The sequence below is a fragment of the Hippichthys cyanospilos genome, chromosome 12 (genome assembly GCF_059441005.1).
Source record: "Hippichthys cyanospilos isolate Australia breed blue-spotted pipefish chromosome 12, RoL_Hcya_1.0, whole genome shotgun sequence".
Taxonomy (NCBI): Eukaryota; Metazoa; Chordata; class Actinopteri; order Syngnathiformes; family Syngnathidae; genus Hippichthys; species Hippichthys cyanospilos.
In genome coordinates, this window is record NC_142380.1 from 11,367,296 (window position 1) to 11,492,500 (window position 125,205).

Sequence of the window (125,205 nt, forward strand, 5' to 3'; positions counted from 1 at the left end):
CCAATGTGCTAATTATAAAGTATTGAAAATCATACAAAACGCTCCAATAAGTTACTTGTCAGGACATCAAAGTATACACATATATTGTCATAAGGACCTGTTGTCCATTAATTGGGCCCTCATGTTGAGCTCCGGTAAGCAAGTGCCCTGCTAATATTTTAATAAGTTGTTTTTAGTTCTTCTTCTTCCATTGTGATAAATGAGTAAAAGATGAGGCTACTTGGCGATAAGCATGAGGCTTATCCCGTTAATCACGGGTAGGTTGTCACTACGACAGCACATACATTACACGTACTATTTAATGTGCACACATTGCTGGGTGGTCATAACACTCATAACAGTCATTATGATAATAAAAACAATAATGACAAATACAATTGTAGGAATTATATCAGTAATGGTAATATTTGTAACTAGTTGATAACAACAATCAGAAACAACATGATAATATAAAATTTAACGGTATTAACCGTAATATTAATAGTTGTAAAAATGCTGAATTTGATGAGAACTAGACTTTGAAATTAAGTGTTTGATTAATTGAAGTGTTAATGTTTATTGAGAGTGTGTCGGTAATCCAATAAACTCCAGTCCGCGTTTCCCTGGAAGCCCATCTGCCTCCCTGGCAGCGTTTGTTTACTGCCTGGAAGAAGAAGAAGAATACAAAGAAAAAATAGCCAGCCAACACACACAGCCTGGGAGACAGACAATCTACCTCTGTTTGCATGTGCAATAAACAACGATCGTCGGGATTTGAAGAGCTCCAGAACGGAAGAGCACACGTGTGATTTTGCTCCAGTTGTGGCATGTCTGCCATTTTAACACGAGCAAGGCGACTGGATGGTGTGACGTTCACGTGAAAAGCAAACAAATGCAGACCTGACTTGCTGTCGCGTGGAGCTGCAGAAAATTTCGGTAATCTCAGCGCCCAAGATCGGCTCGGAGTCGGAAGTAAAAACGACGCGCCCCGAAGACAACATTTTGCCATGCTTTGGCCCACGCTTGACGTGTATTCCGGAGACGTGTTGATTTCCCCTCCCCAAACTCACAAGAACGCAACGCCACGCGTACCACCAGCGACTTGGACCTACCACGAGCTACGCTGCACGAAATGACAGAAAAATGCCAATTTTACCAGTAAATTGCTAACATTTATGTGGGTGCAACAGTCCGTTTTAGTAGACAACGTGTGACTGTAAGTGTGTGCTATACAAACTTTTTTTTTTTTTGTATGTATAGCCAGGCTGGCTGTGCTTGGCTACTTTTGACAGCTAGCTTATTAGCTCCAGGTGGCTAACGTTTGCTGCCAGGTAAAGCCGTTTTGGGCTCACTTGCTCGGGAAGTTGGCGCGAGAAACCCGTGGAGGAGCCAGTTCTGACATTAGCTTCATCCACTTTAGCTTGAGTGTACAGTGAACACGTTGGACTCGTTCCTCCGCCCATTTTCCGGGATGTCGTTGATTCATATTTGTTTACTTGCTGGCTTACGCCACAAAAGCAAAACAATTTCCTGAAGAAGAATTACTGCCCCCAACAACAATCGCCTCCTCCCCCCGCACCCCCTCCCTCGCCGCAAGCAGGATTACTCAGGGAGTTTTTGGACGGCTCGCAGCAGATTGGCGGATGGTGCTCGCGCCCGAGTCAGTTATGTGGCTCCGGACTTTGGCTCTTGTTTTGGCCGCGGCTTGCTTCGTGACCACCACAGCAGAGAGTAAGTAACCTCTTAATTGAAAGGGCACATTTTTTTTTCATCCCCCAATAAAATTTGGTTCGAACTAAATTTTAGGTACTTGGGGTGGGCAACATATGGCCCGAGGGCTCAGATTCTCCCATTTAGAATAGTGAATTGAACATTTACATTACAGTATTTACAACAGTCCAGGAATCATTGTTGTATTCATTTACGAGCCAAAAATTGTATTTTTTAAAACACGGCGTCTTTTTTAAAAATATTTTATTTTATATAACAATTAGTTAATTCGATTGTTTCCAAACTTTTTATGCCAAGTAAAAAACACAGTACAAAGCTTTCCAAGTAACACCATAATAACCATTAAAGCATAGTATAATAAGTCTAACTATTCATAAAAGAGCACGATTCTTTTTTTCCTAAATAGCATGTTTATTGTTATTTTATCATTATAACTAACAGCTTAACTAACACCGCACTTAGGCATACAAAAATAAATACAATACAAAATAATTATTCCAATAGAAAGTATTGCATGGAGGTGTGAAAAAAACAATCGGAAAGTATGTTTTTTTTTTAACATTTCATTTCAAAGCACTGAATCAAATTAAACGGAATCATTGCAACTTGAAATATGGCAAGATACATATCAAATTGTCTTGCACCAGTGCGATACATCATATCTTAGAAGTCAATGGCACACACGTATACATACAGTACTGATGAGTTTATTCAAATGTATGTAAAATGAAAAAAAAAAGTTTTTGCATCATACCATTTCAAACAACTGGATTGAATTGAATAGGAATCTCACATAGTCAAATCGAATGAAGCCACTTTCAAATGGAACTTCCTTCAGAAAAAGGAACCGCACCCCATGCAGTGAAAAAAAGTATAAAATCATCTTTTGTAGAGAATCACACTCTTGCTTTTTTTTTATCTTTAACTTTTTTTTAACTGTACTTAAATAAAAGTTTTAAAAAGAATCAAATGATCCTTGCTTTTGCCGATCCCGATATTTAACTTTATAAACCCTGAAAATGTTTTCAATACTGTTTTATCGTAAAAGATTGAACAATAACCGTGAAACAATACAACTGTTTGTTTGATCTGCACATAAAGTAATTTTTCTCCAATGATGAAAAACCTATTAGTCATTTCACAGCCGAAAAAGGCATTGGCTGACATTTTCCAGACCCCTGCGAATGGAGATGAAATTGATGGACAAGATCGATTTTATTTTAAAGGATCAGCCAGCCTTGGACTGATCCTTTATATATGTTGAAAATTAGCACAGATCTCTATTCCGGCAAATCAATTCAATCCATGCACCTCTACCGTGTGCGTTATGATTATTTTGCGTACCACCAGGGAAAGACTGTGGACCACTACTTGAACTTGTACCACACTTTTGAAACAACGGTGTTGATTGACTTAAAATCGCAAAGGTCTCCTCAGGTGCACCTTACCTGGCCACAATTCTCCGGCCTGCTGAATTTCAACAGAACCAAAAGCTGTTTTCCATGTCAAGTTATGGAGAATATCAACTCAATAAAAGCAAAGCTATTAAAATGGAACCTTTATATAGCACTTTCTGCACAATATATCATAGAAAGTGCAATATAAGTGAACTGTTAACCATAATAAAAAGCATTATTATTAATTATTAAAGTGATGAATTTAATGTATCCCTTCTACCATTTTTAGAATGTATTTATTTCAATAATTGGTTCATTAATGAACTCATATATAAGATTAAAAATCAAAACTGCTATATTATTAGAGTATTTCAGCATTCAAATGAACTTTTTGAAGTTTTTACCATACACATACATAAACATTTAGATTTTTCCTTTATCTATGACCCATTCCATCTGTCTGTTTAAAAATGAAGTGGCTGTGGGGGTGAATGTTGGAGTGGGAATTGTAACTCATATGGGACTTGTACAGACCAAAACTGCATTTCATTTTGTCTGAACTCATACCATTCATTAACCAAAACCCAAAAAGGTTCAGATGTTCTAGTTGGCTTTTCTGGATATGGACGTGTAGACACTTCAGATGCATTGAATTTAGACATGTATAGATTGAAATAATTAATTGGGAAAGAAATAACGCCAGCATAAAGCTGAAGCAAGCCAGTGCTACTGTGAGAGACTGCAGTGCTATAACACTATTGCCAGTAGACATTTGGATTGTAAGCCGTGTTGTTTTGGCCGCGGCGACATATTGACGATGTTGTAAGTCACAGGCGCCTCGTGCACGTAAAAAGGCACAAAGGTCGGCCACTTATCGTCTGTTTGTGTCTGTAAACAAAATGTTGTCGCTGTCGCCTTAAGAAGTCTGAGAATGCCAGAGGATAATCGGCTCTTACTTGCTGGCCATGTTAAACTTTTTGTTTTGTGTTGCTAGCTTTCTTTGGGAAGGAATGTGACATTATAAGCTCTTGAGCTGGCGAAATGAATATTTTTGTGTGTGTTTGTGTGTACACACTTATTACCACAGGCTTTTTTTTTTTAAGTGACCACAAACCTTTGCAAATGTCACTTTGTCTTTAGTTAAACACTTAGTACACCTTACGTTGGGTAGCTAGCTATTAAAAGCCACCTCTGCTAATTGTGTTCCAAACCTTTTTCTGCATCATCTTGAAATGTTTACCACCCTTCGTTAAATGTCAACAAAGAGTTTCTGACATCTACTGGAGTCTTCTGACTTGCCACTGTTTGCTGTCATGCCGGATGCAAGTTCATAGGGTATTAGTAAAAAAGTACATGGATCGGAGCAGACAGTAAAGTTATCTTGAAAAAATAGCTTTCTTCTAAATGGTAAATCAGCAGGGGTCTGCATTTCTGCATCACTGTAAAGATTGGATTGAATTTCACATGACAGTCTTTGCTCAAACATGCAAAATAAGTATTGACATTTTTATGTGTTAAGATGATTCACTTTTCTCTTTGACCTCTTTTATAGACATGAATTGTATAGGAAAAAATGGTCCTATTTCAAACATGTTTGTATTATAAAATGTCTGCATCGAGAAAAGTTTTTATTGCTCTTTGGGAGTTGCTTCATTTTTTATCATTTGGCCTTATGGGAATTTTTACAAACATTTTTAAAATGTGCCAATATGTGTGGCAAAAATATATATCTTGGCCGGGCTGCAACCTTATTCGTAGTAAACAAACAAACATTTTCTGAGTCATTAAGTGAAATTGGGTAATTACCAGTCTTAAAGGTGCCAGAGCACTGTGTTCACATGGGTAGCGCTAAATTGTGAAAGTTGCGAAATTTTGTCAGTGGGTGTAGGTAGGGCTTCCAGCTTTCACAATTTGACTCTGGATACCTCTAATTATCAGGCACTTTTTTGTTTGTTTCAAATAAAAAAAATATCCCACCCCTTATCCACTATATACAGGAAATTGAATGGGGGAGGGGATCTGAGTGCAATGTGGCTGGGCCTGTTGGGCACCACAGTAAATGCCATCTGCAGTAACAAGCACGTTGTTAAATTAACACCTTGTTGACAGCATCATTAAAACCCAACATTATTTTCCTCGTGCAGTACTTAAAGCCAGACAGTGTTAATTTGCAGTCACGCAACGTAACGTTTAGGCCTGTCACAACTTATTTTTAGAATGCGTTATTGACATTTCCACCGATTATTTTAATTTTTGCGCATTTGGAGGCAGCACTCCATCATCAAAGCATGAAAATACACTTGTCTACTGGTCTTCATATCCTCATATGTGACACATGCAGTAGCTCGTCAACATGCGCGCCAGAGGCTAATGCCATCAGTGAATGATTGTCTATACATCCAAGAAAACCACTCTGCTTACCTTTTGGTTTTGACATATTGTTTCCTACGCTGTCTGGGAGTGCCCATACTTTGCAAGCATACAACCAATTTCTTTGTGGAATATAAATTAAGCAGAAAGTGACTTTCTTTTGTCATTGAAGGTCACCATTTTCAACACAAGGATAATAAGAAAGGGGCATACCCTTTCTAGAGCTATGCTTTATCACCTTCAAACAGTTTTTCAGTAGGAATTACTTTTTTGTTCATCACTAAATATTATTGATTGCCACTTTAAAAGCTCGCTTAGAGACTGGTTTTCATGGTTTAATGGGACAATGTGTAATACTTAGAGGGGTGCACGCGCATGCTGCACGCGCATGCTGCTCGCGTATGCTGCACCCGCACTATAGTTAGTTACCCCAGGCTTCCGCGTACATAAGGAAGCCATATCTAGGTGTGAGCAATTTATCGGCACTGGATGTGGGCAGGGAACCGACAAATGACGGCTGATACAAACTGTGCAGTATTGCATAGCGAAAATCAAGCGCTAACAGCACTTTTCCTTAATGCAACACAAATACACTCTTTCCAGTCAAGTAGAATGAAGGACAGTGATCCAGCCACACGAGGGTTAAGTCCCAAACCAATCTTCTGCTCCATTGTTGGGAGACTTTTATTTTTTATTTATTTATTTTTTTAATTTACTATCAGGATACAGACCCTTTTCCTTTTTCCATTTTCATTTGTCATTGGCACACAACAAGCAAATTGACGTCCAAAACACAATTTGAATTATGTTTGTGAAAGTTTTCCTCCCTTGCTTTCCGTAGCTGAAAAAACATAACTGGGTTTATCAACATTTGCTTAATCAAGTATGTTTTTTCAAGTTTATTGCTAAGAATGTCCTTCATAACCAGGAAGTGGAAAACTAATGAACTAGCGAAGCAAATCATTGGCTGCAGTGAAGACAATCATATCACGTTGTTGTAAAAATCTAGCTGAGTTGTACGGAAAGCAGAGAGAACAGCGAAACCTTGAAAAGGGAAGTGTCGCAATCATCTGACAGTCTGTGTGTGTTCCCGCGTTATTGGGGCCTCTCAGAGGGCCCCCCATGCACTAAACCGGCCTAACGTGCTACCCCACCAGCCATCCACCTCCCCTGGCGGGCACACTTGCCGCCGTAAATAAAGGAATGGCAAGTTGTGCGTGGAAATGTGTGACACCGACGTGCGCCTGCTTGAATGCGTTTAAATTTAGCATAGTCTTGTGACCTGCTTTGCTTTGTACTTTTAGCCCATGCTCAAACGTGGCCTGCTAATGGTTCATTGATGATTTTCAGACCCATCGCCAACAGCTTTGTTTTCCAGTCTGCCCTTGTATGGAGATCTCACCCCATCCCCATGGCAACCTATTATGAGCGCGCCTCTGTCGCGCAGGGGAATGTCCTAAACTTGAAACAATTTCGAGTGCCACCTGACGGATTTCCGGGAACAAATTAATGCTGTGACTGCCGAATAAATTTAGGATTATTTATCCTGTGCATCAGATAGTTTTCTCACACATTACCCAAATTGCATCACTTTACACTCACTCGCAATGATTGCTTGGCAATTTGTTGATAGGAGAGGCAGGTAGTAAGCCATACTCAGCAAAGTTAGTTGGAGAGGCTTCAACTTGCGTGACAAGCTAAGCGGGAAAATGATTTGCTCCACATACTATAATGAGGCTTTAACTTGTTTAGTGCTACTTTGCTTGTCATTTTCCCTTGACAGTAAGTGGTAAAATGGACGCTTCCTAATATGGGTGGATTTTTTTCAGCTTAATTTGTATTCCACAAATGTAATACTAATCATAATGTTGTGTTGGGATGACTGGATGTGCATTGAACATACTATTGTTAAGAACATTTTTGACATGACGTCCCCTTTAATAAATTGTGTTGAGAGCCCTCATTTTTGAAAAGAAAAAAAAATGCTTCTTCAAGCATCTTCAAGGATTAAATTCACAGATTTCTCAGCTTATACTATTTTTTGTGATGGCAACACCAGTAATGGGGAAAAAGAACATGTTTCATGATCATATTTCAGGGAAACATGATGACTTGGGAATCATGTCTCTGCTTCCAACAATATGATCAATTCAATCTTTAACTATGACAGGATTCCATTGTGTCATCATCAGCTGGGTGTTTTTCTACTATATTTTAGTTTTATTGTACAGTGGTTAATCTTTCACACTTGTATGACAGTTAAAATGGATCTGTTAGCCACTCGTATAAGAGTTCCCTGTGTGTTTTGCTCGAGGCGGCTCACGTTGCCACAACTTGCAATGCAGCCATTTTGTGCCTTTGGCGCACGTCCTTTTAGATTTACGATCCCTGGCAAAAGTTGCTTCTAATTGTTCGCACATGGACGAGCTCAATTTTTTTTCCAAATTCCCTGCTCGCGCATTCGAGCCGCCATGTTCTTGTTTCCAGTGAGCTTAGCTATCAATGGCTTAGATTGGCCATTGCTAAAAATACTATCCCAGCTGAAAGTGAACACTGATAGGAGCGATGGCTATGACTTAGTCGCCTTGTGCACAGGGTCACTCGGTGCATGCTTTACGAGCAGTCGCGTCTCCTCTTATTGTACATTTGTCCATTCACTCCTTTGGTGTGGACTAGATATCTGACTTCTTTGGGGCTCGCAACAATTTTTGCACCCAGTTTTCTGGCTTTTTTTTTTTTAATTCACCCATCTTGTTCCCTTCACATTCAAAGTCCCATATTTATTGTTCTTGAGCCAATTATTTGTGGATGCATTTGGAGTAAAAATATTTGTATGTTCTCCTTTTGAGGCAGCTGTACACTCTTATTACTAGGGATGGTACGAGACACAGATTTTGGCATTTTTTTGTGTCTATTACCTTCACGTTTGGTGGTGTGTTTTATTGTTATGCAGAGCAGTAACACGTAGCATAGTCTCCCTTGGTACAACAGCCCAAAACAACAAGAAAAATCTTGTGCTATGCAATGATGACAAATTTTGTGACGTTCTATTCTTGTGAGAGCAGCTCGTACAATAAATTGTCCCAACTCTCCTTATTGTTCTTTTTTTTCCAAAAGTATTTGATTTTCATAAAGCATTTCCTTTCATGTCAGTAGCTGAGGCTAAAATTTGAGAGTATGTTTTTTGTAGGAAAAGAAAAAGAAAATAGTATCAGTACTTTTGTAGATGAGTACTGACACTCAAAGTGTTATTGCATCTTTTTTTTTTTTACATAAAAAAATGTAACATTTTCCACAACAATAATTCGGCTTCTATTCCAGCAACTTGTCAAGTCAAATTTATTTGCATAGCCCTTAATTACAAAAACATCAAAAGACCTTCACAAGTTCATAGTAACTTGACGTCGTCTTTGTGGTAATTATACAAACGATTTAGCCTTCCTTTCCCCTTGGAATGTACTTTTAAAAGTAAAGCGTTAAATGAATCACACAGTGTAAATGCTCTTGTAAAGCTTGTTGTTTATGTACCAAGTTGTTCTGTTATGCAAGAGACAGTGTCAAAGGAGGTCTCTGCCATAAAGCGGTGCATGCCTTTCGCCACCTTACGCCTGACCGGTTGACCCCGTGCACCGGCTCACCGGTGGCTGCCTCGGTAAACAAATACGCAGCCGCATGCCTCCAGATGTACATTCGTGAACTGTAAGGTGACCCTGGAATGCCCCAAGTTGCACCTGCATAGCCAATTACAGACAGCAGATTAGAAGAACAAGAAGTGGGATGGATCAACATTTATCCACTACTGGAAAAAGTGACTGTGTCGTTCAATTGATCAGACGTGCGCAACGCGTTTAATCTCACCAGGCGATTGGCCTATCCTTGTTTTTGAGCCTTACATAAGCTCTTTATCGGTGCGTTGACGCTATCATCTCCAGTTCTGCTACCACAGGACTTCATGTTTTCCTCAGCTAGGCCCCCATGTTGTGTGGTCTCAGCTTATAGCACAGTGTAAAAAAAGCAATTCTTATTAATTTGATCTGGAAAAAAAAAGAAACAGTTTCAGTTCCCTTCAATGTGCACAGTTATCAGTGATGAATGGACTTTACAAAGGCAACTGTCCTCCGCTGTATGTCAGTTTACACCTCCACATCGTACATTAGTGTCTGATAATTGGGCATTTCTTTCAGAATCCATCCCGCCATGTGAAATTATTTGGAGACATAACGGGCATAAATAGAATCAGAATGTTACCCATCTATTGACTGTAATTTCACAAATATGGCTATTTGGAATTCTTCCTCTATTTTTCGCCTTTTCTTGTGTCTTTAATTTTTTACCTTTTCCAGGAACCCACTCTTGTGATTAATAACATATTCCTTGAAGTGAGTGACTGTAGCGCCACCTATTAATAGCATATCCTTGCAAACTTCCTTTTTTCTATCATTTGTAGCTTACATATGGAAATATCCTTATAAACTCAGGAGTCGCAACTACATCTGACCACTTGCTTTCTTTGGTGTGGCTTCCCAGTACCGCTATCTGGAATCCCCACCACAACAGCATGCCATTTTCACCAAATGTGACTGACAATGTGACTTTTTTTCAGACAAATATGTATTAGCTAACGAGTGCCCTAAGGCTTCTTACAAAGTCAGAGAGGCGACCACAATTAATCTCTGGCCCGACGAAGAACCTCACTCGCATGGCAGAGTTCCACGGTTGCCAGTGACTTAGCACCAGAAAGGCAGTTGCTAAACAAAAATGTCAACAAAGACCGTCTGCTTTTCATCATGGCCAGAGAAATGGCTGCATATTTTGCGATGAAATATTCCCTCGAATTACCAAGAGATCTATTATTCTCCCACATGTCTGACTCCTTTCACTCTGCTTTTCCAGAGCAGACCTCTTGCCCAAGGCCTCTGTCACTTTCAGTAAGCCACTGGTCAACAATCATGCATTATACTACCATGTAATCTCCATTTTCCCTATTATTTAGGAAGCAAACGTGAGTGGTAAGCAACCCTGTCTGATAGCCTATGTTTTCGCATGGTTCATCTATCAACACAAAGAATTCCTACAAAAACATGTTGAAAATAATCAAATTCACATTAAAAATGTAACGTGCAATGTTTTTACATTCCATATGATGATTTTTTTTTACATTTTTTTTTTTTACATTTCATACGATTAAAATGTTATTTTTTAATCAAAAGAAAAAAATTAAATTAAGTTATAAAAAAATCTGAAATTTGGGGGAAATTTTGAATATTTACCTGGTTTTTGGAAAAAATGCACAATTTTAAGTCTTCATTTTGTGAAATTTGTTATTTTTTACTTTTTACTCAATTTTACAATATTTAAATATTTTTCTCAATGAAAAGTCAAAACCTTATGAAAAAAGTTATTTTGTTTTTTTTCCCTTTCGAAATCATGATTTTCACAATGTCTTCCAAGATTCAAGTTGTATTATTGTTATAAAGTTAATTGCAAAGTTGCGTTTTTCTTCTAAATAAAAATGTCAATTTTTTTTAAAAAGTTTTTTAAAAAGTTTATTTTTGTGTAAGTGTCAGATGTATTATGTTGTGTCTTTCATTGTTGACAAGTTTTATTTTTGAGGAAATGTATTTAATCTATTTGATGTAATTGTAATAGTTCTGTAAACAATCATAATTTTATAATATTAGTCATTTTTAAATGAATAAATAATATAATATAATTAACATAATAATATAATTAATATTTTTTGTAATTTTACAATAACTTTGTAAATAGAGGTAAAATTCCCTGGAAAAAAATTCTAAAATTCATAGGAATAAAGTTTAGGATTTTTTGTTTTGTTTTTTCTTTTCAACTTTTACATTTATCACTTGTAGTGAGTGGCCTTTACTTTAGAGAAATGAAAGGTGTGAATGTTGTGGTTTCACAAAATTATTTTTTATTCAAAGCGTCATGTTGTAGTTTATTTATATTTTTAAATCACCCCCTCAAAAGCATACCGATCACCTTGTTTGCTCGCCATACTTTGCTGCATTGTTTTCTGTAGCAAAGTGCAAGGCAGACTGGTGTGACTATTACCTTTGTGTTCTTACCTTAATTGTTCTCTATTTGCATTTTCTCCAGTCTGTCCGAGTAAGGACATCCGTAACAATGTGACTAACCTCAACTCGCTGGCCAACTGCACGGTGATCGAAGGCCACCTGAAGATCATCCTCATGTTCGGGACCAAGGCCGAAGACTTCCGGGGACTGACGTTTCCCAAGCTGATGGTGGTTACCGACTACCTGTTGCTGTTCCGCGTGTACGGCATGGAGAGCCTCAGCGACCTGTTCCCCAACCTGACGGTGATCCGCGGCAACAACCTGTTCTTCAACTATGCCCTGGTGGTCTTCGAGATGCTTCAGCTGCGTGAGCTGGGCCTGCACAGTCTCATGAACATCACGCGGGGAGCCGTCCGGATCGAGAAGAACCCGGACCTCTGCTACCTGTCCACGCTGGACTGGTCCAAGATCCTGGACTCAGTGGAGGACAACTACATCGTGGCTAACAAGAACGACAGGGAGTGTGGAGACGTGTGCCCGGGGGCGTCCGTGGGGAAGACCACCTGCCAAACCACCACCATCAACGGCCACTTCAGTGAGCGCTGCTGGACGCAGAAGCACTGCCAGAGAAGTAAGTTTTCGTCTGACTACTCAAACCCTTTATACAGTAAAGTAAAACTACCTGCACTTTGAAGAGGTTTGACCTATCAGTCAAGAGATGAAAGAAAGATCTTACAATATGTGCCCATAGTCTTGTTACTTCAGCTACATCCTTTTGGTCCAGAAAAAAAAACAAAACATTCAGGACAAATAAAACTTGTATGAAATAACGTAAGTGAAAATACGTGAGGCATAGTGGGAGCCCAGTTAGTATATCCACCCCACAGCGCAGAGGTTGTGAGTTTGCTTCCGACTCTGGCCTTCTTGTGAAGTTTTTTTGTTCTACCCATGCCTATGTGGATTTTCTCTGGATACCCCAGTCTCCTCCCACATTCCAAAAATATGTGTAATAGATATATTGGACACTCTAAATTGTCTTTAACTGTGTTTGCAAGTATGACTGGTTGTTTGTCTTTGTGTGCCCTGCGATTGGTGGGCAAGCAATTGGGGGTGTACCTCACATACAATATTTATGCTCTTAATATTTAACCATCGACGACTTAGCAGGGCACTTTTATTTCCATATTTTTTCAACCAGAGGTTGTGTTTTGATGATCTCTCTATAGCACGCACCCTTTTGTGTCTGCGTAAGTGGACAAACATCTAACATACATACAGTAAGTTAAAGACATTCCTTTTATTTTACACTGGCGGCACACATCAGACAGCTGTGGTGGCTCACACACACGCGACAGGTCTATGAGCCACGAACACTCCTAATTTTCAGCCACAGACTCATTTTCAGCCGCACACTCCAACACACCTGCGCTGCCAAAACAACAAAATACAAAACACATACAATGGCTTTTCTTAGCCTCACAATCAAATGTGTTATATTTATGTCAAGGTCTCATTAGACCACAAAACTCATCAATAATTATGCTCACCTACGGTAACAGGTTTTAATTACAGCTCTGGCGTCTGTGCCAGACAGAAAAACCTCTTGCCAGGTGGCAGTTTTACATTGCTGCAGTGTCAACTAAAAAGCTATGGGCATTCTTCCTATGCAGTATAAATCATTATAAAAATGTAGTATGGTAATTTAGTTGTATGTCAAAAACTGCTGTAATGTTCAAGCCACATTTTGTCTTGAAATTTTGGCTCGAGTCAGAATTTTACTCTTACTTATAATATTTACCACCATAAGAATGAATCACCATAACAATCCTCTTCAGAGAGGGGATCACAAACACAGGTGGAAAAACATGGCCAAAAGTTTTTAAAATTGAGGCCACTGTGTTACGCAAGCGAAGGTGCCGGGACAGCACCCTCGTGCAAGATTCTTCCGAGAAATTGAACTGTTTGGCACTGCGCACTGTTGCAGTGCAAGCCAAACCTTTGTACTGTATTTCGTCTGAGCACCTTCTAAAGTCACATTGCGGGAAGCCACGGTAATGGTGAGAGGAGCCATCGATGGGCTAACTAGCCAAGCGTGGCGTCACATTAAGATCCAAATACGTACAGTGGAAGCTCCACTGAAATAGAAAGTACTAAAGCAAACACCAGCACATGACACAACGCCAGCATTGCAACACAGCTAACTTTAGCCAATGCTGTGATTCATCATCATCAACGACAGACGGTCATTAATTATTTTTGTTCTGCACAGTTAACCCAATGTGGCTTTTATTTGGTCTAACCCTATGTGACTTTTATTTGGTCTAACCTTGATGAAGCAACTTGATACACACTACTGGCTTCATTTGAGATGTAGTAAAGCACAGCTCAATCAAAGTGTGGAAATAAGTTGATCAAATGGAGACAACTTAATTTGGAAAGGCGATCTGGCAAGACAGCCGCACATAATTAAGTTAATTCATCTTATCTATAACCAACGGTCTTGTAGTATGCTTACAAATGAAAACTTCCGATAGAGTGAAGTTACAATAACCAAGTGAACTAGACGTAACAGGTTTGAAATTTGAAAGCTGCATTCTCGTGCAACCCATATTGTCGCTGGCTGGCGTTCTGTTGACTGTGTTATTTGTATGAGGACAAAAGCCGGTATTTGGTTTATAGCAGTAGGTGGCATGAGGGGCGTGACTGCTTCTTATTGTCCATCATTATTGCTGGCTTTGCAGCGCATAAATTGTTCTTTTTGGAGACAAATCCCCTTCTGGAGTAATTTGTGATAATTGTGGTGGTTGTCTGCGACGTTAATCCTTTTGCATATCCGTCACATCCATGTGCACTTTTCCCTCGGCGAAAGGACGAACACTATTTTGACTCGACATTGTCGTCGCCTCTGCGATCTACAGGGACCAGCAGTACACTTGTGACCCACATCTGCAAAGTTGCTGATCCAATTATTCCCAACCCGCTTTGTCACTCAGCAGTTGTTCGGCGAAGCCGACGCCAGCTGCTGCCCTCTCATGTTTAGAAAACGGAGGCAGTGTAAATTGCTGGATGTGAGCCAAATGTGCAGCCCCCCCCCCCCCCCCCCCCCTTCCCCCCGTGGGCGATTGACTGGTTGACGAATGAATCAAATATGATTCAAGTAGGATTTTCTTTGGTTCAGTAAACAATCCCTCGAAGAGATTTGCTGCCAATAGGCGTCAAGGTTTCATTTCAGCAACAATTGGTTCAGACCAGATGTTGACCCACATGCACATATCTCCAGTCGTGTGCTTGCCACAGTCCCAGATGAGCCTTAACCGCAGTGTTACTCTTTCTTTGGGGAATTGGTGGAAGACTGAGAAGATGAGCGAAAGCCTAACAAAATATGATACGTGAAAGTAAAGTGCAATGAGCAGAGGCTTATGTTGAAGGCTAGCTCAATATGCCCAAGCTTATTTAGATATGCTGCCTCATTTATTGCAGAGGTTACGTTCTCAAAACTGAACACAGTAACCAAAATCCACAAAACAGAAATGGACCTTTTTTTAAAAATGTTATTAATTTGTTTAATTTTAGTTTAATTCTTTTGTCTTGAAAAAGAAAAACCATAAAATCAATACTTTTTTTGACTGGTCCAATTTCGGAGGAAAAACATAAAGGAAAAATAGCAAAGTAAACCTACGATACCTTCAATAGATATGGTCATAAATGAAAATCCTTGGAGTAGAGGTTATATTTAAATTGCTATTTTTTGACTGGTCTGACTTAAAAACATGAAAAATTGCCCCAAAAAATAGCCACGTAAACATACAATTGAAAAAAGAGGTCATACAGTATATGAAAATCCGCAAGCGTGAATCTGCAAAAACAGAATCAACAGATAAAGCAAGGGAACACTGCACCTGGAAGTTTAACTGCTTGATGGATGCAAGATAGACAGAAGTCTCCTGAAACACGCGCGGGTCTATCGAGATTTTTCGCAAGATATGTGAAACCTAGCTAGAGATGTTATGCAAGAGGTAAATGAGATATGCTGAAGCCCCTAGAGATGCAGTACGTGGAAATCTAAAGATATGTCGACGTAAGGCGAGGAATTTGTGTTTACATAAATGAATGATCAAATTGAATTGCATCTTATCTGGACAAAAGTTTCTCATAGTACAACAAGGAAAAAAAATCATTTGATTAAGTTTAATTAGATGCTCCTGTGAAAAAGCACTGTATCTACATCAGGGATCACTGTTGTGGTACCTGTGTTATGGTTTCTCCTTAAACATCCAAAAGTTTTAGTTTTTAAATTGTAAAATGGTTTGCTTTAAACAGGTTCTAGCTACGCATTGCGGCCAAAGGTAACGGGATTCAGGTCAGTGATTGCGGCAGTTAGCACAAATCTGACAAAAGCATTGTAAGGTTTGTGGAAAATTAATGAAATTACAGTTTGACATACGTAGACGTAGCCAGATCCAGATAAGTAGAAACCAAACTGGATGTCTTGTGAAGTATCTAGGATCAACATTCCGCAAAACATCTACTTCTACAGGCTTATTTCCAAATTGTACGACTTGAGAGCCATAAAAATGTGGAATTTTAAAAAGAATTTCTATAAAATCTTTTTGCTCGTTCACAATGTAACAATACATGGCTGTTTAATAACAAGGAGCTTAGGCACCTGTTGAAAGAGTCATTGGGTCACACTCTCAAAACAAAAGAACTTGACTCCAGATCTCCAGGACTTGACCTGGCTTAGCACCCATGTTAGGAGTCACAACCCTTGTGTCCCCTCCTTTCTCTGTCCCTCCTGCTTCTTCCGCAACTGGGTAATTTTAGCTACAACCGGAGTGACCGCAACAGATTTCTCCCCTTCCCTTTTGTGGCTGAATAGCATGTATCCTTTGGGCAAAGTGACAAAGCAAGGTTCCAGGTGACCCTGGTTTGCTGTGCTGATTAGGTTTGGCCTCACGCCCATGAATGTTTCTATGTGAACGCGTGCCATGTCAACAGCGGCCACTCCGGCTAATGTTGAGATATGGTCTTGCTGATTGTACTTGTGGTCCCCGCTAGTCACAACTCTGATTGAGTCGTCTTACATCCTATTAGTAATGTTGAAGGCAACCTGCTGTTAGCAAAAGCAAACTTGGGCAATGTTCATCTGAATAGCCTGACTGTGTCAATTAGTAATGTCTCAGCTTGGACAGGCTAATGAATTTCCTCCATTAAATATATGAATGCCTTTTCTGAGGGTTGAAGTCCTTCTGTAAGTCATACATACATAATAAGTTATACAATTAATCAGTTCTGTTGAATGATTTATTCAAAACACATACATGTCAGTATGATAACTGATTTGGTTTTGTGTCTAGCATCAAAATATGATGCCATCATAAAATCTTTTAACTGCGATTCTTTGAGTACCTTTAACATTCTTAACTGTCAAACATACACAACGTGATACAATTCCTTTGACAAGTGGTGTTACTTATATTGCCAGTCCTTTTAAGTTTTTATTTTTTATTTTTATTAAATAGCAAGAGTAACATGTCAGAAAAAAGGCCAAAAAGTTTGATTTTTTTTTTTTTTTTTTTCCCCCAAAAGTAAAAAAGAGGAAGTTTTATTTTGATTCAAAACAAAGATAATAATTCTGCTTCCTTTGAAAACTACAGAAACGGACACATATTTACTTGAGAGATGCTAGTTCAGAGGACTTGATTAATTTAACCAAATCTGCAAATAATCGATTTGTAGTTGATAAATCGTTGCAGCTCAACTTCACACTGTCAAGAGATTTGAACACTTCACCTCAAAACTGTGAGGCAGACATGCTAACCACTTCTACTTTGGCGGTTCCAATGTAGCAACGAGCAAAGTGCTCCGTACTCTAGTTATTGGTAGTTTCTCGTTATTTGGTTACTCCACTCAATACCTCCAGGGTATCCTAGCAATGGGTCCTATCTTCTTGTTTACACTACTAATCTTTGTTTGCTATCTCTTGCTTGCAAGGAAAATTAAAAGAGCACCTACTGTACATCTTCCTCCATGTTTTTGTTTTATTAAAACCTATCTTAATTACGCTCCTTGGGCTTGAGTTGATATACCCCAGGAAGACATTTGCCAGCACATGTTGAACAATTTACGATTTTCTGCTGATAAATACCCTATGGACAGAGGATGAGATGAAGATGTTCATCATGTATGGACCGAGATGGAGCTTTCCAGGGTCACGGTGTATTCATAAGGCATATCGATCACACATAACTTGTGTGCGGGGTTTAAGTATTGTTTGGCGTTGCTGCTAGGAGACCAACGAAGAGTAACAGTGTGGTGTAACTGCCCATGAAGCCATCCGTCACTCTCTGGAGGAAGGAACAGCGGGGTCAGCGGTCACTGTAGTGGACGAGGACACTTCACAAGGCTGCCAAAAACTCTGGTTCCTTTCTCCCACACGAGGCTACTACCATCATCCTCAGTGGCGCCACTGCGTTTTCCCCACTCCAGACGTAGTTGTTGAGATTGACGGAGTGTTCATCCTGATCATTCCCCATTTTAGTAGCACCATTTCCGCAGCAGGGTTATGAATGGACGTGAGAGCCAACAAGCGGAACTAAACACTTTTATGATAGCTGTGGATGTCAGGAAAGTCAGTCACTTATAAAGAATGCTTGGGAAGATTTGAGGTTTACAATGCTTGATCAGTATGGGATGCTAGGAAACTCGTGACCTAAAGAAACAAAGAACGCATTTGTCTTGTCCGCACTGGTAGCCCTAAATTATATTTTGTCATACTCCGAATGCGGAGGGGGGGGGGATTTCAACAGATTTTCAGTCTCAATGCCTTGGTCGCTTAAATTTAACAACGTTGAACATTTTAAAACTTTGATTGTGATGCCCATCCCTCATTGTTTTAATAGCAACAAATGTGGCTAGAGTGAGACCATTCCATCGCAATATGCGGTGGCAAGCCATCCAATAGTCAGAATGACACTAGCTTCAGCATATTTGTGTGGCCTGGCAGTAGCGATGTAAGCGCATGTGCGAGTGAATAACGTCATTACACTTGTGAGTGTGCTCTGCTGCATTGAAGTGTGCAATGTAAAATCGCCAACTCTTGCACTTTCGCACACTCGCAATGTACACTTCAATACTCATCCCAAATCAAAACTCTATTAATGTCACAAGAGGTGCTATTACAATTCTGACTAAACTACACCTAAAGATGCATTTTTGATTTTTCCATTCATTGTGGCGCGGTGCTGATATCAAACTAAAAAATCACATATTTGACATCTTTGCAATACTTTCCCTTTAAAGACCCAAATGCCGAAAATCTTGAATGATATGACAGTTTTCATCATTGAGGTATTTACAGTTGCTATCCATTGTCATTTTTCTTGATGGGCTATATACTGTAGTATGGTTATTTTTGTAGACTTTGACTTACTTCATGACTAATTGGGACTACAGCGCTCTACTGTGAGGAATTACATTACATATTAATGTTATTTGAGGATGAATGATGTGGTCCCTACTGCTAAACTGATTGGTTGTTGAGATGACAATTGCCCAGAATGTAAGCACACTGTAGGTGTACATGCAAGTGCTGAGTAAGGCGAAAACAAACACGCCCAACTGAATCAGTACATTTGAGTGTCTTGAAGTTCATGTGGAAAGTGCTTGGTCTCACTCTCTTAAGTGTGCTGCAAACTATTCTGTTAGCCCCAATCCCCCCCGTACACATGCACACACAGCGTGAGTGCTTCCCTCTGAGCTGACTTCACCGCTCTGGCACTTGCCAAGAGCTGCACCCTGCGAACTCTTCGCTGTACACCTACTGGAGCCAGTCCCGTGGAATCCCAGACATTTCAGGCATCCAGCTCAAGCCGGGCAGACAGGCGTTTTTCGTCACCAGGCGTGCACTGGCCACAGCCTTTCTTCCCATCTGAACCGTGATTTTACTGTTGAGTTATTCTTCGATGCAGACTGATGTATTTTGTAATGTTTAGGTTCTATCAATCTTATGCAGGTGTCCAAACTCACCAAGCCTTTGAATTTAACCTTCAAATCGGGCCTTCTTTTGCATGGAGTCAAGTCACTGCGGTCAAGATGACAAAGTCAGCCTTGAGTTGGGTTTTTATTAACCAAGCACCGACACACCTGGATAATTTCTGTGAATTTTGAACAGAATGACGCAGCCAGATAGTTTTTATGTTTTCATGGTCAAGTCAAGTGACAGTCAAGTCACATTTTTCGTCGTTTCAATAAACCAATTCCAGCCTAGCATTGATTGTGGTGGCTTTTGGGTACTTTTTAATCTTCAAGCACTGCCCAGAAAAGACCAAATTGGCCTTTAAATGCCTCTGTAAAGTAAATGTAAATGTGTTCTAAATTTTAATTATCTATTTCTATGCCAGTTTTCAATGATTAAAAAAAAAATAAAAATCTTCTAAATTCAAAGAGTGTTATTAATATATATGACAAGTTTGCCAGATTATATAAAGCTTCTGAAACGAGGCTAAGAAATGATTGAATAATCCAGCAAGTTCTGGCCATCAAGTCTTCTCTGCATAACGTGTATGCACAACAGCCATGCCATGCCGGTGGACTGTCTGAAGATGCATTTGTGAGCTTAGCTATCTAACTACATCTTGCAATTGTACTGGATAGCCAGCCGCTGAATCCAGCAAAAGCACCCACCAAGAGTGTGAGAGGGGCCACTCATGCTGGGCAGCAAGTTTCTCACGTTTTCTTTTTTCGGGAAAACAGATAGTGGAAAAACAGTTCTTTGTTATCTGAATTCACGTTAAAGGGTCTTTGAAGTTTTATATATGGTCTCTAACTCTTTTGGACCTTAAAAACGACATAAAATATGGTATTATGCTTGTTGTTTCTAATAACGCATTCAAAAACCTTTTGGTGTCCTGTAGCTTCTTTCAATATTTGCGTATAAACTCACATTTGCTTGCTCTTCCGATGTTTCGATTGACAGCAAGGCCCGGAAGGCAGTTAAGACTCACAGGCCGCCTTGTGCGTCATTTTCCTGTTCAGCAGGGGCCGTAATTACCCATCACCACTGCATTTATCATTTCTATTCCAGTCACGTACAAACTGGATATCCTGCTTTCAAGTGGCGATGACAACTGCGGTGCATTCAAAACAAAAAGTGCCCTTCCTCAGCCTCCTCCCGGTGTTGTTTTTCTGTTCTCTATCAGTGGAGAGCGGATCTCGCTAATGAAATTGTTTACCTGTTGTTGCCCTCATAGGCTCGGCCAAAGCCCGCCGCCCCCACTACTGAATCAGAACACATCACGAGTGAGGTGCACTGGGGAGAGCAAAACAAATAAACTTCTCATTAGCATTAGTCACGTTTTGTCTCTTTGTTTGCTGTGTTTTTCCTGAATGCGCTGAAGTGAATTAGCCAAACACATTCTTGGCACGTTTGGCACATCAAGGAGTTGTTTATCCTTAAAGTGTGTCACAAGTAATGATTCTAACTGGATCTTTGTTGCAAACCTTTGCTCACCTTTCAAGGATAAGTTCATATTCAAAAATGTCTTTTATTTAAAAAAAAAAAAGCAACTTTCCACACATATCAAGTCTATATTGTGTGTAAATGTCATTTGCGGTTATTTTAACTTCCTCCGATAGTTTGACAATGAAACAACTGTCAATTTACATTTACTTCCAAAATTGTTACAGGATTCATGCCTGAAAGCAGTTAGCAAAAAATTCTTTAACAGTGCTATTTTTTTTTGATTGAATGCATTGTATAATCGAGAAAAACCATACCACATATCATACAAACATAATATAAGTACATATGCAAGAGAAAACGCATATACAATAATGCACATTCATTAGACAGTTCTAATGGTGATAAAGAAGATGAAAAATTATTGCAATCCAGGATACTAAAAATCACCACTGAACATTTGAAGAAAGGACAACAGTCTGATCGTTGTAATGTTACTTACAGCATAGGTTATTTGCAGAACAGTAATGTTTAATATGCGAAATGTTTGTGGTCCACAGTTCAGTCAGCTGTTGTGTTCAAAATGCTGATAGTTCAGTTTCAACAAAATTATCTGCTACTCATGTTACCTTTCTGCTTAGAAAGTGAGCAAGACAGTCTGCGCTTTATTTATCCATACTTGGATTTGTCTCTTCTGGGCTTTCGGTGAAAGAGAAAAGAAGAAGAAACTAAATACTGCCCCTGTCATTGCAGTGGAATTTTAATTACCATCCAGCAGTACCGCCGTTCACGCCGTTTTGCATTTTCTGCCCTTTCAATATGAACTTAACGCACAAGTTTTGAATAAGTGGTTGTTTCATGCCAGATTGAAAAGGATATCATATAATAATTTAAGGGCTGATGGCAGTGTTTCTGGTTGGGTTAAAAGCTCTTAGGTCTGTCTACAGTCTTCTAAGCAAGAGTTAGTCCCATTTGAATGCCCAAAGTGGCTTACTTGCCTTGTTAACTTGACCGTATAATGATCTGGCCCACATGTTAATGGCATTCATTATGGCAAACAACGAATTAAGATTATTTTTGTAACATACAAACAAAACCTTAATGAAAAAATATAGGAAACAAAACCCTGCAAATCTTTTTATGATGAGGTTAGAACATATGTCCTACTTTATCTATATTTTGTACAAATGAGGTAGTTAAACAGTAAATATTTACATACATAACACTTTCCGCCACTGCTCAAACTTGTTCATTGCGAGCCATTTGTTGAAACGCTGCATGTCAGTAGCCATAAAATGGGGACCGCCTGTTGTTCGAAAAAAGTGTCTTTAATTTGCGTTGTGTAATTTCAACCCTTAATGACTGTTTCTTTGTATTCTGTGATGAGTGCAAAATTTGTGAAAACAACAGACGTTAACAATACACTAATGTGTTAATAATAAACACCCACCATACTCAAATATCATTATGATGGTGTAACCACATGAACAGATTAGACCTTGACTCAACAGACACATGTTTGGTTAAGCATGTTAGGAGTTGGCATTTGTGTAGATATTTGAGTGGCACAGCATTGAATGAGGATAACATGCAGAAGTCAGACTTTTAAAGGGCTCTCTTCACGAAGCTGTTGTGTTGTCTTTGACACTCTGCAGTGGGCCATTTGGTATCAGACCCTACAGATAAATATATTTTAAAAGATTTGTAGAATACATATGTCTTAAATTTATGCTAAGATCTCGGCTGACCGAACTAAGAAAAGATGCATTACTTCTTGCAAGGCCTGGCACATGCTAAAGAATTGTGATTATTGAGAAATTAACATGTTGTATAGCATGAGTGACAGTCTTCACAGAGCTTGGCCGAATAGTGCTCGCTTAAGAAAGGCTCCATCTTAATGGCCTCTAACGGGATTTGACACTGAAATGTTGTCTGTCAGTGAACACTCGTTTGGATGAGTCATTGTCGTTGTTTTGGATCACTAGTCATCTGTTTTTCCTGTATTTCCTTTAGTCTTCAGCTGTAGAACTACACGAGTATTGACCACACATTTCAAACAAAATGCAAGCAGACCACTGCTGTTTATTTATTTTCATGTTCATTCAAACCCGCAGTTGACTGGTTCATCAAACATTAAACCACAGTTATTGATCCTCTCTCTCTCACACTCATGTCAATCAAGCTGTTTTCTAGTACTCTCTCGGTACCACGTCCTCTAAAAACTGCAGCTAACTACTGAAAACAAAATTTGTTACATTCCTTGTCTCTTATTTTGAATACACGCATCGCAAAGGAGATGAGAGCTGATTGCTATTTCTTTGTCTTTGTCTTTGAGATTTCCGTTATCCTCACAGAGTTAAAATAATATGAAGGCCAACTAACCCAAATGTATTGTGTATACTGTACATGCATACATATACATATATACATACATATACACATGCATTCATGTACTGTATATACATCTTAACTCGTGAATGTTTTTCCATGAACATTAGCCCAGATCATTATCTTGCGGAATTAACACCACTCATCAAAAAGCTGTTTAAAAAAAAAACAGGTTCTAAGCAGAAGCTAGTCTCAGCCAACAAAGTATATTGTGTTTTAATATGATACTTTATATTTTCACGTAAAACAAATCCAGGTTTTAGGCAGAAGCAAGACTCAGCCAACACACTTTGTTGTATTTTAATACGATACTTTAAAATTTCATATTCATCTGTGGCTAGAAATCATGTATGGTGTCTGTCGCCAAATCCCATGGTTGAGGTCAGTGAATGCACCAATCAATCTTTTATTTATTTATTTATTTATTTATTTATTTATTTATTTATTTATTTATTTATTTATTCTAATCATGGATGATGTGTAATTTTAGGACACACAAAGCAATTTTACTTATTTCCAAATCAAATTCCAACATGTCATTCAGAAAACTGATAAACATTAGCATCAGAGTAGGTGTCAGATCCCTAATTAACTTTGCAAATCAGCTAACGGGTGGCAGACTTGATTGGCATAACTCAACACCTGAGACGTTGCTGACGATTTCAAATTCCGACTGTTTAAAATTTCTAGAATGACACTCATAACTATGGTGTGTGTGTTTAGTGTGTGTAAAAAGCATTTCATGCCACTGGAGTATGTTTCAGTTTGTCCGATAATATCATTTGTTGGATCTTCCCTTTGCTTGCTCTCTTGCTGAACTGTTTTTATAGAAGAGGGCCCTAAAGGGTTAAAACTGGGGGCCTGTCTTCCTCAGAATTGGGGAGAGGCCTTTGAATGGCTAGCCTCTTCAGCTAGCCAACACATTGGCTCAGAATGAGGGTGGATCTTCTGCAGCTGCGACGGCCCGGCATGGAGCTCTCCTGCAGGATCAGGAGTCAGCCGCGTTCCTTGACGTTCATCGTGTGTGTTTGCATTGAAAGCAGAGTTGAAAGACAGGTTTAGAAACCAACCTTTTGGCCTCACCATCAAAGGCATGTTATTTTTTTGATGCCAAGAGTCATCCCTTCTTGTGTCGTCATTAAAGCTACTTTAACAATTTAGGTAAGAAGTAGTTATACTATGTATACATTGTCCCTTCATGGTGCCCCCCAACCTCTCCTCACACTCCTCCTCCTGCTGCCATTCTCAAGTTGCTGAAGGCCACACACACACACACACATGTTCACATGCTTCCTTTAGAGGTGCTGAAAGGACATGGGGGGGATGGCAAACAGGGTGTCAGAGCAGTGGTCTGACACATTCTGTTCACCAAAGCCAAATCATTACCTTTTTTCAAAATGCCAGAGTTGCTGGGCGGGGAAAAAACACCCATGCATGGATAGAACACAAAACTCCATGCAGAAAGGTCACAGCTGAGAATCAAAGCCCAGGCGTCAGAACTGTGAGGCAGGTGTGCTAACAACTACTGCAGGCTCACAGAGTGGCGGCTGCAAAATAACAAAAACCTGCTAAATTATGGGGAAGAGGGTTCAAGCCTTACTCTGACTAGCAAATGTGAGGATACTTTAAAGCAGTTTACAATATTGAATTTGTCATAGAACATTAGCTTTAAATATTGCCTTACCAATAATCCAGTTAGAAAGAAATTCACCAGAAGTGCATATGTATAATCATGTGATGAAAACTTCCTGTAACATCCACGACAAACCCATGCCCAACTTAGCCACTTTATAGCCGCAAATACAATTCTCCTTTGCTGGTTTTCATGTCACGCAACAGACCATGCATGCCATTAAAAGGCACACACATATTCAACATCACCTATACTAAAGGGTAAAACATGAGGACTATGATCCCAAGTGCACAAAATTAATTCCTACACCTCACATACTTTATTGTTGTTATTTATACATGACGTTTTAAAATGTATGTGAATAATAATAAATGTTTGGTCGCTGCTTTGAAGATTTCGTCTTATTGCAGGGGTGGTCTGGAACGTAACATCCCATTACAAAAAAAAGCATTACTGAAGGGTTTTGTGACCAGTTGGTCCAAGACCCTCGCACTTGAAAATCCTCTTGATCCTCCTGATAATCAGTATAGAAAGGTTAGTACAAAGAATAACTGCTTACCAGTTATCAGTTGTGCAAAGACCTATAAAAGATGCCCACACTTGCATCTTTGCAGTTATTATGACACTTGATCCAACGCCCTCTGCTACTTAATCCAGAACATATGTGGGGTTGGTATATTTTATTTTGGGCAGGTTTACCTCGAAGGACCTTTCGTCCTTGTCCTCACATTTTCCACTTGGATGACTGCTCGCGCTCGTACATACGGTACACATAGGTGCGCATGAACAAACACACAAGGAGGTGCCTTCATACCTGCTCTAATGTTACATCATAGGCTTATTATTACAAACACACATATGCAGACGCATGCATAAACAGCCACCTTGCACCTTGCTATCTGTCCTTCAAAGCCCAGTACCATCATCAGCCTCATGTGTCGACCTGGAACATCTATTCCCCTCTGCGTCTGTGGTTAATCCACCCACCGATCACTTTGTGTTAATGAAGGTGCACGTTTTTGTTGTTGCGTGTTCTTGAGTCACGCGCCACATGTAGTTTCATGTTACAAAAGTGTCTCGCTTGCAAAAGACATCAACCGTCGTTCATGTTTACTTCCTGGCGACCGAAGAGAGCCCTTCCTCATTAGCATTTGCCTGGTGCCGAGGTAATGTGGGTAACCCCCCTGGCCCCCTGCTGTTTGTATACAATAACGCTTGTTGTTGGCTAACTGCGAGATGATCCTCTTGGCTGCTGACAGGCTCAGTGAGGGATTTCACTCTAGCTGATGAGCACTTTTCTGGAGCAATAAAGCTATATAAACCTCTTAATTCATCCTGCGTGTATGCTACCTATAGTGCGGGGAAGCTTTTAGGTAGGCCTTTTCTTGGATCGTGTGGAGGCAACATGGTCACCAAAGAGGTTGGCTCAACTGACTCACAGTATGAATGTTCTGGTTAAACGCGTGTGTGGAATCATAGTTTCGGTTGGCTCACCCAAGACGAAGTAAACAAAACGGCCTTATAACTGTTTGTATCTTGAAAATTCTCCCTAGTCAGCTCACTCATACTGTATTAGTCAAAAGTTTGGAAACACTTAACGTTTTCATATTACGTGATCAAGAAATTCACGTTATTAACTCCTGAAAATGCACAGCTAGGGCATAAAGTATCGTCCAAAAGATAAAGCTGACTGAGAACGTAACAAAATATGACTACTTTGAAGAATCTAAATGAAAAACCATTCGGTTTTGTTTCACATTTGTTTTGTGTTCTATATTGCTTCATAATTTTGATGACTGAAGTATAAATGTACAAATCAGGAAATTTTCAAATAATGAGAAATAAATGGTGTTTACAAACTTGTATCTATTCTATCTTAAGGCACCACTGTATCTGAATGTGGAATACCTTCATTTTTGCAGGATTTGTGTCTCTCGTCTCGGTACCAAAATTATAAATCTGTATAGTATGGAACAGATGATCTTTTAAATCAGTGGTGTCAAATAGAAGTTGTAATTTATCCAATGGATTTTCTTTTCCATGTAAAAAAGGAAAACCAATGTTGAAGAACCATCATTGAAATAATGCAAGTGAATGTGTTTGCCCTTTAGGTGAACCCATGAATAAACAGAGATAACAAAGCCTTCCATGAGACTTCAGGGGTATTTACATTATAAATGATGCATGTTATTTGGCAGCCCAGATTAAATCCTCCTTTGATCTACCTCTAAACCTCCTAGCTAATGGCCGCTTTACAGTCATGGTGGACCCCTTTTTACCAACCTGCCTTCCTTCTGTCTTCCCTGCAGTGTGTCCCGTGCATTGCAAACACCGCGCCTGCACCCGGGGCCAGCAGTGCTGCCACGAGCAGTGCCTCGGCGGCTGCCTGGAGCCCCAGTCGGCAGCGCACTGCGTGGCCTGCCGAGGCCTCCAGCACCGGGACGGCTGCGTGGAGCGCTGCCCCGATGGCCACTACACCTTCAAGGGCTGGCGCTGTGTTTCTTTCGCCTTCTGCCAGGAACTCCACGACAGGTGCAAGGGGGAGAAGGAGCGCAGTAAGAACCCTGAGTGTCACGAGTACGTCATCCACAATGGCGCCTGCATCCCCGAGTGTCCCTCCGGCTTCACCACCATCAACTCGTCCACGTAAGTGCGCCGCCGCCCTTTCATTTCCCTAAAAAGGTCTTCATTTGATAATGACTTTCTCGCCCACTCCCTACCGAGACAGGCTGTAGTCCATTATGGAGTAATTATCTGATTGACACGCGTAAACCTCAGCTAAATTGTTTAAGCATTCATGCCATATGGTAGATTGTTTTTTTTTAAGTAATTATGTTTCGTTTTTGTTTTTTTTAACAGTTAACCCTCACATATTTGTTCTTTGGCATTTGCACATTTATAGTTTTTTTTTTTTTTTTCGTTTTCCGTTCTCGTGGTTGAAGCAATCACTGTATTGCTTTGGTGCTGTCTGGTGGATCCTTTTTTTTTTTTTATTGTTAGGTTGATTTTTTTTTTTTTAATAGCTTTGCTCTTTTGTCGATAGTCATTGAACTATACTTGACTGCACCTCGTGCAGTCAAATATTACGATAAAAATAATGCTACTGCCTCTCTCCTGCTAATAACCTATGAAGTCCACTTTGGGATTAGAGTTTGCCTTCTGCTATTATTTTTGTGAATGCCAAACGGTCTCCTAAATAATGTCCCAATACAATTTGTATTAAATATTAGAGCCCATAATAGCCAGTGTGTGCTGTTGTATCTATATGCACTTGCATCTTTTTTAGGCAAATCTGGCTAAGAGTATTCATGCGCGTCATTTCAAGATGGTTTCTTTGTGCTGGATAATTACACAACAGTAAACAGTAGTTTTATGGTTGAGGAATGGTGCTGATAACTGTCACTATAAGGTAATGAGACAGTGGGTACACAGCAGCAATGTTGAATTTTTCTTCTGTGGTTTGAATCACCCAGAGTTGCTGCTTTAGGTTTTGTGACTTCATAGAATTCTTGTGAATAGGTGTTTTATGACTGTTTTACAGTGCTAGCGCCTTCTGTTGGTGAAGGATTGAAATCTCCTCGGGGAATTCAAATATGTTGCTCTCCAATGAGTATGTCACATAGCTCACGGGGAATTGTGAAGTATCTCAGTGGTGTTAGCCACTGTAACTTTCTAGCTATTATAAGTCATTTTCTGTATTCGGTATTCCTTGTGGTGGAGAGAGTAACTCTACCTACGATGCCACTACCTCCATCAGGTATGTTCGGACACACTTGGAATACATGATTAAACTAGTTTATAATCAGTCTAGTTGATTTTTATGTTAGTTTAATTATATGCTTAGAATATGATTAAAATTGTTGAAAAGTTTAAATTCTTGATTGCGTGTGGTATGGGTGAACCCTGTTTTTTTTTTCCTTCTTTTTCACCACCTATACAGTGGATATAGAAAGTATGCCCTAAGATGAAGGGTGGTTCCTTGTCATTATTTGATTGTCATGTTGTATGATACATTGTAAAAGTGGACCCCCCCTGAAACACACACACGGAAATTGTGTGGCTCTTCTGTATAAATTGCAATGGCGGGAAGAAATCATCCAAGGAGTTTTCCACCTTCAAAGGCAATATCGGCAGAAACAGACAGGATGGTGGCATGGTGGCTGTGTGGAAGGGAATTCCGGAAAATTGCTGGGTTGACTTTGCCAACTTAGTCTGTGTTGGTGCTGCTTATTCCAAACATCATAGTGGGAAAGACAAGACAAGGCCAATAACCCCTCCCCATTTAGACTGGGTTTAATGGACTGCACTAGGAGGCCCTGGGGACGGCATGATGGAGAGACGATGTCTCTCGTCTGGCCTGAGAACACCTGGGGATCCCCCCAGAAGGAGCTGGACAAAGTGGCAGGGGAGAAGGAAGTCTGGGCTTCCCAGCTAACGCTTTCACCCTCACGACCCGACCCCAGATAAGCAATGAATAATGGATGGAATTAAATATTACTGATATTCTAGACTTCATAGCTGAATCCACACTGCATGTTGTTTTGCTACACTAGAGTTTTTTTTTTTTAGCTCGCCAGCAGTTTCTGCTATGCCACAAAGTGACTCAGACATCAAGTGTTTTCCCCTTTGCTCAACTTGACTCGATTTACAGTTAAAGTCATATTTATCTACGCCGACTTCCCGCTCTGGATTAAGGATTTATACATGCGCAGACCTTCCGACAACCTTCCTCACATCTCCCCCCATCAACCTCATGGACCTCAGCAATGAACTTGCTTATTTTTGGGCGTGCCTGCTAGCCAACGTAAGATCCCAACATTCCTGATCATTTGTTAAGCCGAAGAAGCATTATGTTTGCACGGCTGTCTTTGTCCTTGTAAAACGACAGGTTGACAGATGTTGGCAACAAAGTTCTATACAGTACATTTGTTTTGGGGTTTTTTTTTTTTTTTTGGGTGGACAGCACAAATAATTAGAGTGCTGTTGTGCACTCAACTCACTTCACAATCATCAGCAGCTTGGCAAATATTTAACAATTAGGCAAAAAAAAACAAAACTGTTTATGCCACTTGTAGTTCACGTTTCCTGTCAAATTAAAACATAAAACAAAGACTTAGACTTTGTTTTTAAATAAATGACTGTATCTTTTACAAAACATGACTAGCATAGGGTACATATATTACTGTGTCACATAATAGTGGTAGAAAATATTCTTCTTCTTTTGTGTCTGCATGACTAAAATACCATATATTGCCTAAAAACAACACCAACAAAACAATAACTTCACTGAACTGAATAAATGACTTGCGAAATACATATAAGATATGCATTTTAGAAAGTTCTGCTGTTTTGGTTAGTAACAGAGTTCAAATGAGCAGTTGTAGTTGATAAATAATACTATCTTAATCAGTTTATTCTGATCCCAATTTAGTGTTTGATCACATTTTGTGAATCACAGTCACATCCTAACAATGACGTTCCATCATTTTGATTTTAAGTTGGTCACCTCGTTTACCTGCTCGTGAAACTTTCTCTGACTGTCACATATCAGCAGCACATATGAGCTGTTGTTGTCACAGCTCAACTCTCACCGTCGCTCAGAATAAATGCTACACTGTGCACATGTGGCACCACACAAAGGGAAAGAGGTCAACGTCGATTGTGAGCTAAAGAAATTTTTCCTTTTCCAACGACGGAACCCACATACTTGGCCGCGTTGTTCCCGTGGGGTTGGAGGTTTTTTTTTAAAGACCTCTTTTACTTAGATTGTTTGTTTAGCCGATTTAATCTTTCGGTAATCTTTCAAGTGACCACAATACCCGCATTTGTTCTCTGCTTATTATATGCTTAGACCTCGTAGAGGAGTCCTTGCCATGAATAATATGGTCAATTAGAAACCACCGTGTCGTGATAATCGCTAGTCCCTTACAAGTCCTCCATAATACCATAAATGTCCAAAATTAGTCCCCAAAGTAGAGTATCATTTGGCAAAATACATTTTGATAGGCATGCCTATCATTAGTTGACCCTCAAAAAGCTTTCAAGACCAATGCCCAAAATGATGAATTAAGTTGGCCGTTTGGGTTTGTCATTTCTGCATGTGGACGGTGCAAGGCTGCCAAGTTTTAGTTCATCGCTGCAGCTTTTACTTCATTTTGCCCTTGCTTCTGTGCTTGGCCAAACAAAAACGTTTTGTCCTTATAAAACCGCTAAAGAAAAGGACTTAAGCACAATCATACCAGTGACTCAGAGCATATTGTCCATCAATTAGGTGTGTAATCCTTGCTTTAATTACAATTTTAATCACCACAGGAGGGAAAGAAGCAAACAAACATTGCGTGTTTGTTGAATGTATCTGTTGTGTTGTAGTTTGGAGTATTTTTTTGTGCTCATCATGGCCGCTTTATGAATGATGAGATTGCACAGATGGCTTTTCACAGAAATAATTTAATACGGCAGACACACACAGCTGTGACCATCTATCTGTTTTGAGAAGAGATGTGCAATGAAAACATTACGTAAGCCAGGTTGTTTAACCAGGGTCAGTTCAGTCAAAAGGTAAAATACGAGCTATCTTGTTATTATTCGCTTATATTCAGTGTTTTTCAATTCCGGGAACTCATGCTTGAAAGTCATTCTCAGACAGGAGGAAGACAAAAAAGCCGAAAGTGCAGAAATGTCAGACAAACACATTTATTGTAGAACATAGATTCACCAATGGCCGTGGCATTTCTCTCAGGATGTGGAACAGATACAAGGGCAGGATAATGATAAAGGGCACAATCGTTGTTGCCGCTACGATCCCAATTACCTATTTAGCCCTCTGTTAGCGTTGACGCCAATGTTCTCATTCTTCGCTGTTTATGTAAACTTTGCCACACATGCTTAACAATCAGACAGTGTTTATTGCAAGGTAAACATACACAAGGCACCTAGTTGTAACCCTTAATAGGACAAAGAACCATATTTAGTCAATTTTGAGCCTAGTAGAATGTAGAGGTAATTTCTTTAAGCCAGACAATAAAGATAGGGACCATTTCCACAACTGCTCGGCGCTGCAGGGAAAGTTAGCTGTGCTCACCATGCTCTAATGCATTTGTGTGCTGTAAAAGAAAATAAAGTTTGTGTTATACCTGTTCAGCCTCCGTACTATGGTTAGTAGTTCACTGGCCATATAAAAGAAAGGTAGGCAAGGTATTATTGAACGCATTTTATACACTTCAATTACATACATACAATGTCTGTTTGGGGGGGTGGGGGGGGGGGGGGGGGGGGTGTAATTACAAGGTGGAACTTAAACCAAAATTAAAAGGATTATTATTATTAAAATGAAACAACAAAAAAGAAAGAACTGTAGACTGGACTAAAACCCCAAAACAGCAAACCAAAATATGGCTGCATTTTACATTGTGGAAGGACCACATCTCCTGGAACGTTAATTGAATAGATCGCCACCTCTAAATATGAGCTCATCATTCGTTAAACTCCACACTTGAATGCATTTAGAGATGATATGTGTGTTGGGGATGTGTTAGTTATGATTAGTAACAGAGTTCTAGTGAATATACGTATTTATTTTTTTGTCTGTAAAAATTTCAATGTGAAAACAGCTTACGTTTTTGTTTCTTGGCTCCGCAGACTTAACTGCACTCCATGTGCCGGGCTCTGCCCCAAGGTGTGCATGGGTCTAAAAACTGTGGATTCAGTGACTGCAGCGCAGGCGCTTAGAGGCTGCACCATCCTCAACGGCAGCCTGGTCATCAATCTGCGTGGAGGAAGTAAGCGCCCATAAATCACTACGTTTTAATCAATCAATCAAATTTTATTTGTGTAGCCCTGAATCACCTAAGTCTCAAAAGGCTTCACAGGTTTAAGCCACCTTTAGGTAACGTGACAAACTACTCTGCTGTTGTTGTTTTTTTTTGTTACAGACAACATTGCAGCAGAGCTGGAGGCTAGCCTGGGCCAACTGGAGGAGATCACCGGCTACCTGACGGTGCGGCGTTCCTACGCCCTGGTTTCACTGTCTTTCTTCCGAAAGCTTCGCGTCATCCGTGGGGAGCAGACAGAAATTGGGTAAAGCCATGTTCTCTACCTGCTACATGGGTTCTCAAATCTTTTTAAACTTTCATTCTTCAAGGGTCACCTCATGATTCTAACCCAATTAAACACACACTATAGTCATTCCTCGCTTTTTTGTGGTTCCATGTTTGCGGCTTCACTGCATTGCAAATATTTTTTTTATCATAGGCCATCTTATTGGGGTTTGCCATTGAAGGCACATCATGATGTATTTCAATTATGGTTCAATTTGATAATGATTATCACAATTTTCTATGCATCTTTTTTTCATCTGTTCTTTCTTGATTAGGGTCTTGAACCAGTTACCATTCTTTCATGTTATCTGTCCCCCCTAAGGAATTACTCCTTCTACGCCTTGGACAACCAGAACTTGCGGCAGCTGTGGGACTGGTCTAAGCACAAGTTGAGTATCCTACATGGACGCATGTTCTTCCACTACAACTCCAAGTTGTGCATGTCCGAGATCCGCAAAATGGAGGAGGTTGCCGGCACCCGGGACCGCAAGAACGACATTGCGTCCAAGACCAACGGCGACCAGGCCTCCTGTAAGTGGCACATTAATAATTGTCATTTCATCACATGTTTTTCTTAGCATCATCCCACTAACAAGCATGATTTTTGTTCATTTTAAAACTAACATTCCTCAACATTGTCTGGATAAAGTCAGTTTCAACAGATGGATGACATTGTGTTTAGAGTAAATCTATTTCAGCAGATGGAGGACCACTCCACCTAATTGTGTTGATAAAATCTAACTACAGTGGATCTTTCAGAATACTAAAATAATTTGTGTGAAGATGAACAGCCGCTCAAAGGTATTTGTGTAAAAACATTGTGTTAGGATTATATCAGTTGTAACAGATTCATGGCTGATCTGCAATATTGTTTATTGATTAAATTAACCTCAGTTAATGTTTCATCATTTTAAAATTGAGTGTGAGAAGAGCATCTTAGGTAGACATTGAACAAGATCTGTATCACTTATGAACATCTTCTGCACTTTTCTTCACCTCATGATAAATATTTGTTTTGTCAGGCGAGAATCATGTGCTGAAGTTCACTCAAATCCGCACTATGAGCGATAAGATAATGGTAAAATGGGAAGCCTTCTGGCCTCCAGACTTCAGAGACCTGCTTGGATTCATGGTGCTCTATAAAGAAGCGTAAGTACTTCTCCAACTACATTGCTGGCAAAGTGTTCACCAATCGTATTGTCTTCAGCTGCAACAAATTGAGATTTTCATTCTTGAAATATTCTTATAACATTCCAAATGTGTTTACTGTATTCTTAGAAGATTACAGCTGCACAAATATATCCACAACATTTTTTATATGATGGAGCCATCATTCTTTTGAGATTGTGACCAAAACATACATTTTTTTTCTAGAAGTCTTATGACTATTGTTGTAACATTACACCCTTATTCCAAGGTTCTTGTAAAATTACAGTACTTTACATCTAAGGTTATGACTTTTTGTTTTCAATTGCACCTGGCTTAATGACTATTATCTAGTCTTAACATTACTGCTACCCATTTCATGTTAGCAAAATGATATTAGAAATTTTTACTTGTAGTCTAATGATTTAAGGTTTTTACATTTTACAATTCTAATTTAACTTTCATTATTTTTGGGGGGAACGATAGTTTATGTGCCTCATGGGCGCTCGTGTTTTAATTAGTAAGAGTGTTTTTTGTTGTTGTTGCGTAACACATTTTTTGTACCGTTTTTATTCTTGTAACACACGTAACATAACTTTATTTCCATATATTTCATCATTTTTATTAACGTTACCAGTGTCTGCTCGTCTTCTGACTTGTTTGCTTGTAACATTAAGACTACTTTGCTGTGTGAGCTTTAGAAATTCATTGATGAGGATGACTTTTTTTTTTCATATTAAACTTTTTTTCTTCTTAAATTTACTGTCACAAAGATTGCAGTGGAACACTGGAACACAGATTTTATTGAGAAACATAACCCGCATTATTCACAGGAACCCCGCTTATTAGCATCTTTGATGTTCTTTTTCTCCTGCTATTCTTAATGTATTGTTGCCTCGACCATATCGCACTGAACGATGTCACGCTCCTCTTTACAGGCCATTCCAGAACGTAACCGAGTTTGACGGGCAAGACGCGTGCGGCTCCAATAGCTGGGTGATCGCAGATGTGGACCCGCCGCCACGTTCCACCGAGGGCGACAGGGACCGCTTCGAGCCTGGCCACCTCATCCTACCCCTCAAACCCTGGACGCAGTACGCCATCATGGTCAAGACGCAGCTCTCCGCCTCCGATGAGCACCAGGTCAACGGGGCCAAGAGCGACATCATCTACGTTCGCACCAATGCCACCAGTAAGACGCTTGTCGAGGATCAAACTAGACATATATATAAAAGAGAATAATTTATTTGAGGGGGGTGTTTATTTGGTCAAGTGGGCAAGTGAGAAACAGTGTCTGAAAGAGTAAAACCAGTATTTTCCAAAAGTTACATTGCATGAAAATACTCTTAAAACTTTAACTGTCATTTGTTGCAAATTACAACCTTATTCTTGTAAGATTCTTTTTTCTAAGAAAAACGACTTTATTCTCCTAAGATTCAGGCTGTATTCTCTTGAAATCATTGTGGTAATGTAATGACTTTGCATTGTTCTTCTCATAAGAATCCAGTTTACTCCTGGAACAGCACATAAGGCTTGTCTTTTCCTCAAAACATTACAATTTTGTAATCATGGAAGTGCACTTCTTTATTTGATTTTTTTGTTTGTTTTTTTTCTGAAATATTGCAAAGAAAAACTATGATCATAACAAAAATGTTATTTTTGCATGATTATATCTTTGTAGGCATTATGATTTTATTCTTGTAATTTTACGGAATTTTATTTAAATGTTAGATACATAAGATAACCCTTTCACTTATCCTAGCTTTATAGCAGATCTTCACATTTATACCTATTTATTAGGACTTCTCTTAAAAAAAAGGAAATAATGAAGAAAACAACATAAATCCAGCAAGAAAATCTATAATTGGACCACTTGCTTTTATTTCCGTGGCTCCCACAGTAACTGCCGCCAAGCACAGTCTTTGTAACGTATGGCTTGAATGTAACTTTGTTAGCCTGGGATCATCAGTTTTCACCAAGTGCTCTCCTGGGGCCTGTAATATTCTTATAGTATGTGACGCCCGCCATTTTTACCACCTCCTGAAATAAATCCTTTCATCACAGAATGATGGAAATAAAGAAGAGAAACTTGTGCGCCAATTTTTCAGTCTGAAACATACCATATTATTAATACCATGTGGAAACACTAACATAAAGATTTTTAGATGTGCCTGTTTGGTAGCCGAGTCAAGGGCAGGATGACGCACTTACCCTGTCTGGCGCCCCTGACACCAAGGTTCACTTTGTCCATGATTGTTGGTCTTGGCCCCACGGGCATAACTGTCGTTCCGAATGAGCAGCAGGCGGTGACAAGTTGGTCAATTTCACAAGTAGTCTCTGCTCGCCTTCACCCTGACATCCAGACTTCTCGCAACCACGGGTTCTGATTTTGATCCCTAATGTTTATTCAAGTCAACGTTGGCCATGACCCGTCAATAAGCTTGAGTGTCTCATCTGTTTACCAGATACTCCGGTTTACAAGTTGAATATCGCTTTCATTAATAAATTTCAAAAATGCTCTCAGTGCTTAGCTTTTAGTATACGATAAAATCTGTCATAAAAACGGCACACATACTCTGCCTGTTCACAAGGGTCGAGTGTACTGTACGTCAGCTCGTTAGCGTTATGCTAACTCAGCAGTCTACATCATCACTTGTTGCGCCTCCTTGAAAGAAAAAGCTCAACATACACAGGATGCTGGACAGAGTGCTAGTCTAAATATTTATTAATGGGAGAAACAAGACGGAGTAGAAACATTGCAAAATAAAAACAGAAACAGAACAAAATAGATGGATCTCAATCCACACCAGTCATACAAAATCCAAATGAAGGTCTTTGGTAGACAAAAGTTGATGAACGCCCAACTACATGACTGTAATACAAGTACATAAGTACCTGTTAGATATACTAGAGTAGTAGATTAATGGTAAATATATTGTAATGTCTTTTTGTCCATAGAACCGTCTGTTCCTCTGGACCCCATCTCGTCATCCAACTCATCCTCTCAGATCATACTGAAGTGGAAGCCACCCAATGACCCCAATGGAAACATCACACACTATCTGGTCTTCTGTCAGCGGCAAGCTGAGGCCAGCGAGCTCTACAAATTCGACTACTGCCAAAAGGGTGAGACGCTTATGATCCCATGTGTATACCAATATGATTGACATGTCAGATTGCCCAATGATTCCAGTGCCTAAAAGAGCTGACTATTCACAGCACAATCAGACGTGATCTTGGTCACTATTGACAAAGATGCAGCGCTAGAGGCACAAGTTGTTGTGATCGAGCTCTGTGATGGTCAAACTCTTCACAACAAATCAACCTCAAACTGCACTTTGCACATTTCAAGGGAATACAAGTAGATCTGCCAGAATGTCCTGTCTCCTGTAATTTATCACCACCAGTATGATTGGGTGTTGCATGTGTCCCCTCACGCCCTTGGGGTCTCTATGTGTGGCACTTGTAGTGCCCTCCTCTTGTGACAGCTTGAGCCCGTCTTCCCAGGAATGAAGCTGCCCTCGAGAGTACCCACTCAGGTTGACGGTGACGAGGAGCAAAAGTGGAACCAAACAGAGGAGCAGGGACCCGGCACACGATGTTGCTCCTGCCCCAAGACGGACAAGGAGCTCAAGAAGGAGAAGGAGGAGCTGGAGTACCGCAAGACCTTTGAGAACTACCTCCACAATGAAGTTTTTGAGATGAAGTAAGACTTCCCCTTCCCCACACAAACCTTTAAAAGCCCTGTTTTCTCCTGTCACTTTAGTTTGTGGATGAAGTTGATTGCAAAACACGATGTAAAACAAAGAGTATCTACAGTTTGTGTATTTAACAGAATCATGTGATTTGGTTTCACGCTAGCCCAATTCAAAACAGCATAGACGGATTAACAAGACTGTAAGTCTTCTACAAAACATATTTTGAGGAGGGTGAAAGGTGTTCTTCAAAAAAAACAGTCGTGTTTTCTAGATGTTCTTTTGGAGGGGTATAGAAATGTACATTTTTCAAACAAAATTGCAATAAAATAAAAAAAATACAACTTTTAGAACAAAAGTATATCTGAGAGAATAACATTTGTAGAAAAAAGTAGTGTAAATTGTCATGATTTCTTCATTTTTATGAAGTGTCTGTGAAAATGTGTTTTTATTTACAGTTTTTGTTAAAAAAAAAAAAAAAAAAGCTATAACTTTCCAGAAAAGGTTTTCCTTTTTTGCATTTTGGTGAGAAGCGGGGGTGTCTTATAGCTTCAATTTAAATTTTCAATCAAATAAAATGGCATTTTCAAAGCAAAAAGGTATATTTCAGGGAAGTTCTTTCATGTTTTAATGGAAAAAAGTGATTTCTTCAGTAAGAGCACATTTTTTTGAGGAAATAAGTGTGTTTCAGAGGAAGATAACACATTTTTCTTGGAAAATGTATAGTTGTGCACTTTTTGATAAACAAGTCATAAACTTCAGAATTTTGCAACAGAATTAAAAAAAAAAACAACTTTCACTTGGCAGACGCTCAAGACAACGGCGCTCTGCGATGGGCGTGGCCAACCAAACACGCCTGTTCCCCACCACGACCTCGGGCAGGCTGTCTAGTACCGCCATTCCTGAGGACGAGGAGACATTTGAAAGCACCAAAACAGTGGTCACCGTGCTGGCCAAAGAGTCCACCGTCATCTCCAACCTACGCCACTTCACCAGCTACCAGATTGAAATCCACGCCTGCAACCACCCCACAGACGCGACCCGGTGCAGCATGGCGGCCTACGTCAGCGCTCGCACCATGCCTGAAGGTTAGACAAAAATGCTCTCACAATGTATTCTACAACGAACACATCTCATGATGGCGACTATGGTATCTCTCTCCAACGAGATGATTTGATACATACCTTGATTTATTTCAAAGTTTAAGGAATTGGTTCAATTAGATGCACGAGCGTCTTTTAGCTAAAAAAAATACTTCCAGTTCAGTACGGCTTTTGTGACACTTCTACACTTAGTCTTAAACCATCAAAACAGTGTGATCCCATAGCTTTGCTAACTTTGTGAACCGGCTAACAAAATATAAGCGATGACAAATTTAAGAAATACACCTAACCTACATTACCGGTATGTCTTTTAACTTTACCGTGACCATTTTTGAGCACCAAGATTTTTTCTCTCTTTAGGCAATCACTGAGACACAGCGCACAAATCTTTCTTGGAGTTGAGTAAAAGTAAAAAGTCATCACAAAAATGAAGAAGCAAATAATGTAGCAATGCCTTGAAAATATCAAAGAATGAGATATCTGCCCATTCTCTATAATTAGACCTAACATCCAGACTTTCGCCGATCACAACCACATAGTACGCCTCCATGTGACTATGTTTGTTTTCCCCGCAGACAAAGCAGATGATATCTCAGGCCCGATCACATACGAGGTGTCCGACATGACCGTGCACATCACCTGGCTGGAGCCCACTGCCCCCAACGGCATGATTATCCTGTACGAGGTCAACTACAAGCGCATCGGCGACAGTGAGGTGAGCCTGCTCTGCTGCTAACCAAAAACGGTAGCACCTGCAAGATATACAGTACACATGTAAATGTAAACTTTGAATGATCTTTTTGATTTGGCACAGGAGCTGCACCACTGTGTGTCCAGAAACATGTACAAAACCACACGTGGCTGCAAGCTGCGGGTGATGCACTCCGGGAACTACACGGTGAGGATCAGAGCCACCTCCCTGGCCGGGAACGGTTCTTGGACCGAGCCCACGTACTTCTACGTGCAAGACGCCAGTAAGTCTATGCTTTCGCCAGTGTGTTGAGGTCACCTGACTGTGTCACGTGTCGCATGTCAATGTTTTTCTTTTTTTTTTTTAACGATCACCTTTTTCTACCAGGAGATCCTCTCAACATCGCAAAGATTGTGATTGGACCGGTCATCTGCGTGCTGGTGCTGTTTGCAGCCTTGGCAGGATTCGCCCTGTTCAAAAAGAAGTAAGCTGCCTCTGCCTCTCATTTTGAAGCGCAGACTTGGTTCTATGAAGTGACTTGATTATTTTCTTTTCAGCCAAACTCAGGGGCCCAGCGGTCCCATCTATGCCTCGTCCAACCCTGAGTATCTCAGCGCAAATGACAGTAAGCCATCAGTTCACCCTATGATCATGTTTTTCTCCAACCCCCCCCAATTATCGACCGACTCAATTGCTCAGTTTTACGGTGGAGCCCTTATATATTCGTAATATTTTAATATTTCCTGGTACATGGGCAAGGCAAATTTCTTTTAATACATATTTCAAACATAGGCACCCCACAATGTTTTGTGTGTCCATGTTTATGTTAAAAAAAATCCTCATTAAAATGTTTTTTAAATTGTCAAATATTATGATATTTAATATTTTGCTGGCTTTGTTACTCTTAGAAGTCATATAAATGTCTCCCTCTTGTGGACACCTTGGTAGATGGTAGTACACCTTGGTAGATGGTAGAATATCTTCTGAAATTGCCAAATACATATTTTGATCATTTATATTTTGCTGGTTTTGTCATTCTCGGAAGTCATATAAACGTCTCCCTCTTGTGGACACCTTGGTAGATGGTAGAACATTTTGTGTGGATATGTGTGTGTGTGGGGGGGGTTACATAATGACTTAAAAATAACAAATTAACTATTTTATGTGCACATGGTCTATGGGGGACAAATAAACAGCTTCCTAAAATATTACTTCACTATGAGGAATACTGTCATACCTATTATGAATCCGTCAAGTTGCCCAGGAAGTCATCCAGTTAGGGAATATAATCAACATTGACAAAACGATGCCTTCTTCCGCAGTGTACGAGGAGGACGAGTGGGAGGTTGCCCGCGAGAAGATCAAAATTCTGCGGGAGCTAGGCCAGGGTTCCTTCGGCATGGTGTACGAGGGCATTGCCAAGGACATCATCAAGGGTGAGAGCGAGACCCGCGTGGCGGTCAAGACGGTCAACGAGTCAGCCAGTCTGCGCGAGAGGATTGAGTTCCTCAACGAGGCTTCCGTCATGAAAGCCTTCAGTTGTCACCATGTGGTAAGCACAACGACCGCTTGAATGTACCCTCCCTACGCATAACCCGTATTACCTGACGAATTGTTCTGACGTTCACAAAAATACTTATGCACGTGCAATTCCATCCTATCTTTTTGTAGGTGCGTTTGCTGGGCGTGGTGTCCAAAGGTCAGCCCACTCTGGTGGTCATGGAGCTGATGACCCACGGGGACCTGAAGAGCTACCTGCGCTCCCTACGCCCTGACGCTGAGGTAACGCGCTTTCGCAAATTCGCTTGACGTGGCGTACTAGATAGATAGATAGATAGATAGATAGATAGATAGATACTTTATTCATCCCCGTAGGGAAATTCACATTTCCAGCAGTACTCGCTGTTTAAATGGCGAGTTTAAAAATGGGTGTCATTGTCAGAACAACCCGGGCCGTCCGCCCCCCACGCTAAAAGAGATGACCCAGATGGCGGCCGAAATCGCAGACGGCATGGCGTACCTCAACGCCAAGAAGTTCGTGCATCGTGACCTTGCCGCCAGGAACTGCATGGTAGCTCAAGACTTTACCGTCAAAATAGGAGGTGAGTTTTATACCTTGAGAAAGATGACACAATGTCCATATCGTTTTTTTAAAGCATTTTATTTTATTTTTATCATTTTATTTTGTTTTTGTAATGTCATATTTCTATTTTTGCAATTCTTTTGTCTTTTTTTTAATCAATTTTCATCCAATGTATTTTATGTCTTATTTCTTTGTACCTTGTTGTCTAATATGTTTTTTTTTTAATGTTTTATATGTCTGTTAAATATTTTTTCTTTAGCTCTATTTTTTATTTTCATAATCAGTAGTGTCTTTTTTATACTTTTCCCTCTGTTCCCTCTGTTTAATATTATTTTCAAATTTTGTTTCTGTCACATTTTTGTCTAGTATTTTCCTCCCAATATTTCTAGTTTTTTGCACCATATGATAAATACAATTTTATTGTTTTTCATTTTCATCTAATATCTTTATTATTTTTTTTACCGCTGTACGCATTCTTTTTTAATATTATTGTATTGTAATATCTGTATATTGTAATATCTAAGTTTTGTGTATTTTTCGCTAACTACTTATGTGTATATTTTCCTACTGTTATTTTACATGTTAAGTTATTTCCCCCCTTCTTTTTAGATTTCGGTATGACCCGAGACATCTATGAGACGGACTACTATCGTAAAGGAGGGAAAGGCCTGCTGCCAGTCAGGTGGATGGCGCCTGAGTCTCTGAAAGACGGAGTGTTCACCGCGCACTCGGACTGCTGGTTGGTAATTTGTTGATTTTTTTTTTTTTTTTTTTTTTAAATAAGAACGAAAGTTTCTAAAACCCTCCATTTTTTGCTTTTTGCGAAGGTCGTTCGGTGTGGTGCTGTGGGAAATCAGCACGTTGGCTGAGCAGCCTTACCAAGGCCTCTCCAATGAGCAGGTGCTCAAGTTTGTAATGGATGGCGGATACCTGGACCGACCAGACAACTGCGCAGACAGACTGTGAGTACACCGTCATGTCAAACTGCAAACTGTTTGCCTGCAAACAGGCAACTGTGCATATTTTCGGGGGCGTTTGGTAATTGTGGCAGGGCTGAGCCCTATGTCATTGTGTATATGATTGACACGCCCTTTTCAAAAGTGGTTTGCAAATGATGTAGATTTAGAATGTGCTTGAAAAATAAAAAGTGAACATTTTCAAATCCCAACCCATAAATATTCCAGGGTTCAATATTTCTATTTTATTTTCCTTTCACCTTCCAGACACAGCCTGATGCAGATGTGCTGGCAGTACAACCCCAAGATGCGTCCATCCTTCCAGGAGATCATTGAGATGCTGCGGGATGACCTGCATCCGTCCTTCCACCAGCGCTCCTTTTTCTTCAGCGAAGACAACAAGCCGCCCGAGAGCGTAGACGACCTGGACCTGGATGTCGACAACATGGAAAGCATCCCCCTCGACCCCTCGTCCTACTCGCAGCGGGAACTTCGCAGCTGCCCCGATCGGGACGGAGGCGGGGGAAGTTATGAGGAGCACCACATACCCTTTGCACACATGAACGGAGGCAAGAGCAATGGACGTATATTGGCTCTATCGCGACATAGCCCCTCCTAACTGGACTCCCTCTGCCAACAGAATCTTTTTTTTTTTTTTTTTTAAATACATGAACGCATAAATCACACTCTCTCCAGAGAACCCTCGATGCATATCTCAGGATTTTTATTTTTGCCACACACACACTACAGCGCTCTATGTACACAGAACCTCCTGCATCTTACCTCTGTACATACTATATATAAATATATATAGAGAGAGAAATATGAATTTTGCCAAGTTTGTGGATAAATGATTCAACTGTGAAACAAGGCTGCTAACAAACAAACAAAAACTTTTGGATGAAAGCAAGGGGTGGAAAATGACACATACAGACCCCTTCCCTGTCATGGCACCTGAAGAACTGAAACCCGCTCCGACCCCCCCCAAAAGAAAAGTAAAGGTTGAAAAGGGGTTCCCCACTCATGTACTGAAAGGCTTCATTCTCCAATTGTGGTGGGGGAAAAAGCAGAAGGAAACCACATATACTGTATGGACCCCGCCAAGGCATCGGAGAAACGGGAGCACCGCCCTAACAACAGCCATGAAGACGTTCCTCACTGCCATTTTCAAAGGTCTCATTCTCCAGGTGTTTTGTCTAAGCGACAAAGAAACTACAGTGGCACCTTTAGATACGAGCGAGCCGGCATGGATTTTTCTAGATGCGAGATGTCGTTCTGCAAATGTTTTGCTTTGATTTGGGCAACATTTTGAGCACTGACTGTATCAGTAGCTCAATTAAACACATTTCTCAATAAGCAGGTTTGCAAAGTGAACTATTATTTAAAAATTGAGATTTCAAGGTGTTTTTCCCAATACCACTTGAAGCTAAATGTCAAACTAACAACATGCATATTAAATTTAACCTCATAAATTTGTCTTCGGAAAGTCTACTTGGCCTATTGCTAACAAACAAAAGAGAACGCCATAGTTGGACTATGGAATAGCTAACCGTGTAAGCAACATATATTTGAACTTAAACAACAGAATAACGTGTAGACAGGCAAGTTACTCATTTAATTGAGTTAGTTACAAATTATTTATTCTCTGCAAAGAACGTCTAATATTACTCCTGCTTACTGTGAAATTGATCCAGATATTCATGTTTGTATTGTACTGGTGACCCAGGCACACAAACCAGAAGAATCAGCATATTGTTAATTAAGCTATCTTGATGCACAAATTCTTCATATTCTATTTAGTTGTCTTTTTTTTTTTAAATATAGAACTGTTATGAGATTTATTGAAGGACATCGTAGGATGGTATTTTTCTCAAAAAACAACCATTGCAATGTTTTACATGTGTTTTTTTTGGGAGAATCAAACACCTTATTTTTTTTTCATTTCACTGGGGAATTACGATTTGAAATACAAATGTGGTCTCAAAATGAAATAAGCTCTTGTCTCAAGGTACCACTGTGCATATCTGGGCTCTCACTATGGTTTTTGAGTAGCTGGAATCCGCCCTTAAAAAAAAATGTTTAAAAAAAAGATTAATTTTCAGCTTTTGTGAAAAGAAAAAAGTGACCTTCTAGAAACTCTTGAACAAACTCTGGAGAAAGGAATTGGTTGATGTTTTGTTTTGTTTTATAAGTATCTCCTCGCACACTGCAGTATTCCAAACCGAAACGGCACACAGGATACAACACACAGGATCACTCTTCATCGTTGAGTTTTATTTATTTGTTTCTGTTCCACATTTACAGTCGAAGGATATTTTTTTTTAAAAAATGACCTCACAGGTCGACCAAGAGCTGCTTTTTCTTTTAAAGCGCGTGTCCGAAAACAGACACTATATATACTGTTTTTTGTTGTTGTTGTTGTTTTTAAATATACCGTGTATATATAACGGCATATTCTTGTACATATGTAGCTCATGTTGTCACTTGCAGAAAAAAAAAAAAAAAACTGTTTTTACATGTTGCGCTATTATATCCAATTGTTGTTTAGTTTTTTTTTGTTTTTTTTTAATCCAAACTTGTGAACTCATGATCAACCAACAGCACTTGGTCTTTTTCTTGGCAGGAGAAAGTGTTTTGTTTTTGTTGTTTTGTTTTCTGGATCATCGTCATCCCTAACAAGATCAAATAAAATGTAAATAATGCAGCAAACTGTATCCTGACTGTAGCAGAGCCTTGACCTTAGCTTACTATTTCTCTGTTTTCTACACGACCCAAACAAATTGTCTTTATCCAAAAACAAAACATTATGTACACTTGCGGCACAACCACATAAAGCCATATTTAAAAAAAAATGCTCTTGATATTTGAATGATTTTTGTAAAAATGCAACAATACTAGATGGAAAATACACAAATATTAGACAAAATATAGACAAAATTACAACCGCTATTACTATTAGTAAATACAAAGTAAAAAACACGAAGTGCCTGATGAAAAATATGTACACGTGTACACTAAATTGGATTAACAGCAGAACAACAAAATATGCTCATCTATTAGACAAGAGATATGAAAATAATTACAGACGAAAAAAATGCAAAATAATGGTAACAAAAAAAAAACGATTTAAAATGACAGTATATGGTGTCAAACGTGTGTGCGCGTGCGCTGTGAAACGAAGGAAGTTGGGCTCGGCTCTTCCACAGGAGCCTGCCCCCCCTCCCCCGAGGAGAGCACTTTTTCCTCAAGAGTCATCACCAGCATACGCCGCCGCTGTTCAAGGTGAGGGAACGCAACTCAACCTGTCCTCTTCCTGTAGAATAACATAATAAAACTTCGTCCATCCTCAAAGGTATGTCATTAACCCTCTGCGAAGATTATAGCGGTGACGACATTTTGTGCTTGTGTGGTTTTTTTTTGGGCGAACGATTGTTGAAAAGACAAAGCTACACTGACTAACTTGACCTGCTTGCAAACGTCTAATGTGTTACAAATGGCATTGACAAGCTTTTTCTGCTTTGTCTGGGAGCGAATGTACTTTCAAGTGCGAGTTGAGGGAGTTTAAATCGGCGTTAATGGCTAACAAGTCAACACAGTAGCAAGCAGGTAGCCGAGTCACCTGTCGACCTCGCTCAGACTCGACACCTGTTGTCGCCTCACCCAAAATTGTTGATTTCAAGTGACAATATACTGACTTGCCGTATTTTGCTAGAAATTGTCGTATTTGTTCATTCGGCTGCTTTTATAGTCGAAACAGTGGTGATTGAAAACACGTTTTCTTTGATTAATATACTCATCTCGTGCAAGTTTCATCTGGCATGGTGCGCGCGGATTGATACACAAGGGAGCGAGATAAAGTAGTGCGTCATTCTTGTGCGGTTGACATGACGTCACAGCGGATTGAAAAAGGCGTCACGTTTTTTATTTACCTTAAAGCATTCGTTCGGCATTGTAGTTCAAGTGGCCAAAATGCATCAATCTGGATACACAAAAATTGGGAAAGAGACATATTTTTAAATTGATCAACAATCGAGTTACAGAAATACTTTGTAAAAAAAAAAAAAAAAAAGTTATATATATATATATATATATATATATATATATATATATATATATATATATATATATATACATACATACATACATACATTTGAACAGTAGTGTGTAAACTTTATATATCCACTGAATCTTTGGCAGCAAGTAGATGGAATATTGAGCATTTGACTCCCGTTTCCTATTTACTGCCACTTTCTAGCTGTTAATGCGAAATCTGTTTGCTGGTGGATGGACACGTTGTATGGGACAAACAGAACCCGCAGCTGTTTGTGTTGGGTTGTGCGCAGGTGTGTATGTTGATTTATGTTGTGTGTGAGTGTGTGTGTGTGCGTGTGTGTATGTTGAAGATGGTGCAGTGTTTGCTGTGCGCTCTGCGGAGCAGGCTACCTGGCAGACTCGCTGGTCTAGTTCATTTTGCTGTAATGTTGGGGAATGACTTGAATTTCATGCTGCCTTCCACTGACTCTTTTGAGGTGTGGCCCTCCCCTCACAGCACGTCAGTGTTGGGGGTTGGTTTTCAAGTGATTTCCATGCTGCTGCAAAATTCATACATACAGTACATATGCTTACTCGCTGTTATAACATTTTAGGAATGCATGTCCTAATCAATGGCTTTCTTCATTTGAGAAGCAATATACTAATTTTGGGGAGCAAATTTTTGGCAGTTCACACGGACCTCAAACAAGTGTTTTCTTGCGAGATCTTGGGGCTGCAACAAATGCTTGAACATAATCAGTTGATTAATCAAAGAGTCAGATGTCTAAAACCCTGCTTACATTTCCGTCCCTTTATTTAAAAACAGCATAGTTTAAAAGGTTGATATTGCCGGAATTAAATGTTTTTTTATGATGTGGTTGCTGGTTTGGTTTGGGGTGTAAAAATAGCCAAAATGTTGATCATTCTTTTCCAAAGTAACTCAAGTACTGTTTTTGCAAATGTTTTGTTTTTTCAATTCAACAAAATGATATTCAGTTTGCTTTCACTGGGGATGCACGATAATTTGTGGGCGGTTAACTGAAATCAAGTGAATGCCTTTCACACAAGCCTAAAGAAATCTGAGAATACTTACAGTCAACAGGTTGGAATTCAGAACATTTGGACAATTTTAATTCTCAAAGCTGTTTAACCCTAACCCGAAGATCAAAAATGATCATCGATTAAGTTGGTAATCAATGAGTTATCGATTGATCTGTGATCTCTACTCACTATATGTTTATGTGTATATGTTTATATTTATCTATGTAAATTAATGCCAGCTGGGATTGGCTCATGCACACCTTTGACTGACTGTGAGGATAACTTAAAGAGAAGTTAATGGGATGGGTGTGATTTTTGCCTGCGAATGTCTTTTCTAACATTAACAAATTCTTAAAACTTGCTGAACTGATGTCTCGGTGCAATTTTGGCCAGTTTTAGCAGCTTTCGAGCCCCTGCACCCCCAACCTGTAGGAGTTAGTCACAGTAAGCGAAAATCTACAGTAAATGTGTAAAGTGGGAAATAAACGGCAGTGGCGTGTCAGATTTCGAATGACTGTTGATTTCTTAGCGCTCCGACCAGCCCGGAAATCTTCCTACATGCTCTAAAATCGTCAACCCTGCCAAAAGTGAGACATCTACCAGTTGGTTTCCATGTCACCTGGATTGTCGGCAGAGGCTTGTTTTTCCAGTGTGCGCTTCAAATGTCTGCCATGTGCTCGTTATGAAGACATTAAGATGTGCGTGCCGCACCCTCGCCAGCTATGAGCAGATGAAAGCCGACCGGAGATCCGCCGTCACATCTGGGTCGTGACGGCGTTTCCCACAGTGCGCTTCTAATGTTTGCCGGGGAGCTGGTCAGACCTGAGCTCCTGGCAGGTTCCGTCGCCGCCGTGTTGTTTGCTTCAAACGCTGTGTTCTTGTCTCCTTTTTGCAGGGAGCAACTGTGTCAACACACAAACTCTACTCAAAATCATTCCCGCTTTTGTTTTCCCTCTGAGTTTGAGCGACCGCTCCAGGCAGATGGCCCACTCGCTCTGAGATAACCTTTGTTAACCTCTGAGCCCATTTTATACCACATTGCTAAGCAACACCGAGGAAACGAAACTGCACAATGCCAAGCTGTCAGTTTACAGCCTGTATACTATAACTGTAAATTTACTCTACATTCAAAATATTTCATCACACAGCTAGTGATGTCTAAATCGCTGCCAGTGAAAGTGAGTGCACTCGTAAACGAAATACAAGGACACGTATATAATCTCTCATATAAATTCAAAGTTTAACACCTGCTTTAGAATCCTACAAGATCTGTTTATGGTCTATGGTGTAGGCAACTACCAGTAGTTTTATCTTGTGTTCATGTCTCTTCTTGGGGTCTTGCTGCTCTCTTTTTCCCATTTAATCCACCCATCCATACATTATCTATAGCTGCTTATCCTCACTAGGGTTGCTGGCTTGCTGGTGCCTTGCCCAGCTGTCTTCAGGCAATAAGCAGGGAACACCCCGAACTGGTTGCCAGCCGATTTCAGGGCACACAGGGGCAAACACCCAATCACGCACCTAAACTCATCTAAGGACAATTTGGAGAGTCGAACAAACCTGTCATGCATGTTTTTGGAGTGTGGGAGGAAGCCAGAGTGCCCGGATGGAACCCACGCAGGCTCGGTGAGAATTTGCTAACTCCACACAAGGAGACTGAAGCCAGCTGGAATTGAACTCAGGACTCTGGACTGTGAGGCGGATGTGCTACTGTGCTATTGGCCTGGACTGTTTGCTTACGCAAACCATATTATCAGCCTCTGTGATGTTTTAAGTGATGGTGCCGCCCCTTCTCCATATGTGTTAATTTCAAACCTGACTTTCACTTGACAAATAGCAACCTACTCAGGAATCAAAAGTATCCCTCTAAAGAATTGGCTTGATATGTGGTTTACTAGAAAATAACCTAGAAATTAAGCCTTTTTTGAGAGGGTAGGGATATATTGGATTTTTGTGCTATTGTTTTGCTATTGTTTTTTCTTCTTTGTGCTCAGCGCTCCTGATGGCATCGCTGGTTTTCTCCCGGCTCCAGGCATGACCGTCACTTCCACTCAAGACAAAACTCAGCCCGGTTCATCCACGTACAAGGACGCTACAACAAGCTTCAGGTGCGCTGATGGCAGCAACGCCGATCATCTGCTTTCTCCTTACACTTGACGTGCTTTTCACATCCCGCACAAGTAGCTGAAGAAACTAACATTAGTTTGTCCCGGCAAGTCCTGAATTCTTGAGGGACAAAATTAGAAAGATCTTCCTTTTGAACAGAGAATTCTTTCCACCCTAACCATTTTCACCCCCTACAACTAGATCCGGCCCGGCACGGATGGATGAGCTGGATGGCCAGCGGGGGAGGCTCGTTGCGGAGGATGCCACTTCCTTGGCTGAGTCCATTAATCTGGAAGGTCAGATCCTCTTTGCCACTGAGAACACCAAGTGTTGTTTTTCGCAATAGGAAAAATTGTGTGGAAAACAGGACTCATTTTTATTATCTGGTGCATGACTAAGCAATTTAAATTTTATTTCATTTTTTAAAATAAATTTACATTATTTCATTTATTTACTAATGTGTTTTTTTATTCCATTTACTTTTTCAAATAATTATATTTAATTCATTTTGGGGGTTTATCTCATTTGAATACAATTTATTTGATGATAGATATTTTTAAAATACATTTTATTTATATTAATTCATTAATTAATTTACATTTGTTTAGTAAATCTAATTGGAAACTTGCTTCACTATTTTGTATCATTTCAACATTTTCGACAAAGATTATTTGCTATTTTCTCAATGGTTTTCGCTTTGTTGCTCTACTTTAATTCTTAATTTTGTCATTTCCCTTATGATGGTTTCACAATTTTATAATCATTTTAACGTTTATATTAATTCATTTTTTTCATTTGTAACAATATATTGTCTTTATGGATGACTGTTATATTTATTCAACTTTTTTAACTTGTCTTTAAAATGGGTTTGAGTGTATATATATGAGTATATATAATATATGCTTCCTCCTGAGATACTTTTTCGAATGATTTTTTTTTTTTTTTTATTTATTTTTTTTATTTACCCCATATGTATATCCTCCAGATGGCCATTACTCTGTCCTGCGAGGCGGACTGGAGTGCGACAGCCAGAGTTTGGAGGCCGAATCTTGGAGTGCGGCAGCCAACCCAGACTATCTGAAAACTCTGGATCGCGAGACCATCAAACGACAGGATGTCATTTACGGTTCGCCTAACACTATACCACCTTGCGTCTCAACAGGGAATACACATATAATGGATGTGCTGTTCCAGATGCAGTGACCACAGTGTCATTTATCTTTTCGTCACTTATGATGATTGCAAATTTAATGAGAGTGACAGTGAATGTAATGACAGTCATTATGTCAAATGTTTTGTTCAACCCTCACAGCCTTGTATTACATAAATTGTAATATCGCAGTTGCGTGTTATGTTAAATGCCCCAAGGTTAAGTGCCAGGGTATTTCGGTCCATGTGACACAAGACGTTTTCATTCATGTATTCGTGTGTCTTTAAATGGATGTCTGACCATCTGGTAATTTTTTCAAAATGTTTGGGGAGGAAATACAATTTGATTCATTCCCTTTTTTTTTTTTTTTTTTTATGTAGTCAGAATCTTATAAGCATGGTCTTTTTTTTTCAAGATGATGCTTTCAAAGAAATAGGAAAAAAGTACTTTTACAAAATGTATGGAAAAGAATATTTTTTGAAAAAGTTCTTGACAACAAATTTTTTTCAAGAGAAGAATTGTTCTGACAGACAAATTCAGAGCTCCTGACCGCCCCTAAACTGTGGCAATTTCATACTAAAATGTCGCACCTGTGCAACCAATCTAAACACAGTCCTCAAGGGCCAGTATCCTGCACGTTTTCTAGGTTTCTCTGCTCGACATACCGGATTCAAATGATCAGCTCATCAGCAAGCTCAGCAGAAGCCTGATAATGATCCTGATCATTTGAGTCAGGTGTCTTGGGGAAAGAAACCTGGAAAACATGCAGGACAGCAGCCCTCGAGGAGAGAGTGAGGACACCCCCTGACGTAGTGGGTATTTACTTTGTGGCTTTAGTGTTTGAGGCGTATATTTTCTACTTGCATCCCTTAAATCCCTAGTTAGACCATCAAAATCTGAAACAAAGGTTTATTTTCACATTCCTTGTGGCACTAATATGCTCCTAAGCGAAGCAAATTCAATACCAGTTTTTGCATCTGAACATAAATCAAAATGCCATATTAGTCCTCATATTTCAGTGAATTTGATTTTTGTTGTTGTTGTTTTTGTTGTTTTTTTCCAGAGCTGATGCAGACAGAGATGCACCATGTGCGCACATTGAAGATCCTCCGGCACGTCTATATGCACGAGCTGCGGCAGTTGCTGGACGACGACAAAATGGGCACGCTATTCCCCGGTGTGGACGCCCTGCTCACGCTGCACCAACACTTCCTTGACTGCCTCAAGGTGCGTCAAAGCCAGAGTCAAGAAGGAGGCAGTCCCAACGGCTACCAGATCACAGAGCTGGGAGACATACTCATCTCTCAGGTACAACAGACACTGAAGTAGAGGAATGGATTGATATTGTTTATGTATATACTGGTAAATATAAATTTCAACATTTTTTAATTGTCATTTATGTGTGAAATGTATGTCATGTGAAAAAGAAAAGTTTGTCACTGAATAATATTTGAGTGATTCAGATATATAGTAAGTTACTCATATTAAGATGAAATTTTTTTTTATGCAGGTATCTGTAGAAGAAAGGTCAATGGATGTTTGTTTTGTTTTTGTTTTTTTCTTTATTTTTGTGTTTTCTTCTCAGTAATGTTTTTAATTTTTATTTACTGCCGTCAACACAATAAGGAAAACTCACATTTTGGGCGCCAGTCTGGGGATTTACAGATCTTGTTCTCAGTTTTGGTAATATAAATCTCCCCTGTCAAATGTTCCAACTCAGTCTGTAACGTTTCCTCGTTAGATAACTATCATAATCATCATGTTCTATTTTATTTATATTTATTCATTGGCTTTACATTGGCTTGAAATTGATTTTATATGGGGTAAAACATCTTGTTTTTATCTACAGGAAAATCTGATGTAAAAATTAACGTACTTCTTTACTTAGCTGGTAACAGGATAAACAAAATATTGTATGCACAGATGGCTAATATTTGTGTTTTATCCGTTTTTGTATGTTTTTGTAAGTTTTCTGGGTTGGTGGGTGAAAAAATGAAGGAGTGGTACAGCATTTTCTGCAGCCATCACACCGAAGCTGTGAGCTTATACAAGGAGCAGCTGCAGAGCAATAAGAAGATTCAAAGTCTCATGAAGGTATGTGAGACGCTAGTTCACGGCCCAGTGCTAAAACCTGAGATGCAGGCAAGTGTTGGTTTTCTGATATATCCGGAGTGGAAGCCAACATAGCTATTGTTTTACTGCTGAATATAATGGAAAGTAAATACAAGTTTAAGGGGGGTATATTATGGAAATAATCTTACTTATTCATCAAATTTGAAACGGAACACAAAGTAAATCAGTGATATGATATGTCTATTTCTGAAAATGGATCGCTGAGTGAGCAGTCAGGAATTTTTATGGATTATGCACCTAATTAATCTTCTACTACCCACGTTCAGTTTAGGGCAATGTGCACTAACACCAAGACATTATTCAGCAATGTTGTAACTGCCATAAAGACTTTCAGATTATGCCATGCAACTGGGCTCGCTGAAGTGTAACTAATGTTGGGGGATATTTTTAATAGAATATGCAATAATCACTGAAATTTAACATGAATGAGTATTATTCCTGACATAACTGCCACAACGTGGCTCATGGTGACCTGATCGAACCACGAAACAAAAACACTAAAGTTCGGATCCTGATCCTTGGGCTATTTTGATGAAATAAAATGTATTTAAAATGAAGCTAGGTGGGACATAATACAGAAGTTTAAAGCGTTATTGGCTTTATACAATTTTATTATTGGTAAGTAGGTCTTCTACTTTGAAACATGTCAAGTCAAGACCTATGCCGACTTGGAATTTTTCCCTACAATTTAATGTGTGCGTCTTCCACCAGAAAATTGGTCAGCTGACCTTGGTGAGGAGGTTGAGCATTCCCGAGTGTTTCCTACTGGTGACACAACGCATCACAAAGTACCCCGTCCTGGTGGAGCGACTCATACAGAACAGTGAAGGTAAACAATGTTAGGAAATAAGCTCCGATTTTTAACTGACTTGTACATGTAAAAAAAAATACAAATCAATATATGGGGCTCCTTTCAGTTGACACTGAGGAGCACGAATCTTTGCTCCGGGGCTTGGCGGCCATCAAGGACACCATCTCGCGTGTGAACGACAATGTCAGGGAGTACGAGAAGGCCTCCCGGCTTCGTGAGATCTGCGTGAGATTGGAGCCGAAGTCGGTGGGCCGTCTGAAAGACGGCCAGTTTATCCGAAGGGAGGATCTAATCCAGGGCGATCGAACGCTGCTTTACGAAGGCCCGGTCACCTGGAAGTCTTCTGGCAGACAGAAAGGTTCAATCAGCCATCTCTATTTCAATTTAAACTTTGCATTGTGCCATTAGGTTGCAGATGTTTTTGCAAAACCATTTTCACGTGTGAAACGTATGTTTTAGGCGTCCTCTATATAACTTTTAAAATGTTTAATTCCACCTCCTATTTACGTATATATATCATTTTGTTTTCTGTTTGCACTTTTTGTGTTCATATATGTTTTTTAAAAAATTGCTTTATTCAGTTAAAATTGTTTTTGTGTGGAATGGTTATTTTAAGACATGAAAAAAAAATGTTTTTAGATTTTTGCTTCTCGTGGATGGACATGTGGAACTGTAATGTAACTTGGCAAAGAATGGGGGTTCTAGCAATTAAAATGTCGCTGTATGACCTAAAGAAAAATCGCTCGCAGGTGCAGCCATTTTTCATTAATAACAATAATAATAATGACAACAAATATTTATTTTTGAAGGCAGTATTTGGCTCCTTAAAACGTGTGAATTAATGTTTGAAAATGTTCAGAGATCATATAACAAAATATTTGTTCACTGGGTGGGCAGCCATCCCAGGAACAACAATTTGTATACGTGCGATTGGAAAGTAAATTTTCCGTCAAATGCCCCCTTTACATATTAAATGTGCAAGAGGAGTTACGAGGAAAAGACGGACACGGACACAATAGTCATTCACATGAACATTTTTGGAAATTGCTGCCAAGATTCCTTCAGGCACCATGAGCCTGAGATTTCTTTAAGTAAATGGCAAAGGACCTCTTGAATTTCCTTTCTGAACATTGCCATCAGAATTGTTTTGAGAAAAGTCCTTATAGATGGATAACGTGAGCATGCATGACACTAAAGATGTTACTGGTGTGTTAACGTGTCATGCCTTAGGTGGCTAATGCAAACTACTGTGATGCGGCTTCTACGGTTTCACTTGGCCACTCAATAGGGCTCTTTGGTCCAACCGGTCTTGCTACATATTCGAATATCACTGCTTAAGTGTCAACGATTGACTATCAGTACTAACAGCTCAGCTGGTCTTAATTGAAAATGTATTTGCTTATTTATCCAGACATCCACGCTGTGCTGCTGTCAGACATCCTCCTGCTGTTACAAGACAAAGATCAGAAGTTTGTTTTTGCTGCTGTAGTGAGTGATGCGTAGGGAAAAAAAATGCATCTCATTAAGTTAGCTTGAACAAAAACCCACTGACCCGCTATGTTTTCACGTAGGATAATAAGCCGCCAGTGATAAGCCTTCAAAATCTGATTCTGAGGGAGGTTGCCCATGCAGACAAAGCCATGTTCCTCATCTGCGCGTGCACCTCCACGCCGCAAGAAGTGTACGAGATGTACGAGCTACACACTGGCTCCAAGGAGGAGCGTGTCGCCTGGATGGGTCGCATACGGGACGCAATCAACCGGTGAGAATGCTGGTTGTTGTAGTGCTTAGAAATAAAGTAGTGCTTATAGAAAGGCGTCCCCTCAAATAAACATGTTACTTGAAGTATTCTTTTGGCACTCCCTGCACGTGAGTAAATAATAACACTATTTGAAGAAATGTGGCAAAAGTATGACATTCCTGTTCTTAAAATTGATTTATTGGTTTCAAAATAGCAACTAATACGTGAAAATATCGTTGTGGTTCAGGTACTCAGAAGAGGATAAACATTTCCAGGAGCTAATGAGCAGAGTGCAAGAATATCAAGGTAAGCATCTAGATGTTTAATGTTTTAGTGCCATTTAATGATGCAGTTTTTTTTTTTTTTTTTTTAAATGGGTAGAGCGTTTGAAGGTGAGGGACGAGCACATAAATCAGTGCCTGTCCGATAAGCTGCACATTTTCAGCGCCATGCACCAGGAACTGACGGGTCAAGAGAGCCCTCCAAAAGGGCTTTTGCTGCGAGGAGACCCCACTGATCTCCAGCAGGGAGAGACACTGCTCAAAGGAGCCATCCAAGAAGGTAGCAGCAAATTCAAAATATGTATGTCTTTTGACTTTACTTATATGGTTCCTTTTTGTTTGAATTACTTCTATTTACAGTGGAAAGCCTTCAGAATCTACTTGTCCATACAAAAATAGACCCCAGTAACATCCCGGGGGTTGATCACGTGATACCGTGGCGGTCACACAAGAGAGTTGAGGCCTCGTCAGTGATTGGCATGAACCCATCTGGAAACACTCAAAAAAGTAAGATGCACCGGGCACACTGCATTGATAAATCCATGTAACTTGCTAACATTGCAGTCTGAGGTGGGTTTCAAATGATAATGCGTTCAGGATTTACTGTATGGTCAATAAACAATTGTTTATGGCCAATAAACAATTGAGATGGTGCTTTCAGCTAAACTAATATTCAGCTGTGTCAAAAAAAAATAAGCATTGACTTCAAATCATTTTATTGTTGCAACATTAGTTTCGGCATTTGCGTCTACGGGCACGCTTACATTGCCTCGCAGTCTTGTTCCGTTTCCGCTCCACCCCCTTAACCCCATAACCGCCACAGTATGTTACTAGATATACAATGTGAAAATGCCTTTAAAAGTAGCGTAGTAGTATTCATCATTTTGGACAGCCATGATCTATGTAACCTAACCATTAAAGTCAGGGGTAGAGGGTTATACTTGCGTTTTTGTCAAATTCACCCAAATTGAAGTTTAAAAAAAGGGAGGGGTCGACTTATACGGTAAGCAAGATCGACTGGTACTCAGAGAAATACGGTAGTTTTTCAGGGCAACGGTATTAGAGGAAACAAACTTGTTTTATGTTACTAAGCATTTTGCATTTGTTTGCAGAATGGGGAAGGGGCGCAGCAATGGTAGGGAAAAAAAACGCATGGTTTTTCAACCATCATAAACTGACCTCAACTCTATAAAGAGCCTATAGACTAGAGCATCTTTAAAAGGAAGGTTGGACACAAATTCTATGGATAAGGAAGTTGCTGAGGCGATCTGGATGTGCTCGGTGGAGTGTGATAGAATCTGCAGCGGTGGGGAGATGAAACAAAAACGGTTTTGGTGCTATACAGTTTGTGAACCTTTGGATTACACAAAAGGAAGAGCTGTAATACACATGTGTTGAACAAAATAATGTTCACACAAAGCGGGGGCTTTCAATCCTGGTCCTCGTTGGCTGGTGTCTTCAATGTTTTGTCTCCCAGTGCAACACATCTGAATCAAATGATCAGAATCATTAACCAGTTTCTTTTTTTTTAATTAACGGTGATTGTGATGGTTTTATTGAGAAAAGGGAAACCTAAATTATGCATGTAGAAATTTATAAAGGGAGGTGAGGTTCACTGTAATCTTTCATTGCACCCTAATTAGATCACACGTCTTCTGAGGGAGATGCGGATGATGGGCTTAGCAGCGGCGGCATTGAGGCGAACGATGTTCAGCTCCAACCGCAGTTGTACCACTCTGAGAGCCGTGAGCACCCTGTGAGTGACATCAAACCGTAGGTCCACCTCTGATGCATCGTCTCAAACTTTTTTGCTGTCACATAAAGGCCAACAACAACACATGGACGCCCACATGGTCTTCGCCCACTAGCGACTTCCAAGCGGAGGTGACACTTTTTATCGTACTTGTGGTCCTGTGTATCATGAATGTACAAAATAACGCCTAACTTAGGAGCCTGACTGAATTTCTTGCTTTGAAATGGGAGTCACCCCTGCACTGTTGCTGCCCTGTTTGTCTTCTGATATCCATTGCTGTAAGGGTAATGACTACAACACCATAGATGCTAGGTTTGTTAGCCTGTCTGTGGGGTTTGCAGCTTAAGATAGCATGTGTTTGTAAATTATATGGTTAGTTTAAATACGTAAGTCTGTAAGTCTCTGTTTTAGTTTGTTTTACAGTAAACTTCAAACAAGAAGCGTTCACCAATTCCATTATGAAGTTCAGTGCCTCTCTGAAGCGCTTTAAAAAAATGTTTACTCGCTCCTTTCACTACTTAAATTGCTATCATTTCCTCTGCAGGTGTCTGACCGTGTCATTTTGTTAGCCCAGAGGTTGTATACATTACAAGTAAGTAGTGAGCTGTATTTCCCCCCACTACCTCACAAACCATGTGCGTAACGATGCTTCCTTTTAAACTTTTGTCCACCCAGGCCATCGTGGCCCAGCAGGACAGTCAGATTGAGCTCCAGCACATCCTCCGGTCGCACGGCGGCAGACAGTCGCGGCCCTCCAGCAGTGCTTTGCTGGAACAAGAGAAGCAGCGCAATCTGGAGAAGCACAAGGAAGACCTGGCCAACCTGCACAAGCTGCAGGCGCAGCACCGCGAGGCGCAGCAACGCTGGGAGAAGGAGCGAGAGCGCCAGGGCGCCTACATGGAGGCGTTGGAGGCCGAGCTGAAGCAGCGGGAGGATGAGTGCGTTCGGCGCGAAGAGAAGCTCAGCGAGGAGAAAGCCGAGTACGACAGGCAGTGGGAGAACTATCAGCAGGGTCTGGAGCGCCTCAGGGAGACCACCAAAGCCGTGGAGAGGGAAAAAGAAATACTCGGTCTGGAGAAAGAACGTCTGGAGGACAAGTTGAAAAAGTACTTGGAGGCCGTGAACCCGGGGAACGCGAACTATGACGATTCGGTGAGTTGGCCCATTATTACATATTGTGTCTAGTAGTAAAGACAACATTAGAATGTGGAAAAGACTTTTGTGTTCTGAGAAGAATGATGACATTGCATTGATTGGCCAGTGTTTACTTGCTCACTGCCGGCTGCCCAGGGTTTCCCAGCCTTTGTTGAACTAAAGCACATATAAGTATGTATTTTACAACAGAATTGCAAAGCACCCCAACAAACTAAAAGTGATGAGCAAGTGTTCTCGATTTACCCACAAATACTAAGTTGTGTGAATGGCAGCGGCTGTATGCACACTTAAATTTGCACCTGCTGCCATCTAGAGGAAGCACAAGTAATTGTCATTTCTGGTGTGCATATGAGTATAGGAATAAAACTTGCCGCGTGTTGTCCGTCGATCATCGAGTCATCTCTTTTACAAAAGTGTCCTGATCATGACAGGCAGTATGTACTGCCCGTGTTTACGATCTGTATGAAATGTCTCCACCCAGTACGTCAACCTGTCCAGCTACCAGTCGTTCAGGGGCAGCCTCGCCAATGGCCCCAAAGGCGGCGGCCCGCGTCCGCACATCCTGCTGGCCAGCGCTCGCGACACCAGCAAGGAGACGCCGCCCAAAGTCCCGCCGCGCAAGGAGAGCATGCGCGTCCCTTTGGCGCCCAAGTCCGAGCTGCCCGTGCACCTGGTCAGCACCACCAATCAGGTCCACAAGGTGGCCGGCGTGGTGCAGCAGATTCCCACCAAGCTGGCCACTCTCTCCAAGGCCAAGGACAGGGGCTTCCGTATGAAAGCGTCGCATCAGCGGGCCCACAGCGCAGGTGATCGTCATCGTTCTCTTCATTGTGACGTGAACTGCAACCATCATTTATCTCTCTCATCCCTATCTGTTCATATGTCTGTGTACATACGGTACAAATTTGACATCTCTGCTGCTTGCAGCCTCCATCGACGTAAGCCAACTCGTGCCCATCAGGGTGACGAGTAAGGAAGGAGAGGGTCCGAGAGCCGCCTCCCACTCAGGTACAAGCATCATAAGATGGTTTGTAATGCACCTAACCCCTCCCTTAAAAATGACCTGTCAAGGTCATAGCGCAGTTTAGCTTCTTGAAATTTGACCTGAAAGGCCACTGTTTAAAAGTGGCACAGGATCTTCCCCAAGCCCAGATCTCATTTCCTTTTCCAATGTATTTTACTCAGATGACTCGACTGGACATGCTAACATAAAGCCCTCGCGAAGCAATGTGGAGGCCCCGCCCCCAAGCCCACCCCCTTTCCCCAAGGGAATACTGGAGAAGCCAAAGGAGAAGGTGATATTCCTCTAATTTGCGCCATTCCGGTCCAAGGACTGGAAAGACTGGAAGTACTTATAGCAAATTGTTTTTATCAAAACAGTTTTGCATGAGATTTAAAAACAAAAAACAGTAAAAAGCAGGAGCCATTTTGCACAGCGGAGAAAATATGTTACCTGTCATTGATGTTCTTACATTGCCAAAGATTTTTTTTTTTTTAAGTGCAAAAGAATACGATGTTTTATGTCCTTTTTTTGTTCATGGTGCATGGAAAGTACTGTAGAAAAGAGTCCAGAACAAGCACTGCTTTTTGAATTCAAACAAAAACTGCGGCAATGTGGAAATATTTGCGCCCCAGCTAAGTCTCTGGAATACCGTAATTAAAAAAAGGGTTTCAGTTTTATTGGTATTTATGGTTCTTATTTTATAGTTGATTTTATTATTTTTTTCAAGTTAAAATGCATTTTTAATAAAACAAAGATATAAATAGATTTTATTTGTTAGAAAAACAATCAAATAAAGAAATCATATTGGAGATGCTATGCCTTTTTTCTCTTCCAACCTCAAAAACACCCCCCCAAAAAAAATAAATCAAACAACAAATAGTTTCCTGACAAACACCTCAAGTAGGAGCTAATTCATTTCTCACCAAACAAATTGTGCTCTTGTTGATTATTAGGACAGCTGAATTTTTTTTTTTTTTTTTAAACCTAATAGTTTAACAAAACAAAAATGGGTTATGAAAACGTTTTATTAGTCCAGGATAAATGTAATTGTTTTTATCGAAAAGGAAAACAAAACAAAACATTTTACTAATCTACAATATTTTACATGTGAGGGGAATAAAAGAAAAAGATCCACTTCCAAGACATTTCCACAAAAGGTGTTTAGTGTTTATTTACTCAACTGCAAAAGTCAATGTTTCATTCTGTCGTCCTCAATAGAGGCACTAAACACAACTAAAAGGAGTACATTGGTCTTGAAACCCATACAGCATAATATATACAGTGTGTGTGTGTGTGTGTGTGTGTAAGTGTGTGTGTGTATATATATATATATATATATATATATATATATATATATATATATATATATATATATATTTTATGAAAGAAATGACCTTGTTATATCATATTTAAGAATTGTGCAAATGTTTCATTCAAACGAACGTGACTCATGTAATTTGAACGGCTCCTGTTGTGGGGATTCAAAGTGCTGCTTTCTTTTTTCCTGAAATGTTTGCTCCACCATAATAATACCCAGTCTGTAGTATAGGTTATATTTGTAATACTAGGCGAAGTCCACATCATAGCATGCAAAACAAAAACAGAGTGGAGACTTCATTAAAAAAAAAAATAAAAGTTTGGCTCTGTCAACTGTCGCTTGTCACTAGCCAAATGTCAACATAGCTGATCAACAAAAAGCTTGGATCTACACATTTTGTCATTTTATTTAACTTTGAATTGAAAGGAAAACAAAAAAATAATAAAAGGGTTAAAAAAATGAACAAAAAAAGTTCTCTTTTATACAAAAACGGAAATAAAACCAACCAATACTGAACATTTAAGAGGGAGAAAACTAAGAAATGTTAAGGCCTTTACTTTTATAAATTAATTTTGAGGAACAGCTAATTGAAAATAAATAAAGGTAAACAGTAGTAATTTCTATGTTGGTTTTTATGTATTGGACACATTAGGGTATTTTTCGCAAAGACGGAATACTTTTTTTTTAAATCACAAAATGTAAGGCTTACTTTTTTTCCGGTTTTTATCCAAAAGAAATACACACCAAAATAATTTACATTTGTGTTTGGGTTTTGTTTTTTTTGGCCACGAAGGTTTTATAATCTATTTTTTGGGGGGGTGGGTTACTAATTGTTCTGAGTTAACGAAAACCCATTCTGAATAGAATAAAAAAAGTGGAGATCCGCACTTTCTGTTGGCCAGCAATGAAAGCATGTGAGCTAACGGCGTGGTGAGCCAGCGCTTGGGCATGCCGGGTCTGAGACAGCCACGCTTTCCCTCCCGCCAATCCCAAGCTGAGGTATGAGCACAAATTGCAGCACATCTTCTCCTTTCCCTTTTAACGTCCATATTATGCAACACAACGTGGAACATGTACTTGAGGCGGGCACGTGCCGCTTTTAGTTGAGCTTTTCCTGGTTTTCGGCGAGGGCCGTCTCCTGAGGCCGACCGGGGTCTTGGCTTTGATTGGCCGCGTCCGGCGACCCCTCGGGTTGCGTCCCCGCCGTTTGTGTACACTTGATGGGCGAGAGAGCTATGGCAGGCTGGGAGGGATTAAAAAAAATGAAGGTGTCACTCATTTTCCAGTCAACAGTCTTGCTTCCAATTCACAATGTACTGATATACTTGACATGTTATTATTATTGCTGTCCCAGAAAAAAATGACGTGGTATCACAAGTAGTGGTCTCTGCTGGCTCTGTCATCCAATTATTTGTCAATCACTGGAAAGCTCCTCACCCTATTTTAAGGGAGAGCCCGGACACCCTGCGAAGGAAAACTCATTTCGGCCCCTTGTGTCCGGGATTTCGTCCTTTCGGTCACGACCCACAGCTAGTGACCATAGGTGAGGGCGGGAACGTAGATCGACCGGTAAATGGAGAGCTTCGCCTCTCAGCTCAGCTCTTTCTTCACCACGACAGACCGGTACGAAGTCCACATCGCAGCAGACCCTGCACCGATCCGCCTGTCCATCTCCCATCTTCCGTCCTACACTCACTTGGGGCATCATCCGCAAAAAGAAGAGCTGCGATGCTGAAAGTCCCACAACAGACCCCCTTAACGCTTCGGCTGCGCCTAGAAATTCTGTCTTATCAAGATAACAGCATCGGTGGCAAAGGGCAGCCTTAGCAAAGTCCAATCCTCCCCAGAACGGAGTAGGGCTTACGACGGGAAATGCGAACCAAACTCTGAAAATTTGTTGTACAGGGACCAAACAGCCCAGGCCAGGGGGTTTGGTGTCCCGTACTCCCACAGAACTCCCCGGGGGACACGGGCAAACACCTTCTCCAAGTCCACAAAACGCATGTATACTGGATAGACAAACTCCCATGGACCCTCGAGGACCCTGTAGAGCTGGTCCACAGTTCCACGGCCGGGACGAAAACCACACCGCTCCTCTTGAATCTGAGTTTCGACTTCGCCATGGACCCTCCTCTCCAGACCCCCTGAATAGACCTTACCGGGGAGACGGAGTAGTGTGGTTGGAATTAAGGAGGTCTTCAAAGTACTCTCCCCACTGGCTCATGATGTCCCGAGTTGAGGTCAGCGGCAAACCATCTCCACTGTACACAGTGTTAATGGTGCACTGCTTTCCTCTCCGGAGAGGCCGGATGGTGGACCAGAATTTCAACGAAGCCACCCGGAAGTCGTTTTCCATAGCCTCACCGAACTCCTCCCTCACCCGGGTTTTTGCATTGGTGACTACCGAGCTGTACTCCGCGTGGCCAGTTCCCTCTGGAGTCCGACGGGCAAAAATAAAAAATAAAAAATTGGGCCTTTTTTTCAGCTTAACGGCATCCCTTACCAACCCTTATATGGCACCGACCACCTTACGGCGTCTATTACCGGTTGAGACATACAGCCGACGTGCCAACTTCACCGCTTTACAGTGATGATCAAAGTTGGAGGCATTCAAAACATTTGCAAATACATCTGCATGTGCATTTTTAAAAATATAAAAGAAGCAAAATAGAAAAATTGCCCTAAATGAGGAAGCCAATGTCTCCCACATTTTTTTGGACAGCATGAATGCGATACTCATTCATTTACACAATGAACATTTATATCCGGAAGTGATATAAACTTGCTAAATAAGCGCAAAAGAAGGGTTGGCCAAAGAGTTGCTCAAGCTTGATTAAAAAGTGACAAAATTGAGCCCTTCATTAACACCCCCCCCCCCCCCCCCCCCCGCAAAAAAGAGAAAAAAAAAAAAACCTTTGGTGTAAAGTAGCAAAGCAGACAAAATACCTGCAGCGATACTGACAGACAGCTGAGCCCTCAGCAGCAGACTAGATAGAACCCCCCGAAAAAGAAACAAGCAGTTGGAATGTATAAAATAATAATAATAATAATAAATTTATTCTATTTTTTTTTTGTTTCCTCAAGTCAAAAAGTATTTCATGTCAGGCTCTCATATCAAACAGGTATTCACCACAAATCCACTGCCGGTCCAGAACTGAGGAAGCTCCCTGCGCCACAGTGCCACCGCCAGGCTGGTGAGCAGAGTGCAAGGCACCAAGTAGAGCAAGGCCGGCTGGCCCATTTGCATCACGGCCAGCGCCACGAAAGTGATCAGCAGGCCCACGCCGTATGCTGAACGGAGGAAAGACGGGACGCTCGTAAAACAAAAGCACCGCCCGGCCGTATGATGCGTGCAGCGGTGCTTACGTACCAACGGTGCAGGCCACAAAGTAGATCCTGGAAGACTGCATCAGTATGTCAAAGCGGTGGCAGTACACCACCAGCAGGCCTGGGGAGGCAAAAGATACCAATAACGGGGTGTCCAAGGCACTAAATTGGAAAGCAATTTATTCATTATTCATTTGGTTCAATACTGGGAAGGGTAACTTAATCACCTGGCACCAGGATGTCTCCGAAGCCCAGCAGGGAAAAAGGCCGATCGCACAGGGCCAGCGGAGACGAGTTCAAACGTGGTACCTTGAGCACCATTGGAAGCTGAGCAAAAAAAAAACATCAAAATGGGATTTTTTTTTTCTCTTTTGAATTTTAGCGAAATGTTCAAGCCCACTCACCTTCTCGTGTGTGGCTGAGTCGGAGGGACCTGCCGCCACCTCCACCATGATACTCTCACCGCTCTGCGGAGAGAAAAGAACGCGTGGCATGACCAAGATCAAGAGATGCGAGCTTGGAACGAGGTGCCATTTGTAAAGCTACCTTAGTGAAGAAGGGAGTGATGAACACGAAAAAGACGTCATAGACGAATAGCACCGCCAGTAGTAAAGTGCAAGCCTGCCACATGGGGGGGGGGGGGGGGGGGGGGGCATTTCACTTGAGTACATAGCTTTAAGATGTGATCGAGTCATGTTACCTTAAATGTGGGCAGCCTGACAGTCTTGAGCATGTAGAGGCAGAAGGCAATACCCAGAGTGTCCTGCAGTACCCATGCCCACCTGGACAGCACACACACAAAAAAGCCTTTGAGCATATGAGTTGGCATAACAGCGACATCTTCTGTCATGTCCGTAATGCCCCATTTTTTATTTGTATTTTTTTGCAAAAATCTGCACGGAAGCTGTCAACACTCACTGGTCCTCGTTACGAAACACCATCCAGGTGACGCTGACGCCCACGCATAGCGCCGCCAGCAGCAGGGCACGCACCTGAGGACGCTTGTGCAAATACGGAAGGTTGTTCTCCGGAACCCTGGGGGTAGACGGCAGAGTACAGTCAAACCCCATCAAAGTTTCCGTGCTGGCGTACATGATCGAACTTGAGCGCAAGCCTGGAAGATCCATCAGGTGTCCGATTGAAGTGGCACATTGCCAACACAGCATCAATACAGTTTCCCAATGTGTCCATGCAGTACATAAGGCCTCAACCCATCACTTCAGTGTATTTAAGGTTTAAAATGTTATAAGCAATAATACTTTTTTTTTTAAGTTGTGTGTTATTTGTCAGTTCCCGTCTTGCTCCCAAACAACCACGGTGGTCTTTCATTACATTGAGTGTGGGACTGGGTGTCTCACCTGCACTTGCAGAACGGAAAACGGCGTACAAACGGCCACAAGCAGCTGTAGAGGCCCACGGAGGACGCCAGACAGAAAATGGCTATCACCCAAATTGCTGAAAACAGGGAAAAAAAACCCCCATCAAATTATGTAAGGACAACTATTCAGATGTACTTTTTGACTTCCAAGTCCGTGTGTGTGAGTGTGTGTTACCAAGGCTGTCGTAGAAGAAGTACAGAAGCACCAGCATGCTGCAGCACATGACCACAAACACACAGATCATGATGGGCGTCACATCCAACGTCTCCTCGTCCTGCTTGTCCGCTCCATCGTCACGCTTGTGCTTCATGTAACGCCTAAATGTGGAGAAAAGAATTCAAGACATAATGGGTGTGCAGTCTATTTCAGGTGAGGTGTTTATTTATTCAAGTGGCTCTGAAAATACACTGTCTATTTGAGGTATAGTGTTTATTTATTCAGTGATTGAAAAGGCCTTTAACAAAAGCAAAGGCATGGTCAGAAGACAGTCCTTCTGTTAGATAGTTGCCGTTTAGTTAACAGGAAATTATTACGAGAATCGGAGCGACATTTTGGATTTAAAACTTTGCGCTTTGTTTTGTCATTGAGCTGTAACGAGAGAAAGAAATCACGCTTCTAAAATTCAAAATATTGGTGCAAATAGTTCTAAAATTTGCAGTGGTTGAAGTTGACTTAAGTAGAAATGAGATGTTCACATTAACTTTGGTGAAGATTTGCAGTATTTAAATTAAAAGTTCAGAAAGTAGCAACACCACTACTCTTTTTTTTTGTCAGTCTCTCCTATTTATCACACGTGTGAGATTGAAATGTTTTGTCTTTTAAAGCCCCTTTCCACTGAGGGGCGAACGCTGCTGAGTCTGTGGACACTCATCAGCGTTAGGGGCTTAAGTGGCAACAACTGCAAGTATTACACAGTTTAAGACTTTAATATTGATGGAAAGTGGAGTTGCACTGGTTACATCATCAGAAGTCAATCACCTAATTCAAAAGCACATGAGGTGTAAGATGGATTGCTATGATTTGGAATAACCTGCATTTTAGAACCCAATTCTTAAAGCATCCACACTTACTTGTTGCGATCTTTGCTTCCGGCCCAGTGGCCACCGATGGCGACGGTCCCCACAGCCATGAGGAAAATGATGACCATGTTGTAGTCTAGCACCGGCTCATTGGGAGCATACATAGCCACAAGTCTGCTCTTATCGAACGTCTGCAACGGAAAATGTCATGAGTTAGCGAGTATGGGACATTTGGACAAAAAGGGTGAAGGAAAAAAAAGCCTTAACGTTGTTTAGGTGCATGATGTCTATTTTTACATTTTGGATGTTCCTTGCCCTTCTAGAATTTTAATACATTTGAAAATGTATATACATTAATTTTTCTTTTAAGACTCCTGCAACTTTATGATTGTTTATTAGGTAAAACATCCATTAATCCATTTTGCGTTCATTTATCTGTAACATTTAGCAGTTTGCCTTATTTCTTACTCTAATGAACTACAAAATGTAAAAAAATAAAAATAAAAAAATAGTTCAAGATGAGCTATGGAATCCCATTCTGAAGCATGCGGTGTCCACGTTGACTACCAGATCCAATCATTTGGGGCCTCATACAGTATATTACTAGCATATTTTAGTATATGTTTGTGATGCATGAAGAGAGCCTGGCACCACCTTGCTTATCTCCAGCATGTCAGAGTAGCTGAGAAGTGCGACGGGGATGTCAATCTCCTCATACTGGGTCTTGTTTCCCGCCGGCGGTGTCTGAAATCAGACCAAAACAAATTGCCAGGCGCCACATTCAATAGAACTCCTACATTCCGGTTGATATTACCAGTCTGTCCTTGCTGACAATAAGAAGACCCTTGGCGCCATTCATCTGTGCCAAGCGGACCTTCTCATAGAACGTGCAATTTCCCCTCATCACCATGGCAATGCGGTTGGGAAAGCCTCCCACCGGAACGTCAGCAGGTGAGCACAGAACAGATGTGGTCAGATCGTAGATCTGGAGACGTGACTGCGAATTCACAGAAAACCCTGGTGTTACATCTTAGTATTTCAAAGTAACATGCTGGATCTGAGTAAATAGCAGCAGAGAGATGGCATGTGTAAAGCTGATATTTCCCCTTGATTTTAAAGAGAATGTGTGGGGAAGCTTCTAATTGTTTCATTGATCCATAGAAATTGGGGTTGGGGGAAACAAACGAATGAAAGCGTTCTGTCGCAAGAGGCCAGGTACTCTGGCGTTGAATACTCACTGCCTTGTTGAGGTCCTGGGGCAGACGTGCCCATTGTGAGTTGAAAAATATACAGTAGTCTTTCCCTTTGCTGTCATCGCTGAAATGGGCCATGCCATACTCTGCTGCCACCTGTGTACATGGTTAGGAAACAAAAACCATAAGAGGTATCTAACATGTGAGGTTTTGTATATATAAGCCATCAGTTCACCCTTTTATTATTCTTTTGACTGTGCTGCAATCATAATTCAAGGTTTCTCTGTATATCTGGTAAATACTTCCCCGCTCCAATACTTTTCAGTAAATTAGGTCTTTTTTGGCGAGGTATTAGTGCATTTGGGAGAATTGCTTGGGTTTGGTTATTTCTTTTCTCTAATCCATTTCAATTGACGCCAATTGTATGCGAATTTTGGCTATTCGTGGACGGCGTGGGTCCCAATCACGAACGCGTTGTTTAAAAAGATTGAATAAATTAGGCAATTTTTGAACGCATCAGTGATCGGTTACTTGTGCTGAAACGGGAGTTCAGAAGGTAGTTTAAATCACATTTTAAAAAATTCATATTTTGACAATAGCAAAAGACTGATGTTCTGAAATGGCCGAAGCTTATTAACGTTCGTGCTGGGTAACAAAATGTCTTGGATACACATGGACGCGTGAGTGACGTATAACAGTTTATCAAACGTCACAGCCAAAATGGGCCCGAGATATGTATCAACAAACACAACTTAAGATGAAAAGGTAAGTAGAGGTAAAATGTCAACCATAATTTCGCAGCAGATGAGGGCGAGTTTTTAGCTCGGGTGCTAGCGTTAGCTACCCACTCTCCCCCAATACGAGTTGACTGCTAATCAAGCTAGCATTAAAACATCTTTTAATATTACAGCAAGAACCTTAGAAGATGCTACTAATTTGTTAATTGGTGTCTATTATGACCTGTCTATTAAAAAAAAAAAGATCGTTTTGTTGACGACGTGGTTAGCAAGATGCTGTCGCCGGGGACAACAAGAAAAGACCACCACAAAACGGGGGGGCTGGGGAGATTTTCGATAGGAAAATAATTAGATGCCGTACGTATCGCCTACCCACCTGGTGGATGACGAGAATGGCGGCACAGGTCAGTGCTCCGAGACCGGGGCCCGTCATCTTGAGGCCGGGTTGCTATATTGTTGTTCTGACCCCCATCCAACAGAAAGCACCCCAACGTCAGTTGTCATGAAGACACGCCTGTTTGATTGCGTCACATCCGGAAGCTCCAAACTAGTTTTCTATTATTTTATGTATTTTAATAAGATACATATGATGCACTATGAAATGTCCAAAAGTGTGTATATAACGCAGGTAAAGTGGACTGTGTATTTTTGCATTATATATCTTTTTAATGATTTTTTTTTAACTCATTCAATGTTAGGGACATATTTTCACGTTTTAAAGACTTTACATCGATACTTAGGTGCATTGATGACATTAATTTCCAGATACTCAAGTATTACATCTATACTCAAGTATCTGGGATTACATTTCTGGACTCAAAAAAAATAAAAATACGTCCCTGGCATTGAATGTTCAAAAATATAACAAAACAAGGGGAACAATTTCTAAAGTTACAAACAAGAAATAAAAGTCCCTACCGCGAAGGAACGCTGTTTTAATATACAGAATAAAATAGGAATTACAGCAGCGTCAATGGTCACCCGAGTTAGGGTTTGATTCTTGTTTTCTGCATTTTACTTATGAGACCTTAGCTCACAAAACTCAAAAATATCTTAATAGTGTTCGTCTTACCATTCGTAATGTAGTGAATTCTTAATTGTGTGTCGTGCTTTAGTACTATTTTTCGAAGTTAAACGTCGCGTGCACTTCTTGACTGCAGCAGGTTAAATTCGTGAAGACGTCATCCCATATGTTTTTCCTTCTGCCAAGTTATTTACCTGCATTGGTAGTGTACGGAAACACCGGAAAATAAAGGAAATATTCTTTCGCAACAAAACACTTCACAGGGAGAAAGACACAAAATTAACTCATCAGACAAAAAAATAAAAGATACCCGTAATTACAGTATATGTTTTTATAAACTTTAAAATTATTGAAGGTATTCATCTGTTTTACTAGCTACGACGTCCCATACCTCCAAAAGCTTTTATTCTGGCAAACCACAGCGGAATCTTTGTGTATTTGTCACTCTCCCGTGTTCTGCTCAGACGGTCAGTTACTTAGAGCGGAATGCGGCATCAGTAACATTCTACAAACGTAAGTACCCCTCTTGAATAATTGTTTTAATTTTTTTTTAAATCTCAAATAAGATTGACTCAAGCTTTTTTTTTCCGATGACCGTCAAGCGGCGTTTTAACAGCGGCTCGTTTAAGCTAGCTGGTTTGCTAAGCTAACTACCGTCTCGAGTCCCAACTGTTCCTTTTTTTCTAGGCTCGCCAAAACATTTGTAATGTTTATTTCGTGTTTCCCATCAAAATTGTCTCTATGTTTTGGCTTCATGCATAAGTTTTTCTCTTCCAAATCGTTCCAATCCTAATGTCACAATACTGTGGTCATCTCAAAGTTGCGAGTGACTGTCATTTTTTGTGTTAAATCAAAGCTGTTTTCACTTGAGTTTTCCATTTGAATTACTGCTCATTACTTATTAGAAACGCGTTAAAATGTCACTTCGATAGTCCTTTTAACTGAGGCTGATTGGCAAGGAGTGATGTAAGTAGGACTGGAATGCAGGGGGCTCGCTGACATCATCTTTAGCGCTGTTGGCCAAATAAGGAGGAAAGGGAAGAAAGAGCATGTGATGTCAGTTTGGATATTGTTTTGCCTGGGGCCAACTCTTTTGTTTTATGTAGGTAACCACGTCTTTGCAGTGCAACACACACTGACACACACAAAGGAAGGCTGCCGAGCCAGCAACATTGGTGCAGCCTACACGTCATGGCTGGCTTCAGGCAAGAGGATGTGGAGCTGCACTATGAGATGGGAGAAGAGCTGGGCAGGTATGTTTAGCAGCAGACATCTTGTGCGTGTGCATGTGTTTGTGTTCCTGTACGTCTATAGTTGTGAGAATTGATTTGAGTTTTATACCAACATAGGACATTTTGGAGAAGTGATGACATTTAGGCTGGTCTTCATCTTTGCAGACCTCTTTTTGAAGTGCAAGACTTACTTTTAGAGTATGGATTTGAATTGGGTTGTGTTTGAGGTTAGGGTTAGGGAATCATTCCTGAGCGTTAATCCTTTACTGGGCACAGCGGCTGTTTTCGGCTGATAGTCTAAACAGGGATAACAGCCGAAAGTGTCCTCAATAGGCATTGCTTAAATTCTAACATATTCCTAAATTCCTCTAAAACCCTGGAAATTCTTACCTGTTTAGGACTTAAAAATAGAAAAATGTGTACCCAATAAGGGCCGTTTTTGCCTGTTCAGACTATCAGCCAAAAGCGGCCGCTGTGCCCAATAAAGGGTTAAGGTTAGGGGCTAGGAAATGCATGTCAATGGCTGTTCTCACAAGTATTTAGCCATACATAAGGAGAGTTTTCCTGGCATTTGTAAAAAAATAAACCACTAAACATCACAAACTGTTGACGCCAATGTCAAACATATCATCCTGAAATTATGTTCAGTTGCTAATGAAGTATTCTAAAAAAATATAATAGTGCTGACATTTTAGAATATGGGGCTTGTTTACAGCATCAGCAGCTAATAGCTAACAGCTAACGACTAGGTTAGCAAGAGATGTTGGACTTTTCAAGGTCAGTTCAATAGGCAAAAATGACTGTTTGATGCTGACAACCTTACAGTCACAGTTTTAAACAAACCGAACCGAATTAAATGTGGTCTAGCTGGCAAAATAGCTTTTTGTAAATGAAAAGAAAACCAATAATCTGTTATTTAATAAGTGGTTTTGTGTGTTTTTTTTTCTGTGTTTTGTACGTGTGTGTGTATTTCTGCTGAAGTAGGTTTCTGTAGCCACCAAGGGGATTTCTCATGATATTAGCTTCACATAATAATTGTCACACTTTTCTTCTGATAGAACTATGGTGGCATCATGCACGCACACCCAAAAAAAACCCACACACCCTCTGCTTGTGCTACTCTCCTCAGCGGTCAGTTTGCCATCGTGCGCAAGTGCAGAGAGAAGAGCTCGGGCTGTGAGTACGCCGCCAAGTTCATCAAGAAGCGCCGCCTGTCGTCCAGCCGGCGGGGCGTAAGCCGCGAGGAGATTGAGCGCGAAGTCAACATCCTGCGTGAGATCCAGCACAGCAACATTATCACGCTGCACGACATCTTCGAGAACAAGACTGACGTCATCCTCATTCTGGAGCTGGTGTCCGGCGGCGAGCTTTTCGACTTTCTCGCTGAGAAGGAGTCGCTGAGCGAGGAGGAGGCCACGCAGTTCCTCAAGCAGATCCTGGACGGCGTACACTATCTGCACTCCAAGCGCATTGCGCACTTTGACCTCAAGGTATGGACACTCCTCACTTCATGAGGTACACCTGTAAAATCCAATGGCACCCACTACTCAGCATTCACACGTGTAGACATACTTAGGGAACATTTTCAAAATACTGGTACTAATTTTAGAACAGCTCAAAGGTTTCTCTTCTTTGCAAATTACTGTACATTTAAAAGCTTCACCTTTGTATTCTAAACTCCACTTTTTATGCAAAGATATGTGGCTGTTTTTTTTTTTCTATGTGCAAAATTTTCTTCACAGTTTTATATGCTTAAGGCAGGTTTACAAGCAAATTTGTGGTATTTTTTTTTTGTTTTTTACCTTTTACAATTTTTATGAGCTATATTAGTCAAATTCCAGTCACCCTGTGCCACGTTTCCGCGATCGATGGTAATTGTACTTGAACTCCAATAAGTGTTATTTGTTTTGCTGAACTTGGTAGCTTCATTTTAAGATGAGCAATTTTATATTTGCGGTTGCTGTATTTTTAACGTTTGCAACATTTAAAAGATTTTTTAGTAGTTTTATTTTGGGTTTTGCCACTTTTATAGGATTTATGATGACCTATTTATTTTTTGACTTTTGTCTTTTTTTTTTTTTTTTAAGAAATGAAACATTTATTGTATTTATAGTTGACATATTTCAAAATTGTCCAGTGTGATTCACGGTACAGTTAACAACCACTCTTTGGTGGAGATCCACATATGATTGAAAGCCAATATACTGTAATTGCATCGAAAAAAATCCCCCGCCGCATAAATTCTTGAAAAAGGAGGTCTATGGAAAAAAAAAAGGGGGGTCAACAAAAGAAGCATTGCTTCAAATTGTTTGCCAGGCATTTTCACTGTTACATACAGCAGTCTCTGTATTTCTATGACTCTTATCAATCATTGCCCATTTGCTATTGTTCCATTTCATTGCAGCCTGAGAACATCATGCTGCTGGACAAGAACGTTCCCAACCCCAGGATAAAGCTTATTGACTTCGGCATCGCCCATCAGATCAAAGCCGGCAACGAGTTCAAGAACATCTTTGGAACACCAGAGTTTGTAGGTGGGTTTCGCTGCGGTATTCACTTTGTTGCAGAGTGAGCAACTTTTTGCGGTCTCCACATCTGCTTCACATTCACATCTTGTTTCCTCTGTGCATCGCAGCTCCAGAAATAGTCAACTATGAACCGCTGGGACTGGAGGCAGACATGTGGTAAGACACCAACTCTCTTTGCTCTGTGACTTCACTCTTCAACACACTGCAGATGTTTCATGACATTTGCTTTGGGCTTCTTGTAACGAGGTTCAGGAGCAACCATACAGGATTAACCGTAGTCCTTATTTAGCTGGCATAATTTTTCTGGGTTTTATGGTAGTTTCGTTTTCGTCAGTGCAATCTTATCTGTGTGACTATGATTTTTGGCAGTTTTTATTTTCGTTGTTAACCTTCTAAGTGTTTTCTTATATTTTTTTAGCAGGTTTTTTTTAATAGTTTAGTTTGTTTTGAATTGTTTTAAGTTCAAATTAATGAGTTATTCAAAAAGGTATTTTATTTTTTTCAAAAATGCTTCATTTTAGTTCGGTTATTATTTTTAAGTATTACTTTTTTTCTGTGTGGAGTATTTGTTGAGTGCAAGATTTAAAAAGGTTTTGATACAGATGGATACAGCAATACTTGAAAAGGATATATTTCAAATGAATCCCGAAAGCTTATAAAGGAAATTAATTGACAAAAACAAAACAAGAGGCAATTTTTGCTTTTATTATAGTTTTTGTTTGTTTTATAAACATAAGATGCAGGTTCCGTTGCTTGACATTTTTCAATATCTTATTTTGTTTTGTTCTTTTCTCTTAATTCTAGTTTTAGTCATTTTGTTAGTGTTATTTACTTGATTTTTACGTCAACACTGAGAATTGTTATTGTATTTCATCCAAAACACTTTTTGTGAGCTTTATGGTCATCTTTAATACGTGCAAATGTTTTGTTTCTTTATTGTTTAATTCATATCCTATTGTATATTTTAACTCGTGTTGTTTTTTCTCTTTCATTTCAACTTGTTTTTTCTGGTTCTCTGCATCTGTACAATTTATGGTAGACTTAACTCACATGTGCATTATGAGGCTTCCCATGTGACATTTTCAAGCCATATTTTCTTTTTCTGTGCAGGAGCATTGGGGTAATCACGTACATCCTGTAAGTGTCACGCATGCCACACGGGTAGCATGCTAACAAATCTCGGCAGTTTCACTCGGACATCCTCTAAATATCGGGCATTTATTGGCAGGCTGAGTGGTGCTTCACCATTCCTTGGCGAGACCAAGCAGGAGACACTGACCAACATCTCAGCGGTTAACTATGACTTTGACGAGGAATACTTCAGCAATACCAGCGAGTTGGCCAAAGATTTCATACGACGCCTTCTGGTCAAAGATCCCAAGTAGGAGACTTTCTCAATTACACCTGAATTCCACATACTGCTTTGCGTCTCCGCTCTGCTGTATTGCGCTCGGGCCATGCTAATGCACTGCGCTGTGCCGGCAGCCAACTTTACGCAGGATTTAAAAAATCTGGTCCTGCTCCACGGTCAATTTAACTATTCAAAAAGCACCAAACAGGAAAAAAAAGGACATGATCTCCATCCAGGTTTTTCAAAGAAAAAGCACTACACACAGACAGAGGTGCCTGCAGTGATTAGGGGTATGCAGCGTTGTTGTGGTGGCGCACCACAGCTAAGCGGAGGCGCAACACCTTATGGCATAGGTGTCAAACTCTAGGCATCAAGGCCCGGTATCTTGCATGTTTTTGAACCCTATCACTTTCAAACACACTTGATTAAAATGATTAGGATAATTTTCAAGCTCCTGCAGAGCTAATCATTTGAATCAGGTGTGTTGGGAAGAGAAAACTGAAAAGAAAAAAAAATGCAGGATACCGACCCTCAAGGCCTGGAGTTCCACACCTATGCGCAATGTGAAATCCCTGAGTAAGGCTCTTCACATTTCTTTGCTGTCTTTTTCTGACTGACTTGTCATTGCAGGAAGAGAATGACCATTGATGACAGCCTTGAACATCCATGGATTAAGGTGATTTGCCATCTTCTTTCACTATCGTGGTTGTCCGTCCTATATTGTTCCATAAGAAAACAAAAAAGCAAGCTGCACTTGAACACAATGACAGCCAACCAACTAATGTTTGAAATATTGTCCCCTATAAAAATAGACAAAAATACTTTACGCACACACGAAAAAAATCACTTTCGAAGTAGTATGGTTTTCAAATTTAACCAAAAACACAAAATCACCAAAGAATACACAGATGCTACACACAAATATTTGGGAAAATGTCAAAATATCTCACTTTTGTAATCAAAAATGCAAAAAACATTTGGGAGAAGGTTTTTTTTCAAATGAATAGCCATGCATCAATCAAATATTTAAAAAAAAAAGATATAAATATTTAGGGAAAAAATAAAATTCACAAATATTGGAGGAAAACTACAAAAATAAAACAAAAAAATACAAATGTCAAACAAAATTGTCAATACAAAATTGACGGTGCCACTTTGGTGTCATCCAGGTGATCAAGCGGCGCAATGTGCGGCCGGAGGAGCGCGAGCACAAGCCGGAGCGCCGGCGTTTGAAGACCACGCGTCTGAAGGAATACACTATCAAGTCCCACTCCAGCATGCCGCCCAACAACACCTACGTCAACTTCGAGCGCTTTTCCCAAGTCCTGGAGGAGATTGCGGCTGCCGAGCAGGGCCTGCGCCAGTTGGAGCGCAACCGGCGCTCGTGCCGCGACGACGTGGCCGCGCTGCTGTCGATCTACGAGGAGAAGGAGGGCTGGTACAAGGAAGAGAGCCGCGGCATCTCGGGCCAACTGGGCGCCGTCCGTCAGGAGCTGCAGCGCACGCAGGCGCAGCGCAAGAAGAGCCAGGAGGATGCCCGAGGAGCCGCGCAGGCCGCCGGCGCGCTCAAACGCAAGTTCGGACGCCTGGAGAATCGCTACGAGGCTCTGGCCGAGCAGGTGGCGCACGAGGTGCGCTGGGTAGAGGAGCTGGTGCGCTCCATTGCCGCAGACAAGGACAGGCAAGAGAGTAGGCCTTGATGCCGCGCCCTTTACCTTTAATTTATTATTTTACACTTCTTTTTACTCGCCTGGCTCAACTCCATTTTTTTTTTTTTTTTTTTTTATGATTTTGTTTTTGTTCTTAACATCAGCCTTCAGTGTCATCTATGCAGTGCCTCTGCTTACATGACCCGCCACCAAGAACTTGAAATATTGTTATAGTTTGTCATCTATGCACACCTCAAACATTCCTTTTTTTTTTTCTTTTTTCATATTTTTCATGTCTATGTTGGCACTTATGATTATAGCAACTTTTCAAAATATATTTTTTGATGTATATGTGTAAGCAAGCTGACAACATTTGACAGCTTTTTCCAAATAAATATTTTACTTGTAAACTGTTTTGATAGATTCTTATACCGGAGCTGACTCTTATGTAAATATGACTGTTGCGATTCTCGTGTAGGTACCAGAATTCATCTGTCAAAAAAAAAAAAAAAAAAACAACGTAGGTATCATAATGGATTAGAATCTGCTCAGCAGTTCCTTCAGTGGTCCCGGGTGCAGTCTACTATCCGGAATAAATTCCATGCAGCTACACACTTTCATTCCTCAAGCGCACTCTAAAAAATAACAGAGGTCTCAGGGCATGTCTAATCCTAGGATTGGCTTCAATTTAATACTGTACTGATCTTCATTCCTGTTCTCAGTGCTGTCTAGTTATTGAACTGACCTTTCAAAAATCGCACAGCTCCCATGGTGTTGTCTGAATACCAGGATTGGATTCCTCTAATCTCTGCCCGTTCAGTCTGATGTCCTTTGTCCTAATGCCTAAATGGTCTTATAAACAACTGATCTATCCTCCGTGTGTTTATGCCAATTTAATCATCCACGATGGTATTGGTGTCGTCTTAACACCCGGAGTGACCTTTTAAAAATTTCTGAAAAATATTGGTTTCATTTCTTCAAGTTCCTATCTGTAGGCAGGTATGGCAGCACAACCTAGTATGCCGTCGTGTTTTTATTTCATTTTCACTGTTAATGTTGAACGCACTCCTACCTGGGATGATATAGGTGACAGAAGGTGACTGCCATCGTGGCTGCAGGCATTACAAAAATAGACTGCTGACTGCAGCAAATGAAGTCAAGCTGCTTTAGGACACAACTAGAAAAAAAATGATTAATGAGGTGCAAAATATGGCCTGGGAGAAAAGAAAAAAAACAGTGTAACATTTAAAACATTTCCCAAGAGCATAAAGACCTGCTTGGATTAGATTGCTGCTAGACCTGGTTTTGGCTTATTGACTTGACCTTAGCTCAGCTATTGCCTTGCCTTGCTTTCTTTCCAATACAATAAAATATGCAGATTTTGTGGGGACTGTATAATAGCTGTACTCCGAAACAATCCTTTCATTTCAAGGCAATGGTCTTTAACCTTGTTAAGAGTCATTGGAGTCATTTCTTAACACATTAGCCCTTTGTGATCGAAAAACAACATTTTCACGATACTAAATGCGGTGTGAAAAACACTCTGTGTGGCTTGTTCTGTGGAACCCCTCAGATTGGCTCACCAAACCCAAAGGATTCGATCAAACCCATGGTTGGAACCACTGTGTCTTTGGCATTGTCTACAAGTAGTATGAATTTAATGTAATATAGTATACAGTAGTATAGTGATATCGAAATACTTTGTCATGTGCATTCTATTCTATTCTATTCTTCGATTCTTCGATAATTTTGATGTGCATCCCGGGTGTTGTCTATTGCTAAAATTTCCTTGAAGTCAGCTGTTGCCGTGGTGATGATAACATATGCAAATGTGATTGTTGACTTTTTTTTTTTTAAACATGTTTGGCCTAAAATTATGAGGGAAAGATTTAAAATGTAAATAACATAAAACAAGAACGTAATCCAAGAGTATGTGGGATGAACAAAACACCTTGCTGACCATGTTTATCTGCCATTGAGATGGTTTCAAAACCATTTTTGCGACCCACTTGTGTTTATGTTTTGTATTTTTTCTCTTGTTGAAGTTGCCCCGTTGCATCTGTCACGCTATGGCTTAATGTTGCCATTACTTCTGAGCCAGAGCACTTGAATGCGCCACGTATCCTCGGGGTGTATGTAATATCCGAGCTCAGAGACTTGTTCGTGAATCACTCGATCCACACGAAATCTCTAGTTGGTTCGCCCCAAATACCGGGAATGGCAGCTAAGAGGCTGTTAGATTATACAGCTAGATAATTTACTTTTTGGCGTGTATTTGCATTATTTGTCTTGATACGACGTAGTAGCTGTTAGACATTTGTATGCACGTGTATATGAAAAGTAAAATGTGTCGCCTTTCCGTTTTACACTCAGCGCCACCCCCGCAAACATTCCAACAATGGTGTCTTCCGTGACTGGGCCTATGCAGTAGGGAGTTGTTTGGCGGACCCCGCAAGTTTTTCTTTACTTTACATGTCATTTTGTAATAACCCAAACAGGTGTTTATTTTTCATTTTTTTAATGCCCAGATTGCTTCGTATTTCACTCGCTAAATTCCGCACGGTCCTCGATAGGTCTTCGGGGTGTGGTACAAAACTAACACAAGAAAAAAAAGAAAAGAAAAGAGCCGGAGACGGAAGGGGAGCTTCAGTAAATTCTGGCTGACCACGGCTGAGCTTATGATGCCGACGTTGCGGGACAGCACCATGTCCCACCCCGGAGAGAATTCTCACCAAGTCCGGGTAAAAGCTTACTACAAAGGGTAAGGAAACACCGGTGTCCCCCTGTCTTTTTTCGCCTTCTCAACGATACTGCCGAGCTTTATTGTCGTAGAAGACAGCCAAGCGGACAGCTAAGCTAACGAAGCTAGTGGCTACTCTAGCTCAGTATGGGGTAAACTTGACAGACAGGTGAAACTGTCCAGACAACCCGTGGACAAGCTGTGGTTTGTCCGGCATTAACGCTATTTGTGTCGCACTTAAAACACGGCATCCTTATTTTTTTAAATGACTTTGGTGAGATCGTTGAACCCTCTATTCTTTCAGACGATGGTCAAGTTATGAGAGTTGGAGAATAAAGTCTTGCTAAAAACTATTAGCCATCGAAGCTAATTGTCAATAGGATGTCTCAGTGAGGGCCCGTTTTTTTCGAATCACCGCTGTTGATGATTTATGACACCGCATTCGTCACTCATGACTGTTAAAAGCTGAATAGTGGTTTTAAAATACACTACAAGGTGGCTCAAAGTTATGTGAGTATTGTGTGACATTGGAAGTATCTATGGATGGGTATTTTCCTGTAGTACCTAAGATGGGCAACCTATGGCTCCCGGGCGATTTTGGGGCCTGTGAAAGCTTTTGAGGCAATCCATTCATCCATTTTCTCCACCGCTTGTCCTCATCTCTCTCACCTGTCTTTGTAATGCAAGGAGTTATATACTCTGGACTGGTTGACAGCCAACACATCTACTTTCTAAAGCAACACTCATCATTATGGTGTAAATTGTACTATTCACCGGAATGGGGTTAAATCATCGTTGCCGTTTGTGGGCACACAGAACTGTTTGATAACAACTGTTACCATTGCTGTGAGTAGATATTATATCATAGTGTGTAAAAATGAGCAGGGCTGAAAAATTGTTAGCGGAATTGGCTGGTTTAGTATTCTGGTTTAGTAAGACTAAAACAGTGATGCTAAATAGTGTTGCTCTTTTCCAGATGCATTTGGCACAAATCTAAATAATTGCACAAATAAAACTGTACAGTAGTTTGCTCAGCTTACAGTGAATGCAGCACTTTGTGCAAAAAGTAGGGTTGCAATTTTTGAAAATTTCAATAATTGTTTAATCTTTCTTATTTATAGTAATTGATTATTTTGACATTGTTATTCTTATTGTTGCTTACAAGTTGGACATTTTATTATTTCTAGTGCCGAAAATACACAAAGAGTTTGTGATCCACTTACCGGTTAAGTCTCTAATACTGTATGTAAAATAAATAAATCAATGATTATCATTATTTTCTTGAAAAAGATGTGAAAAAGACGATTTATTTTTAAATTAAATATAAAGATAATCATTCTGCTTTTATAGAATACTACATTTCTGTAGATTACAATTTATATACTGATGAAATTCCAAACATACCATATGGACGATTTTCTGTTAAACAGGTTCTGCAACAATTTATCAATCGATTGTTAGTAGCACATCTAGACGCAAGCAAACAGGTGACTTTATGGAAAGTGGGAGAGTATACCCCAGTTAGTCACCATTCAATTAAAAACTCAACCGTTCAACCTCTCATTCACACGTGAATAATTGAGTTGTCTTCAGTAAAGCCAACATGCATGTGATCCAGGAGAAAGATAGAGTACCTGTTATAATGTTGCAAGAAAATGCCAACTTCTTTCTAGAAGGCCGTGGCTAAGAGCCCAGAACCTCAGAACTGGTGAGGCAGACTTGCTAATCACTTCTCTACCGCACTCCTCCTCTGTTGTATGAAACACTTGAAAGCATTCAACCAAAAAATTCTCACAAACTGCTAAAAAGTAAAATTACTTCCATATATATATATATATATATATATATATATATATATATATATATATATATATATATATATACATATATATATAAAAATGTGTGTGTATCTCAGACAAGTTATAGAAACAGGTTTAAAAGTGTCAAATTGGCTTAGAGAAGATGTCAAAGTGTCAGATAGGTGCTGATAACACATCCAAAAGGCGCAACATCGTGGCTCCATAAATGTGCTGATCAGCAGGTTCGGTAGTGATATTAATAGAAGTCCTCCAAAACCAAAAAATCCTTGTACTACTTGCTTTTTCGGTAAAGACCGGTCACTGTGAATGTTTCCACCTCTCTCCTTGTGATGGAGCCAGTGATTGGAGCAGAACTTGAAAAACGTGTCGTACGAGTCCCGTCGGCCGGGCACCCGCTTTATTTCTTTGATGCCCCGGCGACACACCTAGGAAGGCTCTTCCTGCGCGCGTTTGTTTGTTCATTAAGTGACGTCTCAGGGAAGCATCTCAAACATGCTGCTCAGGAATGTCAGCTATGCCAACCCAAAAGAGGAAATGATGATGTGGATGATTGTGCCAAATTGAGCAAAGATCATCGAAGCTCACCTTTGACCAACTTTTGGAAAAACCTTGCCTACCAGACCTTACCATAAAAATAGTGGAATTTACCAGGATAAGTGTCCAGCTAAAAACTTAAGAGTTCTTTGTTTGAAGTTCCATTTTTAAGGGAAGTAGCATAAGCATGAGCTGTTGCATGTAGGTAGATACCATTATAAACACAGGACCCCTTGTTTTAAGACTTTAAAAGCTTTAATATGAGTCTTTTTAGTGGGCTGCTTGATAACAAATTTCACCTTCTTGCTTCACATAGCTTCAAAATTGCTTGTTCTTCCACTAATTAAACTATGTGAATACAGGGCATCCTCAGTTTGTAGCAATAGCCTTTTTACCAAAAAGTCAAAGATGCTACTTTGGCAACACCCTACATCTTGTGAAAATGAATGCTCAAAATGTTTTTTTTTTTTTCCCATCCAAAGAAGAGTTGGCCTTCTTTGAATAGTGGCAAGCTGCCGCTCTTCATTTTGGGTTTGGACTACTTTCAATTTAAATCTATATTTGGTTCTATTGTAGTTTCCTCAGACTGGGCCTTCATCATTCAAGTGTTCATTCTTTATCAGTTACATCAGCAGACTGGTGTCAGGCTGTGGCAGTCTCGGTCTGTCACAGACTTTTTTTTTTTTTTTTTTACCCTTACTCATCACATCCTGCGTTACTAAGTCACAATAAGCGTAGGCTTTCATTGTGTTGCTTACGGCGCCGACTTCAGCTTGAGGGTTCCTCGGTTAGGCATGTAGTCAGGCAGGAAACGGCGGGATTATCTGAAGGTATTTACTCCCCCTTTTGTGGGGAGTTGATCGTCTGTTGCAAAGACTCCGATGCTTCCAGCTGAATTTAGCAGATGAGGCGAAATGGCACGCAGCACCTGACTGCATGCTGTTTATTGACTTGTTTGGTGTCTAAAAAGCCCATCATGAAAAAGCTACAGGAATTTGTGCTAATACCATTCCATGCATGTGTGCATGGAAACAGGTGGTCAGAACACTTTCAAAGATTCCCCTATCATGTTGTTATTACTATTTTTTTTTTTAACTTTTGGAATGACTTTTTTTCCCTTTTTATATTAATGAAACTGAGTCCACCCTCTTAAATAAGTGTATCATACATACAGTTGATTGTATTAGCATCACAACATGCAAGATTGTTTGCCAGAGAATTACACATAGATACATTAACTCCAAACACATTTTGTCTGAATTGTCTTTTACTGATCCTCAACCCAAGTGAATTCTGGTAAAATGTGATGTCTTTTTTGGGTTCTGAAAATAATTGTAAGTCTATCATAAAGAGGACTCATGAAACGTCTCAAGGACCCATACCTGAAGGAAGAATCCTACACTGTAACAACAAAACATGATATTAACTTAAAAATATTGAAGTATCTGTAGTCCGTCGCAGCCAATATTCAAGCTTCCATCAATTTAATTCAACTGATGTAATACTATATTATTTATAAATTTTTTAAAATTGAGTTAGTTCAACTGATGTAATGCTCCATTATTTATAATATTTTTAAACTGATCGACGCCTGAATATTGACTGTGACAGATTGATTCAATATTTTAAAGTTAAGATCATGTTTTCCTTTTTCAATATAGGCAATGGTAAAATAGGATGTTTTATTTTGTACCTGAGGTCTCTAATTTTTTTAGAGTATGGTGACAAAGTTTTATCATTTAGAGGATTAATTATGAGAAATGGTGTGTAGGTGTGACAGGAGTGGTCCTCATTTCCTCTTTGTGTGGTGGTTATGACAGTGAAGATGGATGGCCCAAGGTGCTCGTGGAAGCTCAGGGAGGCACCCTGACCCTTCCTCCTGCTTGAGTGCTCACCAGTGACAAATAGCTTCACCGCGGGCAGATGCGACCGCCAAGTCCGACTAAGCCGCCAGAGGCACAGGTTACAAGGCCCTCCCCCAACCCCCATCCCTCAACCCCCTCAGCACATCTCTCCTCACCAACTCTTGCCTAATTTGAGTGTACTGTAGGGAAGAAACCAGGTCTGTATAACTTCATGCCACAGCTGCTGACTTTTACTCAGTGATGGGTAGTTCTGCTTCATTAATAACTGTGTTCTTCATAGAAGTACTGTAGCAGTTAGTTGCATATGTTAGTAATGGACTATAGTGTGTTCCTTACACACAAATATGGGATTCACCGCCATTGAAGGAATGTAATCATAAACCAAGACCTTTTTGTACTTGTATTCAGAACAAAGCCTTGAACTGCCTTTGAATAATTGTTTCGTAGGGGTGTGCCCAAAAATTGATTCACATAAGAATCAGGATTCTCATTTACTACAATTTAAATCCTTTTAAAACGTCACTTCATCAGTAGTCTTGTAGAATTTTGCAAACTTGTGTGACGGAAAGCATTAAAAGTGGCTTTTCCCTATCGCGGGTCTCAATCACGTTGGCGCCGTGATGTATATTGCTCCCGCCTTCCTACTAAATAGATTCTATTTACCCATCAATGTACTGAGAAATATTCATATTTTTCATTTGGGCAACAGTTTTTCACGTAATTTGGTCCTGCGATTTCCTGAGTAATGATATTATACCTTCTTGTACATTTTTTCCCAAGTTTTTTGTTTTATTTTATACAAAAAAAGCAGTGCAAATTTTTAGCTAGTTTCAAAGAGTGGCATTTGTCAATATGCTATTTTTGTGGGGAAAGGAATGTTCCTTACAAATCAAAAGTTAATAAAAGTAAAAAAAAAAACACAGATTGTTGTGTGTGAGAAGCAAACAAGGACTACGTGAAGCTACTAATGCTCATGAGGGCAAAACGCCCTGCAGCAACAGTGGAGGAACATATCAATTTTGTTATTTTTAAAATCATAACAAAAAATTCAAATTAATATTAAAAATAAATATAAGATTTAATACAATTATTTATTAATTAATAGGACAATCAATAGCATTCTAACCATCTTAGATTTTAACAGCCATTATTTTACATGCTCTATTTTCTATTTTACATGCTCTATTTTCATCCATTTATGTCAGCAAAATCTAGTAACAGAGACATTTAATTGCTCTTCCACTAGATGGCAGGAGGTACACTTAACACTTAACCTGCCCATCCAGCAGCTGCCATTCATACAACAGCATACGTAACAGCTTTGTGTCCAACTAAACAGATTCTTTTAAGCATTCTTTCTGCTTACTGTGTATACTTTCTGTGACATTTTTGCATCCCGAGATGAATGCAAAATGCGTCTCCTGGCTCAATAACCATTCACGTGTGGTAAGGCAGCAAAGTTCTTGCTTCGTCATGAACCAAATGAATAGAGCAAGTTTAGAATCCGAGACTTAATGCAATCTTGTTTAGGTCACACCCAAGAATTTTGCCAAAGCCTTTTAGTTTACCGTCCACCACAATAGACACGTTTTCAGTGACTGCATTATTGGAGTCACCTTTAGTGTTACAGAACCCTGATATTATGGTCACTGAATTTCTGAGATGAGCTTTAAGTGTGGTCTTGTATTAGGTGGATACCCATGTATTAGATCCGGTCAGATGTGACACATTCATCATCAACTGCTGCAGTCTGTTTGGTATTGTCATCTCTAAAGAGGATGTAGCTGCCATGTTGCTCATATAGGACAGATCAGACTGGAGGAGTGTAGTTGCCAGCCTTCTCCAACCCCCACCCCCACTTCTTTCATAGGCAATGATTAACACCACCAGACTGGAGAATGGAGGGTGAGAAATTAGCGGCAGGTTGGGAGGCGGAGTCGGCAACATGCCACTGATGCGGAGAGTTTCTACAATGCCACCGTTCTTTTTTTTTTGTCTTTCTTTTTTTTTCTTGTGCCTTCAGCCGTCTGGCATTGAGTGTGACGCTGTCCCTTTGTTTTAGCACTACAAGTTGAGTGACACATCATTTAATATGGGCCAACCAGTATACATTTCATTTAGACTATTGAAATTAGACAAAATGTACCTTTTCTTATTAAATTTTGACCTTTGGCTGCAGAAATACATAACTGCATATGCTACCTAGTGTTGTTTTTTGGCAGGACATTTAGTACTGTGCAAATGAAACGTATATATTTATTCAAGTGGATTTTCTGCCAGGCCATTGTCTATTTGACTGGAAGTACTGGTAGTTTCTAATATTTCAGTCTTAGCAAATAGAGCTGGATAATAAAGGGAATGTCAAGTATTTAAATGCTTTGCTTGAAATTGTTTTTATGCCACCGGTGTGCCTTATCAGGGTTAATTAGTGGAAATTGTTGCTTTATCAGTAAGGTTTGGACCATTGTGTTTTGAAGAAGTCAGTTAAATGCATCTCAGTTACAAGTCAGTCAATACAAGTCAGTTAAATACATCTCTGACAGCCCCATTGGACTACTGTTAACTTTCATATTATGCACAACTGTTTGAAGGAGTGTCCAAAAGTTTGGACTGTATTGTACTTTTCAGTCATATCAGACAGTCCTACTGCTAAGTATGGCCAATGTGGTGGCAGCAGTCCAACCATTTTTTAAATTATTTATTTATTTAAATGTTTTGTCTTTATGCGACCACAATCTGACAACTTCTCCACTCGACAGAGCAACTTGACTCCAATTGTGGTTCTACCTACTCACATGACAAACTTTACAGATACCGTAATATGGCATCATAGTGTGTACTGTCATCATCCTTGTTTACTCCGGGGTTCGTTTATCCTTTGTCATCTTGCCACAAAACTCTCAAGTTAATGAAGAACCGCGGGCTCCATTTTGTAGCATGCTAGTAAAAGCCATGCTACATTGGTCAGTACATTGCTCCTGAGCCTGCAGGGAGCCCTCACCCCACCCCACTCTGTCTCTCTCTCTTTTTTTTTTTTTTTTTAATAATGCCCATGTTCTAAACAATTCCCTTTCTGACCTTGTGTGTTCAGGGACTAGATGACCTGTGTTGCTCGCGGAAGCATAAAAGCTTATGGCTGCCATCACCCTGGCTGTAAACATCAGTGTGACTGGTTGGTGGGGGGCAATCGAGAGACAAAGCTATGAAACGAAAGACAGATGATCCCCTCCACAGGGGTGAACGCTCTTGGTCACTCACTACTACCCTCGTTATCCCTGATTCATGTGTAATGTCTGTTGGCTAAACCTCCGCGGTTGGTCAAGCTCAATTTAGTAGAGTTTCCTTATGGCGTCACAAAGGCCAATTATTTACTCAACTGCAAGTGATGGTGGAGGTGTCTTGTTGGGCTGATATTTTTTTCCTTTAATATAAACTTTGAATGGGCCAAATGTAAAAACAATCCATCCGTCCGCCTGGTTTCTTTTACTTATCTGATAGGGTCGGGTTGTGAGGGCAGCAGCTTATGCATGGAAATTCAGACATAATATACAGTAAATAAAAACATACTTTCTAAAATTACTTTTGAATAAATACACATCTTCACCTTTGATTATTATGTTATTAAAGTTATTAAAACAAGCAATTGCCAGTCGAAGTAAATGTAATTTGTTTAAAAAATATTTGCAATATTACATTTTTTATTAAAAACAATTTGTTCTCCATGACAGCTCAGTGGCCACCTCAGCTCAGCCACCTCACAGTTAAAGGGTCCCAAGTTGAAATCCACCTCGCTCCGGCCTTCCTGTGTGGAGTTTGCATGGTCTCCCCGAGCCTGCGTTCTTTCCGGACACTCAGATTTCCTCCCACACTCCAAAAAAGTGCATGGCAGGTGTATTGGACATACTAAATTATCCTTAGGTGTGATTGGGTGTGTGAGTGATTGTTCGTCTCTGTGTGCCCTGTGATTGTCTGGCATCCAATTCAGGGTGTCCCAGCCTACTGCCCAAAGCCAGCTGGAATTGGCAATAGCAATCCTGCGACCCTTGTGAGGATAAGCAGATCTAGAAAATGGATGGTTGTATTTCTTCTCCACGTTTTGAGCGTTCGGTTGTGTCAACGTTTGGGGGATGAGGAAAACAATTCAAGACAGGTTCACCAAGACTGGTTTGCACCAAAATTAAATGTTAATTACTTTTGTTTTTTATTTGATGAAAACAACTTGTCAAGTTGAATCAAAAGTGTCAAAATGAAAGTAATTTGGGTAGAAACACCATTGACTACTAACTATAATTTTCAACTAATTCTGTGCTAATACCTTAAAGACACACTTCTTATCTGCTTTTTTGGCGTTTAATTTTTAAAAAGATGTGTGATTAACCAGGGTGTTCTCCGCAGGGACATCATGATCACCCACTTTGAGCCGTCCATCTCGTACGAGGGCCTTTACGGCGAAGTCAGGGACATGTGCTCCATGGAAAATGACCAGCTTTTCACCATGAAGTGGATCGACGAAGAAGGTGTGTCTTCAGCTCATGATGACAATTATTAAAAACACACCAATTACATAACATACTGGGATTGTGCATCTCTGGTCTACAACTGATTGGATAATTGTATCAATACACTGCCAATGATCTATTACATTAAAGATATTTTAGCAGCAATTATCCATGCAATATGAGCCACCCCCATCTAAATCATCATGCTGTGCTTATTATTTCCAAACTACGATAATACTAGATTGATACATACCATCATGCAAAAATAATCTTAAGTATGCAATCCAGTGAGTTTTAGATACTCACCACAACATAAATCTTTCTCAATATTTTTTTTTTCCAATTTAAACCTATTGTATACTCATGGCCCGCAATTGAATACTGTGCAATATTCGTCAAGGAAAAAGCATTAGGCATGGGACGTTATCAGATTCTGAAGGTGTGTAAACCTTAAGCAAAACCATCACATACTGACATTACAGCTCTAAAATCGGGGTCTTGGGCAGCACCGTTAGCTGAAAGCCTAGACTTTCCTCCCCCTGGCCAGGGCAGCTGAGAGACATAGTCTCTACAGCGTGTCGTTGTTCTTTCCCAAGGACCCCTCCTGGTGTAACATGCCCCGAACACCTCACCAGGGAGGTGTGTAGGAGGCCTAACCAGATTCCCAGGCCACCTAAGATGGCTCCTCTCAACATGGAGGAGCAGCAACCTGATTATGAGCTCCTCCCAAATAACCGAGCTTCTCACCCTCTCTCTTAGTAGAAGAGCCCGGAGACTCGGAAGAAACCCATTTTGGTCACTTGAATCCGGGTTCTCATTCTTTCTGTCATGACCCACAGCTTGTGTTTATGAACATAGATCTACCTATAAATAGGGAGCTTCGTCTTGGGGCTTAGCGCCTTCTTCACCACGACAGAAGCGGGAGAGAGTCTGCATCTTAACAGACATTGCGCCGATCTGCCTGTCAATCTCGCGTTCTATCCTGCCCCCACTCATGAACAAGATCTTGAGATATTTAAACTCCTCCATTTGGGCATGGTTTCATCCCTGACCTGGAGAGGGCACGCCACCCTTTTCAGACTGAGAACTATGGTCTCATATTATAAGGCGCTGATCTTCATTCCAAACTGCTTCACACTCTTCTGCGAACCGCTCCATTGAGAATTGGAGATCCCGATCTAAAGAAGCCAACAGCGCCACAAAATCCACAAAAAGCAGGGAAACAATGTTGAGACTGCCAAACCTGACCCCCTCATGTCTTCGGCTACACACCATCAAATGTTGGTAAAAGAAATGCTACCATTTTTATTAGTGCATTAAGGTTCCTGAAATGCAACTTACAGTATTTTGCTGGTCCGACATTCGTCTGAGCCTCGCTCCCCCCCATTATACGTACAGGTATAACGATAATTACTGTTTAAAATGTTAACCAACCGAACAATTGCTCATCAGCACCAGCCTCATATAAGCCAGGTAGTGTTAGTGTTGCAGGCGAGATGAAGCTGTCGGATCTCTCCCCTCAGCCCGAAGGTCAGCATGACAAAACTAATTAGACTCTCTCGCCATATGTAATCAGTGCTGTCATTAGCTTGTTGGAGCAAGAAAAGCTACTTGATGCTCATAATGAAGTGCTACATTGTTTTTCCTGATATCGATAGAGCATGCGGAGGTTGGCCTTATCAAGAGAAGTAAAATATTACCCATGGTTATTCAATGCACATTTTACCTCTGAAAACTAGGGTCCCTGGGACTTAAAATACTTAAAACCTATGGGTCTCAACAAAAATGTTCGGGGTCCCAAAAATTGCACAGTAAAAAGACAAGTATGTTTAAGGTTCAAACTGCATTTACAATTTTTTTTTCATCATTTCAAATTGTCCTTTAAGTTTACACATTCACCTTCAGTTTATTAATTTCACCTTTAAATGTCAGAAAAGCACACCTTTTATCCTCACAACCTTTGAATTCAATGGCCGGGTGTATAGTTTTATCTCATTAAAAATTTTTCCTTTTTCTTTTTTCCTCCTCATCAAGTTAACTTGTTACTTTTTTCCTTTGCCTAAAAATGTAAATGAAAATGCTTTTTTTTAAACTACAATTTAGATTGTTCCTTTGGATAGGGAATGCCAATTGTGAGTGTTTTAAAGGTACAAAAAATACTCAAAGGAAACAATGTTAATTGAATTATATAAAACAAAAATGAAATAAAACTTCTCACATGTTGAAGATGCCTGACCGCCTTTTTCGAATATAAAAGGCAGTTGTGTTTCTTCCCTAGTAATTTTATTGCCAAGTTCTGAAGCATCATGTTTTCGGCTGCAAGCTATACACATTAACATTCACATTTGTCATACTTGTGCGAAGAGAATTTAATCACTTTGGAGTAAATCTGAATACAGGGTGCCTTGAGATTCGTGCTGGGCGGTATGCCAAAAAGTTAAGATCTCGATATTCATTCCAGATACTTCTTAACAATGCAAACATGGTATTACTGTGGGTTCAGTGAAAATTAGACCTTTTTTTCCACATTTTGATCCTACAACAGGTGATCCATGTACCGTGTCGTCTCAGCTGGAGCTGGAAGAAGCACTGCGCCTATATGAGCTCAACAAGGACTCTGAGCTCATTATTCATGGTGAGCCTTTCACTTCCTTTTCTTCTTTGAGCTTCATTGCCTGGCAAAACATCATTTACTCATGCAGGAGCTTTGCCCACTGGCCTCAGCGACGCCGCTTAGCTTGTGCGAGATCATTGATTTGTTCTTTTTTTTTTAATTAGCAAACTACACAAATACATTCTAGGCATGTCAAATTTGGCTTGGGTGATATATTGATTTTTTTTTCTTCAATAAATTCAGATTTTATTATGGCATACAATTTTTAAATTTAATAGATTCATTCCCTATTTGATGCAGCGCGTTTCACCCTCATGAGTGCGGCTGCAACATGTGTTTGAAAGCCATTGCAACAAAAGGCAGCAGCTCAACAAGCTTATTTCCGCAACTAAAACTGAGGCACCTACCAGAGTATGTAAAATGTCAAGCTTTGCAAGGAGAACAAGACCGCGTCACCCAACAAACTCTTGCTAAAAAGCAGCTTACTGTGGAGTCTTACATCAGGGGTCATTTACACAAGGAAGTACACATGAGAAGTACGGGGCACGATGGAGAGCGATCACTGAAGCGCCCGCTGTTGTACATCGCTAAAGATCAAGCACCCATACTTATATACAGTAGAAAAGACTGGGGCAGAATTGTCAACATGCAGCAGGGCATGTTTCAAGCCAGAGGCAGTAGACAGGCTGCTCTTCCCTGTCAAAAATGTATTTAAAAAAAAAAAAAAAAAGTGAGGGCAACAAGCACATGCCTCAGGTCTTTCTTGTGATAGAATAGAATAGAATGCCATATTGTCATTTGTATAGCTGGTATACAGAAATTGCAGCACCTTATCCTCATCGTTTTGTTTGTATCGTAAGTGATACAAGTTGCAATGTTTATCTTCAAGAAAGTTGAAAAAGTTAGCAATTTATCAATCTCATACACTGTTCTGCTACTCTTTATTTCTTTTCAGAAGTATGTCAGTAAGGCAAGGGGTTTTGCACTTTAATTCTAAGAGGGAATTATGTATGTAAAATGCTAGCTAAAATAAAAGCAACACATTGCTTTTTATTTTCTGTGTCATTTTTCTTTCTTTAAAAAATTAGAGGAGGAAAGAAATCGGAAATCAAATTTCTTTTTAGAAAGATCACCCAACCCTACATGTAACCGACATTTAATTGACAGGCGTGTGACCGGGGGCTGGCGTTCATACAGTGGTTAATGTTACGTTTTGTTTGAGTCGGAAGTGAGGATTGGGTTCACAAGTGCAAGAGACTTGGTGAAAGAAGAGCAGACGTGGGGGAGGGGGGGGGGGGGGTCTCGGGTTCCTCGCTAATGAGCTTCTCGGCTGCGGCCCACGCTTTGCCTCTAGTCGCGTTGCCTTTGGTCTCAAGCTTCTTGTCTTTCGCAAGCACAAGCCCACAAATACACACATTTGTCAGCTTCTCTCAGGTCATCTCTGCACGTCACAAAACCAGCATGCAGTGCACTGACGACGTGTCAGACACCCGAGGCGACATGTCAGCTGCAGATTGACTTTTGACACTGTGGGGTTCAACATGCTTAAGTCAAAAGAGTTAGCATTTTTGAACATTTCAAAACATATCCCCCAGCGACATTGATGCGGATACAGTATTTACACCAGGGGTTCTCAATCTTGGTCCTCGAGAGCCGGTGTCGTGGGTGTTTTATATGTCTCCCTGCCACAAGACGCCGGATTCAAATGATCAAGATCGTTATCCAGCTTCTGCAGACCTCGCTGATGTTTGATCATTTGAATGAGGTGTGGTGCAGCCTGGAGACATACAAAACATGCAGGAGACTGGCCCTCAGGGACCAGAATTGACTACCCCTGATTTAGACAGCAGTGTGTCAAATAGAAATCCAGTGGCTCTGGATTACCTTGCATTACCATGACAACCAGGGTCAGAGCCAGGAATTGCAACGAGGCAAGACTACTTGTGTGCAAGCTGAGACAATTTAGGAAATGGGCAACTAGCAAAAGAGTTGCTCCGGTCTTTAATTTCACACTTGATAGGTGGGCAGGCACTCCAGAGACCCACTTGCCAAGTTGTATACCAATACAAGCTATTAAAAAGTCCATTTTCAATGAGTGGTTCCATTTAAGTTGATGAAAACCATTCGACCTGAAATGTTCTTTGTCCCTCAGTGTTCCCATGTATACCAGAGAAACCTGGCATGCCGTGTCCTGGTGAGGACAGTAAGTTCAACCCTTTTGTTTTTACTATACATGACTGAAGCTTTTAAAGGGCCTGTACTCTTGTATTTTAAACTTTCCACCGTTTATTATAGGCATGCATATGATTCTTACCTTTGACACAATGGCAATTCAATTTCTTATAAAATATGAATTATTTTGTTCGCTATATTTCTAACAGAGAAGTAAGACATCTGGCTGCCTTAAATCCTGCCTCTCATCGAGCGGCTGCCGCACCCTTTTATGACATCGTCCTAGTGTAGTGACTGCTAGGAGAATGCGAGCGAGTGTTTAGTCTGCATGAGCGTTGCGGCCGTGGTACTCAATGATTGACTTAACTGACTCTGTTCGGGAGAGGCTGGTCCTGAGAGTACATTAATGCTCACAGATGTGTAAATGGAGGAAAACGGCACTTTGGTGCTGTCTTGGTTAAGAAAATTGCCTTCTAACATTGTTATAATCTACTAAATGTCTACAATATATTACATGATATAGGCCCTTTAATTAATTACACAATACCGTGAATGGATTACGAAACACATTATTTTTAATAAAGTGTATACTAAATAATTCCATCCCTATTTCTTGATAATGTCGATCCTATGAGCATCAATCAATCAGGAAATATTCAAACAATGATGTAACACTGAATTATACAATGTTTTCAAACTTTTGACTGGTACTGCATTCAGAAAAAAATAACTTAGTTTTATTAGCTGAAATCTAACCTAAAATAGTTTCTATGTAGCGGCGGTAAACCCTTTTATCAGCGCTTTAAGATAGTTATATAGTCTTGATTATCAGTGAAGAACAGCTAAAATCAGTAACATACTGATAAAATTAGGGATTTGAAACGTAAGTGAAATACAATATTATGGAGAGTATTTTTTACTCTTTTAAAATGCTCATTGCAACAGTGTTGTTTTGGTTTTGAGGCTAAACGGATTAATGGTGTTTCTTTTAATTTCAGTAGAAGAGATTATTTGTTTTGTGTTAAAAGCATGGTCATGGGATGAATTTAATATTGTATTTTAAGGCAGCACTATAATTACCTTATCTTTTCACCTGCATTGCAGCTATTGATGTTAAAATGTTGCTTAAAAGCTAGACAGTTCGAGCAGTCTGACTGGAACAAATAAAATCATTTTATGTTACTTCTAATGTGGAGGAATTGTTTTGACATTAAAACAACTTGGTAACCAACAAGCCAATTTAATGCGACCTTTATTTATTTTCCTTCCCTACAGAGTCCATATATCGGAGAGGAGCGCGGCGCTGGAGGAAGCTCTATTTTGCCAGTGGCCATGCCTTTCAGGCCAAACGCTTTAACAGGGTACGGCATCACACTGAATACTCTGAATTGATGGTTGTACTGTTTGCATCATGTGGGAAGCATTATTTTTTAGCAGGGTCAATATCACTATATAGTCTCTTTGGTGTCTTCACAAAGAATCCTCTCTAAATAGGAGCATTACGCAGTACCTGTCACCTGGTTTGTTTTTCGTGGCGGTGTGATGGCTAAACATCATTAAAAAAAGTTGAGAAAAAAACATATAAATCCAAATCCATGTCATCCTCAAGCTACTCTAAAACCCTCCTGCATTTGCCCCAAGCAGCGAGTGTAACAGGTCTCATGTCTATTATAAAATGTTGTTTATTTGGTCCTCTCACCACTGTGGACAGAGAGCACATTGTGCCATCTGCACGGACCGTATCTGGGGTCTCGGCCGACAGGGCTACAAGTGCATCAACTGCAAACTCCTGGTGCACAAGAAGTGCCACAAGCTGGTTACCGTGGAGTGTGGTCGGCCCATGATCCAGGTGATGTGGCATTCAATTTTTTCAAGCATTGCTATTAGGGCTGTCACAGTCAAAGATGCTCTTTTCAAACTTTTTAAAACTGTCTGTTTTCCAAAGTAAAAGCACACGTTTGCAAATGCCATATTGTGATTTGATACAAAAGATAACCAATTCTGCTTTCGAAAGTTAAGGACTAAAGAACTCAGAGAATAATTGTCACTTAATTTTGACATCCCTTGTTGACATCCATGTTATTTACCAACCCAATGCTCTGACTTACATGTTTAGGAACCGATTATGCCTGGTCAACCACCCAGTCAGTTAGACCCATCGGAACAACCAGGTAATGATGTGCCTACAGAAATACTGACAACCTTATGGCATTCATGAAGATTTTTATTGCAGTAAATTATGGCCCGTTCTTTTTAATTCAGTGTCGTATTCCGGACTGGAAATTCACAATTTGTTTTTAATGCTCTACTTTTTTTATTGTCTGATGCAAGTACGTATATATTTTTTGCTGTAAATTCATTCCAACTTCAGTTTTTATTAATCTAATATGTTTAATTATTTACATAAATGTATTGTTTTCCTTGTTAAATTTTGAATTTTGATTGCTTTCTTTCAAGTTCAACTCGTTTCATGCAAACATTAATTATAGTTTTCTGTTAATTATCACAGTTAATTATATTATTTTTCATATTCATTTAATTAATCAGTCCTTTTTTTTTATATTATTCAGTTTTGATTTCAAAATGAATTTTTTACAGAACTTTTCCTAAGCATATTTTGTAGCTATTAGTTTTTTTTATCTAAAATTTTCCTATTGTTTCAATTCAGTGATGTACTCAGGATCATATTTCAAAGGATTTTTGTTCAGTTTGTTCTATGCGTTAGAATGCTTTCATTTAAATTACGATTTTCTTTTTCAGTTGAATGGTATTACACATTTAATATACATTTGCATACATGGGTAAAATCAAAGAAACGTGCAAAATAATTTCAAATGTGATACAGATTGGGTGGGCGGTGTCTTCAAGGTGTGATGCGTTTATTGTGTTGTGTATTTGTATTGGAAAATTGCCGCATTTTTCCGTCCCTACTCTAATAGAAATAGGAGTGATTCAAGCCCAGCAGAGCTGAGAACAAAGTGACAAAGCATGACCGTCTCTCACCTACTCTCTCTCCTTTTTTTTTTTGCCTCCCCCTCTCCTGCTGTCTGTCTGACACCCACTGTCTCTCTCAGGCCCTCAGAATAAAGACTCCAGAGAAAGCTTGACCTACGATGGAGAGGAGAAAGAGGTGATTCCCCCCTCATACTTACCTGTTATCCAATAGACGAGTGGTTACAGAAAGATTTCGTTAATGAAGATAATTAGTTATTACCAGTATATATATTACTAAGATCTAACGACGTGAGAATGGTCCCTGTGATTTGAAAGCCACCCCTGGTAGTCTTTAAACATTCAGCCCTCCAAGCTAGTTTCTCTAGGCATTCGGAATTACTAGAATGAGTAGACCCCCCCCAAAAAAAAAAATCTCAAAAAGCACGAGACAGTTTTGATTTGCAATAGCCATTTTAGGTCTTTTTTGGCACAACTTTTTAATTGATAGCATGCTCTGGAATTGAATCCTTTACAATTGAATATTTTAAAGATCCAGCCCCAAAGGCCAGTTTCCCTCAGCAACGAGAAATGGCATGTCTCTCATTAGTAGGCCTACAGAAATTCTCAAGAAATCGCACTCTAAAAATAGAAAGTTTGCAGCTTAGGTGGAAATGTTTTTGTGTATGCCCTGTTACAAGTTTATTCATTTTGTGAATATAGATGAGGGAGGGAACATAGGTTGACTTCTGTCCAATTCCCAAGTCAGTTGTTTATGCACTCTTGAGAGCAGTGATGTGCAGTGAGGTTTATGGCTGGGAGGCACTGACGTCATCCATCAAATTTACAAACATAATATGGGCCCTCCCACGCAGCATATTCACACATTTCTTTGGCTGGCAGCAGTTAACTGTTTACGTTTAAAATGTCATAATTGCAGTCTTTAAGCATACAGTACAACACGTAGCACACAAACGCATGCTGAATTTAATGTAATGACGTCCGTGACTGCTTCAAATAAAAATGATCTGTATTCAATATGACAGGCAGAAAATAATTTGGATGTCTTGGTAAGCTAGCCTGTCATCTTTCTCAGCAAAAGCATGTCAAACTTCAACATACTGTAGTTGCCACAATTTAGCCTGTACTTCCATTATTCCCGCAAAATGCTTGCTGCTGTTTGGCAAGGGGAAGCAGGCTAGCATTAATGAGATCTTTTAAAATCTCTTTGTTCTCCCTGACCTTAGCCTTGTGGATGCTGATGTTAAGTTTTCATTGTTTGTCCAAAGCCAAGTCAATCTTTGACATCCCAAATGTTTTCAGTGCGATCGGACACTGTCACGACTTGATGAAAAAAGAATGCAGGAAAAGCAGAACCGGAATTTGTGTATCAGTCCTTGTTAAATGAGTGGTTTTTCCAATCCATGCTCTGAAGCAAGTCTGTTTCCGGCGTCGGTCTTCCTTTAGATATTATTTCCTGCTTTGTGCGGAAATCCAAAGTAGACAATTGTTTAAGATTCTGAATATAATTTGTCATTACGAACATATTACAAGGATGCAAGGCGAGAAGAAATAATAGACGACTCAGCACTTGAAATGATACCTGTAACACGATACGCTGCTAATCCCTGGCATCATTACTGCCCCCTACAGGACGCCTGAAAAGCAGTAAAAATGGGCCTCCTCTTCGCCGATTGAAATACATGTTGATTTTTTGGCAGAATTACAATCATTGTATGGCGCAAGAAACACATTACAGAAATATTGTTACACGCGTTATGATGTCAATCAGTTAAATTGTGAAAATGTAGTTCATTAGTATTTGTATTTGAACATTGAATAGTGACAAAGAGCGCAAAGAAGGCCAGGCCATCTTCCAGATGAGGGTGCTGCAGCGTTGTGATGCGCTACAGTATGTTGGAGCGGTGTCACTGCGTATGTTGCGTAGCCTCTTTTCAGTATTTTATTGGTAAAAGTGAAAATTTAAATAATTAGTGATAATTAGTTTAAAAAAAATCACTGGAACGATACAACCATTTAATTTATTTTTCCATTTTATTTTATTTTTTCTTAACACACACAAAATACCAAGTGTGCTCTATTGTGCGTATTATGACGAGCACGTCATAGGTTAAATAAGACCCTTCGGAACATTTTTTAAAATTGTGAAATCCATACTACCCTCACCTTTTAAAGTTAAATGTTTCCATAAGCCACAAATTACAAATACTAAAGGAATTAACAGTTTTACAAAGCAATGGCAGTGTGGGATAAGGTAGAGTTGCAGCTACCAGTATTGCAATAATGATTGGCGCGTGCAACAGTGCAATAATTATGTAACAAGAAGGCCGGAAAGAACAACTGATGATGTTCTTGTTAAACCATGCAGAAAGCCTTGACTCAACCAAAGTGGGTGCCGCAGAAGAATCAACGTAGACTTAAATTTCTTATTCATTTAATCTGAACAACTGGTCAAGTAACTCCAGTTTAAGTCAGCTGACAAATGGAAATGTGTGCAAAAGAGCTTTTACAAGTATTTATTTGCAGACAGCAGGTATTGATTTCCCATAGTGTTGCAAATAAAGTAACCTTTTATAACAGCTCCGAGCACTCCGGGCCAATTGATGGTGACGCATATAGTTTTGGGGCAGTTTGATACAGCTGCAGAGGGACTGTGAGTCAGATGTGGGCAGATACCCCGAGATAAAGAGAGTGGCAGCTGAATGATCTTGTCTAGGTATGGTTAGATGGATCGTCGAGGGAACATCTAGCTAGGACACCAGATTACTTCTAAAAAAGGATAAATTCCAGAGGAACGTGATACAGTGTGTTACAGTGTCCCTGGCTTACGTTTTTTTTCATGTTGTGATAGGGAATACTGAGTTTTTTCGTCCCCTCTTTACTGTATGTTCCCCGCTTTGCGACAAAAACAACTGTCATGACTCTAGGGGGTTGCCTGTATTTGTGTTGTCTTGCTTCCATCTGCAGGCATTTTTAAGTCATTGCACTTGTTTTCCGTTCTGTTGCATAACTGCCTCCATGCAACGTGTCACTACAATACTGGTCTGCTATTGGTCAGCGTCTCCTCACGGAGATGCTGGTCTCCTATTGGTTGGCCTCATTCCTTTCAAAATGGCGGAATGGTAAAGCTTTGTTCTATTGTGAGTAGTTACAAAACCTTAGTTATCGTGCATTTTACTGCTTAATTCAAACTTGAAAGGGTTGGCCATGGGTCCCATGATTGCTAGTGATGTTAAAGAGAGAAGTAAGAAGATTATTTAGATGGAAACGAAGCTGGAGATAATCAAGAAATCCAAAGCTAGCCTAGCCTAGGCTACCCTTACTAGGGAAAATGGGCATAACAAGCGCCACTCAAAGGTAAATAAATCCTTTATTCATTTTTTTTATTTATGATGTTTTCTGAATGTATACATGTACCAAGTTTTAATATGTATGTTCAATTTTGATGTTTTTACCTGGGGTTCTAAACGCATTAGCTTTTTAATATAGATTTGGATTGCCCGCCATATGGCAAATTTGCCTTACGACCCCAAGCGCGGAACAGATCAATCTCGTAACATGGGGGGCCACTGTAAATCTTAGCATCCCAAATTGGCAATTGGAATTTCAGAAATGAGTTACTTACAAGCTGTTGTATTTTGTGAGTGCAGAGTTAAGGTATGAGTGATGTTTGATGGTAGCAAACTCAACTCATTTCACAATAAGGTTGGACTCTGGCCAATATTGAACAGTTCTTCAAAAAACAAAAGAAGCTTCAAGGATTCCCACTAGTAATTGATGTTCACTCTCAAAGTGAACATAAAACAGACATTCACCTTGTGTTTAAAAATTCTACATTGGTTTTTTACAGTATGCTTTGCTTTTCAGTCTTCTTGCTTAAAATGCTAAAACTATATGCAGTACCATAATCTAGCATATTGTTGCAGTGCAACTATCCTTTAAGCAACTGATTGAACACAAATGTGCAGCAGCACATGTAGAATGACAACGTATGAGTATACACTCATATACTATATTCTCTGCAAGGATCACCACTGCTGAAGAATTTAAATGAATAACATCCATCCTACTGTATCATAATCATCATGTCTTCTAAGTTATACACTACCTTCAAACATTATTGTGAATTAGTTAAAAAGAGAAAATGCTGTGGTAAACCTGCCTGAATGCTATTAAGAGCATATCAATCTTATCATTTAGAAAGCGTCAAAAATTCACACTAACAGAAGTATAATCTTGCTTTAGTTTCTTTGTCTATCTAGTTGTAGATGACAAGTCTGTTTCACGCAAACTGAACTTTGAAGTACCTTACCATCTGTCCCCCTAACTAGGCACGGAACAGTCGAGACACTGGGAAGTCGCCCTCAAGCCTTGGCCTGGCCGACTTTGACCTGCTGCGGGTGATTGGCCGAGGTAGCTACGCCAAAGTGCTGCTGGTGCAGCTGAAGAAGACTGAGCGAATCTATGCCATGAAAGTGGTCAAGAAGGAGCTGGTCAACGATGACGAGGTGAGCCACAATGTGCATCTGCCAGGGTCTTGGTCAAAATGACAATATAATGTTGGGTTTTCTTTCCGGTAGTGTATGTATGTTAAATGAATAGATTCTATTTCAGCAAAACGATTCATTTCTTGTCAAGCTATTCAAGCTAGTTGAGAAGCAATAACTTATTGCCCTCTTGCTCGGTGGTGAGACAAACAGCATTAGCAACACAAGCTCTGAGTAATATTTTCTCCTTGCCTTTCATAAAGCTATGGATGTGCGTCTCATGCCTTAGTATTCTGAAGATATTTGTTTTTGGAAGCAGCTTGGATTGGCTGTCAGGGCTGCCTTATCAATCTCATTAAGGACATAGTTTACTTTGTCACTTTAAAGTGACAGAATTTACTTCTAACATCCTTGGACTAATTAAACTGGTTTCCGAACGAACTGCGCAAACCATAACTTATTTACTTATGACATTTTTTGAGGACGTAGGCTGGAATAACGCGACGTCACTGTGTGCACAAAGACAGTGTGCCATGTAGGGGTGACACTGAGAATGATCGAGGAAGACTTTATAATGAAAGAAAGAGTGTGTATCAAACACAATGTCTTGGTACTTTAATGAGTAACCTATAAAAGAAATTATGCGCATCCCTGATAATACTATTTGGTATTTAAGAGGGGAAAGTAATTTAAAAATAACATTTTTTCCCCCACAGAATAAATGGAACAAGTGGTAATTCGATCGTACCGTATTTATCTGTGTACAAGTCGACCTCTTGCATAAGTCGACCCATTCTTCGTTTCTTTTTTTTTTTTTTTAAACTTAAAAACTTATAAATCTGTGAATTAGTTCAAAAGAGAAGAAGTGTGATTACGCATAACATGGCTGTCCAATTAAAACACACGGTGTCTGTTACTAAAATGATGAAACAATGTACTTTTGGACACATTTCTTCATCGTATATCGAACATACTGTTATGGATGTGGGAGTTATCGGGTCAACCAACAAGTCAACTGTGTTTTTGTTGTCATAATGGGTCAAAGTCCATTGGAAAAATTCTTCACACAGCCTTGTTATTGACAACAAAGAGACAATAAGGGGGTGCTTGACGAAAGAACATTCGAAAGTGCAAACGCGCTAAAACATATGTATGCTACTCCAAAGTAGAGGTGTGTGTGTGTGTGTGTGTGTGTGTGTGTGTGTGTGTGTGTGCGTGTGTGTGTGTATGTATACATACATATATATATATATATATATATATATATATATATATATATATATATGAAAAATCATTAAGCCTTGTAAAACATGATATTACTGATTTTGCATTCGAATTAATGTTGTTCAAACACAGATATGTGGGGAAAATTGATCTAGTTTTGAATTATGCGGGTAAAGTTCGACCCCCCCCGATATGGGGGGTGAAAATGAGGAAAAAAAAATTATGTGGAATTACATACTGTAATCGATATTTGTGTTGATGCGTGTGGAGCTATGTGCGATGTATGCACTCTGTCATTGTGAACAATTATGTCAGATATTTGTCTCATGAAGTGTCGATAGCAGAGGTCCCCAACCTTTTTAACATCATAGACCGGTCAACGCTTGACATTTTTATTGTAGATCGGGAATAGCAAAAATTAAGTGCACATAAAATATGAGCATGTTTTGCTCTTTACACAGATGTGATGTTGAGGGGCTCGAAAATACTTTTGAGGCTGCCGTCATTTGCGAGCTTATCTGGTTCAGTAACAAAAACGTAGAAAATCCATTCCTTATCACTTTATGAGTAATTTTTGGCTATGAAGTAGCGCTCAAAGTCCTTACCACGAAGAAGTCATTATTTCAAGTAGGACTCTTGGTATTGCCTATTAAAAGCTTTCTTTTTCTTTGAAGTTGTAGGCTCATCACCTGTCTCTTGACAGGACGTGTGTTTGATTTGTGAATACTTTTGCTGCAAATCTGACACCATACACGGTCCTTCCTCACTACAAAATGCAATATCAACAGCAACCAGAGGCGGCGCCAAAAAATAAAGCTCAAGCCAAACAAAGCACAAATAAAGCACAGATCTATAACTGTGGATGAACTAAATATGTTCCAAATCATCGTTAGTTCGGTTGTGGCTCATGCAGCCCAGTACCAGTTGATCCACGGACCGGCACTGGGCCACGAACCGGTGGATTGGGACCTCTGGTCTAGAGGACTAGACTATCAAAATAAATGTGAAAATTAGCATCAAATGAAAATTACACATTCGGTACTGTCAGTACAGCCTTAAGAATACCCGTTGAGAAGGAGTAAGAAAACCCTTTTTGTCAGTGTGCAATGAGACACGAAGACAAAGCCTTCACCGGATGAGATGTGAGGTCAAGTTAACAGTGAAGTAGTCTTCTACATGTGCGTGTGTGTCTCCGTGTAATGAATGCAATTAGCACAACCTGTGGGCGCTACTATTTATAGCACAACAGACGAGCATGCTTGAACATCCATCTCTGCTATCTTGTCAAGTGCTCTGACCCCGTCGGTGCCTCGGAGAAGGTGTGGATTAACCACGGGAATCGATTGGCGGTACGCTCTGTGCAGTAGTTAGCCTTGATTCGACACACTTAGCACGATTGACAAATTGACATGCGGTGACCGGTTGATGGCAGAGTGTTCCATTGTCGCTGGGCCTCGTCAGCGGCATGTCCAGATGTACGACACACTCTTCATGCTCAGCCCTTTCTGCCTGCCGTCGCCCATGCGAGTCGATGGTGCATGCTGCTTTTTCAACTTTGCAACACAATATCACAATGACTTCTCACAATGACCTTTGTCGCATGTATTCCCCCTGCCACTCTCTCTCTCTCTCTCTCCTTCTTCCAGGACATTGACTGGGTCCAGACAGAAAAACACGTTTTTGAGCAAGCATCAAATCATCCCTTCCTGGTGGGCCTGCACTCCTGCTTCCAGACAGAAAGCAGGTATGAGGCACTTTGTGAAGGAGACTAATATTTTTAAAAAGCAAGTAGAAATGTCTTGAATGGGTACTAGCCATCATTCCCAAATGACAAAAGATCAATATTGTCAATGAGTCATTCAAGGCAAGAGGTCACATTAATGGAGGAAAAAATTAAATGGTTTAGCTTGGCCTCATTTGTTTGTCACAGAAACCTCACATTTGCAGGCGTGTGTGATGACATTTTTTTTTTTTATATATGCGCTGTACCTATTTAATAGAATGGATGGTTAATTTAAATCATTTGATCCCACCTCTTCCACCACTAAACCACTTGGGAACAAAGCATTAATTTTGATATGCTGCCGTGCAAGGAAAAAATATGAACATCTGTTCATATTCCTTCCCCAGACTTTTCTTTGTTATTGAATATGTGAACGGCGGCGACCTCATGTTTCACATGCAGAGACAACGGAAGCTTCCAGAAGAGCATGCCAGGTAGCCTTTCTCCATGTTGTTTTGTTATTTTCAGGATTTGTTTTGTTTTTTGTTTTGATTTGATTATTATTACTGTATTTCATTAATTTATTTATTCATTTTTTCTTAGATTCTATTCTGCAGAAATCAGTCTGGCGCTCAACTACCTCCATGAGCGCGGCATCATTTACAGAGATCTCAAACTGGACAATGTGCTGCTCGACTCTGAGGGACACATCAAACTCACAGATTACGGCATGTGCAAGGTAAATTAGATGTCTGTATGTGTGTTTGTTTGCTTGAATGTCGAAAACAAAGTGGGACGCTGTCATATTTGTTGATGTGGTTTTGTTCAGGAGGGCTTGAGACCTGGCGATACAACAAGCACTTTCTGCGGCACTCCTAACTACATTGCTCCTGAAATACTTCGAGGAGAAGATTACGGTGGGTAAATCACACTGTCACTAACACACATTCAGGTTCCCAACTTATGTTTTTGCCTTAAAACTTGTTTTTTTTATATCAAAATAGAACACATTGTGTGTAAATAAAAACATATACTGCATACAAAACTGATTTAAAAAAAACAAAACAAAAAAACGAGAATCAACTTAAAGCTAATACATCATCTCTTAATGTTGTGTGACATGACTGATGAATCTTCACAATACCCCTCAACACACACACACACACACACACACACACACACACACACACACACACACACACACACACACACACACACACACACACAGAATAGTAAAAGTTAATTAAAGGACACTAAAAATACCAGTTTTTCCATCACTGGTGTCACGACAGTACTGTAGAAATAGTTGAGTGGTATCATAGCAACAAGACCTTGCTTGCTGGAGTGCCTTCATTTGGTATACAGTACACATTTTTGTGCCTAGGTTTTTGCTTGAACTTTTTAAAATCAAATACCAAATGATCAGCTTCGACGGAAAACATCTTGCTGTGCATATTTTTCTAATATTGCGTTGCTGCAAATGCCTTGCAAGTTTTTAATGAATTGCAAATGGAGGATGGCTTCTATTCATAAACGTTTTACAAATAAAGCGATGCCCCTTAGATTGGAGTTTAATTTGTTCTAGTACCACTCTCGTACCTCAGAACACCCATTTCAGACAATAATTTCTCATTAAAATGAATGCACATGCCATTAATCTGTTTCATTCATCCCCAAAAAACACAACTAAAGTGTTGTAATGTGTATTAATGAAGGAAAGTAGCACTCCATAATGTATTTAATAAAATCATCCTGTAGTAACCTGATTATCAGTAAATGGAATTCAAAGAAATGTAATCTTTGTGTCACACTTTTTTCATTTGTGCTGCTCATTTTGGTGTGCTTGTCTTGGCCACCATGGGGCAGTATAAGACAGATGCAGATGATGAGAGGCTCAGCTTGATTTTGACATGATTCTCTTTTGGTACTGAGACAGATAGTATGTTGTACTTGTGCGGTGTGCTGGGCATCCTCATTATCCCCTAAGCCACTTGTAGTATTTTCAGAAAGTATTCTCTGTGATATACCTCCTATGGCTCCTTTTTTTTTTGTCTGTGTTTGGGTGAAAGTCTCTAAGCATATACCATTTCTACAAGAAAAAAAATCTATCAATTGTTTTGTATTTCTACATACTTTACCTCAAGGCACCATTGTTGTGTGTTTTCTCCACAATGTTTTCTTTGGGGGTCTTCTGAACTACATTTTTGTTTAGTTCAATGATCAACTGTAGATGGAGAGATACTTTTAATGCTTTTATTTATTTAATGTGCTGCTTTTAAGATTATTCTCAAGGGAGTTTAAGTTACATGACTAAATTGAATCTGCCCGACATGCATACATGTTTCTGTGTTGTGTAACTGGAGGTCAAAGCACAGTGTAGAGGTTGGAAAGTCAAGCGTAACTAATCGGTGTAGCTTACGTATGTATACCAATTTCTACTGTATATTACTGCATCATACGCACAAGCAATATTCCATTCAGTATTACTGCACCACTCAAAATAGAAATTAAATTTGCTCTTAGATTGCATTAAAAAATAAAAAATAAAATCCAGACCTAGTATTTATTATCATAAGGCCTTGGTGTTTGTGTGTTTAGAAGCATGTTGAGTTATTTAAAAAAGCATGTGATTGTGAGTTTCTGCGTGCCTGTGGCTGTCATGTAACATACATCCTAAAAAGCAAGCATGTAAAATGTGGTCAGTTGGAGTTTAAAAAGAAAAATGTACCCTTGTTGGGGGCTTCCCAGGGGTGCAAACCACTTTGGGAATCCCTGCTCTAATCCAAGCTCTATTCAAGGCTTAAGTAAACCATTTTAATGCATTACTACTTGTAGGTTTAGTCAGTGAGAACACATTTACAGTATGATCTTTTCCTCACTGGACAGGTTGCCATAGTAACAGTGAGATCAAGTATTGGAAGGATTAGAAGTAAATCGGAGTGTCAGAAGTCTGGTGTGAAGCAGCTCTTCTAATTTGTGTTTGTGTAGGCTTTAGCGTTGACTGGTGGGCGCTGGGCGTGCTGATGTTCGAGATGATGGCAGGCCGGTCACCTTTCGACATCGTGGGAAGCTCAGACAATCCCGACCAGAACACAGAAGACTACCTCTTCCAAGGTAATTGACACGTCTCTCTCCGCCATCTGCTCTCAGGGAACATGCTAATGCGCACCCACTTTATCTTTCAGCTTCTTTCAGTTTGGGAAAAAATTTGAAGTTGTTGCATACAGAATCATAACGCAACTAAATACACACTTGAAGAAAATTGTTGGCACCCTTCGTTTAATGAAATAAATAAATCACAGCGGCCAGAGAAATAATGCCAATGTGACAAAAATAATAACAAATTAAAATAAAGAAAAAATACTAATGAAAGTTCATCATTGCTTTTCAACCATGCCTCAACAAAATTATGTATATAAAAAAAACTAAAACAAACAAACAAAAAGGCCCAGCAAAATGTTAGTAGCCCTAGAAAAGACTGAAAAACATACGTCAATCCAAGGTGTGCCCACTAATTAGCATTACAGGTTTTTACAATCTTGTAATCAAGTCATTGGGCCCAAATACAGTATAGGGTGACAGGTGATCATTGTGCTTTTTGGTGACATGGTCTGTACCACACTCACACACATGGACCAGAGGAAGCAAAGAAAAGCATTGTCTCGATATGTTAGAAATGAAATTATAGATGCACAGCTTGATGTTCCTGTGACTACAGTTGCACATATTATCCAGAAATTCAAGATGCATGGGACTGCAGCCAAACTTCGTGGCGGTGGCCGTAGGAGGAAATTTGAGAACAAATCGAATAGATGGAAACTATGAACCGTAGCAAAAAAAAAAAAAAAAAAAAAAGGTTGAGTTTAAGGTTGAACTTCAACCTCAAGGAACCTTGCTCTCAGATGGCACCATCCCTTGTTGTTTTGACCAAAGTGGCCTTTATAGTAGATGACCAAGGAGGACAGCATTGTTGAAAACAAATCATAAAAAAAAAAAAATCCAGACTGGAATTTGCCAAACTACATGTTGACAACCCATAAAGCTTCTAGGAGAATGTCCTTTGGACACATGAGAAAAAAAAAAAAGGATCATTTTGTCAAGGCACAACAGCTCTATGTTCACAGAAAGAAAAATGACGCATATCAAGAAAAGAACTCTGTCCCTACTGTGAAACGTGGCGGAGGCTCTGTTATGTTCTGGCATTGCTTTGCTGCATCTGGCACAGGGAGTCTCAAGGTACTATTAAATCTTAAAACGATCTAGGGATTCTAGAGAAAATGGTGGCTAGTTAGAAAGCTTTGTCTCAGTCGCATTTCATCCAGCTTGCAACAGGACAATGACCCCAAACATACAGCGAAAACAGCCAAGAACGGCTAAAAGTAAAACACTGGACGATTCTAAAGGTGCCTTCTATGAGCTTGGACCTAAAATCTTTTCAACATTTTTGGAAGGAGCTGAAACATGCCATCTGCAAAAGACACTGTTCCAACTTGGACAGCTGGAGTAGTTTGCTCACGAGAAGTGGTGCAGATTACCTGCTGAAAGTTGCAGAAGTCTTGGCCGTTACAGGAATCGTTTGATTGCAATGTTTGCCTCTGAAGGTTGTGCAATAAAATATTAAGTTAAGGGTACCAGTAGCATGATTTTGTAAAGGCCTATTTCTTGAGTTTATTCCTTTCAATAATTCTGTTGAAGCATGGTTGAAAAGCGATGTCTGACTTTCAGCGCTAACATTTCATATAATTATTTATTTTCGCTTTCATCACATTCAGGGTATTTCTCTGATCACTGTGAATTTTCTTTCAATAAACAAAGGGTACCAACACTTTTGTCCCTGTGTGTACATGTCACACAAGCACATAAAAACATATCCCCATTTTACGGACAGTTAAACAAACAAAAAATCCTCTCTCATGTCATTTCACATTTCTGTAATTTACATGACTTGCCCATTATAAAGTCTCCCTGACCATGACCTAGAAGCTAGACTGGGTGAAGATCCAGTTCCACTTTCAAAGGAATGGCAAGTTGTTTTGGCCCCAATTGTCACCTTGGAAACAAAATCTGTGCTCAACATTGGCCCTGCAGAGAGAGGAGTGGCTCATTTGCAGTTTAAAAAAAATAAAAAAATAAATAAGCCCCCCATATACGTTTGTGCAAACATGTCTGTGTGTGTTTGTTTGTCAGTCTATCTACGTTCGTAATTATTAAATTTGTCAGATTCAAGTTATTTCTGGGTTTTCTTTCATTAAGAGACCGGTCCATGTGTGTAGACTCTTGATTCTCTGGGTATTTTTTTTTCCTTTTTATGAGTGCACGTCATGTCACAGGAATGTTATTAAGACACCTGGGAACAGTTTTATATCTGCGGAAGAAACAAGTATCATTTGTAATCTTGGGGACATGCTCCCTTGGCATGTCAGCTCATCTTTGTTTTTGTGTGTGTCACAGTCATATTGGAAAAACAGATCCGAATTCCTCGGTCATTGTCTGTCAAAGCTGCCAGTGTCCTTAAGGGATTCCTCAACAAGGTAGGCTAGGTTTGGATGAACAATGAAATATCTTTTGACCTTTGTCTCTTATAGCAGTGCTGCTTTTTCCCGCACTCACTCTGCCGTCTCCCATCCAGTTACAAATATGTTTCATCTTAACACCTAGATTGCAGCTTCTCACCTCTCTGCCTTGTCGCCGTTTTGTGTTTTCTCTCTCTCACACTTGCACCTGTCTCTCACCTTCCCACTTGGTCTATTGCAGGATCCCAAGGAGCGTCTGGGCTGCCACCCTCAGACAGGCTTCGCTGACATTATGGGCCACCCCTTCTTCAGAAACGTCGACTGGGACCTTGTGAGTGTCTTGCACTTTCCCATTCCCAAAGTGTTTTTGTTTTGTAAAATGGCTATAGTGTTTTATTGTTTACACCTTTTGAACATGAGACTCCCCTTGTTATCAGCAGAAAAAGCAGTTGGCTCAAATTATATTGCCAACTACTGGGCAGACATAAACTGATTATGTATTCATGTCAAAAGGTTGCTCTAGAACAATAGCCGGAGGCTTTTGGGACACTGAAAAACATGTTTTGAATGGAAAGTGGGATGTGATGTGCTCCAGAATGAACACTTTTTCAAATGATCACTTTTCAGAAAATGTAGGCTTGTCATATTGACAATGTCAATAGCAGAACACAGGACTTTACTTTTGGTGAGAAGATAATGATCTTGACCGTATTTGGCTAGAAAAATGAGTCACTTTCTATAACGTCGGCATACCCTGAGTCCACTATTAAAAATACATCTTTTTCACATGGATCAATGACAACAATGTAATTCATCACCCTGATGGTCATCAAAAGGAAGCAAAGCGTGCCGGCTGCGGAATATTTGCAAAACAATCTGTGTATTGATCACGATCACGATGTGGACCACCCAACCGGAAGGAAGATTGAAATAAAAAAGGAAAACCAAGAAGGTCAGCAGCAACTGAGTCAATGCGGGAAAGCTGAGATATAAAAGGAATTGAAAGCTAATACTCTCAATCAGAGAAGTCTTTCCTGACTTGTGGTTGGGTTTATGGCGTCCAATATGCTCACTTAACTCAAGTGTTAAACTAATCGGAGCCACTCCCTCGTTATCAGTGTGTTTAACTGTCACATGGAAACTTTTGGGGTTCTTTGAAGCCACTGACAGGAATCTCAGCATGAGTCCAGCGCAGACTAAAAATAGTCCAGAGTGTTATTTTACAGAGCTTCCTGTTTACGAGTCATAATTATGACTAAAAGTCTCATATTTCGTTGGGAGTGACATTCCTGTGTTATGACAGCACAGCAGTGAAATGAAACTAATGCCCATGTGTTCTTTCAAGTCATTCATAAAACAAGTGTAAGAAAAAAATGAATCAACAGCAGGAAATGTGACATTTCCAGTGACATGGAAATCACGGATTTAGCTTTGGATCCCTTATTTGCACATCAATTCTGCTCCTTGTATATAAATATATATCCAATGCTTAACTCGCCTCATATTTTCGGACGACAAACACTACAATTTTGAGGGCCCATTTAATATCAGCAAAGATGTGCTGATTCTATTTCATTTTGGGGGGTGGTCAACATTCCGTTTTTAATTTGAATTCAGTCATAATTTAATTTGCAATCATTACCCCACCCCTCTTTCACTTAGCTAAGAACCATAACATCATAGTTTCAACAGCTACGCATTGACATAATTGACTATAGTGTACGATATCATCGGAACCTCTGACCTACTTCAAATGACCCACGTGGGGGATCGGGGGCAAGTTTGACGTCAGATGGCAGACGGACATGTGACCTGAGCGAGCAGACGACCAATCATATGACCTTCCTTTCAACTAGCCCTGTTTGGTCTGGGAAGCACTGGGCTTACCAGCTGTCATCTTGTGTGTCTGCAGGATTCAGGTTACGGCCCTCAACCCTCCAAAAAAAAAAAAAAAAAACTCTTTAACCTCCTCAAGAAAACCTTACCATGCTTGCCCTGTAGTGCACTTCACGGCCTCCTGGGGGAGCACTTTTGGGTCTTCGCGCATGGATGAATGAATTCACTTTTCATATAGTTAAAGGCAAAATGGCAGGCTCTTTCAATGGATAAAAAAATGGGTGGATTAAATCAATTAATGAGCTTTTTAACTTGTTAATGTATTAGAAATGAATCCTAAATTCAGAGTTTGTTTATTTGTACTTAGAATATCGCTGAGTGACTGTTCCGTCTTTGGTCGTAAGTAAACAATAGGTCTCTAAATTTAATGGAAAATAATGTTTTAGAAGTCAGTGATATTGGTGAGTACTTAAGTTGAGTACTCATACTTGTATGTCTTAAAAAAATGGTATCAAACGTACCTGTTTTATTTAGCAACATTTTGCTTTGTTTTAGTTCACCAATACGATGTACTAGTTTTTTCTGTTTAAAAAAAAAACACTATTTCTTCAGGTGACGCTTTAATGTATTGCATTTTTGGATGAAAGGTGATGAGCGTGTTTTGAGTCACGAGTGTGGTCACAGAGCATGTTAAATGTGTATCTCAAACCAGCAACCTTGTATGTGATTGTGATTACAGCTAGAGCAAAAGCAGGTAGTCCCTCCTTTCAAGCCAAACATCTCAGGTGAATTTGGCCTGGACAACTTTGACGCCCAGTTTACCAACGAGCCCATCCAGCTAACGCCCGACGACGAGTACGAATCGCCGTCGTGTAAAATGAAATGCCTCTGTGATTTAATCAATTCATCCATGGCTTGTCCTTTGTTATTGTTGTGTGCAGCGACGTGGTGAAGAAGATCGATCAGTCAGAGTTCGAGGGCTTCGAGTACATCAACCCGCTGCTGATGTCGGCCGAGGAGTGTGTGTGAAGAGAGGCACGCGCACACACATTTACAAACACACACACTTAATGCACACGTGCCATCTCAGTGTCTTCGCTGCGTGGTTACGAGGCGACCCCGCGACATCATCGCTCATAGTTTTTGTTATTGCCAAAAGCAGTTTCACACTCTGCCAGTTCTAACCACTCGTCCTTAAGTCTTCTCTTTATGAATTATTTTTGTATGCTCTCTATATAAATATACAAATGTATAAATTTAAAACTGCACTGATATCTTTGTGTCATTGGGGGCCTGTCTACAAAGTTCTTCCGAGGTTACTTACTGTACACAGACTCATTTTATATGTATATATGAAACTGCTGTTGAATAGTGTCACCCCCGCCCTTTTTTTTTTTCTTTTTCCTAAGCCCATTCATTGAAATCTCGCCTCGTTCTCAGAACACTAAATATGAAAATCTCTATATTTTTTATTTAACTGCAGCCATTATGTGTGTTGTCCGTGTACAGCTTGAGGATCAGAACCGGAGTAGAGTCGGCTGAAATACTGTGAACAAATGTAGCGCGTGTTAGCCAGACTGAGACATTCACACAGGACCCCCTGCCAAAAAAGAAGAAAAATTCTGGTCTGTGTCCATCTAAAAATAGGTGTTCTCAAACAGTGGCTGTCTGGAAGCGTCTGCCACCTCCCTCAAAAATAGAGGCCGACAGTAACTTTTGACAACCAAAATAGTAGCACCGACCACCAAAAACTATCGGAAAAAGTGAGGAATTTAACACAGTATTAAGAATAATCTGGCAATCGGGAATGAAAAAACAGGTCATAACTGTAAAATGGTTCACCTCTGAGCCCATTGACTGTTGCTAACTAAAACAGCAGCACTGACCGAGGCACTTAAACAGACTTATGAATTAAAGTGTTGTGTCAGTGTTGACATTACCTCTGTTCTCTGGATGTTCTCCATGATGCTTTGTCTTTTTTAATGCCATTTTCATTGACATGATTTCTACTTGTTATCAAAGGCCACTATTTTTGGAAATATGGAACTATCCTGTCGTTTTTTGGTAAGTTCATGCTTTTTCCCTTATGTATTTCTCTATTCCATGTGAAAAATCAACAGGATGAAACACAGTTGATTGTGACTTAAGAACTGTTCTATTTTCTTTAAAAAAAGAAATCCATCTATATGTAGATTATTTTCTTAATGATTCCACTAACTTTAAACACAAAGCAAACCTCTGAAACACATTCTGTCTGTTACTTTTTGTTTTTATTTTTATTGTTATCACTTTTTATTATTTGTAATCTCCACATCGAGTACGAAATGTTACTGGGTGGTTTTTGGAACCACCTGCAGGATTCTGCTGACATTTTATTAGTGTGTAAAAGGAAAACAGTCAAATAAACATTTTATTTCCTTGTGGTAAAAAAAAGGAGGACATGTTGCTATTAATTGAATTTATGTTTGATTCTTTACAAAGACAAGTAAAATGGCATTTTGTCTTTTCACCCACACTTACCGAATTTCGTGTTTAATGAAACTGGTTTTGAGGGCTGAATGTTCAAGAATTTCCCGGGGATGCTACTCTTATTTGCATACCTAAATGTTCACAAAAACAGCCAAATCATACCATTATGGCCAAATTCCCATGTCTTTGTGCATTTGTTCTCAGACTTTTTTTTTTTTTTTATTGTGTCTACCGATGCATACCCCACCATTAGAATACCGTGAGTGCAATAGTATGATCCACAGCATGTAGTGGAAAAGTGGCTTGCACTTACATGCTAATATTAGCTAACTGTGTTATAGACTACCAGGGGTGTCAAACCTCATTTTTATCGTGGGCCACATTGTAGTTATAGTTTCTGTCAGAGGGCCGGAACAAATCTAAAAATAGTCTAAAAAAAAAAAAACATCCTCAAGTCATTGCTTAAATTTTAACGTACCCCCGAATTTCTCTAAAATCCTGAAAATTTAGGGCTTAAAAATAGAAAAAAGTGTGTAATAAACGCCGTTTTCGCTTGTTTACATCCCTACCTAGTTTTTAAATCAGGACGATTTAAAAACTGTTCAAGATAGATTTGGAGCAGAAAAGTTTTTTTTTTTTTTTTTTTTAAAGATAACCTGCATGTTTAGCAAGAAACTTGAAATTAAATCAGCATTTGTCGGGCCACATTAAATGATGTGGCGGGCCGGTTTTGGCCCCCGGGCCTTGAGTTTGACACCTGTGGACTACACCAACCTTTTTCAATGATGTACCCCCTGTGAAATGTTTTCATCCAGTTAGCCCTTAACCAGTGCAAAGAGTTTTTAGGTTAAAAAAAAACAACATAAAACAACGTAAAACATGCCATCAGTGTTTGATTTATTAACATTTAGAACCATTCAAACTTCATTTGTGTTGGTCCACAAAAATAATCAACATAAAGTCTCCTCTTTTGGATCATTGGAGAGATCTGTTATCAGAAAGAAATAAGAAAAATATTGAAGGATTGAGATGATAGCAGATATCTGTTCACAAAAAATAACAGGTAACGAGGGATGGCATGTGACAAGTTGGATCGAACCATTCTAGTACGGGGGAGCATCTGTTTTTTAAAAATAATGAAATTGAATAACCTACTGAACATAAAATTCATTTGATCAACTTTTATTTTACTAAAACTGAATTAACTCAATTATTATTTTGAAAGGATTTTTGCATGTTTGTTTAATTTAAAATCTCGAGTGCCCCCTGGAGTTCCTTCAGGTACCCCCATTTGAGAACCACTGTACTACACAATTTCCTCTTTGTTGCAGGGCTTGTTTCCTTGTTATCCTTAGTCTCCTTTTGGATAAAATGAGTGCCGATGTTGAATTTAATTCAAGAGACCCATGTCACCTTGTTCTGACTGAATGCAGGAACCTGAGCTGTTTTGCCACCCTTAGAGTCCTCTTGGTTAAAATGTGGTCGGGTTTGTTATACGCATGAAAATTGTTGGCTCAAGCTTTTCTTTCCTGCACTGGTCATATTGCCATACCTCCGCCTTCTACGGCCCCCCCGACATCCCTCGAGAGTCATTGACACCTGACCGCCCCACGGCCCTTTCTTTTTTCCTGACCTAATGCCCTGCAAGAACCATAAGGGTCATGGAAATGATGATGTGCTGCAAATAATGAAGCCGATTGATTTGTGGGCCATGGTACGTGGGAACAATGGTGGGGGGGAGGGCGTTATTTCACACGCAGTCTCAGTAAAATCACATTTGTAGGTGAAAAATTTCAATCTATCTTGAGCAAATGTCTTTGCATAATTGCTACTCCCCACAATGGTTTGTTTGACATTGTTCCCGTGCCCTCCTTTCCTTAAGCGGCATCCCAACCCCCAAGGCCATGCGACTTCTCCTCACACCATGGAAAACACACAGCTGATGCATTCACCTTGTATCTTTAATGACCGATAAAAATACATTCTCTTTTAATTGCTTTTATCTTGTTGGATGTTTTATCCCTTCCACCCATCCCTGAAGGGACTAATTAGGCAGCGGAAGACTGGTGCTAAATGCCTTGCCTTTTGTAAAACACATACACAGACTGCAATTGAAGGCGTTTTACTTGGCAGGAGCTTGCTATGATATTGTAGATCTGACTTCCGAGAGTTGTGTGTTTGATGGCAAGTCATCAAACTTCACCGCCATATTCAACCCACACAAAATGATGAAGCTTCAAATGCCTCGCCGTTTTGTGTCGTCCATCTGTCTCGTATGCAGTTAAAATTTGATCGTATCGAATTGTTGCAAAATGGATATGGCTCAAACAACTGAATTAAAACATTAAAATCCAGCAATATGTGACCAAATGTGAATATTCATCAAAATGAAGCAAAAATGGCTTATGTATCTCTTGTGAATTCTGTGGGTCTACTTTAGGACAGACAATCCTACTAAATGTCTTGTTGCTTAGTAAACCTCGCTTCGGTGCTGGATTTTCAAAACGTACTTTGTATGTCTAGTTGAGACCTTTTTTTTTTTTTTTTTGGTCAAGGGTGTGAGAACCACCTTTGGACCTTTCAAATGAGTGCCACCTCTGGCACGAGTTCATCTAGCATCATTACTGCGGACTACATTTACAGGCCCCAAACGAGCCCTGAAACATTTCAATATGCCACATCGATAGCCACGTATGAAGATGCCTCTGTTATGTCTTCCTCCCGGGGGTTCACTTATCGCCCCGAGTCCGATAAACAGTTAAGACAGAGCAGCAACAAAAGGCGGGGCTTCTCTCCGTCCTGGCTCATCCTTCACTCATTTTGTTTTCTAATGAACCGTCACATTAGCGCACATACCAGATAAATGGAGTCCCCCCGCAGCACTTGTAGCTGTGTTATTACAGCAAAATCAATGCCCCCCCCCCCCCCCACACACACACACACACCTCTTGTTGCCAGGAGTGTGTGTGTGTGTGTGTGTGTGGGGGGGGGGGGGGGGTATACTCACATCTGCTCTCATAATACAACTGCTGACCTTGCTGTCACATCACAGCAGTTGGTGCAAAACAGCCCACAGTTGTGTTTGAGAGGGTGCGTGCTCGACATGTGTTGCATCAGTCAAGTTTATTCGATGTTCCTAAAATGATAGTTGGTACGTGGACATTTGATACTTTCAGCGGGTCTAATCATGGTAGGCTTTGCAATCAAATCTCATGTTGCTAAATAAAATTGACTTCTGAAGGTAAATTTTAAAACCATGCCAGTAGCAGCTACCAAATGCAAATTCTACCCAAACTGATGCTTGATATGGACATGTCAAACTAAAATGGCAACCTACCTGTGTCTTTTCAGATATTAGACAATGTCATTCGCACTTTTTGCACTCAGTGAAACTGACTTCTGCTTTGGTTTTTGTATTACCGTACATGAATGTCAGCAAAATCTCACTAAAATTTACCGCGTCGAACCTAGAGACATTTTTGTGGGTCTGTTTCAAGAATATATATAATAACCTGGACAAATGCTAGGGTTGCGAGAAGTTAAGCCATCGGCAGCCATCTTGTGTTTCCATTGGCTAAGTGTCTGCCAAACTTGAATACACTGATATCTACATAGCGTTTTCACATTTTCTGTCTGCGGTGAAAACGCCACAACGTGTGGTGTAAGTCGTACCAAGTGAGAAGTTATACATCTACATTTTAACCTTAAGAATGAAATTCTGCTCTCAAATAAGGCATATCTCAGTGCTGTTCAAAGATTCATTTGCATCATGTCAGAACCATAAACAATGAAATTAAAGTAAAGTTCATTTAAAAAAAATATTTGCGGTGAAATTTAAACCTAACTTCTGTATGTCCTCATGTAGTCAGCGGTGTGCTCTCTGCTAGGCTTTAATTATTCCATACAGGAATCCTGCTGTTTAAAAAAATAAAAGTATTTGAAAGTTGTGTCCGGTGGGGGGGATAGAATTTGACTGACAACATAAGATGAAAGTTAACTACTGTATATCTCATGTTATGTGCTACATAATGATAATTGCTTCAGAAGCTGAATTTCAAAAGATTCTGAAAGAAGTAACTAAAATGGTGCAAAACGGCCACTCCAAACTAAAGCATACCAACACATCTCTTCTTGAGCAATTCGCCGTAGCAAACTAATAACTCATGAACAAATGAATTGAAAAAACATATTTTTTCTGTATTTAATCTGTGAAGTAATTACTACTATAACTGGTCAATTTGATCATTTATTTACAACCTTTTTACCCCACGTATATTTAAACCAAATCAACATCAGTTATTAGAAATGTATCTTTTTATGGTTTTATTATTTTTATCCACACTTCCGTAGATAAAACCACCCAAAAAAATAAATAAGTAAAACCATCAAGGAATTAAAAAAAAAAAAAAACAGACCGACGTACAGTCAAGTCGCAAGCAACATGGCTCCTTTAAACGGTCCCAACGCTGTCAAATGTAGATCGAGTCATGAAGAAATGGCAGGCAGGCAGTCAGACAGACAAGACACGCACACGCACACACACAGACGGCGAGAGACACCCCCGCATCGTTTCCTGTAGCCGCGATGACGTCCCGCCTCTCGTCCTCGTTGCGGCGTGACGTCACAGGGCTGTAGTGGTGGTGTAGCCTCATCTTGTTGACTCTCCGCCGCCGCCGCCAGGCTTTTCCAGTACGGAGAAGACCCCCGGCGAGTGAGGATCAACTGACGGAGCCAAGTGCTACAACCATCTTTTTATGTATGTATTTGATGTTTTTTTTTTACACTTGCGTGTCAAATGAGAGACTCCCGTTTGTATAAATGAGTGTCGCAGTGATTTATTTGACTGCGAATGGGCGAGAGTCGGTGGGATAGGAGGGGGTGAAGCTAGCTCGGCGTAGCCCGCTGAGCTGCTCGGTCTGGGGGAGGTGAGTGCGTCGGTCGTTCTCCGCTCGACCTCGGTATACGCACTACAATGTGAATTGCCGTAGTCGGCCGAACGGGCGAGACGGCGCTCGGCTTCTTAAGTCCTCCACCTTCCGCCGCCTTCTCAGCGTAGCTTACTTGTTATAACCCACTTTTGCTGTCTTTTTTTTTTTGGAGGGGGGGACTAAGCGAGTTCCCTACTGCGAGGGGGTGGGGGGCAGCTAGCTAACTAGCGCTACCACTGCATAAATGTTTTTTTTTTTTAACCCCTTTTTTACTTTTATCAATCGTCCCCCGCGCGTTCAACATTAGCCCGACATAAATTTTTAATTAATTATTATTTTTCATTTATTATTTTGTCGTCGTGAATGTTTCGGCTCTCATGAAGGAGACCGCTGTGACACAGTGGGGCACCCCGCTCAGAGTGACGCCCGATTCGGACCAGGCTGGCCGTAGTAGTCGTGGTGGTGGCGGCGGCGGCTCCCCCCGATTGAGACTGAGTGCAGACAGTGAATGTCATTATCGGCGCTGTCTGCATACCAGCGCAGTCGTGGCGGGAGGAGGGAGGGGGTGAAGGCTGGGGATAGAGCTTTTCTCTGCGGCGTCCTTGCAGCAGCGAAGCGGTTCCTCGGACTTGGATTGGCCGCTATCGGATGATCCCCCAAAAGCATTTTCTTACGAGATGCTAGCCTCCCACCAACGGCTTTCCGTCTCCACCTTGGAGCAAGACTCATTACCCCGCCGCGAAGCTCATGTTGACATGTGTTCACCGTGCTTTATGACATTAACGCCTGCAAACATGAACCAGGCTACGGAATCAAGGTCGGACTTTTGCGCAGCAGTAGTGCGACTGTCGATGGAAAAGCTCCGTGAAAAATGTGCAAAGGCAAGGCATATACCCATTCATCTGCCTGCACTGGGATGTCTCAGTTCCATAAATGTGTCAACAGTGAACCAAAATCAAAGATAATATTGATATAAATGACTTTTATAGATCTATGCTATGATCTTCAAATGATTTTCTAAACTAATATTTTCCAAAATATACTTTGCGGCGCAATTTTAATGTCACGTTCAAAAAAGGATTTATAGAGAACTGCTGTAAAATGGTAAGAAATATGTGCTTTTTTTTTCATCCATTTTGGGGAGTTACCAAGCATCTTATTTATGTGTTCTTTTCAAACATGGTTTAGAAATGTATAAATATAATGTACATTGTTGAAACGTAGTATTTTAACAACATAATTACAGCAATATCTGTCCTCCACCTCAAAAATTGATTGTTCCACCCTATACCACCCATTTCTCCCAAACCAGTTTGCATAGATGAATATAGTTCCTTCCAATGATACACTGATGGTACTGTTGTGATGTAATTTGTAAATACCTGCCTAAAACCTGGTTTATGTGGAACATTTCTTACCTTAGTAACTTGCCAACATTTTATTATTATCAATCGTCATTGTTGCGGAATTGTTTGAATTGGAACGGGAGAAACTAGCTGTTGTGTCTTTTTAAAAATAAATGCCAAGGTGTTAAGTTGATCTGTCAGGCTGGGCAATCAGCATCCCTTAACCTTTGACTCGAGAATCAACCCTGGTGGGAAATGACATGGACGCACACAATTTAGTGACGTAACCTCTTGTCAGCATCGGCATCATTATTAAAGGCGCCGCACAACATGATATCGGAGACAAACTGGATGGAACTATTAAGTTGTCTGAATGGAAATGTGGTTGTTACATCATTTTATGTGTGTCAACTGAAAATACTGATTGTGATAATAGAAACTCAGTTTGAGTCAAAGCACTTTTCTGTAACACAAACATGGTTGGCGACAACTTTGCGTAATGACTTGATTGGAGTCTACTAAACACTAATGGTGATCATACACGTAAGATCGGATTGAGACTTGACAAACCCAATAAGTGTTGTCAATCTATGGAACAGTCCTGGTTGCATACAAAATATTGTTGGGAGTTACAGCAGTTCAAAATCTGCTAATGCTAATCGTTATTAAAGATGTCTCTACGTAACGCAAAATTAATGTGACTGCAGGGAACTCCTCAATTGAGCACAGCAATTCTGTTTTTAGAAACAGAGTTTGTCAAAATCATTTTTTGAGGGGGGGGGCATAGATGGCATAGAGGAGTACGATATGAAACATACGCAGAAGGTATGTTGTAGTTGGTGTCGCTGCAGTGTGTTCATAGATCTGCATAATCATCCGATGCTGCATGGGGCAATGACAATGTCCCATCATTGGGTTGGTGTGTAGAGGAGTGTTCTGAATGCACATATCGAGCCAGTATGGGGTAAAAAGGCACAGTATGTGGGTTTTTTTTGTGCTTGTTTTTTTTAAGGGGGGGGGTAGGACTTTCACTTGCAAATTGCAAATGTTTGGGAGCATTGTGGATGGCAGGCTGGCCACTGGATTCGCTTATTAGGATTCCCACTTGCTCTCTCACTGGCTCTCTCACTGGCTTGCCGAGAAAATATCCCATGCAAATTTCAACCCACAACCCCCCGCCTCGATCCCCACCCCCCAGCACACACCCCACCTCGGGGTCAATTACAAGTGCTGCAAGACTTCCATGTGTTTGTGTGAACTATGTTAATGGCCATTTGGCTCAGTGGTGCATGCAAACAGCCATTGACCTCATCATTCCCCACCAGAGCAATAGCAGCCATAAAGCATTTAAGATCTTCACAGGCGAGTTAATAATTTTTGCTAACTTTTTTGAAGGTATCAACAAAGTTATCAAAGAGCTTTTTTTTTCAGAAATAAAATACAAATTTCAAACAGGTAAAAAAATTGCTAGTAGATTTGTTAGTAGATTGATTAATTTCATGAGAAAATAACAAAAAATAAAATAAAAAAGAGGGTCTACCTTTGGCCTGTGACTTAACTTTGACGAACATTTGGCTCCATGACAAACTTGACAATACCTGTAGTTGTTGTGGTCCAAACACATTGACCGCAAATGTTTGTGAATTTTGTTATAAAATCGCTTGTTTGACTTTTGAGATGCACACACATGTATATGTGTGTGTCCCAAATTAACTATTTTTAACATGTTTTTGAATCACCAGGAAGCGTATCGGAACATCAAAAATTCTCCATCATGCAAGTGACCATCTACTGGAGAATCAGCGCCATTTAAAAATAGAGAAAAAAAACCCACGGGATAAACAGGATAAACGGGAGTTGTTCCAAAAAGCTCGAGAGGAAGAAACAAGAACAAGAAAGCACTCTGACATGGCCAGCACCCAGACCAGCTTGAAGAACCATTTCAAAGGCCTGAGCTCTTTCAAAGGCAGCATGAAGCGCCTGTACCGCGAGCGTCTGGAGGACGCGCCCATTAAGAAGCGAGTGATGGCCGAGATCAACCTGAAACGCCGCAACTCCGAGTCCTTCCACAAGGCGGCCAAGGTGAAGCGGGAGCATGCGGAAGAGGCGCTTCACCGCCGCGAGGCAGACGCTGAGGCCGAGCTCCATGCGGCCGCCTCGGCCAAAGCGCTGGACCTGAGCCCGGGGCTCAAACACACCCTGGCCCAATTCACGCTGAGCAGCCAGAGCTCTCTCGGCGGCCCGGCTGCCTTCTCGGCGCGCACCGGCCTCGAGCCCCCGCATGGAGGCATGGCCCCGCTACCGTCCCCGCCGGTCTTGGGAGGCGGCCCCCTGCTGGTCCCCTGCGACAGCTCCACGGAAATCACCCACTCGCTGCTGGAGGGCGAGTCCATCTCGTGCTTTGTGGTGGGCGGCGAGAAGCGTCTGTGCCTGCCGCAAGTGCTCAACTCGGTGCTCCGCGACTTCTCGCTGCAGCAGATCAACACGGTGTGCGACGAGCTCTACGTGTACTGCTCGCGCTGCGACGCCGAGCAGCTGCACATCCTCAAGGTGCTGGGCATCCTGCCATTCAACGCGCCGTCCTGCGGCCTCATCACGCTGACGGACGCGCAGCGGCTGTGCAACGCGCTGCTGCGCCCCGGCGCCGCACTCCCAGGCCAGGGCCCGCTGAAGGAAAGCGAGGCCGGCTTCCAGGTGGAGCACCAATGCCTGGGCAAGTGCCAGGGCCTGTTCCTGCCCCACTTCTACACGCAGCCCGAGGCGCCCTGCGTGCAGTGCGTGGAGTGCCACCTGCTCTTCTCGCCGCAGAAGTTTGTCATGCACTCGCACAAGTCGCCCGACAAGAGGACCTGCCACTGGGGCTTCGACTCGGCCAAGTGGCCTTGCTACCTGCAGCTGGCCAGGAAGTACCAGGGCTCGCCCGAGGAGGCCAAACTCAAGCAGCTGCTGGACGAGGTCAAGGGCAAGTTCCACTACACGCTCAAGAGGACGCTCGACAAGGTGAGTCCCCGCTCACACGTGCGCCGTCGAGTGTGACTTGTGGTCTGAAGGAACTGCCAGTAGTGTCCGACTGCATGCAATTGGAGTTTGGACTTTACTTTGTGTCCGTCTCATGTTGTGCGGTTATCAGACAGACCGAAATACTTGGATCTGGAGATTTGAAGGTGGTCATATTTTGGATAAAGTCCTACTTTTTTTTTATATTTTATTTTATAGAAAAATGTAGCCTTTCTTAACAGATTAGGGTTTTATTTGAGGCATACTTTTTCAAGTGAAAACATTAAAATCCTTTTTAACAAGAAAGCCTTTTTTTAAAAATATAAAAACGTTGTAATTTATGAGCAGTGACATTTAAAAATATCAGCCAAAGGTGTCTTTTTTTTCGTGTTTTATCTAAAAAAAAAAATATACACAAAGGTTCAAACTGAAAAATATATTGTTCACGAATAAAAAAAAACTTGATATCAAGAAGTCATTTTTTCCATGAAAAATATTGTAATCTTTAGAGTACAATTGTATTTTTGAGCTGTGTACTTTTTTTGAAAGGTAATCAGTCTTTTTCATTGAAAAATGTAGTCTCAAACGGGAAATTCATATCATCTGAGACAAAAAGTTGTATTTCAAACATTTTTTGTAATCACATAGGTCACATTTTCATCAAGGATCTTCAATTTTTTTTGAGGGGGTATTTTCATTTAATGTGTATTTGAAAGTATAAAGGTGATGAAATCATTTTCTAGCGGGCTGCAGTATCATGATTTGTCTTTAACCAGTTAAAAGACAGTTTGTCATTGAATGATCAAGTGAACTAGACTACATCACGCCCGGTGTATTTTCTTAAACCACTGTTGACCTATTGTGTGCAAGTGTGTGTTTGTATTGGTGAGAGAGGTCTGGGACAGGTGGCCTCACCAGACAGACGAGGTTAGGCCAGCTGGCCACAGCTGAAGGGGAAGTGCATCATTTGTCCCCTCCCCTCGGGTCACCCGGGGGTCGCTGCGAATGTCATTGAACAAAAGGCCATTACATGAACCTCATAAACTGCAAGGCCATAACCAAAGCCCGCCGCTGAATAGACTGTAGGCTCAGTGCTGTCAAAAACATATGCACGTGTTTCAAAATGAACTTCTTTACTTTGTTTACTCTATGCTAGGCAGGGGCCGGTTTCAACTTGCGGTTTTATCAACTTGCTCTTTCCATTTTGCGTAGACCTGTAGTCTTCTACGCATGCAAAGCAGCATGACACCTCCCCCTCCCATTGTTGGTGCGACCCCCTCCCCCTACCGTGTCAAAAAAGTTGACTTGTTCAATTTGATAGCAAAAGTGTTCAAATATTCTATAATATAAAACAGTGCCTTAAAATGGAGAAATAATATGATAGACTTCCTACTTAAGCTAAATTACTTACTAGAGCATAGGCGTCAAAATTATTTTTATTGGGGGCCACATTTTTTGTCAAACTGAAGTCAAATACATTTTGAAAATGTTCGTAACACATGTACCTAGTTTTGAAATCATAAGCCGGGAAAAACTGTTCAAAGAGATTGGGATTTTTTTTTTTAACCCCCTAAATCTTTAAAAGTTGAACACTTTGCAAGTTTGGTTTTTTAGCCTAAAACTTGAATTCAAATCAGCATTCTGAGGCCACATAAAAGGATGTGGTGAGCTGGATCTGGCCTTGAGTTGGACACCTGTGAAGCAGAATACCAGTGACTCATTTTGTTAGACTACCGGTACCCAACACAAACTTGATGTTGTATACCCAAGATTTTTGTGATGCATTCGTAATACCTAGATACGTGGAGACCGTGATATTTTTACTCAGTCCTATTGCTAACACGCTGTTAAAATCTGATATCGACTCATGCTTACCATATGCTAACCCAGTAGTAAAATCATAAATACGGTATAAATGTAATATATGAAAGACTAAGTGCTCTTCTGTTCATCTATCACGGGGCAAGAAATGAATGTGATGGTGGCACACCTCTGAATCCAAATATTGATAGCATATTGCTCATAATCACCTCAGTTATCCGTAAAAGTACGTATATGTTTGAACACAACAGGTTGTAATATTTACTGTATTTGTGATGTGAGATGTGATATCGATATATATTGTGATATTCGTATATAGATAAGAAACCACAATGCTTCAGTAGTGATTTATGGTACACTCGTCTCTTGTCCCGCCTTCCCATTTGTCTTCTTCCGCCGGACCAAGTAGATATTCCGGAAACATGAACAAAGGTCAACGCACAAAGTGTAGCCCTACCAGATGAACGTGTGAGACAATGTCGCTAACCTCTTTCGCTAAGGTGCCGTTACCGGAGGCTACGTGACACATCGTCGCAGCTCGCCGTCTCATACTTTTGCCGCCTCTCTGGAACCGCTGTCTCACCACCTTGTCAGGTGTTGTCGTCTCTTTGCGGAATGTCTCTCTCCTTGCTCTCCCATTCACCATGAAAACATTGTTGTGGCTGACATTTTTATCGACCGGAAAGATTACATAGCATGAATAAGATGTGAAAAAGTATTATTATAAGTAGCATTTAAAAGAAACAACAACTGATTTTTCACTCTTTGACTGGTACTGCTAGGGCAGTCCAATTGGATCTTTGACAGCAGTGAATGAGTCAAGAGTGGAAACAAATCGATGTAGAGACATTGAAATTTTGTTACAATGAAGGCTATCACTTGAGTGAAGGGCAAATTTCATCCCATTGTTCTACTTTGACGTAATACTTCTATTTTGAG

The 125,205-nt window shown here is 40.3% G+C and overlaps 6 protein-coding genes across 8 annotated transcripts in view; 5 read left to right on the top strand and 1 right to left on the bottom strand.

The window, feature by feature from the left end:
* The first annotated feature begins 662 nt into the window (after positions 1-662).
* On the top strand, positions 663-45,472 carry insra (insulin receptor a). Its single transcript, XM_088430206.1, has 21 exons — positions 663-1,710; positions 11,595-12,143; positions 27,303-27,639; positions 32,632-32,771; positions 32,925-33,069; positions 33,412-33,620; positions 34,112-34,238; positions 35,174-35,427; positions 37,194-37,361; positions 37,743-37,941; positions 38,738-39,018; positions 39,609-39,748; positions 39,848-40,007; positions 40,112-40,208; positions 40,282-40,349; positions 41,047-41,276; positions 41,396-41,506; positions 41,667-41,826; positions 42,417-42,546; positions 42,635-42,769; positions 43,031-45,472. Exons 1-21 carry the CDS (start codon positions 1,623-1,625, stop codon positions 43,380-43,382), a joined length of 4,080 nt encoding a protein of 1,359 aa, XP_088286332.1. The 5' UTR covers positions 663-1,622; the 3' UTR covers positions 43,383-45,472.
* A 509-nt stretch (positions 45,473-45,981) lies between these two features.
* Positions 45,982-60,778, top strand: LOC148414843 (rho guanine nucleotide exchange factor 18-like). Of its 2 annotated transcripts, none has more exons than XM_088430208.1 (20): positions 45,982-46,045; positions 49,831-49,944; positions 50,144-50,238; positions 50,928-51,068; positions 52,156-52,400; positions 53,061-53,186; positions 53,937-54,054; positions 54,143-54,394; positions 55,448-55,524; positions 55,608-55,798; positions 56,025-56,083; positions 56,159-56,338; positions 56,419-56,565; positions 57,702-57,814; positions 57,883-57,942; positions 58,356-58,403; positions 58,487-58,963; positions 59,448-59,772; positions 59,894-59,974; positions 60,152-60,778. In XM_088430208.1, the coding sequence occupies exons 2-20, from the start codon at positions 49,871-49,873 to the stop codon at positions 60,274-60,276; spliced, it is 2,934 nt and encodes a 977-aa protein (XP_088286334.1). In that variant the 5' UTR covers positions 45,982-46,045; positions 49,831-49,870; the 3' UTR covers positions 60,277-60,778. The 2 variants fall into 2 exon arrangements, with proteins under 2 accessions (XP_088286334.1, XP_088286333.1); XM_088430207.1 differs by having other exon boundaries at positions 46,019-46,115.
* A 336-nt stretch (positions 60,779-61,114) lies between these two features.
* Positions 61,115-69,455, bottom strand: sppl2b (signal peptide peptidase like 2B). The gene is made up of 15 exons (XM_088430209.1): positions 69,319-69,455; positions 68,251-68,361; positions 67,827-68,009; positions 67,667-67,756; positions 67,064-67,203; positions 66,168-66,310; positions 65,973-66,069; positions 65,533-65,649; positions 65,315-65,396; positions 65,161-65,235; positions 65,019-65,081; positions 64,842-64,941; positions 64,658-64,735; positions 64,418-64,578; positions 61,115-62,530 (listed from the first exon to the last, which is right to left on the bottom strand). Exons 1-15 carry the CDS (start codon positions 69,373-69,375, stop codon positions 62,387-62,389), a joined length of 1,641 nt encoding a protein of 546 aa, XP_088286335.1. The 5' UTR covers positions 69,376-69,455; the 3' UTR covers positions 61,115-62,386.
* A 950-nt stretch (positions 69,456-70,405) lies between these two features.
* Positions 70,406-77,136, top strand: dapk3 (death-associated protein kinase 3). Its single transcript, XM_088430439.1, has 9 exons — positions 70,406-70,479; positions 71,073-71,219; positions 72,328-72,688; positions 73,603-73,732; positions 73,834-73,882; positions 74,837-74,863; positions 74,955-75,107; positions 75,708-75,753; positions 76,247-77,136. Exons 2-9 carry the CDS (start codon positions 71,158-71,160, stop codon positions 76,775-76,777), a joined length of 1,359 nt encoding a protein of 452 aa, XP_088286565.1. The 5' UTR covers positions 70,406-70,479; positions 71,073-71,157; the 3' UTR covers positions 76,778-77,136.
* Positions 77,137-79,135: 1,999 nt separating this feature from the next.
* On the top strand, positions 79,136-113,141 carry prkci (protein kinase C, iota). Its single transcript, XM_088429674.1, has 18 exons — positions 79,136-79,487; positions 88,081-88,202; positions 90,730-90,819; positions 92,951-93,001; positions 94,246-94,331; positions 94,682-94,819; positions 95,087-95,141; positions 96,045-96,100; positions 100,254-100,430; positions 103,280-103,377; positions 103,764-103,850; positions 103,960-104,095; positions 104,186-104,273; positions 106,345-106,470; positions 108,808-108,887; positions 109,111-109,200; positions 111,445-111,560; positions 111,647-113,141. The coding sequence occupies exons 1-18, from the start codon at positions 79,405-79,407 to the stop codon at positions 111,732-111,734; spliced, it is 1,767 nt and encodes a 588-aa protein (XP_088285800.1). The 5' UTR covers positions 79,136-79,404; the 3' UTR covers positions 111,735-113,141.
* A 4,653-nt stretch (positions 113,142-117,794) lies between these two features.
* LOC148414847 (ski-like protein) overlaps positions 117,795-125,205 on the top strand; it is a 37,474-nt gene continuing 30,063 nt past the window's right edge. For both annotated transcript variants that reach the window (XM_088430529.1, XM_088430530.1), the window contains exons 1-2: positions 117,795-117,930; positions 121,191-122,448. In XM_088430529.1, the coding sequence (XP_088286655.1) occupies positions 117,929-117,930; positions 121,191-122,448 (1,260 nt within the window). In that variant the 5' untranslated portion in view covers positions 117,795-117,928. The remainder of the gene's footprint in view (positions 117,931-121,190; positions 122,449-125,205) is intronic.

What these genes read in the sequence shown, in the direction of transcription:
- insra (XM_088430206.1), top strand. Translation starts at nt 1,623, where the DNA reads ATGGTGCTCGCGCCCGAGTCAGTTATGTGGCTCCGGACTTTGGCTCTT. An exon ending in GCAGAAGCACTGCCAGAGAA is followed by an intron (nt 12,144 to 27,302) that starts GTAAGTTTTCGT and finishes TCTTCCCTGCAG; the next exon opens with TGTGTCCCGTGCATTGCAAA. An exon ending in GGGGAGCAGACAGAAATTGG is followed by an intron (nt 33,070 to 33,411) that starts GTAAAGCCATGT and finishes GTCCCCCCTAAG; the next exon opens with GAATTACTCCTTCTACGCCT.
- LOC148414843 (XM_088430208.1), top strand. Translation starts at nt 49,871, where the DNA reads ATGACCGTCACTTCCACTCAAGACAAAACTCAGCCCGGTTCATCCACG. An exon ending in ATACGGGACGCAATCAACCG is followed by an intron (nt 55,799 to 56,024) that starts GTGAGAATGCTG and finishes GTTGTGGTTCAG; the next exon opens with GTACTCAGAAGAGGATAAAC. An exon ending in CTAGCGACTTCCAAGCGGAG is followed by an intron (nt 57,943 to 58,355) that starts GTGACACTTTTT and finishes TTTCCTCTGCAG; the next exon opens with GTGTCTGACCGTGTCATTTT.
- sppl2b (XM_088430209.1), bottom strand. Translation starts at nt 69,375, where the DNA reads ATGACGGGCCCCGGTCTCGGAGCACTGACCTGTGCCGCCATTCTCGTC. An exon ending in TCAGGCTGCCCACATTTAAG is followed by an intron (nt 65,236 to 65,314) that starts GTAACATGACTC and finishes CCCATGTGGCAG; the next exon opens with GCTTGCACTTTACTACTGGC. An exon ending in TCACTCCCTTCTTCACTAAG is followed by an intron (nt 65,082 to 65,160) that starts GTAGCTTTACAA and finishes TTCTCTCCGCAG; the next exon opens with AGCGGTGAGAGTATCATGGT.
- dapk3 (XM_088430439.1), top strand. Translation starts at nt 71,158, where the DNA reads ATGGCTGGCTTCAGGCAAGAGGATGTGGAGCTGCACTATGAGATGGGA. An exon ending in TTGCGCACTTTGACCTCAAG is followed by an intron (nt 72,689 to 73,602) that starts GTATGGACACTC and finishes ATTTCATTGCAG; the next exon opens with CCTGAGAACATCATGCTGCT. An exon ending in GGACTGGAGGCAGACATGTG is followed by an intron (nt 73,883 to 74,836) that starts GTAAGACACCAA and finishes TTTTCTGTGCAG; the next exon opens with GAGCATTGGGGTAATCACGT.
- prkci (XM_088429674.1), top strand. Translation starts at nt 79,405, where the DNA reads ATGATGCCGACGTTGCGGGACAGCACCATGTCCCACCCCGGAGAGAAT. An exon ending in CAGATTACGGCATGTGCAAG is followed by an intron (nt 104,096 to 104,185) that starts GTAAATTAGATG and finishes GGTTTTGTTCAG; the next exon opens with GAGGGCTTGAGACCTGGCGA. An exon ending in ACTTCGAGGAGAAGATTACG is followed by an intron (nt 104,274 to 106,344) that starts GTGGGTAAATCA and finishes GTGTTTGTGTAG; the next exon opens with GCTTTAGCGTTGACTGGTGG.